This window comes from Camelus ferus, chromosome 5 (assembly GCF_009834535.1).
Source record: "Camelus ferus isolate YT-003-E chromosome 5, BCGSAC_Cfer_1.0, whole genome shotgun sequence".
Classification (NCBI taxonomy): Eukaryota; Metazoa; Chordata; class Mammalia; order Artiodactyla; family Camelidae; genus Camelus; species Camelus ferus.
Window position 1 is genome coordinate 65,011,122 of NC_045700.1, and position 111,340 is coordinate 65,122,461.

The window sequence follows — 111,340 nt, forward strand, 5'->3', positions numbered from 1 at the left end:
CTTTCAGCATTTACTATTTTTTTCAAAACCTTTAAAAAACCTTAAGGTTAGACTGTAACTAGAAAATTTACATTGTAATTACTTAATGTGAAAGAGGAAGAAAGTTTGCTATGGGAATAGCTAAAACAAAGATTTAATACTTTCAGATTAAAAGTATTCAGTAATTATTAAGTATTCACAAAAGTGGGTTTAATATTAGATACATTTATAAGCCAAAGGATCCTGGTGTGTGATTTTTGGTATATGTCAGCTTATATTAAATCATATCAAATATTTGACTTGGAAAAATTCTAGTGGAGTTAGACTATAGTATTTATACTGATTTCCTAAATTTATTCCTAATTTGCTAAAATGAGGCTTTTAAAGACTTTAAAATTTTGGAATAGTTTTATATTTATAGAAAAGTTGTGGAGATAGTACAGAGAGTTCCAGGACACCCCTCACCAAAAAAGGGGTTCCCCCCTTTGTTAATGTTTTATGTTACCATTGTACACTTGTCAAAACTCAGAAAACAACACTGGCACATTTACTATTAACTAAACTCCAGACTTTATTTGGATTTTACCAGTTTTGACATTACTCTCCTCTGCCTGTCCCATGACCCTATTCAGCGTGACACACTGCATTTAGTTGTCACGTCTCTCCATCCTCTCTGACCGTGACAGTTTCTCAGTCTATATTCTCTCTTCTTTCATGACCTTGACAGTCTTGAGTACTGTCCAAGTATGCTGTAAAATGTCCCCAATTTGGGTTTGTCTGTTGTTTTTCGCATGTTAAAACGAGATTTTTCAAGGAAATAGGACTTGCTTAAGTAGTCTTATTTTAAAGAGCCCTTTTCTTTGAGTGCAAAAAAAAAAAAAAGACAATCCTGTGAAAACTTCCTGGGTTTACTCTGCCCATCATCAGACCCCAAAACAAGATCCAGCAAGATTAAATCACGCATTGCCATGTCTGATACCTGTGCCGATTTTAAAGCATTGTTGTGATTTACTGAGGTATTCTTTCCAAGTTACAGCAGCTTTGAAAATGTTAGACATTTTGGCCTAACTGGAATGGGATGGAAGTGCCTCCAGTGCCCCTGAATTAAGCTGAACTGGGGGTGCCTGCCTTTTGCCTCTCAGGTGGGCATTTTTCTGAGGCACAGATCTCTGTTACCATTCTCTGGGGAGGTCAAGGCCAGACTCTGGAAATGTCTTTGGTCAGCAAGAATCTGCTGTATGTGCTAGAGATGGGAAAAAAATGTTACACAAACTCAGAGCTTCATCTACTAAATTTGTTTTCCTGTTTAGCAATTTGAATCACCAATCAAATGAGCCACATAAGTTCCCAAAATGAAATGTGGTTTGGCAAGAGATTAGGGGCTGAAGTAGGGGCTGAATTTAAATGCTAACAGCATTAAACTAAGAGTCAGTGAGAGATAAAGACGTTTGCCATTTTGCCTGGTTCTGCACCATTATGGATACTTCCATTGCTCTGAGTGATTTTTATAATAGTGAATAAATGGAAGCCTACATAAAAGTTATCTTTAAAAGCCATCAAGATGAGTAATCGAAGGTTATTCAAAGTTATTTTTGCAACAATATGTGGGCAAATTTTCCATGGTCTCACAAGGCAACTTAAGACCAGGATTTAGACCTTTATATCTCTAGTTAGATATTTTGGGTGAAATTTTAAAAGAGCTTAGATTAAAAAGTTACTGTTTATTCTGATAGTCATGAAACACTGGGCAATAAAAATGCTTTTATCAAAAACTATAGTCATGTTATTATTTCCTTTTGCAGTCCCCTAACTATTGGTAATTCTACCATCAAAACAGTTGAAACTAATTCTTTTTTATTCCCTCTTTGACTTGGCATACTATTAGGCTCTTGATAAAAAAGTAAAAAAGGGCCACATGGGTAAGAGAACAATCAGAGGCCTTGGAGGCAAACTGAACTAGGTTCAAATCCTGACTCAGCCACTTTGATCTGGAGCAAATCATTTAACTTTTGATTATTATGACATTTTTGAAATGTTGCATAGTGTGTTATGAAGATTATAGAATATATATTATATGTACTATATACACTGAGTATGTTACATATAGTGAAAATACTGAGCTCAATTCCTTAAACAAAGCCGGTGTATCTTAATTGCTTATCCATATCATTCCTAAACAGCCCATCTGTTCAGCCTAGAACTTTCTGGGAAGAGCAGGTACAAGATTTACTGAGCAAATGTTTCCCTGTGTGTCTCAGGGAGAGGGACAAAGAGTGGAGGACATGGGCAAAACAGACCTAAAGAGAGAAAAAGACTGGAATCCAACTCATGAACCAAAATATTTAATAACTCTTTAGAAAAGATCAGCCTGCCCTCTACAAATTTTGAATAAACTCAACTGTTTAAATATTTACATTTCTAAAATGAAACAGTTGCTGGTAAGAAAACGAGTGCTAGTTCAATGACAATCCTTGGTAACTGTTCAATAGTTTACTTGATAAAATCAACACACGAGTATAACTTGCAGCCCTAACTGTCTAATTGGATGCAAACATTATCAAAACCCGGAAGAAAAAAATGTGTGTACACTCGAGATAGAGTCCTAGCAACTAAGGTGCTCTTTGTTTCTTGAAGGAGTAGATTATGCCTTACTTTTTGTTATGGCCCCATCACGTAGCGTAGTATCTGTCACATAATAGGCTCTAAGTAAAGGTTTGTTCAATTAATGAATGATTAAACTTTAAAGAAAACCTTGGTAAGTCTGAGGACTTTAGTCATATTTGTTAATGTAAAGAAATAGTGGTCTAGCCTTAGAATTGGGGGGTGGCTTAGAAGGTAAGAACCATGCATGTTTTCCATATTACCAAAATATGTATAGTCTAATAATTATTATGTTGCAATGACCAATGAAGCCTTTTATAATATTATGGGGTAAAATTAAATTTAACTTAAACAATAATGTAATGACAACTTAAACCAAGTATTTGTATGGGATTTTTATTTTACCAAGTGTTTTCAATATGTGATTTCTCTTATCATCAGAGCATTTCTCTAAGGTAGGCAGATATGATCTTCATTTTGAAGATAGAGGACTTGAGCTACAAAGGAAGGTAAGTGACTTGTAAAGCCCTGCACAGAATTAACAATGAAACTGAACTTAATCACTGGCTCAGCCCATGATGGTTCTCCTAATAGGGAGGCAGTATTAGTATGTGACAGGATAGCATTGAATCAAATGAATTAAGTATGCACAATGGCAGCTTCGTAAACAGGATGGGAAGGAAATGACCTCTGTACGGTACAGAGGAGGAAGGAAAGGATGAACATGGGAAGAAAGTGCAATATTTTTCAAGAGGGTGTGCAGACATCAGAGTACCTTTTTCATCATGATACTAGTTGCATATTTAAATCATTCCTCAAAATGAGGTGGATCAGATTGACCTGTGTCATTTCACCAAAAAACACACTGCATGATGTTTTCATTTCCTGTCTGTATTTGGCTCCCCCATTAGAGTGGAAACTTCATGAGGGTCAGAGGTTAGACAACATTACAGTAAGAGTTCCTAAAGCACTCTCTACCCAGAAGGAATTCATTGAATTGTTGGGTGAATGAACGCCATATATATATATATTGACAACGGTATAGCATAATGGTTAAGAACCTGGGACTTGAAGTCTGAAGGTCTGTGTCTGAAATCACGTTCTCTCAGTGACTAGATGTGCGACTTTGGGCAAGTTACTCCACTTCTGTGAGTCACGCTGTCATCTGTAAAAAGGGACATTGGTAAGACTTACTCCATAAGTCTGTGCTGAGGAGTAAATGAGTTAATGCTTGTAAAAACCCAGCAGGATGCTGGGTACCTAACATGCATTCAACCCTGATTCACTACCACAACATACTGAAATTTCAAGTTTAGCAGAGTTCCAGAGCTACACGCTGATCTCTGTAGATTTGGAGAAGGGCTATTTGGTTGATTTTCAAAAACAAAAGTTAGATGCTAAGAGTAAATTTTAAAAAGTGGCCCAAAATGTGTTTCTGAAATGAATTTTTAATTTATCCCACATGCCATTTGGAATACAGCAACAGAACAAAGAAGAAAAAGGCACAGATGCAGTGTGATTTGCTCTCAATATAAATGATTATAAACAAAATCAGTTTGCAGACACAAGCTCACTGATTAAGAAAACCTCATAACACATCAAGGTTTACAAAAGAGCAAAGGCTCGAGATTTGGCTGGTCACAGAGGGGACATTCAAAACGAGGAATATGTACAATATTTATTTTTTGAGTAATTTTCTTAGAAGCAAGGTCCTCACAGATTTATTAGTTTATCAAAGTCTAGCCAACTTATTTTCCAGTGTGTATTTCTTCCGAGATCTTTAATCTTTCAATGTACATTTTCAGACCGTCATTGCTCTGATGCACAGGCAAAATGAATGCAAAGATAGACGTACTTTAAAGTGAGAAGGAGAAAGAGTACTAATTTGTGAAACGGAAAATGACACATACTAACTGATCTCTGTCATATTCAGAGTAATATTATGAGAGAAAACTGGAGCTAAGCAACTGAAACGTTTTCTACCCCAAAGTAGCAGAAAAATGAGCAATCACAGAGCAAGCACCACACATCAATTCAGAAGAAAATTTAATGCCAAAATAAGGTAATAAACGACTCCACTGACACTTCTTTTGTGGCTTTAGTATTTACAGGAGCCAATTCATGGAGCCTGAAAATTTCTGTGAACACTTCAACCCTGAATGTTCAGCTCTGGGGCTCAAGTAGAAGAATGCCGACCAAGCTCCTCTGACACTACCCGATGGACCAGTTCTTCAAAGACACGGCTCTCCATTCACAGAGCATCCTCAGTTTCTCCTTTCCTCCCTTCATGGTCTGGGTGAAATTCTAGTTGCCTGGAGGACTCCTCCGTTGTTATCTCATCTCCCTGCCTCCCGTTACTTTCCTTGGTCTCCTCGTGGATCAAGTGTGGCAGGCAGTCCTGCTCCGAGTTACTCCAGACATAGCCGGGTAAAGTCACGTGGCTGTCGGGCTGCCGGCCGGCCGTCTTGGCGGCTTTGCCAGAGATGAGCACCATGCGCGTGCTGGCCGCCACCTGCGACTGGCTGCTGGTGCTGTGAGTCACGGTGGTGAGCACGGAGCCGCATCTGTGGCCGCCGCATGGGGGAGTCCTTTTCCAGTCCACGGAGAGATTCCACCGACTCCACAGCTTCTTCACCTCGGACTGAACCTAAACCGCAAGCACCAGATTGTGCATCAGAAACCATCAGAGACTGCAGCCATGTCCGATGGGTGTTTGCCCTGATTTCAAACACAATGCTCATCACTAACAAGGTTCCACTGTGTGCCAGGGACTTTACACATACAGTGGACCCTTGCACAACGTGGGGGTGAGGGGTGCCCACCGCATGTGGCAGAAAATCCCCTATGACTTCACAGGTGGCCTGCTGTACCTGGGGTTCCAATTGAACTGCTCCGCATCCGTGGATCCAACCAACCCCAGATTGTGTAGTACTGTAGGACACAGTTAGTGAAAAAAGTCCGCGTATAAGTGGACCTGTAAAGTTTAAACCTGTGCTTTTCCCTCTCAACCTCCAAAAACCTTCCTGAGAGGTGCTACTACTGGAGAGGAGCAAACTGAGGCTTAGAGAGAGGCAAAGGGGTGTGTCCAAGGTTCATATTTTAATAGAAGCTGAAATAAAGCCAATGCAAATACCTGACTCATGGGAGAGGAAAAAGAGGACTCCAGGTTGGAGGAGAAAAAGGATAAGTTTGGGGAATGGCATGGAAGATACTCAGCTTGAAATGTAACTGAAACGCCATTGCTTTGCAAGGCACACTGCAGGAGGGAAAGTGGGAAGAGGACTGGACTGTGATAAGGAGGCACTGCAAGTGCATTCTTGATAAGGTGGGGCTCTTGTTTCCATTCTTGCCGCTGAAGATTCAGTTCTACCGCTATCGCAGTTTTCCACAAGCTTATTTGAAATGTCCATTGGAAGCAGTGGAAACCAGGTAAGCAGATGTCATCTAAAAGAGCATGCTTATTTCTCTCCAGCCAACTCCTAAATGAACTGAAATTGTCCCATCACCATCTCGTAGTTTAAAAGATGTCAGCAAGTTCTAATGAATCCATTACTCCCAGGGAAACTTGCATCTGAGTTTCAGATATAACTTGAAATTAAATATAAGTTGAAGCACTGACTGGAATATGAAGTTCACTTGCCTTCCAGGTATTAATTTGCATTCCAGCACTTTGGTTTTGTTTTGTTTTTTGTTTTTTTTGATTTTTGATATCAAGGTTTGCAACTGAATTGACATTTAAAACTTTTAGCTTATTTACACCAATTCTTGCTTTCTCAAAATAATTTATGACTAGATTATCTCCTTTCTCCCTGTCCCTTCTGTCCTGTATAACCCATGAGGTTCCCTAAAGAGATTCAGGTCTTATCCTGAAGGCCATTTACAAGCTTACTTACAGTTAAGACATGCAGGAGGTCTGAGGTCTTTCAAACTCACCTCTCCATTGCAGTAGCAGTAGATGATAGACACAAAGAAACCCTGGAGAAGAAAATAGAATGTTTTAATTAAGTAATTTTAATTATGAAGACCACAATTATGAAGTGTCTTGTGTCTAAATGTGTAAGCTGAAAGACTGTGGGGTTTTTTTTTTTTTTAATGATTCCTTCAGAAAATTATACAAATGATTCTCTCCTAATGTATGAAATCCTTAAGTATACATGAAATTTGTCTGAAATCTTCCCTTGGTGTCAGCTGAACCAAACAACTTCATAAAACACTCCAAGATACACAAAGACCTGATTTCTATTACATTTGTTTCATGTGTTGCTACTCAGGGATTATAGACCATGCCCTGGTTGGTGAAATTTATACACTGTGAGTGATAGAAACTACAGACATAGGGTATTGTATGGTGAAAATACAAAGAGACTTTTTTTCACTCCTTGCAAAATATTTATTGAGCTGATACAATGTGAAATGCTCAGCATGAGAGGAACAATTTAATTGAGACACACAAGGTCCCTGTTGTGTGAGAGCTTACATTCTAGAAGGAAATACAAAGGATAAAATATAAACAAATAGCCACAGGAGAAACATGTAAGATGATAAGGACTATCAGGCAAAACAAGTGGTGCTGAAAGAGGAAAACGGGGAACATCTGTCAAAGGGAGAACTCAATAAAGACCTCTCTGAGAGGGCGTGACATTTAAGCTGGTCTGAGTGAGAAGAAGCCAGGCCACATGAATATTAGAGAGAAGAGCATTACAGGCAGAAGGAACAGCAAGTTTGAGCCCCTGAGGCAGGAATGTGCTTGAAGAACAGAAAGTGTGGAAGCACTAGCGTAGCTCAAACTTCGCGGGCCACGGAGAGCAGGGTGTGAGGTGAGGTCACCGTCGGGCAGGGTCCCTGCCCCACAGGGCTCTGCACACCAGGAAACAGGGTTTGGATTTTCTTCTGAGTGCAGTGGAAAGGCTCTGGATACTTCTGGCAGATTACTGACACGATCAGATTTCCTTTTAAGCTTCTTCCCACTATTGTATAGCAAATAGATCTAAGGCAGCAAATGAGGAGCAGGAAGAAGAGTTAGGAAGCGTCTGTAACCAAGCATGTGAGGGATGACGGTAATCATGTTTTCAAATGAGACCAAATGTGTGGAAGCAACCTCCTCCTTTTTGTTTCCCTTTCCCTTTCTTTCTCTCGCCTGCCTTCCCCTTCTTTTGCTTTCATTTACTTTCCATACAGACACATGGAGATTCCTGCTCGGTTGGCATCCCGTCGTTTACAGTAACACGCTTTCTTGTCTCAGGGCCCAGGCAGCTTCTGCTGCGGTGAGAGGTTAACCTGATCTCCGCAGGATGGGGAAGCACAGGTGCCAGAAAACAGCCCCTTCCATGGCCCTCGGGAGACAAGTGTGTGAAAGCCAGAGAGAGGGACAGAGAAGCAGGTGGTGAGGGGGTGGAAGAGCAAAACACAGGCATCGAGTGACTAGCTGGCACTCTCTACCTGAAAGGAGTTGAAAAAGAGCTCACAGTGCATCCGGATCTCCCACCAGAGCCCGGCGAAGGAGTGGGGCAGGCACACGAACACGATGTAATGCACCCCGAAGACCAGCACCAGCACCAGTGTCGATTTGGCGAGCTTCCTGGGAGAGAACAGCAGCCTTTTAACTAATCAACATAGAGGTCCTTTCAGGAGAGACAACTTGCCAGAAAAAATAAAGCTTAGCAGAACTAACAGGGACTGACGTTTCCTCATCTTTGGACCCCATTGCTTCTGGTAGTTTTTCCTTCTCTCCCTCCTCTTCGTCACTTTTATACTAAATCGGGTAGTTCATTCTGTTTCATGATTATTATCTCCTAAATCCTCTAATCTCATCTCCACTCTTCTTGCTGAAAGGATTCTATTTTCATAAAATTGTGAAATGCCTTTTTTTTCTGTCCTAAGTCTTCTTTAACGTCTGTGTTTGAGACTTTAAGAAGTACTGTCCATCCTCATTAATTGTCTTTACTTTCAGAGGCAGCATTTTGGCTTGTTTTGTTCATTTTAGAATCAACTGCTCCCTAGTCTCTTCTTACACTTAGATCTTCATCTGTCATTTCATATTTTCTTATGAGCTACATGTGGTCAATACTTCTTGCCTTCCCTAAATATTCTCTGTCAAATATTCTATCTCAGGTTATCTATAGTTCTAGGTTGGGTTGGTTGGTTGGTTTTTCATGAACTAAGCAATTTGATTTTATTTCCTTTAACTACGTCTTCATACACATTTTCTCATGTATTTAGAGGAATCCCAGTTTCCAATTTAGTGGGCTGACTCTTACACGGTGCCCAGTGGTCCTCACCTTGTTAAACCATCTTTGTTAAACCATCCTTGTTAATTCCCTTCACTTGAGTGTGAGCAGGACTTTGGGCTTACTTCTAACCAATCCATTGTGGCCAAGATGGTGGGGTGTCACTTCTGTGACTATGTTGCATAAGATTGTTACATTCATTTTACTAGCAGACTCTCTCCCTTGCTTGGTTCAATGAAGCAAACTAACACACAACCACCTGACTAGTGGATGTGTGTGTCCAGTTGGATACAAGCCTCTTCCAAAATGATTCAGAACTTCCAAAATGATCATTGGAAGAAATGGACACACTCTTAAAATAGTTTGATAATGATTATAAATACTCAATTTGTCCTTTTCTTCAACACAGACTGAATAATAGACCTCTTTTAACCAGTACATTTGAAAGTTTTTAAAAATTAATGTATGAGAGGTGCCAATTTGATGTAAAGACTGGAAAAATACAGCAAATCCATTTTCTTGATTTTTTTCAGTTATGATGTATTAAAGAATATAAAAAAAACTGTCTACCAAGATCATCAGTAAGAGATTTTCTAGGAGGTTACACAATTTATGGTAAAACCCTAATTGCTAAGAACAGATTTAAAAATTTAGGATTTAAGCACATTGGGAAGGTTTATTATTATTTATATTTTCCATATATATACGCTTTTCTGATAACATGGCACAATTAAACCAAACAAAAATACACATTCACAAATTTAATCTCTTAGAGACATTTCAGATCAATTGATATCTGTTCTTTGCTCTAAATACCAAATATTTCCTCTGATGGATGTCTATCCTGGAATTACCTGTATTGTTTTCTTGTATCATGCCCAACTGCATTGGTCTCCCAAATTTTGGTAGCCAGAACTCTAACTGTATTCAGAAACAGAATAAAATTCAGCTGAAAGAGAAGATAATATTACAAAGAATTATTAAGTTAGTCTTCAAGTTATTTTTCAAAATACATAAATTGAACTTCTTTGTATTTAAAGACTGAAATTACCATTCCATAAATGTGAATGAGAAAATCTGGGATAAGTTACAGGAAAGAATACTGATTCTTGATTTGCCCTCATGAAAACACAAAGAGATTTAAAAAATTTGTAACAGCACTAGAGAGTAGAAATACCAGAGGATAATCTGCCAGAATCCACAGAATTTCCAAACCAAAGTTCAGGTGAAGCTCTGGGGCAGACTGGCAGGATAAAGGATAACAGGTATTACATAAATGTAACTGACTGCCCTCTTTGAAATGAATTCCCAGCTTCTGTATCTATTTTAGGGAGAGAAATAATAGAGTTGCTTTGGGGATGCTGTCTCTCATGATGTATGAAAAGTACTGGGTGAAGTATATAAGGATTAAAAAAAAAAAAAAGCCAGGGAAGATGCTGTATAAGAAAAGACCCCATTGTAGGCAATTAAATTGAATTAAAAATGTTATAGGTGTGGGCACCACCAGAGACAATCAACTTTATGGCTTTAAAAAAAAGGAGGGGAAGAGATGAGCCATTTTATGTCCAAGGGCCCCAAGGATCAGTGAAGAGGTCCAAGTGAAGAAGAAGAAAAGATCTCCAGGTCAGGAGTCATAAGGAGGTAGAAGCCTGAACACCTTGGGTCCCTTCATTCAGAGAAATGTCTATGGTCCAGAAAGTGCTAATACTTAGGAATAATGCAAATATGGATGGGTGGGTCTGTGTTAACGCCAGAGCAACAGCTGGAAATCAGGACCCATCAACTCTGCATCCCTGGGGATAACTTGTCTTGCAGAGTCTTCGATCATTTCTGGAATCTGGAGAATTTGGGTTATTGGGTGATTCATGTGCCCTGCTCCCCAGTCTGGCTGATCACCTGCATCAGCCCTTAACCCCCACCACCTTCTTTGCCGTCCTACCACTGTCACCAATTTCACAGCTTCCTACAAGAACTGAGGGCTGGGTCTTGAGCCCCATACCCTAGAGGAAAGACAGAACTGTGCTGTGAACCGGTGGAAGGATGTGTTGAGGCTAATAAGCTGCTATTTATTCAGCACTCTCTAGTTTAAATATTCACGTAAATGTGGGACAGGCATTTTTATTATGCCTCTAAGAATGAAGAAACTCTAGCTCAAAGAAATTAACTGATTTGACCTAGGCTACCCAGGAAGGAAGCTATTATTTCTTTAAATAAACTCTCTGCTCCCTTTCACCACTCTTGTTCTTCTGGGATATCCATTAACCTAATGTTGCTCTTCCTAATGGAGTCAAATAGTTCTCATAGAATCTATTCATTATTTTAAGATCTTAATTCTCTCTTTCCTTCTATCTGTATCATTTCTAGATTTCTATCTTCAAGCTCACTAACTCTCTCTTCCACATTATCTGCTCTATTTTCAGTACTTTCTAATGTGTTCTTCATCTCATTTGTTGTGTTCTTCATCTCATTTGTTGAGTTCTTCAGGTCAAGAATTTCTGCTTGGTTCTTTTCTAGAGTTTTAATCTCTTCGGTAAAATTTTCCTTCTGTTCATCAATTTTATTCCTGAGCTTGTTGAATTGCCTTTCTATATTTTCTTGCAGTTCATTGAGTTTCCTCATAACAGCTATTCTGAATTCTCAATTAGGTCGCACTATTTCATGACTTTGAGCTTGGTTTCTGGAGAACTGTCATTTTCTCTTTGTGATACAGTGTTAACATGGTTCTTCATGGAGCTTGATGAGTTGTTCGTCTGCCAGCACATCTGAAGTAGCAAACACCTTTCTTCTTTAGGTAAAGCTTTTTTTTTTTCTTCACTTGATTCCAAGAATTCAACACATTAGTAATTAGAGGCTCTCTTTTGTTTTCCAGTAAGTGGTGCTATAGCACTAGTTTCTGGTCTCTTACCTGCTCTGCCTCTGTTATATTTGAGAATCAGCACTTTTTAACCCTCCACACCTCTGTCAGAAGTGTCACCCGTTGCCCTGGTTGTTGCTGCTTGTGCCTTCAGGATCATTGGAGCCTTGGTGCTACTGGCATCACTACCTGGGACACTGGGATGGTGGGCACCTCCACACGTCCAGGGTCTCCTAGGTCTCAGGCTCCACCCCGGGAGGTTGGGAGGGAGCGAGGGTTGTAGGTGCCTCTGCCTACATCCAGGGTTATCAGGTTCACAGGCACCGCCACTGTGGGTAGGGGGAGGCAGGGAAGGGCCATAGTCATAGGCACCTCCATGAATGGACGGACAGGATCACTGGCCCACTGAGACTGCTACTTGGACCCCTGTGGTTGAGGGAACCACTTTGACTGGGAGGCCAGAGTCTTATGTTCTGCCTCCCTTGATGCTACCAGGTTCTCAAAGGCTACTGTGGCTGGGGATCCAGGATCACAGGCACCACCTCTGCCTCTGCTGTTCCCCTGGTTCTGCCTCCTCTGTGTGTTCCATCCCACCCACCTTTAGATGTCCAGATGTGCAGAGCTCTCTGGCACCCCACTGTGCTGGGCAGAGGCTTGTTTGTTGAGTTACGGATGCTTTTACTGGTTGTAGGTTGAAGGGGAAAGTCAAAGAGAGAGTCACATACCACCATGATGCTGACATCTCTCTTAACCACTATCTTATACCTTCTCTTCAGGAGGATATAAATATGCAGAACATGAGAGCTGAGGAGTTTCAATCATCCTCACCCACCTGGTTCAGGTCCGCAGAATCTTCTTCAGCAAGAAGGTGAGACACTACTGCTTGTCTGTTACGTGGGTGCTACTTTCTGAATGGCCAAACTTATTTCACGCTTCATTAATTCCTCTCTCCCTATGACTACAGTCCTGGCAATACAATACAGCTGAGAGTGAAACCAGTGGGAAGTGATGCTGTATAACTACCGTGTGAAGGACAAAGGGCTAGCGGCTGAAGCTGGCAGAGCTGTGGAAGCAATGCGAGCCATGTATTGTCGTTTGCCATTCCCTCTTCCTGGAAAAGGAAGAATTATAAATGGCTTCAGATAGGCCAGCCTTAAGCTCCAACCATATTGAAATGCCCATGACTAGGGACCCTGTACTCAAGTCAGTAGACCACACTACGTAAATACTGCAAACTGCCAGAAACTTGACTAAATAAGATACACACTGATCAGTCAATCAGTTTAAAACCTAAAAGGATACATTTAAGGACAACCAAGTGGATTATGGAAAGAATATAAGAATTAAGAAAAACTAAGATTAATAGAACTTGCTGTCTTAAAATACAGGTAAACAAAATACACAGATGCACACACACACACACACACATATTGATACAGGCAGTAACAGTTGAATGAAACTCCAAATAATTCTAAATAACTTAGGAAGGTATAGAATATGGGTTAATTAGAAACTAAGCTATTGACTACTTACTATTCTAAGTGTTGTAGGTGAATTGACTCAGTCTTCACAACAGCTCCATGAGAGGCATATTGTTGTCCCCATTTTACAGATGAGGAATGACCAACATCTTACATAAACTATACATGATCACACAGCTAGTAAGTGGGAGCTTTAATGAAGCCCATGCGGCCCAGATGCACAGCATGGACTCTTAACCACTGCACCATACTGCCCATAAAACAGAGTTAATGGTAGATTGAGATGGAGAGAAATTTTTTAAAGAGTAGGATGGATTAAGAAAAGACTATAAAGAATCTAAATTATAAACAAGTTTTAAAATCAATATTAGAAACAGCAAACATTAGGTCTAACACAGCAGGAAAATGGATTTAGCAATTTAGAAGACACTTAAAGAAACTTCCTGAATGGAGGGATAAAGGACAAAGACTTATGTGATGAGGGATAGATGCTTATTTAGAGGGCATGAAATTGAGAGTCATCATAAAGAGTATTTCTCTTTCTAAAGAAAAGAAAATGAGAAGTAGAACAAATCAATAAAGATATAAAAGAGAAAACAATTCTGCTCTAAAGAGAGACCTGAGTCTGCAGAAGGAAAAATGACTCTATATACTGGACAAATGGAATGAAAAAAAGCAACTCACATTCTGGTGACATTGTTTTAGTTTTTTTATTTTAAATGAAGAAAAAATTCTAAGAGGAAATCATTCAGAGCGTCCTTGCATATTTCAAGTAATCTTGGAGGGAAAATTTTGCTTAAGGCCATTAATAAGCCAGTAACACATAAGATAAATTTTATGCAAATATGATTTTAAAATAATGCAAATATAAACACTAAATTCTCTCTCAATTAAATCTTTAAAGATTTATTCAAAGTGAACCACAGATGAGTTGAAACAATAAACTCAAAATTTCAGCCTCTCTGGCCCCTCAGGCTGACTCTGAGACTGTTCCTAGAATCGCCTTTGCCTGAATCACTCTCTCCACTCCCTCCACTCTCACTTTTACTAAGTCAGCTCATTCTCAGGTTCCAGGCTGAATGTCACATTTTCTCAAAAGCTGTTCCTGCCACCCCAGCCCCATCATAGTGCTTGTCATGTTTAAGTGTTTGTCCCATCCACTGTGCTTAAGTTGAAAGAGAAACTGGCGTCTATCTCCCCACCAACTCACCCCCGTTGCCTCACATAGTGCCTGCAATGTTCTTGATGCTTCATCAGGATTTGTTAACTGAGTGAATGAATGAGTAAGTGAGTTAATAAGATATGCATACTACTTATATTGAAGTAAACCCGCATATCCCACCTCGATGCAGAATCGTCATTTCTAGGTGTCTATCCCAAAAGATGTCAGTAGAAAAAGAAGTCAAGATTTATGTATAAGAAAGTCCCCTGTTTTAAAATGTCTTTAAAGCTATCTCTTTACACTCACAGTTTTCATCTATGCCTGTGGATACATGATGCGGAGGGTTTACTTTCTCCCGTTCCTGATTTTTCCTTCCAGGGGAGACAGCTCAACCAATATGCACTTCTGTTCTCCTTCCTCCCCCTGACTCTCTCCATTCCCTGGAGAAGATGGATTGAAGCATTTGATGAGTAAATGTGGGGAGAATACTGAGTTTCCTCCACTCAGCCCATCCTTCTTTATGCTGGGAGCCTGTGGTGAGCAGACCTTCTCTGCAGCATCTCCAAGGTTAGGAGCCTGACCTCAGCATCCTGTGTCTAGGTGGGCAGATCCTGCTCAATGATGGGGCTCTTCAACAGGCCCATGTGGCAAACCAACCAAAGATCACACCCTCCAACCCAGACTCCAGCAGCTGTAAGGCTTTTGTTTTGGTTATCTCTTTCCCCCTTTGTTTTACATCCCAACTTGCTTAGAGTCTGAGCATAAAAGAAAGATGCTATATACTAGCTGCCTAGAGACCCTCTGAATACATCACATCCCACCCCATATTTTGGCTTATTTTTCAATATCGTGAACATAAGAAATGATTTGCTTCGTTTATATGTGTATCAATTTTAAATACTGAATATTTCATAGATAATAAACTCCTTAATCTATATCAAACATGATCATTTGATGATGTGTACAGGTATGAAGATAAAATACGTAGTTCACTTCTTATCAGCTGGAATTCAACTTAGAACTTAGGGGTGTACTGCAGAAATTTAATTTCACTCGAAGTTCTGTTTCTAACTGATTTAGAAGAGGAAAGGGATTATGGAATGGAGATCTTTCCTCTGAGGAAAAAGTTAATTTTGTATTTGCAATTCCATCAAAGATTACAGATTAAATTTTATCCACTTGACTTAAAATTCCTCCCTTACCAGGCATCTCTCTCGCCCTCATCTCTTGTTTTTCATGAACAAGCCTCCTTTAATACAACTGGGTGGAAATGAATCGCTGACTCAACAGCAGCTGAGATGCCTATATCCTGTTTTTCCCCTTCTGGTCATATTTTATAAAGTGCACGAGCTGTGATTTTTTTAACTTATCACTTTCAAATTTTTCTTGAAGAAATTGGTTAGAAGCATCATCTTCTTCCATCCACCGGAAATCCCTGAGACATCCTTTGACCGGTACATGCAACAAAACATGTATAAGAAAAAAATTTGAAAACCTGGAGCTCTCCATTTAATGCACTCTAAGCAGCATGCAGTCTCCTCAAGGGTCACTACTTAGTCATTCAGATTGGATCTTTACTCACAGGATGAGCAAGCCCATGACAAACACCCCAAACCACTTGCTAACCACAGAGATTAGTTCTCAGCTTGGGTACACATGGTGCCATAAGCCATGGCAAACACCTGCAAACAAGCAAACATACCAATAGTAAGGAAAGAAGGAAGGAAGGAAGGAAAGAAGGGAGGGAGGGAGGAAAGACGGGAGGGAGGGAGGAAGGGAGAAAGGGAGATAGGGAAAGAAAGAAAAAGAAAGAACCACTACTACCCTGTATTTTTCTAAAATCTGTCAACATATATTATGCAAACTATAAGAGCCCACAGTTACATCAGGTGTCTGCAGGGTTATTTAAATATCACAATCTCTGCAATAGTGTTGTCAGATTAGCATCAGGCAAGAGACCTCCGAAACGCTCCCCAGCTTGGACATTTTTTTGATTCTGTAGGTTATTTCTGAGGAGTTACTGGGAAACAAACTACTTACTGCCTGTAGAAAAACAAGCACATAAATTCTAATGTCTCAGTGAGTGATTGGCCCTGATTTCCAATTTCAGTCTCTTTAAATAAAAGCTTTCAGTTGCTTTGAGGCTGAATCTTGGATTCTCTGTCTCATCATTCCCACTGTATAAACATTGCTTAGTTGTATGTACTATAAAAAAAGTAAGTCTGGAAGAAATTTCTACCCTCCAAGTATAAACAATATATCTTTAAATTAGTAACACATTTACATTTTTATTGAGGACATTCACCTTTTCTTGGTTCCTTAAAAAAATATTTCTTATTGCACATTTACATTTTAGCTCAGCTAGAATGAAGCAACACATCATACAGATAAATACTTTGAGAGTTTGTGGTATCTCCAAAGGAACGGATTTACATGAATGGAATATGTGGGACTGACTCCTATCAAACGAAGAAAAAGCCATGGATTGCTGTCACACTGCTCATGGTCACCAGCTGCTGCAGCACTGATGTCCCTCTCTTGCTTACCTTAGTTTAACATTGTTTATGGTCGTTCCAATTTAAATGCAACTCTTTAATTCCTGCATCTTTCTGTGGAGGCCTGCATCAAGAGCAGCCCTCTCATACAGAAATCTGAGGACCTTCAAAATATCACAATTAACACCAAAGTCAGTCAGAAAGGACTGCACATTTACAAATGAATGGTTAATAGCTTTCTTAAACAGATGTCCACACCTCCAGACTAGTTCATTTAATCCTCATTCCTGATTTTTCCTTCTGGGGAGGCAGCTGAACTGACATGTACTTCTGTTCGCCCCACTCCCACTTACTCTCTCCATCCCTGGAGAAGACGGATTGAAGTATTTGATGAGTAAATGTGGGAAGAATACTGAGTTTCCTCCACTCAGCCCAGCCTTCTTTATGCTGGGAGCTTGCCGGGAGCAGACCTTCTCTAAAACATCTCCGGGGAAGCCTGACCTCAGCATCCTATGCCTGGATACTATCCCCGTAAGACCAACTCCCAGATCTAATCAGATCACTATCCTGCTTAAAATCTTTCAGTGTCTCACCATAAGTTTAAGGAAAAGTCCAACGTCCTTTAGTACAGACTACGAGTCCAATCATTATTCAACTCCTATCTACTTTCCAGTCTGATCTCTTGCGTTTTCCACAGAACACATGGCCTGCCCATTTATACTTTTAAAGTGCCTGATCACATGAAACACAGCTAGCCTCCCACAACCATGTGGACACTCACTGATTATTCAGGCCTTTTGCAGTAATTTCCAATTTCATTGTCAAAGGAATGTGTCTAGTTCAGCGTTTTCCAAATGGCTTAGGGTGCACCACCACCACGATTTTACCATATCAGTATGATTCACCTACCATTATTTACTTAATACTCTCCTTCAAACAATCCACCTTTATTAAATTATTAAAAATTAAATATCCTATCACTACCATAAATGGAAAACCAGTAGAAGCTGCTATAGAAATAAGAAGCAACTGTAAAAATAAGTACAATGGAAACAAGCCATATGAAATTTTATCTAGACTGGGTTGCCTGCCCTCCATCCCCATCCCCCAAAGAAACACACCACACATTTTAGACTGGTGTTGAAGACCAGTACCAAAATGAGACCTTCTCCTTGATGTATTCAGAAGGGTTGGAAGGGGACCAATATTCTCAATATATGACTAAATGTTACTAAGTAACCTTGTATGCACTGCCTAAATCAGTCTTCTCATACAGCGGTATATGTGCTCTCACCGTGGCAAAGGCTGCCCTAACTTAAATTTAATTACCACAGACAGGGAAAACTGTGGTTTCTGAAACCACACTGCCTAAATCTGACTCCGGCTTCAGCATTTGCTAAATGTATAAACCTGAGCAAGTTAGATACATAACTTCTCTTGGACTCAAACTGAGAATACTGAAAATACCAATTTCAAAGTTGTTTGAGAGTTAATGAAGAAAAGGTTTTGAGATAAAACCTAAAGCAAAAAAAAAAAAAAAAAAGCCCTCAAAAATATTTATTCATCAAATGATAAGTAGAAAGTAAGATATTTATTTCTGTCATGGGACAAAAGAAAAGACTTTCTGGTAAAAAATGAAATTGAGGGGGAGGGTATAGCTCTGTGGTGGAGTATGTGTTTAGCATGCACAAGGTGCTGGGTTCAATCCCCAGTACTTCTATTTGAAAAAATAATAAATATAAATAAATAAACCTAATTACCTTCCCCTGCCCCAAAAAATAAATTTAAAATTTTTCCTTTTCAAATGAAATTGAGCAGGGACTAGAAAGACCATCTGATCACACATCAGTGGATGATGAATGAAGGATGGATGAATGGATGGAGCAGGCTAAGACAGGATGAAGGAAACAGGTAAAGACAATCCCTAATCTGTAAATTTAAGATCTCAGATTTATGCTAGTACCAAACCTCTCTCCATCCCATGTTATTGGCATCTTCAAGGACATCTTCTAAGTGCTCATGAGCAAGTCTGCTCAATTGAACAATCTGTATTTTTATGTCTGTGGTTTTATTTCTCTTCAGCTATTACAGTCTCTCTCGGTTGACACCAGTGCAAATGTGGGCCCTTGAGGGGCAGTGCTCTACTTGGTCGGGATTTATCACATCTGCCAGCTTCACCTTTACCACTTCTATTAAATGCTGCCCTGCCTGCTGCTTTTCCTGCTCTGCGGGCCAAGCACACTGTTCCCTCTAATGATGCTCTAGAAGGCCCAGGACCAAACGATGCTTTATGCTCTGTTGTCAGTTAGGAAACATCCCTCTCGTATTTTAATACTATATAGAAAAATTTTTAAATCATTGTCAAATCAACATCAAAGTGTTGCAGGTGAATAATTAATTGTTATATTTGGAGATATCTGTTTTCAGAACAAAAATTAATGTTTTCTAATCACTCTAGTTCCCTTAAATATAGTTTTATCACACACAAACAAAACACAGAAAACAACAGTGCTACAATTTTGGAATTCTATGATTCCAAAATCAAATGGTTCCTTCCAAATTTGCCCTGAAGTCTGTGATTATCTCTAAAATTCAATTCTGTTGATGTGACTTCTTCAAGCTAGAACCTATGAATGTTCATCCATACTAAATGCAGTGCAGGACTAGAAAACAAACCTTTTATCCTAAAGTTAATATACAAAAAAACTATAAATGTCATCATAAAAATGGAAAGATTATTTTCCCATAACTTCAAGAAACAATTTTGACATGATCCTAATGCAAATGAAAAGAACACAGTCAAAAATGCAGGTTATAGTCTTTGTTTTGTTGCCCTGGCTATGTGGCCTTTATCAGTGTGGGCTTTAGTTTCCTTGTCTAGAAAATAAAAAGGTTGCACGAAATGGACTAAAAATTTTTATAATTATACTTGCTTTATGCTCTCATTTCACTTTCTCCCTCTTAGCAATCCCCAGAATATTTACTTTATATACATGTTTTATTTTTACAGCAAGGGTTTGTTGAGTGGACACTATGTGCCAGGAAAATTGGTAGGCACTAGAATATGGAAATTTAGGGGAAATATGGCTCTTATTCACATACACCTGGCAGTTTAGTGGGCAAGATGGACATTCAACAATCAGAAACATTATACTTTATGATGATCGTGAGAAGGAAGAAAAGTCACTGTGCTCTGTGGGTTACAATAGGTGACCTAATTTAGATAGGGGGCATCAAGGAAGCCACCACGAAGTGACATGTAGAGTGAGAGGTAGAAGTGGAAGGACCTAGAGATTGTCATCCTAAGGGAAGAAAGACAGAGAAAGACAAACCTCATATGTTATCGCTTTTATGTGGAATCTAAGAAAATGACACAAATGACCTTATTTACAAAATAGAAACAGATTCACAGGCATAGAAAACAAACTTATGGTTACCAAAGGGGAAAGGCAGGGGGAAGGATAGATTAGGAGTTGGAATTAGCAGATACAAACTACTATATACAAAATAGGTAAACAACAAGGTCCTACTGTATAGCACAGGGAACTATATTCAATAACTTGTAATAACCTGTAATGAAAAAGAATCTGGAAAAGAATATATATGTGTGTATAACTGACTAACTATGTTGTACACCAGAAACTAACATAATATTGTAAATCAAGTATACTTCAATAAAAATACAATAATAAAATAAATAAATAAATAAAATAACATTTGAGAATGGGGAAAAAAATGAAGAGTAGAAATGGATGGACCTAGAGATTATTTTATTAAGTGAAGTAAGTTAGACAGGAAAAGGCAAATATCATATTGTATCACTTATATGTGGAATCTAAAAAAAAACACTACAAATAAACTTATTTATAAAACAGAAATAGACTCACAGACATAGAAAACAAACTATGATTAACAAAGGGGAAGGAGTGGATAAATTAGGAGTTTTGGATTAGCAGATAAACACTACTATATATAAAACAGATAAACAACAAGGACCTACTGTATAGCACAGAGAACTATATTCAATATCTTGTAATTACCTGTAATGAAAAGGAATCTGAAAAAATATATATATATGTATGTATAACTGAATCACTTTGCTGTACACCTGAAACTAACACAACATTGTATATCAACCATATTTCAACTAAACAATTTTTTTTCAGTAATGAGTAGAAGGCAGCATATCCTAGCCTTCCAGGGGTCTAGTGGAAAATGAAGAACAGTCCTGAGAGGGGCGGACATGGACAAGTTCAAGGAACTGAAAGGGAAACAATGAGGCTAAGGCATGGCATATAAAGGGATGTGGGCATGAGTGACTGTCTCCTCTGGACTACCAGGGATGTTGGCTTTTACTGTAAGTGCCGGGAGCTCATTAGGAAGGAACGCTAACTCTGAAGTTAGAATTCCAGCTCCACCACTTCCTAGCTGAGTGACCTTGGGCAGTTTCCTCATTTCGAGTTATCTGGAGGATTTAATAAATCAATGTAAATAAAGTGTTTATAACAGTGCCCAGTCGTAGTAGGCACTTTGCTGTGTATGTCGTCAGTATTAATTTCATTCTTCCTGGCTTCAGGACACAGTACAGCTCAGAGGAAGGAGCACCACGCCCAGAGCGCTTGAAACTGGGGTTCCGGTGCCCCTCTTCCCATGCAGGCTGGTTCTACGATAAAATGAGGAAACTTTCATAGGAACGGGGATGATCCTGAATTGTAACAAAGAAACAAAAAGGTAACTTTAAGTGAACAGAAAGGTGCTCTTGAATCTTTTCTTTGCTTTTTGAGGTTAAATGGATGTTGTAATATTGGAAAAATACTTAAGAAGTCTTGCTTTGCAGCGCTCCTAATCTTAGTTCTAAAAAATGAAAATGGCATCCCACCTAAGTTTCCCTCAGTTTATTGAACCATCATTTCTGGCTCTTCACCAATGGAGACTCTTGCAGAACCTCTACAATCACATAACTCTACTGTTACTAACTCTAATTTAATGTTCTTAAATTTGCATACATTTTTATAATATTTGAGTATCTTTTATTTATTAATTCCGGTACAAGGCACTAAAGACACAAAAAGTAGTAATATGTGGGTTATCCTTTTTAAAAGATGGTGGTAAGAGATGCATAAGCAAACATAATAGAGGAGGAACAAAGAGAAAGGAAAATTAAAGGCTTGGAAATGTAGAAAAGGATAGAGAATCAGTGGATAAAAGGGAAATCAGAGTAGCAAACATCAGTTAATTTATAAAGCTAATTTTCATCTTTAAGTTGATTGATATTCTCTCAGGGAGACAGTTTATCACCAGGTTTGATGGAATGATCTCTCACTAGATTAATACAGCAGCCCTTCATCAAAATTAAAATGGTAAGAGTTTCTACAGTGAAGTCATTCATTTAACCACAATCCATTTTGGGGCTTCTCCTAAGAGAGTCCGGTCTAATTTGGTAACAGGCTGTTTTAGCAAGGGTACAAACTGGCTTCTCTAAAAATGCCTGTATTTTATTTTCCCCTCTAAACATTTACATCAGTGAGCTTCTGGAATGAAGGCTCCTTTCTGATCTCTTCCATTTTGCTTTCTGCATTTTTCCTATGAGGTAAATAAGCTGTCATCTGACTGTTTAGATGGAGCCTCAACACAACCTCAACCACGTCGGAGCTGTCCTCCTGGATCCGGCATGCCAACCTGCTGACACACTGGGTGACACTTTGTCCGAAAGAAACCAAATGAGAAAAGTAAGAAACTGGAGGACAAACAAAGACAAATGAACAAACCTGGTTAAAAATCAGGCAGCTGAATTATTTTCATATGATGTAACACTTAATATTGGGACATCAGTCCTTTTTTGTAAGATGTTTGTAATCTTGTGTTAATACATGGAAACCAGGAAAACATAAGTGGTATAATTTCTTCATCAAACTATAGAGAAGCTAATGTCATAAAGTCTTCAAGGAAGGTCAAGAGTAAACATTTTGGTGAGTTTTGTTAGATACATGGCCTGTCATGCAACAAGCAGAATGAGTTTGGACTCAGTAACGAAAGTACGCCAAATAAAAGCTTTAGGCAGTGCTGTATAATAAATCAGACTATCCATTTTTCTCTCTCAGTAACTCCTCAGTTCTCCTGGTATTCCATCTTTGTCTCCTCCTCCTGATCTACTATCTGGTGATCAGAATATTATAAAACAATGGCTGAAAAGGGGAACGAGTTTCAGGACCTCCAAACTGCTTGAACCTGTAAACATTCAAAGACATTTTGAAGTCCCAGTATTGCCTCCACACGCTATCTGATTAAAGGGAAGGTATGTGCTTTCTTAAAGGGTCTTAGAGTCAGCCACAAATAAGGGTCTCCCAACAGCTACTGCTGTAATGTGAGCATTCCTAAACCTTTGTAGAACAAAGTGACAAGTATACTTTCTCTGGGCTTTAGCAGCAATTTAATTATGCATCCTTTTTTCTTTTTCTAAAAAAACTATACAGGCTTTTAAACTTACCCCGATAGCTGCTAAGATTGGGGCTTGATAAATCCACTTGTCTCCAGCACTAAGTTCCCAGCATCTGAGACATAAAAAAGAACTTTCATGAATAAATTGGCAAAGCAAATAAGCAAAGAGAATTAAGCATTTTAAGTTTTACCAAAAACTCCAGATCCAGACTTTTGATTACAAAACAAGTAGACAAAAAAAAAAAAAAAAGAAAGAAAAATTTTAAAACACTCAAACCAGTGGAAAAAAAAAAAGATTTATTAGCTAGCTACTTCCCCAGGATAAGTAGAATATTATAAATAGTGGTACATTATTTTCACAGTAACTAGTCAAAACTGTTTCCAAGGCAACAAAGAAACTAATCTTCTAAATGTGGTGCCATTGATACTTTATTTTTGTTATCACTGGAATGAGCCGTAACAATTAAAACTTGTTGATAAAGTCCTTTTACTTTCAGAAGTTACAGCAACTTCTATTTTATAACTCCTTTGACTACAGAACACTTGAAATAATGCATTCTTATCCATAGAAATGCAATAAAAACCTAACAATAATGAAAACGATTTTTGTTGATAAGAGTATAAAAGAAAATTGAATGCAGATGATTTTTGTCTATAGAAATAAAAAGTAGCTGTGTTCAGTGGACTGTAATTGACTAGTGCCCTGTAAATACTAACTAGTTTTTCTACTTATTTGTAAATTTATTTCAGTGTACGTTTTGCTAAATATAAACATGTGATACTTTTATTTCTCCTTTGAACCAGTTATGCCATCTTACTGGTTTCCTCATCAATCAGTGAGTTAAAAAATCTTTGACAGATGCTCACTTTATATGTGCAGAAGATCTTATTTTATCTTCAATTTTAAAAAGTTAGTTTTTAACAGTACTTAATAAATTAACACTATATAATTTACCTACTTGTTATATTTATTTCTTGCTTCCCACCCACCTCAACTAAAATTTAACTTTATATGGGCAGGGATCATTCTTGTTCTTGTTTTCTGTTGAATTATAAGTGCCTAAAACAGTACATAGCAAGTAGGTAGTCAATAACATTTACTGAATTTAATTCGAAGTTAAGTCCAACTCAACCTCACCCAATTTTGGTTTGTAGTCAAGGCCTTACACTAGAATAAAATGGAACAGAGTTGAGAAAACTAGTTCCACTTATAACTTTAATGTAGCACTTTAAACAATATTTTTTAATAAAGATACATAAATTAAAAAAAAAAACTTTACCTTCTTTCTCCTTATACAAAACCTAGCATTGATTGTGGCAACAGTAAATGAAATCTTATAAATAAATAAATTTTAGGGACATCATGATAATCTTTTAAATTCTAGATGATAAACATATTAAGAAGTTATCTTTAAATTAATTAACAAGTTATGGATAATTAAAAGCTATTTCTGCAATAATGCAAATGATTCTTCTCAATAGGAATATAAAAGAAACTTGAATGCAAATTATTTCTGTCCATAGAAATAAAAGGTTGTGTTCATTATACTGTACACCAGAGACTGACACATTGTAATTGACAATACTTCAATTAAAAAAAAAGTAGCTATGTTCAGTGGAATGTAATTGACTAGTGCCCCCAAATACTGGGCAATATCGGATAAGTACTGTCAATTCCTCAAACATGTGCATATAATAGCTACATATTTTTAAATTTTAGTTTTTTATAGGCAATACATTCTTGCTTCAAAAGTCAAATGATATAAAAAGACAGACATTGAGACATCTCAGTCCTCTCCATGTTCCTGTCTACCTCAACCTCCGCCTCTCTCCTTACAGATAACGTCTTTTATTACTTTATTATTTATTCTTCCAGCATTTCCTTATAGATGTACAAATACACATATTATAATCTTATTTTCCCTTATCTTACAAAAAAATTCAAGGTACACTGTTCTGCAACTTGTTCCTTTCCTTTTAACAGTATTTTTTTTTAAATTTCTTTCTATATTGGTACCAAGAGAGCTCAGTAGCACAGCATTTCATCTGGGAGGAGGTACCACAGTTAGATCAACCAGACCCCTAGACCAGTGTCATCCTGGTCCAGCCACACTGAAATCTGCAAAGTCAATGGGCTTGAAGTCTGAATAAGAATGGAAATCAAACACTGAGACATTTTACACTTGAACATCATTGCATATTTCCTAACATTATTTGTATGCATCTATTTTTCACATTGTTCAGCCAGATGAAAAAAGATAAAAGACAGTGATACTGAGTTGTGCAGAACATCTACCACACTACCCTAAAAAGGCTTCCTACTTTAAGTGGCATATATTGTATGAATATAAATTGAACACTGATTCACTAGCCACAAAACTCTTGGATTTCATAAATTTTCTTTTCAGTTTCGACATTTGGCAATATCTTTATAATCTTCTTTCTTTGCCTCAATGACATTTCATCATGGTGTCACTGGAATTCAATTACACAATTCTAGCTCTACCAAATACTTGTATTTTGAAGTAGGTCAAAACCAGCTACCTTTAAAAACAGGAAAAAACTTGACTTTTGAGTTTTCAATGTCGAAGTTTCAAATTTGCCCTTTGATAGATTTTACAGTTTTTTCAAGGTAATGCTATTAATCCCTGTTTTTCATTAATTCTTCAGTGTCCCAACTCACAGAGTATTTGTAAACATGGCCCAGAAACTACCCTCTGTTCAGATTTTTTAAATAAATTTTAATACTCCAGGAAATACAGGAATAAATGTTAGTAAAAACGCAGTTCTGAATAGTGGAACACGAGACACAGAAGTCTGACTAAAAAGTAGGACTTCATGCAGCCAGGACTGGAAACAGGAAACGCATTTTTCCACCAGAGGGATCCAGGGCATTGTGTTGACTGCATATTGCGTTGTCTCCACAGCTCACACTCTTAGAGTACAGGAAGTCCCCTGAGGGCCAACATATTTCCTAAGAATGGCAGAGTGTATCTTTTCTTGTTCTTTTCCATTGCAAGCCCCAACCTTCCTGCTGGCATCTCTTATCTCCTTTGAAAGAGCAGGGAGAAGGTAATAAGGTATCTTGTAAAGTGTTTTTGGAAGTACGAAAAAGAGAAACAAAAATAGTTTTTAAGTCATTTGTCCAATCTAAACTACTCAGTCAAATAACACTTTGACAGAATTTTAGAACTGGAAGAGACTTATTTTGTATATTCAGTAGAGTTTAGAGCACTTCTAAAACTGGGTCTGATCTGCTTATCTCTAAATGTCCAAGATGTCTAGCTTTGAAAGACTGGATCAAAAAAAGATAAATCTCAAAAGTAAGAGACATGAATAGAAGTCCCATCTGTCCTTTGGAGATGCTCTGCGTCTGCTCTCTCCACCTGAACTTTGTGACCTGGCACTATACATAGGTCAGATCACACTCAAGAAAATTAAATAATATTTAATTTTTTACATTAATTCATCTGTTTTAGAGCAATATTTAGTATTAGTTGTATTTTTCAAAATATCATGTACCTAATGGATTCTTTCTCAAAAGTAATAAACTTTTATTTACTTCTGTATTTATTTTTTCAGCAAAGAGACATGATTATTTAGTTTATGACTTTTAAGAAAAATGCAAAATAACTAAGAAAACTAATCATCTAATTCCATATAAAATGGGCTATGAATACATTTTCTTTCTTTCCATGCTCAAGGCCTCAAACAGCTGTTGAATGGATGAATGAGTCATAATTGCTCCAGGCTAGCTGTAGGCTTGGAAGATGTAAACTGATATCTCTGGGTCTCATTCTATTCAACTCTAAAAAGTGGGGATTGAATCAAAAAATGCCTTTGGTTCTACCTTCTCTAAAATTCCAAATCAAAGAGATACGGTTACGTATCTCAGGGTTAAATTATTCTGCATTACTTAGTACCTCTTTCTGACTCAACCCCTCCCACCCTCCTTCAAGAGATCAAATAGCAGGGCTGCAAGTTTTCTTTGAAATTTCCAGTATCTCTGTGAAAATATAACAACAATGATAATAACGTAGCTGACATTAACCCTCGATTGTCAACAAATCCAAGTAGCATGAAGAGAAAAAGGTAAGTAAAAATGAAACTAAGCAGGACCCTGCGTGGCCCTGCTGGATACAAGACCTGTGTCTCTGCTTCTTGTTTGTAGGAAAAAAGCTTTAGTCTCCTAGGGCTACCCCAAGTTCCAGAGAGCAGACTCAAACAGTTAATGATTAGAGAAATGAGAAAATGCAGAAACAAAGGAAAAGCAATCAAGCAAGAAAAGTAACAACAGCTTGAACAACAGAGTCACAGGAAGGGACAGAGATAACAATCTGACTCATACTTCTGAGTTGTTCTGCAGAAACTAAGACCCCTCCCCCACCCAGTTGGAGACCTCAGACTGGCTGGAACCAGAAGACTGATGATGAAGATTCCTGAAACATCACCTGTTACCTCACCACCAGCCAATCAGAAGAATGTCCACGAGCTGACCTTGCACCCTGCCACCCTGCATCCCTAATGTTGCCTTTAAAAACCCTGCCCAAAAGCCATCAGGTCTTCTAGGCATTAGGTACCCATTCTCTTTGCTTTGCACCCTGCAAATAACACTGTATTTCCCTTCATCACAACCCAGTGTCAGCAGATTGGCTTTGCTGCACATCCAATGAGTGAACCTAAGTTCAGTTCAGTGATGAAAATGCAAAGCCAGTTAAGTTCTAGAACTGAGAGAAAGCTGATGAGTGGGGAGTTCTGGCACCAGTAGTGGGAGGGTCTCCCTGGAAGATAATGATCTGTAGACTTCAGATTTGGGGGAACAGTGGCAGGTTTCTTGTAGAATTCGGGTGCTCATGTAGTGTGGCATTTTTTTCACCACATAGCAGACAAAATGATTTCTGAAGAAAGTACCCAATAACTCAAAACAAACACATGGGCTCAACTAAAGAAAGGAGCCAACAAAAAGGAATTGCTGTCATGAAATGTACACAACCTGTGGATATTAGTTTGTACTCTGTTAACATAAAAGAACGCGCAGCATTACTACATCTGTAAGTTAAAGCTGTCTCTCTTTAAATTGCTTCTCCATGTGCTTGCTGTAAGTGCAGTAGCCTGCTCAGGTTGCCATAATGATATACTGTAGACTGGGGGCTTGAACAACAGACATTTATCTTCTCACCGTCTGGAAGCTAAAGTCTGAGATGCAAATGCAAGGCACTGCCTGAAATAAGGCAGAGAAAGGCAAATACTGTATGATACTACTTGTATGTGGAATCTAAAAAATACAACAAACTAATGACTATAACAAACAAGGAACAGACTCGCAGGTACAGAGAACAAACTAGTAGGTACCAGTGGGGGTGAGGAGGGGCAACATGGGGTGGGGGAGTGGGAGGTACAAACGACTGGGTGTAAGACAGGCTACTAGGATGTATTATTGTACAACATGGGGAATATAGCCAATATTTTGTAATAACTTTAAATGGAGTGTAACCTTTAAAAATTGTATAAAAAATTTAAAATTTCTTGAAAAAGAAGATACATGAATGACCAATTTTAAAAAAGGAAATGCAAAGCACTGTCATTGTGCTGTGTGCTGAGACCCTCACTCTGTGTGCGCACTGAGAGAGGGAGCTCTCTCGTGTCTCTTCGTATGAAAACACTAATCCCATCATATAAAAGCCCCACCCTTAGGACCTCATTTAACCTTAATTAGCTCCTTCAAGGCCCTATCTCCACATATAGTCACATTCTGGATGGGGACTTCCATGTATGAATTTTGGGGAGACACAATTCAGTCCAAGCAATGAGTTTGATCATGAGAGCAAAGAGCAGGCACTGAATGCTTCTCCACTTTCTCCTGTTCTTTCTTCGACTCATCATTACTAAAAATAGAAATAATATGAAAAAAAATGAATGTTTCAGTGTCCGCTCATTATGAAGAGCCTAAAGAGAAACAACCAGCGGGCTAGTGATGCACTAGGATGGATTCCACCTCTACTGTGCATTTGTTCCGTTGTTTAAAAATACTTATATTATAGAAGACAAGAAAGCAAATGGGATGGGTTAAACCTATAGTTTGCTTTAAATATAGGTAAGTAGTTAGTAAGGAGAGCACGTGTGTTGAGCACAGACACTAAATATTCATGATACACCAAATAGATAAAAGGCAGAAAATAGCCCTGAGATACAGGAAGTGCTCAAAATTCTTGACATCTTAATTCAGCCACTGATTGGTAAGTCCCATGGCCTCATACCCTTTGCCCAAAGGATGCAAATAAAACCCACAGCTGCTCAGCAGGCTACCTGGCAAGCTACAGCCATGGCCCGGCGAAATTGCCACGGGTCTCTCTGAGACAGCAAGTGTGTACTTCCGTCTGTGGGTCTCCTTGCTGCTACCTCATCTCTGGTCCTCATAACCACACTCTCAGTGCGGAAGGCTGATGTGGCAGAGAGAGAGAGAGGCGGTATGAATGCTGCCTATCCCAGGACTCAGGTGGCGTGGTCCTTTCAGCTGCGTGCACCTGCACCATATCCTGTGTGTGAACTTACCCATCTCTTTCCCCTTGCTTCTCACCACAGTGTTTTGACTTCGTAAGCCATGGAGTTCAAGCATCCTAACTGGGTCTATGAGTCTTTCTGTTCCATGACTCTGGGATGGACAGCTTGCTGGTAATGTATCAGAGACTATTGTTACATCAAGGTAATTCCCACATGACATCTCTACAGGGCAATGTCGTCAAGAACAGCAGCAAGTGAATTCCAAGGAGGAAGCTGGACTTGAGAAAATCCGAAGCTCTTTTTTGTTTTGTTTTGTTTTGTTTTTGGGGTTGTTTTTAATTTTTTTTTTTATTGACGTATAGTCGTTTACAATGTTGTGTTGATTTCTGGTGTACAACATAATGTTTCCGTCATACATATACATACATATATTCCTTTTCATATTCTTTTTCATTATAGGTTACTACAAGATATTGAATATATAGTTCCTTGTGCTATACAGTAGAAACTGGTTATCTATTTTGTATATAGCTGTTAGTATCTGGCAAAATTTTAACCTTTTCTTTTTCACTCACCTTGCATCAGCCAGAGTTGCTCGTGCCACAGCCCAGGCTGTAACAAATGCCGCTGGGAACCCTGCAATCAGAAAAGGATTCAGAGACCATATTTCTTTCAAGATTAAGGGATTTTTTTTCCTTATATTCATCATACATAAAAATATACCATTAAAAGTGAGAGAGAAAAACAGACATGAAAATGTTAATATGTGAACCAGAAAAGTCCACTTAATTTTCATCTTGTCCCTTTGAGAAATGAACTGGTACGCTGATGTTATTTGTTCCCAAAAGCCTGAAGATGAAGACTGGCCCTGTTTTCATTCGAGGGATGCAGGAGTCAAGCTATATTTGGAGCAGACTGAAATCCCTGGGGTCAAAAGCAGGCAGAGGTTGGTGCATCCAACTTTTAATCTTGCCACGCTGACAGCCACATGCTTTCAAGGAGGAGGAAGTCTGCTGTTTTAAAAACATTCAAACTTTCTCATCCTAAAAGTGGAAGGCACAGAGAGGCTAAACTGAAAGTTACAAAATTAGAAAGTTCTGATCAGTTTAGCCTCTTCTTTTCTGGTTCATACTGGCTCAAGACAGAAGCATTTACAAGCATTAATCACCTAGCAAAGGGTGGTGCTATGTTAGTTTGATGATTTGAGCATGGCATATTTGTCCTTCATAAATTAATAAACACTTGTGAGCTTGCAATGTCAAATCTATTATACTGACTTTCCACGAGTCCTTCGCCCCCAGTAAAAGGCGACTGTTCCGTTCATGCTATACCTGATTAGACTCTGACATCACAAAAAAGTCACAAACCATAACTTTTATGGGACACTGCAATAGAAGACCATAGGATTTAATGGATAACTTTTCATTATGTGGCCTTTTTGAAAGAGGTTTAAAAAAAGGAAAGAGAAACCATAATGAAAACACTACAGAAGCTAGGAAGCACCTTACAAAGGGAGAAAAAATTTTTTAACTAATTTAGAACATTTTTTATTAAACACAATATTCTTTACCTTGTAAAAAACACATTTGTAATTCTTCACATACCTTTTCTTGGCAAAAAAAAAAGTGAACGTAAAAATAGATTCTGATGAAGAAAATTTTCAGAAAGAAATAAAAATAAGATGATATCCCACAAAAAATAATTTCTTTGATCTCTTCAGTGATCTAATTGAATTTAGCCTCAGCCTGTCTGTGTAGCAATTTAATTTTATGATTCCATATTCCAATTTTATTTATTGTTGTATATAACTTCTTTTTTTTTTTTTTTTAATTTGCTCAAATTCTATGTTCTGGGAAATTTTTGCCAAAATAGATCTACCCAATTCTGGTCAGTTCTTAGGTTGAGTTTGCATATTCTATCTATCTATCTAAACTATCCATCCATCCATCCATATAAACATATACCTATTAAGCACTTATTAAATGCCTACTCATGTGTCAAGAACTGTTATTGTCTCCAAAGATTAAAAAAATTAACAGATAAAGAGTTTTCCTGAAACTTATATCTGGCAGGGGAGGCAAAGTTAATAACAACTTCACTTATCAATTAGCACTATGAAGAAAAAACAAAACATACTATGTAATGGAGAGAGCATGGCTCCTTCTGACAGAATGGGTCAAAAAGGTCTGACATAAATCTCCTTGCTGTTCTGTTGGCTTGGTTATCTTTAAAAAGTGTTTGTCTGCCTTTGATCAAAATGTCCACATTCCCTCATTTGCAGGGCTTTATCTTCTGCTTCCTTTACAATCTCCCAATCAGGAATTTCCTGAATGATGTTCTTTACTCATTGATCAACGATGTTGGAGTTGGAATTATATTTTAAATGATAATTATAACAAATATCTTATATCAGGCACCATGTCTTAGTGAAATTGCTTTTCTTACCCTCTTGGAAAAACCCTCATTCACAGGATTAGCACAGAGACAAACATGGAGGAATAAAGAATTGAAACTACTTTTGGGCTTTTTAAGGATTTTTGATCACCAACCTTAGTATCACATTATTACATAATTGAGAACACATAAATACAGGAAGAATGTTTTAAATTTAGATGTTACTTTAAATTTAAATGTTATTTTAAGTAGATTTAATGTAAATTTGAATATTACCCTATATTTGCATTCATCTTTTAAGAACTGGGTTATTTTCATGAAATGTCAGTATAAACAACTGATTTTGTTTTGGTTTGGTTTGGTTTGGTTTGGGGGGAGGTAATTAGGTTTTTATTTATTTATCATTTATTTTTATTTTTATTTTTTGGCAGAGCTACTGGGGATTGAACCCAGGACCATGCTAAGCACACACTCTACCACTGAACTATACCCACATTCCTGCAAATGAGTGATTCTAAGAAGGAGGCAATCTCTGGTCAAAGAATAAGTAGAATTGGGTTTTGGTGTGGCTTCATTACTCTTCTCCTTTAAAACAATGGTTTGGGCTAACAGTAGTCAAAAATTTTTAGCAAATAAACCCTTTCTTCAAATAAAAACATGCAACAGCCCACTGCATAAACCAGAGATGCCCTGAGGCCAAAATGGGGTAAAAAGGTCTCCCTGTGTTGGTCTATGTAATTTTATCTTGGATTGGATAATTCAGAAACTTCATAGAACCCAACCTCAGCCTTACCCTCCTCCTATGATGCTGCTATAGTATTGTAAAGTCATAGCTTGATCATAAAGTGTAGAGTCAGTCCTGAAAATTAGAAACCCATCATGACACGGGGATTCCTTGATTTGCTATAGACACATAATGTCTTACTAACCAGGAACACTGATTCCCCTGGAAATCCAGGCTGTGTTGACTGCCCTGACACGAAGCTCCAAGCTATATCTCCAGTTCCCTCTCTACTTACTGCAGGGTGCTGGACTTCAGTATCCATCACTTGCTGATTCATCCTTTAAGGAACCTAGAAGTTGCTCTATATGATTTTGATAGAAGTGTCCTTAATGCTCACAGGATGCTAAAGCCAATACTGAATGAGCACATCTCTCTGACAGGAAAACTGCAGAGCCTTTGAAAAGTCTTCCATTGTTACGAAGGAGAATGTTTACCTATGAAACTTTAAAAGAGCTACCTTCTCCTGACATGGAATTACCACAGGAAACAGAAGAAATCTTTACAAAATATATCTAATTCATAGTCTTAAAAAAATGCTCTAGAAGACTAGAAAAAGGCATTATGAAAAAGGACCTATCTGAAACAGAAGCACTACAATGGAAAATAAAATATGCTTACTGAATTAAGTACTGCCAGTGGGCAAAAACTGTAGAAAATCAAATTGAAGAAGGGATGGAATCTTGAAACCAGGTGAACCTACAGTGATAAATCTACATAATTGTCACAAATAAATCTAAATTTGATCATAATTTATTTTCTTTTAAATAAATAATAATCCATATAATTTTTAATAATAAGTAGTAGAACTCCAAATTACATCTTAAAAGTCTGGAAAAAGTCATAAGCAGAGAGAACCAAGTTCCTTATCTTTCATAACGTAGAGTTAAAATATAGATCTTTTATTGACTCTAATGGTTAAATATAATTTTAACTTTAAAATAACTTTAAGGTAGAATTAATAATGGCATTAAAATCATATGGAAAATGAAAAATAGTTTTTCTAGATTTTTAAATTGTGCCTGAAGCAAACAAGATTTTTAAATGTGTAAAGGTGTTATATTGAGGCTCATAAATAATTTTATGAAGAACTGATTTTATAAATTAAATATTTTGAATATAATACATATGATCAGAATAAGCATTAAAAAAATAACATAAAGGATCAGACTGCATGCTTCTTGTGTGCTGGGACTTTAACACATAGCTCTGCATCTTAATTATATTTACTGCCGAATGGATGATCAAAAAATGTTTGCTGGATTCAAATCATTTTATACATAGATAATAAAACTGGAAATGTAGTACCTTCTCCAGATATTCTCAGATAATACAAAATATGAAAATACTCTCCATGAAAGCTTGGCAACAGGGAAACAACTGCATGATATAACCAAGATAGGTGCTTTTATATGATATTAGGTACATTCTGGCATCTCATTTGACAGCTGAAAATTAAGAATGGCTGCTAATATAAAGGTAAATTACCACATTCATTAAGCATAAAGAAGCAAGACTGACATCTTGTTTCTATTATGCTGTACATTGTTACATCTATAGTACTTATTTATCTTCTAACTAGAAGTTTGTACTTCTTGACTGACATCTGTTAAATATAGAATTAAATGTATTTTCACAATGTGTATTTGGAACCAAGAGTAAAGTGCCTTATTTATGAGAAAACTGAGGCAGAGATAGGAAAAATTAAGAATGTGGCTGGTTGAAAGAAAAGGAACATGGTCATCATTAGAATTTGCCTTTACTCCTCTATACATCTTGTTTTGTGATTCAGATGTATAAAAACAGTCATTTTAAATATCTGCCTTCAAGCTACCAAAACAGATACAGCGTATGTTCCTCTTTAGGTTGTAATTTCCTTCCTCACCAATTTATTGTTAAGAATCAGCAAGATCAATGTAACTAATGTAACTCCACACATCATTACAATGTGAGTAATAAAGTTCTGGGTATTTACCTAGCTAAAGAAAGCTTAAAGTTACAATGACGGGGTCCAATGAGTAACAAAGGAACTCAAGTAAATTCTCTTCTCCAATCAGGCCAATAAATCATTGGAAGAAAATATGAAATTGGATCCTCTATGGATTATTCTAGCAAAGGATCCTGCAAAGCAGCTACAATGTTTGGATCACTATCTTTCTTATAGAAATTTGGAAAAATTAGTCTGAAATAAAAATGATATTTTAAAATCAGACTCTCAGTGTTGAGCTAAGAGAAAAATAGTCTATTAATCAAATAGACTTAGATATTTACTTCATTAAATGGTAGCTGTGTCTTAGTAGAAGAGAGAGATTCTTAAAAGAATATTACTATTTTTTAAATTATAGATGTCCTAGCCTATACCATTTATTTAAAAAAAAAAAAAAAAGAGCTGCAAAGAAAGAAGTTAGAAGACAGGCCAACTATAGAACTATAACTCTGTAAAGATTGGTTGTTACTGTTTCAAATTGTGGTTAATTAAGTGAACATAATATTGCATACAAAATGCTTTTTTAAAGTGAGTTTCCACGTAAATATTACTTGCTTTCATGCATGTTCTAAAACCAGTTGATGAAATTAAGATTTCAAGTGGTGATGCTTATCTACTGTAGCTGTCATTCCTGTGCCAAAAATTTTGCAGACAAATTAATGAAAGTTGTAAAGGAAGGTAAGAACCTCATACTTGCATAGAAGCTCGTTGGAACCCTGACTATTTTTTGAATTCTCTTTTCCATAAAAAGATTTGAAAACAGATTTCCTGGGTTTCAGTGAGACAAACTCCTGACTTTAAGGAGCGACAGACTGACTGATATAACCAAGTAAGAGTTGATGGGGAATTAGCTACCAAACCAATACGTAAACAAAGAAAAACAAGTTTATTACTAGTGTGACCAATGTCACAGAAATCCAAAAAATAAAATGGAACTCAGACAATTTCATTGTTGAATTTTCTATCAACACCTTTACCAACTTCTAGTTATGATTTGAATATTAGATAAAGTTTTAATTTGAAGGCAAACTACCAAAAGCTGTTGAGAAAATTTCTGAAGTACCCTAAAAAAAAATGTCTTTTTATTTTAGTAACTGCTAGTCAAAGATAAGGGAACACCTTAAAGCAGACAAGCTGTTTTCAGAAATAAAATTTTATTCATGACAATTATTGTTTCATAATAAATAAAGTGTTACAGTAAATTAGCCCTTTGTCTTCTTAAAGGTTATTAACTAACTAGCAGGAAATTAAATGTTCCCTATTTCACATCTGCAAATGTTAAAACAATATTAAGGCCAATCAGGCAAAGAAATATTTTTATTTTGGAAGGGGAAAAAAACTTCAAATTTCATCTTGAGCCACTTAGTTAATTTTTTTCCTGTGCTAAGCACTTGATAATTTGGATATTAAAATAACAATTGAGATTTGCAATTGTTAACCTTAAGACTTCTTAATTTTAACCATATATGAGTTTTAATTTGTCTTAAATTATAACAACATCTTTTCTCCATATCATGTTGAGTTAGTGCTTCCTTCAGTAATCCCTCTAGTACTGACAAGGCATTTTTGGAATGTGAGCTAAATATCCTTTTTTTTAAATCACTTATGCCAAAAGTAATGTGGATTATTTCCTTCCAAAAGACATGGTAAATCTCATAATTGTTTGTAATTTGTATTGTTAATCCAGTCAAGATGGTCCTATAAATTTCTCTCTGGCATTTTCATCATATGACCTAGAATTACAAATCAAAGATGTGTGGTTATAGCTTAGAAATTCAAAACTCAAAATTTTTAGAATGTAATCATTGTTAAATCAGGACACTGAAATGACATGAGCACAGCAGTTCTAAATGTGTGTGGTTAACACAGTATTTCCCCCAAAGAATCCTCTCAAAAATCTGGCCTAAGAACACTAACCGTTAAGTTAAATGTGAAAAGTCTGTTTACCACTGGGAGGATTACAGATTTAATTTTAATAATGTCCCCAATGAACAATGAAAAAGAAAGGAAAGCTAAAGATAGGGTTAGGAGGGGGTTATTTCAAGAAAATGGCTGAAAGAATGCTAATGATAGGCAAGACAGAAAGCCCTAAAATCTATAATCCAGTTGAAAAGAAACGAAGACAGAAAAGCCTTACCCCAGCCTATCAAGGTGAAGCCCCACAGGTACTTGGTGTCCGAAAAGAACTCCACAAAGATTAAACTATGCAGATAGAGACCTTCCACCAAGATCCAATAGTAGTTTGTAGCCAAGAAGTAAATAAACATCACAACAGCAATCTTGCACCCAATCTGTTACAAATAAACCAACATTGCACTATATTAGAATTCCTAATTGTACTGGATGCCAACATTAGACCACTGAAAAGAAGTTCTTCCATTTCTTTTTTATAGTCTAATGTCACTTGTACATAAAAAGGCCAAGACTTTTGAAAGAGACCAGAACAAAGTTATTTTAACACAGCATTTCTAAAACTGCTGTCTTCATTCTACTTTTAAAATGAGAATTTTTTTCCTTTAGAAGTTACAAGAATTCACTTCTCCTTAATTTTTCCTGTTTATAAAAATAATTCTTGATCATTAGAGAAAATGAGGAAAGTACAGAAAAGAATAAAGAAGAAATATTATCTATCACCCTACCATGAATTTATTTTATTCTGGTCTTTTATATGCACCAAAAGTTAATGGCTTAAAGCAATAAATGCTTGGTAAGTCTTAAGAATCTATGGATTGGCTAGGTGATTCTGCTGCTCTGGGTGATGCTTAGCTAATCTTGGCTAGGCTCACTCATAAAGGTCTACTCTCAACTGGCACACCACCACACCCACTTCATTCTATCAGGTAAAACAAGTCACAAAGCCAATCCAGAATCAGAATCAGCAGGGACGACAAAGTTACAGGGCAAAGGGCACAGATACCGATGGCATTAATTCACACCATCAAGACGATCAATCTACTCTACCTAATTTCTAGATATATTGCTTCAATGGTGATAATCCTTCTAACTAACTGAGCTTATTGGGTGATTCTACTTAACTAAATAATACCATGACATTTTAGGAGCAGAATCAAGTACAATGGAATCTTTTATGGGAACAAGTCTTTGACTCTACATTAAAGGAACTAAATGCCATAGGGTTTTCAACCCCAAGCTTCCGGTTTTGTAGGTAGGCTTTTTACTTTTGAAAGTGGTGAGCCATGACAGGAACTCATGGTGAAAACACTCACATATTGTGATTTGTCCACAGAAGGCACTTCTATGGAACTTCGTAGGTCATCTTGCATCATCAGGGACTGCAGTTCCTTTACTCCTATGTGAGCATGGACCACTCTGTCCTTGACAAAGATGCTCGCAGCTCTCAGCATGAAAGACACAAATAAGTGCATGTGGATATAGTTCCTCGTACAATGCAATCGTCTATAGAGAGAAAAAATTCAGTATTTAGATTTGAATAAATTTAGAAACGGAGGAATACAGTACACAAATGAGCCCAAATTCATCCCCCAAAAGAAGAAATACAGTAAACCTGAACAAAGACAGAAGCTCGCTATTATATATTTCCAACAGAAACAATTAGGGTCAAAAATTAAAATGTAACTTTTTGAGAATTAATTTCAAATTTATCCTGATCTGCTATCACGTTTATCCATATTTTACAGTGTTACATATTATACTATATTACCCTATAGCATTATATTATACTATACATTAGAGTAATAATTAATGGAGAACTACCTTGGATGGGAATAAAACTTATTAAAAACTGAAATGTTCACACTTTTAATACATTCACTATAAGAACTAAGATATTTTGATAGCATTATACAGTTTCATTTCCTAGGAATATTAGAGAGAAAACAAGCTTCCTTTAACATAAAAAGCTTTGGAACTATAAAAAGGATCTTAGACACAAGTTAAGTCAGTAACATACTCAGGAAATAGATATAACACCACCAACTAGGACAGAAAACTAACTCCAAAAAAGGTTTTTTTTAAGTTTGATTTTTAAAAAATGGGATGCATAATCTGATCAAAAGACTCAGCTCTACCATTGCTTGACTGAGAGAAAGCACAGCCTTCCTGTACAACGAACACACTAATACTACTCTTCCAGAAAAGACAAAGCACTCAACTGTAAGGGAGTAAGAAATGTTTTAATCCAAAAATATATTTTTATATTTCATACTATATGAGGGAAAGATTAAATGAGAATGAGATAAATTTAGACATTTTGAAAGTGTTGCCTTGTTAACATGTTAGGGACATGTATTCATGCCCACTCTGCCCCGACGGTCCACCCACTGATTAAGTCTTCACTGGGAATGTCTTCAGAGGTGAGCAGTATTTGTTCAGATAACTCATCAAGTGCACATAGTAATTATTTACTGTGAAGAGTTTCATCATAGTATATAAATAAGTTTTGATTTTTAAGAGAGTCAACACTACTTACTACAATAAAGGAATATTTTGTTCTGTGCAACTGAAGAGTTTCTAAAATTTTTGTATCATTTTGCTGTACAGCAAAATAGTACAGCAACTGGGTAGAAAGTAATTGTATCCACTGTTAAATACTTTGATAAACTGTTACGTAAACTGAAGAATTATTACTTCATCATTTGTATCCTCCTGAAATTTCGTGTAGTTTTTATTCTCATAGATATTTGTCTATTATTCTGAACAACCACAGCTAAGCTCAGTGTAATGGAAGGAGCTCTGGATAGTAGGCAGAAGATGAAGGTTCTGTTTCCAGCTGGACCACCTTGTGACTTTGGACACTGAGCTTCAGTTTCTTGTCTCTCAAATGAGATGACACCAGCCAAGCCAACTTCACAAGGCTATTTTGAGGAACCCCTCTATAACACCACAAATGTGATTGTGTTACCCTTGTACTTAAAAACTTCTTTGGCTCCCTGTACACTAGTTTATAAGACAAAATTCAAAGCCCTTGACAAGGGTCTGCAGAACCTAGTGCCACAAATTCAAGTTTCTACCCCTGGCCCGTTCCCATATGGCCGCTCCTCTCTACACATCTAATGCTGGGTTCACACGGGACCCTTCTATATTCCCTGAGAGCACTCTGCTCTGTCATGCCTCTGATCTCTGCATATTCTGTTCCCATTTGGAATATGCTGGATTCCTTCTGATCATTCAAACCAGCTCCAATATCAGCTGTTATAGGAAATCTCTCTCCCTTACCTTGTCAGTTTTGGGGCTAGCTCCTTGGTATTCCCTTTTTTAGAAAACTGCATTACAATACTAACAATCATTTAACATGTCATTTTCTCTCAGTGGTGTACATACTACTTTCCTGGTCTGCAGCGTATCTTAACTTGGCCTCTGCCAATACAAAGAAGGGTCTATCACAAGGTAGAGAAAAATGCTTGTTGAATAATGGGACTAGTAAATCAATAAAGCAAAAAACTTTGGAAATATAAACTAAATCACTAGACCACTACTATATGGGTAATTATGTTAGAAGAAGTGGTTGGAATATTAGAACTAGTCATTTACTTATTAATTCAACAACATTATTGAGGACCAGGATATATCAAGTACACTGTAGCTACTGAGAGTGCAGCAGTGAGCAAACAGAAAAAAATAAACACCTACTCTCGTGTGGCTTTACACTGTAGAGGGAGAGACAAAAAATAAAAAGATAAATAAGTAAAACATGAGATAATACATTGGATAGCAATAAATCAAAGGAGAAAAACAAACCAGGAAATAGGCAGGAGCGGTTTCAAGGAAGAGAGGACTATAAGATAATAGGAACCAAAACTTAAAAGGCTTTTTTAGTTGTAGTGTCTGTTAATTTCTAAATCCTCCATTTCAGTTTTCTAATGTATCATCTAACCTCACTCCTTTTCTCACACATAATTTAGCACTAAAATTTTAAATGGTACAGTCTTAATTAATATAGCTCAAAGCTGCCCATTTTTATTCCATCCCCAAGGCCACTGGCCCAGGCCAGGCCACCATCTTCTTGTCCTGATGACTCTACCAGCATCTTCCAAACGGGCTTCCTATTTTGCATTCCAGTAGCTCATGCTCCACCTTGCAATACAAGTCATGTTACCTGTCACTCCTCCACTTAAAATCCTTTGTGGTTTCTCATTGGCTCCCAGGGTGAAGTCCAGACTCCACATAACCTACAGGTCTCAATACATTCTCAACCCTGCTTACCCCTCTAGCCTCAAAAGCCCATCACTTGCCTACACCAAAATTCTGAATTCTCAAATATTCCATGCTTTTTCTTGATCTAAGCTTAGGTTTAAACTCTCTCCCCAGTCTCCTCTTTCGGTTAACTATTATTTATACTCATGTATCACTTGTCGTTTCACTTCATCTGGGAGGTCTTCCCTCATATCCCTCCCCTCTCCTCACCTGGATCATAGCACTTTTCAAACTATAAACTGTTTTCTCCGCTATTTGAGTCACAGGCCAGCTGCAAGTATCATTCTATATACATTGTTCACTGTTTTATCTCCATAGTGATGTCTGAAATTCTGTCTTGATTAAATTAAGGTGAAATGAATTGGACAAAAGTTTAAGTGGATAACAAAATAAATTGCAGCAAAATCAATAAATACTATTTCATTATATACAACATCAAATAAATTAGAGATTATGTAAAATAAATTTATGTCCAGTGGCACCAAAATCATTTGGGAAAAGTGAAATAAGTCTTTACTTCATGAGTGAGAATTTCTGTAACTCACGTGACTATCCTCAGCATTCCTCTGCAAACAGAATATACTATAGGGTAGATCTGTTGGCTAAATTATCTCATACTGCTTTGATGCTTTAACTTTTTAAACAAACAAGCAACCAAAAAACTGAATTTCTCATGAAAAATAAATTGTCAAAGTCAAATAATATGACACTAGGTTGAATTCAAACACTTGTGTTTGGGAAAATATTTGGAGGCACAGATTGTGAGACATCTGTGCCTTGATGGGTAGGAAACAGAGCTGCCCCTTCACAGAGAAAGTGATTAGGAGTCACTCACCTGAAGTAACCAATGATGAGAATAGCCACGGCCAGGGACCCAAAGGAGACAGAGTATCCAGTAGTGTACATGACATAGAGGCGCTCAAAGAATTCTTGCTGAAGAAACACAGATTTAATCAGAAAAGCAGGTCTGAACAAATATTTTGATGTAGATAAACTTAAAAATCGTACTTTTACTTCTTAGGCAATGTGTTACCACATTCATATAAGATAGATTATTTTCTGGCCTTCCTTTTACTCCCTAAATTCAAGTCAGGGTTAAAGGTGGAATGAAAATATCTAGCATTTCTTATTGCTTAAGTGAGGCCAAGTTAAGTGTTGCAATATTTACTCCATGTATTTTTCAATGTTCATTTTAATTAATTGGAAGTGTATATCTGACATGTGATATTTGGAGTAAATAAAACACATGTTACAGGATAATTTTAAGAGAAAACTGGTAAAAAGAACATGTCAATTTTGGAATATTATTTCTAGTTTTCTTTAGCTTTTTTACTGAGCCGTGGCTTACATGAAACAAAATGTACAGATTTTAAATGAGCAGCTTGATGGGTTTTGACAAACCCGAGTTAATTGTGCCACTTGCTAGTCAAAAATCCACCCACTATCCACCCCCAGGTGGATACTACTGTTCCAATTTCTATCACCACAACTGGCTTTATCTGTTCATGTACTTCATATACTTCTCGACCGTTCTCAGACTTAGAATTGTACAGTATACACTCTTTTGTCAACATATTGTTTTGATATTCACTGATATTGTTGCATGAGTCAACGGTTCATTCCTTTTCATTTTTCTATTTTAAAATTATTATAGATTAAAAAGAGGTGGAAAAGATAGTAAGAAAGGTCCCATGTACCCTTCACCCAGTATCCTCCAATGCTTGTATCTTACATAATTATACTAAAATATCAAACCAGGAATTTGGTATTGGTCTAGTTCGTGTGTTTACAGTTCTATATCATTTTATCATATACGTAAATTTTTGTAACTATCTCTGCAATCAAGATACAGAATTATTGCATCACCACAGAGATCTTCCTTGTGCTGTTCCTTTACAGTCATACCTACCCTGTTCCTCCCCACTATCCCTATCATCTGCCAACTGTTAATCTGTTTTCTACTTTGATAATTCTGTCATTTCATAGATGTTACAGAAATGGAATCATACAGTATATGACCTTCCAGGCTGGCTTTTTTCACTCAGAGTAATGTCCTCAAGATCCATTCAAGCTGCTGAACACATCAGGTTTGCTCTCTTTTATTGCTGAATAGTACTGCATGGTATGTATGTAACCTGTGTATATCATCGTATTTGAAATGAGTTTCAAACTTGGTAGATAACATACAGTTGGGTCGTGTTTTTCATAGACTCTTTTAGTCTCTGTTAATAAGTATATTTTGACCATTTGTTTTTAATATAATATTGATATGTTAAGGGTAAGTCCATCATTTTATTTTTTTATTTTCTGTTGTTATATTTTTCATTTCTCTGTTTTACTTTTCCTGCCATTTGTGGGTTGAGGATTTTGTAGAATTCATTTTGATACATATTTTTGTACAGTGCTTTCAGTGGTTGCTCTAGGTATTACATTATACAGCTTAACGTGGAAGACTTGATCATCGAATTTTCACCTTTCTTCTTTTCTAATTAAGCATTGAAAGCTATAAATCTTCCTCTATGCTTTGTTTTTGCTGTTTCCCACAATTTTTGATAAATATTGAGCTTTCGTATTTATTCATTTCAAACTTTTGCCATTGGTCACATAATTTCCAACTATTTATGAATTGTCTATATATTTTATTTTAGTTGATTTTCAATTAATTCTTTTGTGATCAGAGAATATACTCCGTATATTTTAATCTTGAGATTTAGTGAAAATTGTTTTACAGCCCAGCATATGTTCTATCTTGAAAAATTTTGTTGACTACTTTAAAAGAATGTGAATTTTGCAGTTGTTGTGTATAGTATTCCATAAATGTCAATTTAATGAAATTGTTTGAAAGATATTTTACAGATGTTTTTGTCCAATTGTTCTATCAATTACCAAGAGAATGGCATTTTTAAAAGTTTCAACATCCTGGGATTTGGTTATTTCCTCCTTTAGCTCTGACAATTTTTGCTTAATGTAATTTGTAACTCCTAAATGCATGTATATTTAGGATTATTCCCTCTTGGTAACTGAGTCTTTAAAAACTTTGTAATGTCCCTTCATCTTGGTAATACCCTTTGTCTTGATGTCTACTTAGCCGCACCAACTTTCTGCTTAGAGAATGCACAGCATGTACCTTTTTCCACCCTTTAATTTCAACATAACTGTTATCTTCACATTGATCTGTATCTTTATATTTAGAGTACATTTCTCAAAGACAGCATACAACTGAGTCATACTTTTATTATCCATCCTGACAACTTCTGCCTTTTCAGTGAAGTGTTTAGTTTATCTACCTTGAATACTATTCTTGCTCTGGCTGAGTTTAAATCTAACATACAGTTATTTGCATTCTGTATGTCCTATTTGTTCCTTGCTCCTCTATACCTACTTCCTTACCTTTCATTGGGGGGTAGGGATGGGGAAAGTCAATCAAGCATTTCTTAGTATCTCACTTGTGTTATTTTTTAGTAGTTACTATAGAAACTTGATTCTGTATCTTGAACTTATCACAGACTACATTTAAATAATAATGAGCTACTTCACTATGTAAGAACTTTAGTTGTGTACTCAATTTTGCTCCCCCAGCCTTTATCCGTTTTTAGATTTTGTTCTACACAATTCATAAAACCTAATAAGCAGCTATTATGTTTTTAAGCAGTCAATAGACTTTTAAAGAATTAGATTACAGATATAGATAAAAAGATAGATAAAAGCATAGCAAGAAGTAAGGATAGGTATCTAGTTCTCTTTATAACTTTAGAGTCTGTCTTTTTATCCACATATACACCTATTCTGGTACCCCTCATTCTTTTCTGCCAATTTATGCTTCCATCTGGTATATTTCTCTTACACCTAGATAATTTTTTGAGAATTTCCTATACCAAAAGTCTGATAAATTCTCTCAGATTTTTGTCCAAAATATATCATTATTTTGCCTTTATCTTAATGCATATTATCATTTGAAAGATGCCATTCCATTGCATTCTGGCCTCCACAGTTCATTACTAAAAGTCAAGCATCTCTTTCGTTGTTCCCCTGAATATAATGGGACACTTTTCTCTCACTGCTTTTGAGGTTTTCTATTCACCTTGATTTACAGCAGTTTAACTATGATGTGTCTAAGTGTGATTTTCTCTTTATTTATCCTGCCTAGGGTTTGCTGAATATCTGGGACCTGTGGATTGATTTATTTCATCCATTTTAGAAAATTGGCCTCTGTCTTCTCAGATATTTATTTTGCCCCATTCTTTCTCTCTCTTTACATCTAACTTCATATCAAATGAATTCTTCATTCCTGAATTGAACATTTCAATTCTAGAATTTCCATTTAATTATTTTTTTTAGGTTTATCTTTCTCTGCTGATTTTCCCATCTGTTTTATGCACCTTTTCACTAAAGCATCTAACATATGTATAATAGTTATTAGCAAGTCCTCATTTGCAATTTCCAATATCTGGACCACCTTTTTTTCTGCTTTTCTTTTTACTCTAGGTTCTGGGTCTCTATCTTGCAATTTTTTATTACACTACAGACATTGTAAGTGAAAGGACAGTAGGGACTGAAGTATATAATACTAACAGCCTGAAAAGGGCAGGCCTCTACCTCTGTTAGGCTTCTTGGGTGGGGAGGCTGGATCATCTTGTTGTTAAACTGGGGTTGGGTTTGCTATAGTTTTTTTAATATTGTTTTTGTTTTTATGATTCCTCTTATCCTGGTTTTAGGTTTTGAGAGCAGAATCAAGACTTTTCTTTCAGCGGACCTTGGGAACTGAGCACCAGCAGCCTCTAGTGGCCATTATGTGGGTTTTAGTCCATCTACAGTTTCTCAAGCCACAAAAGGACTACTTCTGCTTTTAGACCCATCCATCAGCTTTGGAGCTGCTGAGGATCTCACTTTGCTCTTCAGCTCTGCCCTGGGCTTTCTGCATCTCAGAAGATGTCACTCCCCTCTGCTGCTCTGCTCTGGTTCTCAGCTAGCCAGTGCCTTGCTTTAGATGAAGACCTCATATGCCTGGGAAAGATTTTTCTCAGCTCTATTTTGTCAGGCTGCTGCCTTTTACGCAATGAGATTTGTCATGTTGGGAGTTTCTCTCAGCTTTCCTGCCCTTCCCTGGCCTCTGAGCTGCCGTGGTCATGCACTTAGTGAGGGCCCCAGGTCCCCCAAGAGACGTCCCCCAGCGCCTCTGTTCTGTCCCATGCCTTCAGCTAACAGCTACCTCTCACTCTAAGAGGCCCCAGGCACATCTCGGGAAACCTCTCAGCCCACCTGCACTGCCCGCAGCCTTTGGCACACTGCCTCCTGACACTCAGTGAAGGCCCCACGGGAGAGAATCGGCTGATGGGTGACAGCACTGTGACTGTGGTTCATTCCTTGGAATTCTAAGCCCTTATTCCAGCCCATATCTGTGGAAAACTGTTTTAAAAGTCTGGCACTTTTCTTTTTATCCTCTTCTATATATAGCCTGGTTGCTCCTCTTCTGGTGCAGAGCCAGAGATGAATGCAGCCATGGGTCTCTTTTCTCATAAGAAGGGCTTTCCCATGTTTGGAATTAGGTTCATTTAGATTTCTGGCATCCTCAGCTCACTGACAGATTTTTACAAATTACTAATTTTGCATCTTACTTAGCTCATCCTTATTGTTGCAACTTCCTACATCCTGATTAGAAGCAGAAGACTTTGTCTCTTGTTCCTTTTTTAAAAAATATTTATTACATTTTTTTCTGTTAATAAAATGTTAAACTTTTTTATAGAAAATATTTGGATAAATGTGTAAAATACAAAAGAGAAAAGGAAAAACACTCCCTAATTCCCACCAGCCAAAAAGAACCACTGTATTTTGAGTATTTGTTTTTATTTATTTCTATGTATAATTTCTTATTGTTTTGAGCATTTGCATCCCCAATTTATATACAAGTTTATTACCTCATTTTTTTTCCAGATGACTGTATAACAAAAGAACTTCCCAAGACCACAGTCTACACAAAATATATATTTGAGTTTATTTAGCCAGTTCTTCATTGGAAATTTAAACTCTTCAGAATATTCACTATAATAATTAATGGTTTAATGAACATTTTTTTTCCATTCAGTTCCTCCCACTTCAAATCTTTATGCGTGAATATTAGAAGTAAAATTGTAAGATCAAGGGATAGGATTCCCTTTGAAGTTTCTTAATATGTATTGTTAAATTGCTGTCCAAAAGTTCATATAGCCTTTAGACATGAGATAGATGGTAATTTCCACAGTACGCTACTGTTTTAAATATCATACTTTAAAGAATTTAACAACCTCACAGCCTAACATAAGAGTTCCTTCCCCTTACTATTAATAAAAAATAGTAATTATCTCATTTTGTCAAGTCAATGATACGGAAATCATTTAAAGAGCGAAACAATAAATGTTCTAAAGGTCTTAGTCTTATTTCCCCTATGAAGATGTGGAATTTATCCTAAATGCACACTTTTTAACTTTTACCTTTTGTTTCCTTATACAAAAAAATTAATAATTAATATCTCATAAATAAGTAGTATCATTTTTCCCTACAGTCTATCAAAACATCAGGAGATACCCAGTTTTCTTATTAGAGGATATTTACTTTTCCTCAGTTTTCTCAAATTACTGCTTAAGGGTTGTAAACAATAGAAAACAGTCTTTATGTTTTTAATTAAGGAGATAAAATTACTTACGCTAACAAAATGAACCAGATTTTTCAGTTAACTTTTAAACCACGTTTATATAAAATAGTCCACACCTTGGGTATTTTTACCATCCTTAGCTATTCTGATTCTCGGAATACATAATAATCGAAAAGAATGGTTATAAAATTAGAGTTCAGTACAATAAAACCATGATTTAAATTAATGGTCATCTAAAACCTCTGAAAGGCTTGCATTTGTCATCATTTAGTGCACAAATTCGTAAGAGAGAACACGAAATATTGGGAATGTTTATTAATGTCAATGAAACTGAAATTATTTTGAAGTATTTTATATTAACTCATTGTTGGCTTTAGTCCCATTAAAGAATACATAATAATCCCCTCACATTGACTAGTTTTATCCAAGAAGCATGTCAACAATGAAATACAAAACTGAGGTCTTTCAGTAACTTACTAAAAAGTCATTAAGGTGGTAGTGCTCTGCATCAGAAAAAAATGTTAAGAAAGAAAGTTCGGACTATTAATGCAAAACCAAACAAAGAAATCTCTAACTCACCACTTCTCCTACCACTGTTCTCCCTCCTCCTACCAAAAAATATCACCAAACATTAAGAAAAATGTCTAATGCTGGCAGAGTTTATATTATGACTGTTCTCAAAATCATTTATACATTAATTTATCATGTTTACTCCTAGAAACATCATGCATTTTACTCATGAGGTTTGCATGATACAAAATTAGCATGACTTTTAAACCACCACATATAACTTAAAAGTAACAGTCTAGAAGTTTTTGAAGTTTATATATGCTTACCACACTGGAACAGCACTGATAAAGAATTTGGAGATCAGGGCTTTGCTTTGGACTGTGCCACAATCGAGCTGAGTCACTTTGACCAACACTTAATCTCTGGTTCTGAGTTGACTTACATGTATAAGATTAAGGTTTTGTGTGAGGACACCTATAGGACACCCCTTGCTCTTCGTTAATTCCACAACTCTAAACTTTCATATACTAATGAAATCACCTCCTGGCAAATCTTATGAGATGGGAAAGACATCTCTAAAACACAAAGCTCCTCCAGGAATATAGAGTGAGATAAGTTTGGCCATTAATAGGTAACCAAGAAAAAATGATGAATCATGCTGCTGACTACCTAGTTTGATTTTTATACATAATATAATATAGCATCATATCATATAATGTAAATATAATGTAATAGACACATATTTATAAGTAGATATGCATATATCTCAGCCAGGTAATTCTAAACTAAAGAAAATATCAGGATGTTTCAGGTCCTAGACCTTTTCTTAACCAGGTATCTGAAAAGATTCCATCTTTGTTTTTATCTTTTATGATCTTTGTGTCAAAGGGGTTTTATATATATAATGGCTGACAATCAAGAATTGCATAAAAACTTATTTTGTTTTCCCGTAGGGGTTCACAAATACAAAAATATCATTACCTTTCCTATGCTGATATCTGGCTGCAGAAAGCGAAGGCAGTCTGAATAATTAGCCCATGTTTTATTTAAACTGTGCATAAAATCCCATGTTCCATTCGGGTTACAGTGTCGGAAAGCAACTCCTGTAAAGATAAGAAGAAAAACACTGAGATTGCTCCATTCTCACACAGTCCATTATTTTAAAAATAAAGTAAATTTCTATTCCAAATGAATCATTTCAGAAAAGTTCAATACCTTTATGATTGAAGTCATAAATATAAGGAGGGCATGGGACAGCCGATATTTTGCCCACTGTTCCTCTAGGCCAACAAATGAGTCCATCCCATTCTGGGAAACAATTTCCTTCTGGTAAGGAAAAAAATTAAAAAGCAAATAAACAAAAATGCAGTTGGAACCAGAAAGTTAATGCATTAAAAATACATAATTTCATGTCACTGCCTATAACAAAACGTAAAACAAATTGGTAGTTTTGGAAACTAGAATGGGGTAGATATGATGCAAACATCCCAGAATTTATCCAACTAGCCACATCAAAGGCCCATGAATAGGAACACTTGATTTGCATAAATTAAAAGTATTTTAGTGATTCCATTACATATGAGTTATAGCAATTAATATGTAAGAAACATTGGAACTCACTGAGAACAACTTCTGTTAGTAAAATTCTTTTATCATAGTTGTAGCTACATTTTTTTACCCTAAATTTTTAAAAATTCCTGTTAACAGGTATGACACATGAAATAAATTGAGCTTCACAGGTAAACTCCAAGCTTTTGGCTTGCCTTTCTGCTGACAATTAGTAATTTCCTTGACTCTAACACTCATCTCAAACAAAATTCTCATAAAGTCTACTCTCCTCAAGATGAATCCAGAACCCTGTCACTTCTCATGATCTCCACCACCACACGCCTGGTCCAAGCTACCACACTTCCAGCCTGAATTGCTGCAATGGCCTCCAGCTGGTCTTCCTGATTCCAATCTTGCTCTCCTCTTGTTTACTCTTCTTTTTCTTCAAATTTAGCCTTTTTAAAATTTTTTAATTTTCATGCAATTTTTAAAGGTTACTTCCTATTTACAGTTATTACAAAATATTGGCTTTAATTCCCTGTGTTGTACAATACATCCCTGCACCCATCTTACAGCCAATAGTTTGTCCCTCCCACCACCCCACCCCTTGGTTGTCCCTCTCTCCCCACCGGTAACCACTGGTTTGTTCTCTATGTCTGTGAGTCTGCTTCTTTTTTGTTATATTCACTAGTTTGTTGTATTTTTTAGATTCCACATGTAAGTGATATCATATAGTATTTGTCTTCGCCTGACGTATTTCACTTAGCATAATGCCTTCCAAGTCCACCCACGTTGCTACAAATGGCAAAGTTTCATTCTTTTTTATTCTTCACACAATAGCCCAAAATCCTCCAAAAGCTTCCCAACTCACTCTGAGCAAAAGCCAAGTCTTTGCAGTGCCTGAGACCCTACACGATCTGCTCCCTCCCCTGGCTTATCCCTCACCCACCCACCCCTTTCCTGCTATGTTTTTCACCTGAGCTCTCATCACCTTCTATTATTGTGTTATTCTATTACTGTTTTCTCAAACCACAGGATTTAAGGACCATGAGGGTGGGGCATCTTGTCTGTTTTGCTTCATGCATTGGTCACTCTGTGTTTTCCAGGACTCCCCTCCATTAGCTGAGTAAGAAACTTCCAAGAAGAGACCCTATCAGTCATATCATGTTCCAGCTTCCCCCAAAGAGACTACTTTTAGCAGGTATTGTATTCATTTTCCATTGCTACCGTTAACAAATTAGCACAAACGTAGTGGCTTCAAATATCCCAAATTTATTACCTCACTATTTCTGTAGGTCAGAAGTCCAACGAGCTCAGCCGGATTTCGGCTTATGGACGCACAAGGCTGAATTAAGGTCTGGCCGGGGCTGTGATGCTCTCTGAGACTCTAGGGGGAAATCCATTTCTTTACTCATTCCAGTTGTTGGCAGAATTCAGTTCCTTGCTGTGATAAGACTGAGGCTCCCATTTCCTTCCTGGCTGTCAGCTGAGGGCTGCCCCCAACTTTTGGAAGACACCTGCATTCTTTTGCTCATGGCCTCCTTCCTCCATTTTCAAAGTCAGCAAGGGAGGTCAGGTCCTCCTGACATTTTTAATCTCTACTCCACTCTTTTTCTCCCTGACTGACTCTTCCATCCTTCTCTTCTACTTTTAAGAACCTTGTGATTACATCAGTCTCACCCAAAGAATCCAAGATAATCCTCCTACTTTAAGGTCCATAACCTTAATTCCATCTGCAGTGCCCCTGTGCCATGTGCTATAACAAACACAGGCATAACACCAGATATTCGGGTTTGGACATCTTAGAGGGGACAGTATTCTGCTATCACAAGTACTACTCACTATAGCTCTCTCAATTTTTAGTTACCAGTGACACTAATTGCAGCTGAGAATTTTCGTTCTAGCTAATGTTTATTATGCCAAGATGTTTGTTCCGTTTTGAATAGTCAGCATAATAGAACCTCAAGCAAACACTGATTTCTGCAAAAAAGAATTCAGCATAAACTGAAATTAGCACGCTAGAGTCCATCATACCACAGGGAAACAAATACTTGATCTGCTTTGTGGACTGTTGAAGCAATAACCGTCACCCACACTGTTCTCATAGAAGAGAATGTTTTCTTGGAAGCAGCCTCACTTTGCTCTCATAATGAAAGCCTGGGCTTTACACACTGCAGGCAACTCAGGAACTCATTACGCTGGCTCCTGCTTCTGGCACACGGTTTCACCTGCTTTTCTCCACCATTGCCTGCTTTTAGTTTGTTTTCCTTCTTGTTTAAATAGAGTGCAATAAATCAACCTCTTCCATCAGTTCTGCCCTAGATAATCTCTTCTGTCTTGACAGCATTCCATATGGCTTCCCACCCATTTGCTTCGTCTTTAACAAGTCATGCATCCTTATTTCCCTGGATCTGATCCCTTACTAGATATCTACTATGCAATCTACATAAATGGTACCTGGACACATATTCTTGGGTTCTTCCAACTAGTTGTCCCTCTAAAATGTGTGCTGCAATGTCACATGAGACTTTTTGACACGGGTTGGTCACATGACAGAGTAAGGTCTTCATAGAAGTCTAAAAGCCAATGAATGATGTTTATTCTATAGCCATGTAGTTTTTAAACTGCCGTAGAGAAAAACCTGCTGATACTTTCCTCACACTTTAAAAGGTTATCTTTTTTTGTTCCCTAAAAGATACCACCCCATCCACATACACACACAGACATACCCCCAAATTCAGAAAACCAACAGTCCCTCGAAATAATATTTCTGTAGGTTGTAATCATGTGTCTCATGGCTCTCTGACAAACAGAATAATAAATATAAATATTCACAAAAGGTTGAAAAGATTGGGAAAGTCATGCCCTCATACAGATAATGCGGTGATCTTAATTAACTTCTTCTCTTTGATCATCATTTCACATTCTATGTGAATAAATACTTTCATTATTTAGCAAGAAACTAATTAATTGCTGAATGAGTCACCAATCTCCCTTTATAAATTCATACCATTAATTACATTCTTTGAAATCTTTCGTGTGTGCCAGGACAAACTCATTAGTGAAACTTGTCAAACCATGGTACTTACACAGAGCAATCTAAAATTTGAAGAATCTAACTTGATTCTTTTCAATTCTACAGTTACCCGTAACATAATACAACCATAAAGCTCTTAATAAAACTGGGATCAATAATATTTTGGGTTTTGTTTTTAAATATTTAAATAGTTTTATAACTGGGTATTTGCATTTACATTTTCTGTTCTTTCTTTCATAGACATGAGAGAAAAATTTTATTACAAAATTTTTTCAGAAATAAAACAGAATATTATATATCCATCATCTAGAATTTACAGTTGGTAATATTTTACCATATTTATTTCATCTAAGTTATTTCTTGCTGTGGTATTTAAAGTAAGTTGCAGACAGCATAACAGTTCACTCCTAAATACTTTGATATGCATCCCTCAACTTTAGAAGAATTTAAAAATAAAAACTTCTTAAATTAGCTAATGAATTCAAAATGTCACTTAGTTTTTTACACTTGTAAAGTGAAGAAATCTTGAGTCAATTTACATATAACTAGACATTTTTCATTGAACTTAAGACTGAAGTTCAACCAGATTTAATTCTATCCTATTGTATGAAGAAAGATCTCAAAGAAAGTATCTTTTCTTTTTTAATATTTACTCAACCACATGTTTCATATGACTTGTGCCTTCACAAATTTTAGATGTTATATAAGTTTACATCCAGATCATTTGCCTTTTTTATGTTTAACTCTTGTGGCGTGTGACTGATTCACAGTTGCTTGTCTTTGCCCACCCTCTTCCCTCTGCCTAGAATGTCTTTTTACTTCCTCCTCTACACATCTAATTACTTGTCCTTTAATTTTAAAATTCCTCCTTCAGAAAGATTTTTCTGATTCCTCCCTGATGAATTAAGATGCCTTTCCCATGGTTCCACAGTTGGGATACCTCTATTGTTAAACTTACACACCATCTGAAAGGTGTCTACTTCGCTTACTAGATCAGCATCTCCATGGAGTAAGGACAGAATTTGATCCATTTTTTTCCAGTGCTCACTACACAAGCAACACACTGTAGGCACATGATATATTTGTTGAACTGTTAAAGGGGCACTAAAGATGATAACGTTGGACTGGATAATCTCTAAGAGATCTTCCAGCTCACTTCATAGAAAACAGTTCATTTGGCCCTCATAGATAACAATGGTTATAAATTCCTTCACGGCAATGGTCTTAGTTGTTAGTAGACCTGCATGGTTGAGGTATCGGGGTCAGCTTTCTTTAGAGGTAACCTGAGCGATTCCCTTTACTGACACTATTTATTGTCTAGCCATTCAGAGAACTCTTTCCTGGTACAAAACACTTACAAAGGCTAAATTAATATACAGACCTTCCTTCTCAAACATGGCTTAGCTTGCTACAAATTAAAGGAATAAATCTGAGGCCAGAAATTATTCCATGGGATCAGCAGGCACTGCAACTGGGGCTTACACTGGAGGCCTCTACTGTCTTACTGGCTAACAGCTTGGATTTTGATTGTGCTCAGGTAACAAAAGATGAGCCTGAGACCTGATGAAGTTGGTAAATTGGGCTGGAAACTCCTGTATAAGGTCAAGATTCCCAAAAGATGAAACCTTTAGTGAGTGAACAGGAAATAAAAGTATCCTTCAAAAAGAGATTGGCTTGTTTCATTCTTGGTTGCATTAGAGTTGGACTAGGAAACAACGGAGAAAAAGATTCTTCTCTGAAAATTTCTAACCACAAATTCACACTCATGTGTGGTCTAATATGTGGGCTTAGTTTAAAGTGGACTTAGTTCAATAGTTCCACTAAGCACCTTGCAGAAAACAGAATGTACTTTAAATGAGGACCTCACAAGTTCTTTATCATAAATCATCAAACACACAAGGAAATAAGCCCTATGTATGCTAGTCAGTATTGACAAACAAAGAATGTGGTTATTTTATTTATCAAATTCAGAATATAAAATATGTTTAAGGAAAAAAGGGAAGAGATTAAAATATTTAAGGTACAAAAAGGCTGTCAAAAATTATGAAGATTCCAAAAAGAGAAAAATAGAATAATCAAAATTAACTTAATGGATGGATGAAATAGTCATTAGACAAAGCTGAACAAAGAGCTGGTCAATTAAAAACCAATATTTGAACAAATTACCAAAATAGCAGCAGAAAAACAAAGAAAAGAAAAACATATAAGACATAAAGACACAAAGTATGTGAGAAATTCCCACATTTGTCTACTTAAAGTTCCAGAAGAGAACAGGGGAATGAGGGAGAGTAAATTTTTCAAAGACAAAAAAAAAAAAAAAAAAAAATAGCAAAACATTCCCACCATTGAATAAAGACACATATCCTCAGACTCCGGAAATCAGATGACTCCATACCTAGATACAGAATGAAGTTGCAGAACATCAAAATAAAAAGCAGCTCTTAAAAGGAGCCAAAGATAAAAACTAATCACCAACAGAGACTGAGAACTGATTTGTCAACAATAACAAGGGCAGGGGGAGGAGGAAATAATATCTTTAGGTGCCGAAAGTAAATAATTCTCACCCAAGGATCATATGTCTAGAAAAAGTATCTTTGAAGATTGAGACTGAAATAAATACCTTTTCAGACAAATAAAAACTGAGAGAGTTTACTATAAGCAAATTCTAATGTAAAGAAATCCTTAAAAAGGATGTATTTCAGGAAGAAGAAAAATTATAAAAACATACATTAAAACTATATGACAGTAACATAATTTGGAAGCAAAGTATTTCAAAAGCTACTTACATTACTTGAGAGAGGGAAGTTATTGATAACTTTAAACTTTCTTAAATTAAATCTATATTTAAAAATTCTGGGTTAATCACTAAAGAATTAAATATACTATATATCTTCTAAACTAGTAGGAGGAGGGAGGATGAAATAAGAAAAAAAGTCTCAGTCAATTCAAAAGAAGCCAACAGTGGGTGGAGGTGGGCAGTATAAGGGACACATAGGAAGAGCTGATGAAATGAAAAGCCCAAATAAAATGATTGTTGTTTAGTGGATTTAAATAAATTGTTGTTTAATGGATTTAAAATGTCAATTTTGCAAGATAAAAAATTTCTGGAGATTGATTTCACAACATGTGAATACACTTATCACCACTGAACCGTACACTTAAAAGCATTTAAGATGATTAGTTTAATGTTACATGTATTATACCATAATTAAAAATTTTTTGATGGGAGAAGATGTTCAAGGCAAATACCAACCAAGAGAGAAATAAACTAATGTTGTTTATTAAATATTTTATTTTAATACAATAAATTTATAGTATATGTTATTTAATATTTAAAGCCAAAGAAAACCAGAAATAAAGAGGGCTATTTCATATCAATGAAAGGTTTGATTTTACCAGGAAATACAACATTTCTAAACTTGTATATACGCAATAACATATTTTCAAAATGTGTGAAGCAAAAAATGAATCATCATAGTGAGATATTTTAAGAGAAGAACAGGTCAAGTAGATGAAAAATCATATGGATACAAGATATATGAACTATGCAACCAATAAGCTTAATCTAGTGGGCACTATAAAACACTGTCCTTAGAAACTGGACAGTACATATTCCTTTGAAGACCACATGGATTATCAAAATTGACACCAATATAAGCAATTAAGTCTCAACATGCTTTTAAAAATCGGTATCATGCAGACCACATTCTCTGATCATAACCAGCTGAGAAATCAACCACAATTTTTTTTAATATTAGGGAGACTAGAATGAAGAAGATATCAAACTATGTATTTTATTTTCAGATGTAGCTTTAAGGACATCATCCACTGCATTCAGACTGCTGAGAATTTAGGGAGCTGAGTAAATAGCACCTCCTCTTTTTAAAAATTTCTTCGAATATATTCAACTATCAAAGCAAGGCATTTCCTTATATAAAATATTATAATTTTCCCACTACTCCAATCTAATAAATAACTTTATTCAGTGGCCCTGATGAGCAGTGCAGGTGACCACCAGACCCTGCGGAACACAAGCTACACCAGACCCTGGGGAACACAAGGTCTCTGTGAAGCTGCACCGGTAGAAGCACCCAAGAGCGCCAACACCACCACCAGCTCGACTGTAGTTCTGTAATTTTGTTTTTGTAGTTTCCCACTTGAATTTGGAACTAATTGAGAAATTACATAAGGAATCTGGCAGATGGAGATAAAATCATCATTTTATTAAGAAGAAAGTTTTTTGGAGAACATGGTCTACGTATGTATAAATGGGCTTATTTGCTCCTTTGAATTTTACATACTACCTAAAACTGCAGGTGACACCAGTACAGAGCCTGCCCCTCCAAGCTTACTGCATGGTCAGGGGCAAACCAGTACACATGCTCTGCAGGCAGAAAAATCCCAAAGAGAGGTGTCAGGAAGAGGCCGATGTGCACAGGCCTGCTCGCTATTCCCAAACTCATAAATCAGGCAAGTCACTCCTTCCACAGGGAGGGAAGAGCTCCTGGGTTAAAGAGATGAAAAGAGCATTATTCTGCTACCCACCTCTCTACACGGAAACACGGAATGACGGATGAAGAAACCCCTAGTACTCGCTAAGGAGGAAATTTGCAATCTTTGTGAGGACTAGGGCAGGCGCATGGAGGACACAGTTTCTTCAGCATCTTTACCTCCTTCCTGGAGCTGGGCTGTGATGTTGAGTTCACACTCCACTTTAGCTTTCAGCACAAGGACAATCTGCTCCTCTATTGTAACGGTGCCATCAGAATCCAGCTGTAGACATGAACCAAATACAAACAGAGAAAAACATGCTTATGACTATTTTTAAAAACCATGATACAATCTTTCATTATTTTACCTTCTAATACAATGAAAACTCAGTTTTGATATTAAGCTATCTGAAATAGTTATTTATCAAAATCCATCAATGTATAAGATTTTAGAATAATCATTCTTTTACCTGATTAGCCTAAAAAAAAATCCCATGCCAGAAAAATTTTTCATGTTATTAAGTAACTATATTAGATGTAATATAATTAGAAAAAATAATAAACATATTGAAAATTTCCTGTAATGTTATGAAGACCCAATATTTTGTTAATTATCTTGCAATATGTCAGTTATGGTACACAGAAAAGAGAAAGAAACTTTAGCTTTACCAGTGAAACCACAGGCAAATCATTCCATGGTTAGAGGCTTCGTTTACTCATCTATGAAATAAATGGTCTCTCGTTACCATTTTGTCTTTTTTCCTCCAGCTTTATTGAGATATTATTGACAGATAAACATAAGTAAGGTTAAGAGGTACAATGTTAATAATTTGAGACATGTGAAATGACTAGCACATAAGGTTAGTTAACACCTGCTTCCCCTCAAATTCCATTTTGTGTGTGTGTGATAACATTTAAGATCTACTCTCTTAACAAATTTCAAGTATATAATAAAGTAACCATGCTACACATTAGATTCCCAGAACTTACTCATCTTATAACTACAAGTTTGTACCCTTTGACCAACATCTTCCCATTTCCCCCACCTCCAGCCTCTGGCAGCCACCACTCTTCTATTTCTATGAGTTTAGCTTTTTTAGGTTCTGTACAAGTGAGAACATACAGTACTTGTCTTTCTCTGTCTCACTTAGTTCACTTAGCATAAAGCCCTCCAGGTTAATCCATGCTGTCACAAAGGGCAGGATTTCCTTCTTTTTTATGAATGAATCATATTTCTCTCTGTGTCTGTGTGTCTCACATTTTCTTTATCCACTCACCCATCCTTGGACACTTAGGTTGTTTCCCTGTCTTGGCTTTGTAAATAATGCTGCAATAAACAAGGGGGTGCAGATACCTAATCTTTGAGATGATGACTTCATTTCTTTTGGATATTATCCATGAGTGAAAATGCTGGATCATAGGGTAGTTCTATTTTTAATTTTTTGAGGAATCTCCATACTTTATTCCAGAGTGACCGTACCAATTTACATTCCCACCAACAGTGCACAAGGGTTTCCTTTTCTCCACAGCTCACCAACACTTGTTTCGTCTTTCGATGATGGCCATTCTTTCAGGTATGAGGTAACATCTCACTGTGGTTTTGATTTGCATTTCTCTGAAGATTACAGATGTTGAGAATCTTTTCATGTACTCATTGACCATTTGTATGTCTACCCTGGAAAAATATCTTTCCAAGTCCTTTTCTAATTTTTTAATAGGATTGTTTATTTTTGCTATTGGGTTATACGAGTTCCTTATATATTTTGGATATTAACCCTTCATTAGATAAATGGTTTGCAAATATTTTCTCCCATTCCACAGATTGCCTTCTCATCTTGCTGACTGTTTCTTTCGCTATGAAAAAGCTTTTTAGATTTATGTAGTCTCAATTATTTATTTTTGCTGCTGCTTGTGCTTTTGGTGTAACACCCAAAAAATCACTGCCAAGACCAATGTCAAAAATTCCTTATGTTTTCTTCCAGTAGTTTTATAGTTTTAAGTCTTATATTTAAGTCTTTAATCCATTTCGAGTTAATTTTTGTGAGTGGTGTAAAATAGGGGTCCAATTTCATTCATCTGTATGTGAATACCCAGTTTTCCTAACACCATTTATTGAAGACACTGTCCTTTCCCCAGTAGGTATTCAAGGCTCCCTTATCAAAGATTAGTTGACCATGTACGCTTGGGTTTATTTCTGGGCTCTTGATTCTATTCCATTGGTCTGTGTGTCTCTTTTTATACCAGAACTGTACTGTTCTGATTACTATAGTTTCATAATAAAGTCTGACATCAGGACTTGTGATTTGGCTGTTTCTCAGGGTTTCTTTGGCTGTTTAGGGCCTTTTGTGATTTCACATGAATTTTAGGGTTGTTTGTTCTATTTCTGTCAAAATACCATTGGAATTTTTATAGGGATTGCACTTAATCTGTAGATGGATTTTAGTATTATGGACATTTTAACAACATTAATTTTTCTGATCCATGGATATGGGATATCTTTCCCTTTATTTGTGTTTCCTTCAATTTCTTTCATCAATGTCTTGTAATTTTTAGTATACAGATATTTCACCTTTTTTAGCTCTAGTTATTCCTAAGTATTTTTATTATTTTTAAGTCTACTATAAATGGAATTGTTTTCCTTAATTCTTTTTCAGAAGTTTGTTGTTAGTGTATAAAACACAACTGATTTTTGTATGCTGATTTTGTATTCTGAAACTTTACTGAATTTTATTAGTTTTGATGGCATCTTCAGGGTTTTCTATATATGATATTATAGCATCTGCCATCAGAGACAATTTACTTCTTCCTTTCTGATTTAGATGACTTTTACTTCTTTTTCTTAACTAACTGCTCTGGCTAGAACTTCTAATACTATGTTGAATAGGAGTGGTGATACTGTGCACTCTTGTCTTGTTCCTGCTCTTAGAGGGAAAACTTTCAACTTTTCTTCATTGTGTATGATGTTAACTGGGTTTGTCCTTCTTCCCTTAATACTGTGGCTCTATAATGGTAAGATATGCACCAACATATCCATTCTCCATTCAACTGATACTTGTTAAATACTTTTTATGTGAAAAATAACATGTTCAATATTTTATAGCAAAGATTTTTATTTTCAATTATTCTTATGTAGTACATTTTCTTCAGGTAAAATACCTCATGAGAAAACCTCATCTATTAAAATATATGTATGTGTGTGTGTGCGTGCGTGTGTGTGTGTGTGTGTGTGTATACATATATATATATAAAATAACAGAACTTCACTGGCTGAAGCCAAGGGGAAGGCAATTGCAGAATCACTCTCTCTCACAAATCTGAACCTTCCATTATACCTGAGCTTGCTCTGAAAAACCACAGCGTTGTCAAAAAGATCATTATTAATAGAAATATAAAGACATATACCATCATTTTAAATGACTCCAACACAATGTCTTTCTACTGGATATCTTTCAATAGATACCTTGATACTAATTCCCAACTTGGAGCATGTTTCTATTATACAACAAGTGACTAACAAATGTTTGTTGGATGAATTCACCTAGATTTGGCTTTAATACCACCAGCACTGAAAGGAAATTCTATTATTGGAAAATGTTCATTTCAAGGATATATATTTTAAATATGATAAAACATTTGTAAGTATTTGCTCAAAGTATGGTGCTTGGACCATCTGAATCTGATGTCTATGTAAAATGCAGATTCTTAGGCTGCACATCACACCTAGTGAATCAGAATTTATTTCTGAAGGTGGGTACTGGTAATCCTCATGTTTCACAGGAACCCCTGGTGATTCTTGTACTTAATTTAACGGACTTGAGAACCAACGTATTTGAAGGTACAAGTTGATAATGAAGATCATTCTATTAGTTAAGGTTCAATCAGAGAAGCAGACCTATTAAGAGACTGAGACAGATTAAACAGTGATAGAAACAGAATAAAGTATTTGCTACAGAGATTTGACCTATATACAGTTGTGGGAGCTGGTTAAACACTTTCCAGAAGGCTAATTTTTCTTATCTGATGCTGGAGCTAGAAATCTGCAGGTCAGACAGTCAAAAAGAGAATATGAGTGTAAGGAAAGAGAGAGAAAAATAAGCTGGACCCATGAGCATGAGCTAGAAACCATAAGGACACACTGTGAGTTCACACCATATGAATTCTCAGCTCCTCCAACCTTCAGGATACAGGTATCCAGCTGAAGCAGCTGGCACTCTCATCATGGAACCTAAATACACACTTGATCCAGGAAGCAGAGAAGTTAAAGGAGGACCCAGGGAAAGATGAGGCAGTTGCAGGCCTCGCTGCTATCCCTCTCCAATGAGATAAACCAGCAGATGAGAAACATCTGTGAGATACATAAGGGACCATCTCAGTGTGAAAAACAAAATGCCTGCTGCTTCACTTCTGCCCTCAAACAGTCATGAAAAAAAATGTCTGTTTTGGCTCATCCTAATCAGAAACACAAAGGGAAGGGATTCTGGGAAATAGTTTAACATAGCCAAGCTGACACATTACAAAGCCACCAAAATCCACCTCTGACAACATGGCACACATATACATCTCTTCAAATCACACTTAATTTCCAGAAAATTTAATAACAAAGTCATGCTTCCATCTAACATGATACAATTCATTTGGTACCAAGAGAGATTCCAGAGGGACAGAATTTTAAGGAGGGGAAGATCTGTATTGGTCATCTATAGCTGTGTAACAAATTAACCCAAAACTTTGTAGCATAAAATACCAAACATTACTTATCTCACAGCTTAGGAGAGGCTTAGGTAGGTGATTCTAGCTTAGAGTCTCTTATGAGGTTTCAGTCAAGATTTCAGCCATAGATGCCTAGGACTAGAGGATCCACTTCCAAGATGGTATGCTCACAGGGCTATTGGCAGGGGGCCTAGTTCCTCAGTAGCTGACGGTTCTCTCCATGTGGGTGCTTGAGTGTCTTTACAACATCACAAAGGGCTTCCCACAGAGTAAGTGATTCCAGAAAGAAAGCAAGGAGAAAGCCATAATCCCTTTTTTTTTTACAGAGGTTCTGGGGATTGAACCCAGGACGTGTTGCATGCTAAGCACATGCTCTACCACTGAGTTATACCCTCCTCCCAACACAATGCCTTTTATAATTGAGTCTCAGATATCACTCACAGTCAGTTCCATCATATCCTATTTATTAAAAGCAAGTCACCAACTTTCACTCATCAGGAGAGGAATTAATCTCTCTCTTAAAGAAAGGTATCAAAAATTTATAAATATATTTTTAAATAATCACAATTTTCTGTAAGTGGTCATCTATTTTCTAGAATGTGACTAGTAAAAACGGTGTTTTCTGTGGATTTATTAACAATAGTAGGGTCCAGAGTTTTGCATTTCTGTTTTCTTTTAGAGACTTGGAGATTCTTAAATCAAACGTGATGATAAAACATATCAATTTACCTAACTGACAAACTCCCAATAGTAAAGCCCTTTGCAAATCCAAATCTTTAATTTCAGGCTGCAAACAAACTTATTTTCTAGAATTGTTCTTTAAGGAAAGTGGAAAAACAAATCTTTTTATGCTGTGCAACACTGTTGTCCATACATTATGTATAGAATGTTAGAAATAGAAAGATGTTTACATTATTAGCCATGGGAAATATACCTAGAGATTATTAATAATTACGATTTTAAATGACATAAAATTATAGACTTGCAGGTTAAACTGAAATGGAAGATACAGAAAGAATATCTATCATAAGGACCAGTGTTAGCATCAAAAATGGTTTTAATCCTGAAAATTATGAATTTATTATTTTATAATATATTATTATACATTATATATTAATGTATAATACAAAGAGTAGATCCATAAATGGGTGTGCATTTTTAGCGGTTTCTGGAGACAATTCATAGTTCAATGCCTACACTTATTTTAATGTGAAAGGAGAAAACAATCAAAAGCTAAAGTTTTGGATTGGAACACACACTATAATTTAGCTATCAAGCTAACACAATGCAGATTCTGAGTTAAAAGTAGCTACTCTAACAGTGAGACACAAACTCTCACTTATCAAAAAGGGAGAATGAAATGGAAAGAGGTGAGTCATCTGAGTGGGCATGGAAGAAAGTCAGGCACCATTCAAGTTGTTTGGGTTTTTTATTTTTATTTTGGGGTTTTTTTCTGGCTGTGTTTTCAGTTCCATAGTTACTTTCTTTCACCTCAATCCCAGAAAAAACTGGGTAATCTGTGACCAAGTTTCAGAATTATAAATTTGATACAGAGAAATCTGACCTCAATTATTCAACATCAACATTTCAATTCATCCCTTGTACCATTTTTACCTGAACAAATTCATTTTTGTTTCCTTTTGTGCAAATGCAGCCTTTTTACTGGGATAATCTTTTCAGGAACATAATTATCATGTAACCTACAGCTTCTAAAGATAATTCTGTTCTTAAAAAAATGTGGCCAGTTTAACAAGGAGTAAGTTTGATTAGCATGTGCTAATTGATGATCTGTTAAATTGATCTTTAGTCATTTCAAGTGAGAGTGGGGAAATGTTTGTCTTTTATACTGCTTTCTTTCCCTTCTATCTTTGTTACAGAAACAAGTGCTCTTTACCATAGAGGGACATTAAAATCATAGTGTACTTAATACAGAAGAGTGGTTTTCAGAGTCAATGTCTGTTACTCTAAATGCAACAATTAACATCCAGAACAAAGTAGAACACTTAGAAAAACAGATGATAGCAATTTATCCTGGGCAAGTGATCATTCACAATTTGAAATAAAATACTGAATTTCAGTCTGTCACATATTTGAAGGCCAAAAGAAGCCCTAATTTGATCATGTATATTTAATTGAAAGTAACTAAAATTATCCTTATAGATATTAATTAATGTCAGGATATGTGAATGTTCTTAATTACAATATTCACATTTGTTTCATTTCTAAGCAAACATGAATCCAGAAATTAGAAGTATATTTTGAAAGAAGCATTCTGGAACTTCTACTTCTGGTGTTGATGGAGTATATGTATTTCCCTCTATTCCTCCCAGTAAGTACACCTAAAAACTCTGCGCACTGTATATCAAATAAACATAAGATGATTCTGAAAAGTGGAGAGCAGAAAACAGATCCGCTGGAGACCTCAGATCCTAAAGAATACTACTGTGGTAAATTCTCTGCGTTTTCTTTTTATCTCATACACTCCCAACTTGGAGTCGGAGAAGCTGGCAACTCTGAAACACCAACAGGGGCTGACCAAAAAGAGAAAAATAAAAAATAAAAAACCCTCAAGAAAACCCTGCTGTCTACAGCAAAAAAAGGAAAGGAGCAGCATGAGAAGACAGAAAACTTGTAGACAATAACAGCCCAACCCAAGCCAAACACCACAGAAAAACTACAGTTCCACCCCAACCCACACTCACCAAGGCCAAGTGGAGAGCCTAGACTACCACCCTAGCCACACTGTAAGGAGGTGCCCCTACATCCTCCCCAGAGTGGTTTCAGGGCAAAGTAGAGAGTCGGGACTTCTACCCACAGTGGTCTGCAACAAGGCCTCTCATGGTCCCCTCCAGGTATCAATGGAGATTATGTGGGGAGCCTACACTTTCACCCCAAGCTGGCAGTGACAAGATGTCCTTCCATCCCCCGCATTGGGGTAGTATCAGAAAAGACCTAGAGGAGTGTCAGTCTAGCAAAAATGAGGCCACCTCACTGTGGAGTTGGTAGAGACATGTGGGGAGCAGAATTCATACCCACCCCCCTGCCACAGTAACAAGGAACTTTCCACCTTGAATGCAGCAGCAGCTGGCTGGGGAACCTCAACTTCTACCTCCGTGAGCAGTAACAGTGTGATGCCCTATTTCCCCAGCTATGTTAATACAAGATAAAGTAGACTTCAGAGCGAAAAATTACTAGAGACCAAGACGGACGTTATATAATGACAAAGTGTCATTCCACCAAGAAGATATAGCTATCTTAAATGCATACACATCAGAAAAACAGAAAAATATGTAAAGCAAAAACTGATAGAACTTAAAGAAGAAACAGACAAAACCATAATGAGAGCTGGAAATTTCAACACTCCTCTCTCAACTGATAGAACTAGACAGAAAATCAACAAAGATAGAAAAGAACTCAACAACACCATCAACCAAGAGGATCTAGTGGACATTTATAGAATACGGCACTCAGCAATACAGAATACACATTCTTCCCACATGCTTACAGAACACAAACCACGGTGGACCATATCCTGGGCCATAAAACAGATCTCAGCAAGTTTAAAATTGAAATCATACAGAATATGCTCTCAGACCACAGTGCAATCAAACTAGAAATCAGCAACAGAAAGATAAGAGGAAAACCTCCAAACACTGGAGACTAAACAACACACTTTTAAATAATCTTTGGGTGAAAAAGGAAGTCTCAAGGGAAATTTTTTAAAAAATACATTGAACTGAATGAATATGAAAATACAACCTATCAAAATGTGTAGGACACAAATAAGCAATGTTAAGAGGAATGTATAGCACTGAATACCTACATTAGAAAAGAAGAAAAGTCTTACATCAACAACATAATCTCCGATCTCAAGAATTGAATATAATAAATCCAAAGCAAAGAGAAGGAAGGACATAATAAAGGTAAGAATAGAAATCAGTGAAATTGAGACAAAAAAATATAGAGTATCAGTGAAACAGAGAGCCGGTTCTTGGAGAAGACAATAAAACTGACAAACTTCTAGTAAGCAGACAAAGAAAAAGAAAGAAGACAAATTAAATTACAGAAACGGAGAACAGAGTAGTGGTTCCCAGGCAGGGGTTGAGGAGGAGTCAAGCGGGGAAAGGAAGTAAGTGTTCTGTAAAAGGGCAATAGGAGGGGTCCTTGTGGGGATAGAAATGTTCTGTATCTTGACTGAATCGACGTTAATGTGCTGGCGGTGATATTGTGCTATAGTTTTGTAAGATGTTACCACGGGAGATAGCGGGGTAAAGGATACACGGTTCTCTCTGTACTTTTCTTTTATAACTGCATGTAAATCTACATCTCAATTAAGTTAATCTTTCAAAAAATAACTATTTTATCCTAACTTTAAAAGACACAGTTTATGTAAAAATCATTGCCTTATTCAAGTAAATGATGATTTGCCACAAGGTGGTTGTAAAAAAACAAAGGTAAAAGAGAATTGTTAAAATGAGATTATTTTATAATTTTTCAAAAATATTTCTTCCATAAAGTGAATTTTCTTTAATTGTATGTAATGTCCTCTGAGAAAGTTAATATAATATTCATACATCAAATATGACTGTAATTTGGAAAGGAGCAAAAGAGTATGTTTATTGAATTCTGCTGAAGAATGGGGTCTGGGTAGCTCCTGACCCTCAAAGCAGGGATCGTAGCCAGCTCACAGGATGTAAAGAAAAAAAAATAATAGTATGTTTAAAGAGAATGAATTCCCTTTGAGGTTAGACATTCTATTTTCCGTAGTCCAACAGAAGGATGAGCTGGTCTATGATAAGGTATTTTGCTTGGAGTTTAAGGTTTCTTATATACTCTAGTATTGAAGAACTATATAATAAATAAGTTTTATTAACTGCCTACATCATGTTTTCACACAGGTCTTAGAAAAGTTTATAAAGACCTATTAATATTTTATTTTACAAGACAGTATGACTCCCTTGAGAGTGGCCAGAGTTTTTATATTGAAAAGAGAGTCTGAAAATGAAACATGTTTCTAATTGTTTAGAATTCATTGTCTGTAATATTCAGTTAGAAGACAGAAAGGAATCTGCTATAATAAACTGACAGCTTTGGGGAAAATATTATTGAACCACCCACCTTTAATTAAATCACCAACTATGAATGTGTTCCCCACTCCACCATTTGTCCTTTTTTTTATTCAAAGAAAAACAAGCAATACATATAAAATACAAGCATAAATACACACACATACACAAAATACAAAGTGTCTATACTTCTCAAGTTGTTTAATCCTTTTACAACATGACCTCTAACTCAGAACTAAATCTGACAACCAGGCCATTTTGCACATTTGACTATAAACTATAAAACTCCCCATGACCCTTTCATACAAGAAGCAAATCAAAAACGATTTAAGAATAAAATGTGCCTATCTACGGCACGGCTTAGAAACAGTTAAGATGACAGCATTAGGAAGGTGACCACACAGAGCTGTCATTCTTCACGCGTATTCATCCTTTCTCCTTACTTTTAGCCACACAAATCTATTGTTAGTATTTAGAGCTCTCCAATGACTCAGAAACAAAGCACAGTTAATTTTTTTAAGAGTCATATAATGATTACAGAGACAGAGAACAGATTAGTGGTTGCCAGGTATTGGGGGCAGGCAAGAAAGGAGAAAGAAGTGGCTGTGGCTATAAAAGGGTCACAGCAGGGATTCCTGTGCTCAGACTGCTCTGTATCTTGGCTATGGTGGTGGTCACGTGCATCAACACGTGCTAAAACTGCATAAACCTAAATACACACAAACACAACTGAGTGCATGTCAAACCAGTGAGATCGAAATAAAATAGGTGGATTATAGCATTATCAGTTTCCTGCTTGGGATATTGGACTATACTCACGAAAGATGTTACCATTGGGAGAAGCTGGGTAAAATGTACACAGTATCTGTGTTACTTCTTACACTGCACGTGAATCTATAATTTTCTCAAAATGGAGTTTTTAAATTCATATAATAGTTTTTAGTGAATTGTTTAATGACTATCACCATGAGAGAAAGACCAACTAAGTTTTAAATCAGCATAAATTAAGTAAAATATAATCTAATTTGAGCAAATTAAACTCAAGTATATTAAGACTATTTGGCAAAGAATTTGAGTGCAAAACAAATCATGCATTAGGTTGTTCCCCATAATTTATAGGCTTCTGTAAGTACGAAAGATTTACCTATGTTCTCAAAACACAAGAAAACCAATTAGAACTGAGAATTTTTAAATTCCCACCTATTACCATATCTCCTGAGCAAGCTCTACTAATCCTCAACTAATTTGAAACAACCCCCTTGGCAGTTAAATGAGGTAACTGTGTGTACCTTCCCCAAAAGTAAATTACTCATTTTACAAAACGTTGACATCAAAACACTCAACAGAAAATTAGCCAAGTTAAGAATTATGCAGATAGGATCAAATAGGTTTGTGCAACACTCAATCCTCGAGTTAAAAGCTCCATTTTCATATCTCAGTGAAGCTGGCCTGAGATTTTTAGTTACTAAAAAAAGCTGCATTAAAAACCTAATTAGCTAGTACATCTGAAATGGCTTTCCAAACCACCTCCCAGTAAGAACTTGAGAAGTTTGCTGTGAACTTAGAAAAGCTGACAATTTGTTTTGAATGAGGTTCCAGCAATTATGAGGAAATACATGGTTGCAAATATTATTAAAGTAACATTGAGGCTGGTGTGGCCAACTTCCATTCCACATTACAAGGGTCATTCCACACATGATAGATAGAGGATTGGATCAAGATTCTAAGATTCAATTTACCTTTTCTGTAGGAGATACTGGAAGAAGCTGAAGCAAAATAGTCCAGCTTTATTTAGTGCAGTGCCGGGTTCTGTGAAAAAGATTGGCAGACTTCCTTTTCCAGGTTTTGGAAAACAGAATGACATTATAACTAAGAACATGTGCTTTGATATCAAGCAGGTCTGGATGTGACTTCTTATTAGATGTAAACTTTGGGAGCATTTACTCACTTTTCTGATCTTGAGTTATTGCATCTGTAAAACTGGGAAATAATTATTCCAAATATTGTTCTATGGATTAAATGAATGAGATAATGTATGTGAGATAAACAATTCTCAGTTAACTTGCAGCCACCTTTTGAACTTCTTACTGAGATACAAATAACATATCAAAGTATTAATTAATAATAAAATCCTTGGGTCTCAGTTTGAGTTTTCACAACTGTATACACATTTCCATCACTCCAGGAAGTTCTCTCATGCCCCGTCAATTCAGTTCCTTGCTCACCCACTTCCCCTCCCATCCCCAGCCCAAGGCAACTACTTTTATCTGTCACCACAGATCATTTTTACCCATTCTTGGATTTTATATAAATGGAATCATACAGTATGTATTTTATTATTATTTTAACATCTATCTTCTTTTGTATAAGATTGTTTTTGAGATTTATCCACGTCATTGCTGATGGTTGATGTTTATTTCTGAGCCGGATTCTATCCTGTGAATACACTGCAACTACAGTTGCTGGCTACTAGAAATAAGGAAACTATCTTGTGTATTTGGTTAGACATAGTTTTCATTTCTCTTTGGAAAATTTAGAAGTGGCATTTATAGGGAATAGTGAAGGTATACATTTAACTTTGTTCAATCTTGCCAAAATTTTTTAAAAGTGACTATGCCATTTTACACCCCCACTAGAAATGTACAAGACTTCACATACTCTCTAATCTCCAGTATTTGATGCTGTTAGATTTTTTTATTATAGCCATTCTAAAGGATATGAACAGTACCTTACTGTGATTTTAATTTCTATTAGTACTATGTTACTGGTCAGATAAAATTGTGTATCAGTTGCATATTTATTATAGATTATATCTTTCTCTTTGGTGTTATTTAATCTTAGATTTATCACTATACAATTCTAACATTTAACTTTCTTCCTGATTAAGTTCCCAGGGTACATATTTAGTTAGCCCTTTGACCTTAACCTTTATGAAAAATGAGGAAATTAGTATGATTTTACCTTTTTTCAAGTTTTATCTACACCCAAGTATTCTAAGATAACTGTTCTATATCTGTTCACAACTTTTCCACACTTATACAAATATATACTTCAGTTTATTAGCTTTAAATTCACAATTTTACATTCCTTTGCTTATCCTTCAAGAGTAGTTATTTTCCTCCTACACTGTTGGTGGGAATGTAAGTTGGTGCAACCACTATGGAGGAGAGTATGAAGGTTCCCTAAAAAACTAAAAACAGATTTACCATATGATCCAGCAATCCCACTCCTGGGCATATATCTGGAGAAAACTATAATTTGAAAAGACACATGCACCTCAGTGTTCATAGCAGCACTATTTACAATAGCCAAGACATGGAAACAACCTAAATGTCCATCAACAGACAAATGGATAAAGAAGATACAGTATGCATGTATGTGTATGTGTATGTATGTATATAAATATGAATATTACTCAGCCATAACAAAAAATGAAATAATGCCTTTTGCAGTAATAAGAATGAACCTAGAGATTATCATATTAAGGGAAGTAAGTCAGACAGAGAAAGACAAATATATGATATCACTTATATGTAGAATCTAAAAAAAATGATGCAAATCTTATTTATAAACCAAAAACAGACTCATGAACATAGAAAACAAACTATGGTTACCAAAGGGAAAAGGGCAGGGGAGGGATAAATTATGAGTTTGGGATTAACAGACACGTATTACTATATATAAAATAGATAAATAACAAGGACCTATTGTATAGCACAGGGAACTATATTCAATTTCTTGTAATAACATATAATGGAAAACAATCTGAAATATATATCTATGTATATATAATTAAATCACTTTGCTGTACATCTGAAACTAACATTGTAAATCAACTACATTTCAATAGAAAACAAAATTATTTAATAAAGAGTAGTTCTTTTACTTGCCACTGCATTGAAACTTACAGATTTATGGTTAAATTGCCACTTTTTAATCTTTTTATTCAATGATTTACCCATTCTATTGCTTTCACACATTGCTGCATATGGAAGTAATCATAATGTCTGCCTGAAAACTCTAAAGGTCTTTCTCCATTGCCTTCAACATTTCAGGGTAAGAAAACAGAAGACTGTTAGAAGAAATTTTTTTATTCTCTCTGCAGGATTTAAGTTCTGTACACTTGATATTCAATATTTTTACATATTACATATTACATGGATGGGTTTATTTATTTACTTTTCCCAGGACATGGTTCAACCTCCTGATCTGTAGATTCGTGTCTTTTCCTACATATTTGTATTTATTTGAGCTATATGTAAGCTTTAATAACTAGTTGAGTAAGAGTCCCTTAATTAAGCAACTTTTCTATATGATTACTACAGATTAAATTTTAGTCAAATTAGTAAAAAAAAAAAAAATTCTGTTGGTATTGACTGAAACTACGTTAAATGATGAACAATTACATGCCAACAAATTAAACAACCTAGAAGAAATGGATAAATTCCTAGAAACAAACAACCTACCAAGACTGAATTAGGAAGAAATAGAAAAGCTCAAAAGACCAATGCACTAGTAAGGAGATTGAATCAGTTATTAAAAACCTCTCAACAAACAAAAGTCCAGGACCAGATAGTTTCACTGGTGAATTCTACCAAACATTTACAGCATTAATAGCAAACCTTCTCAAACTCTTCCAAAAACACAGTAATGGAGGAAACACCTCCAAAGTCATTTTACAAGGTCAGCATTACCCTGATTCCAAAATCAGACAAGACATTGCAAGAAAATTACAGGCCAATATCCCTGATGAATGTAGATGCAAAAATCTCCAACAAAATATTAGCAAACTGAGTTAGATGATACATTAAAAGTATCATACATCATGATCAAGAGATTTATTCTAGGAATGCAAGGATAGTTCAATATCTGCAAATCAATCAAGTGCGATACACCACATTAACAAAATGAAGGACAAAGATAATATGATCATCTCAATAGATACAGAAAAAGCATTTCACAAAACACCCATTCATGATTAAAAACTCTAAACAAAATGGATATAGAGGGAATGTACCTCAACACAGCTTACATTATACCCAAAGGTGAAAAGCTGAAAACTTTTCCTCTAAGATCAAGAAAAAGACAAGGATGGTCATTCTTGCCACTTTTATTCAATATGATACTGGAATTCCTAGCTAGAGAGATTATGCAAGAAGAAGAAACAAAATACATCCAAATCAGAAAGCCATTCCTCCCACACACACAGTGTTGACCTGTTTGGGGACATAACAAATCAGCAAGAAGATCACTTTCTTTGGGTAGCTGGCAACCAGAATCCGACTTATGGAAAATCAGGTTGCAGGCCAAATTGCAGTGGCCAACATTCCATCCATTTGTAACTAGTGTCATTGCCCCCAGGCAACAAATCTGTCATGCGGCGCAGCTGTGGGATCCTGGGAAAGAGTAGTGGCTTAGAAAATTAACATGGCTGATATCATATCATTGGCAATGAAGAGGCTAATTTCGAGCAAAAGCAATGAGGTAAAATCACCACTGATTATAAGGTCAACAAACTGTAAGGTAAAGTTTCAGAGTAGAAACTCTGCTATAACAATTGTGCACATATATTAAAAGAATGAAGAAAAATTTCTATGAGAATTTGTAAAGTAAACAATGTCCTAAGGCCTCTCAAAACAGGTGTGAATACTGGAACTAAATTTTGGTTTCCCTAATTTCTGCTGTAATGACACGGCCATCCATCAGACAACAGCTAGCTTTATGGATGAAAGATGGAAGGCCAAGACATAACTGTTCTTAGATAGCTGAGTGAATATTAGAAAAAAAAGTAGGAGAAGGTAGGCTGTATTGAGCAGTTTAGTTAACAGGCTGGAGAATAATAAAAAGGTTCTAAATGAATAAGTAGTGAAAGTCTACATGGTCTTACTGGATGTAAAGTAAAACTGCTGGGGGAGGTCACAGACAGGACCTGATGCAGGTAGAGCTGAGAGCTGGCCCCAGGTGATCAGAGGTTCCTCGCCCCCTCCCCTGTCCTTGGAATGTATGTTCTGCCGACTGTTCCCATGGTGGGAGCTCTTTTCAGGACACAGTCTTGAGAGAGCTGTGCTATGGAGACCATCTAGATGGTACACAGGAATGAACCCAGGTAAGGCCTCTATGTCAACTTATAAGATTCTGGAGGTGAGTGTAGAGATCTATTATCCTGCAGCTGCCCAAGACAAGCTTCATACATATGTTCCTTTGCTTATTAAACCTGCCACCTACCAATCTGGAGTGTCTGCCTCTTTCTTAAGCCTCTCTTTGACCTCTGTGTACAGGTGCCAGTTTCAAATTTCACCCAGGGAGCTCTCAAGGTTTTGAACCAACAAAACTTAACCCAGTGAGGGTGAAAAAAGGGGGAAAGAATGCTGTATTTGACAAGATTGTGAGATATCAGTGTAATTTGTGATATAAACTTTGGACAGAGAAGAGGGAGAAGACATAAGAGGCTGCAATTCAACAATAAGGTGCCTTGTCAAGTTGATTTCCTCTCTAAAGGAACCATCATCACTCAAAGGCTGTTTCAAACATTAATTCAAATTTAGAAATGCTTATAAAAATGCTAAACATGATCCACTTGAAAACGTGGGCATGTATTTCACTGTATTTATATTTCTAGTGATTCTCACATTGTCTGTCACATGAAAGGCTCTCAAAGTACTTGCTGAATGGAATTGTCATGAATAAAAGGTTATGAAGTTTTTTTTTGTTTGGGCTTCTTTTTAAGTTAGATAAGGCACTCTATTTTCTTAAGCAGCTTTTCTTGAGGTATAATTGATATACCAAGAACTGCACATATTTAATGTGTGCAATGTGATGAGCTTGGGCATATGCAAACACTCACAGTACCATCGCCACAATCAGAACAACAGATGTAGCCAACATCTCCCAAAGTGTCCTTGTGACCCTGTTAGTTTTGGGGGGGGGGGGTGTTGTAGTAAGGACAGTTACAAGATCTACCCTCTTAAATTCGCAGTGCACAATACCGTGCTGCTAATCATGGTGCTGAAGAGCCGATCTCTAGAATGTACTCATCTAGCATAGCTTAAACTTTAATGAGAAGATGTTCAATAAGTAAGGTAGTCTTTGTTTTCCCGTATCTATACAATTAAAGCACAAACTTTCTTTGATTTCGATGTAAAATTGTGCCAGTGATATGTTTAACTCAGTAACATAAGGAAATTTCTTGGCACATGTATCTGAACCCACAGTCAGAGCAGGCTGCAGAAGAATGAGAGAACATAAAATTTCTGAGGGGCAGGGATCTTCCATTTTGCTTTTTTTTCCACAGTGTATCCTTATTCTCCCACTTGTCCTTGTTTACCACCAAGTTGGTGAGAAATGGAGCGGATGTTTGGAAGACAATAAAAATGCTTATTACCTTCCTCATAAGACTGTTGTGAGGACTAAAGAAAATAATGCATTGTATGTGCCTCGTCAAATGCCTTTATATAGTGAACACTGTTTAAATGTTAACTATTATTACTGCTATTATCACCAAACCTATACTTTTGTCACATGCTAAGTTTATTTGACCAAAATAAACTTAGTGAAGCAAAAAGAAAAAAAGTGCTGAACATGAGAAACCTCTGGCAGAGATCAGACAGGGTTTCCCCATCTCTAGCTGAGTAGCTGCCATTCACACTGCAAAAACATGGAAGCCAAAGACAGACAAGATATGCTAGGACAAAGGGACAGGAACAGAGGTTGCAGGGAGGGGAGACTACGTCAAGAGCAGAGGCAAAGAGCTCCTTTTTCGCGTTACTGGCAATCTTGTCCCCTCGTCTAGGGTGAAAGCTCCTTGGAGGGCAGAGCCATGTATTAATCACTTTCAGGGCCTGCACAATAAATATAATACATAGGGGTCTGATGCGATTTTATTGAATTACAAACGAGAAGACTTAAGGAAGGAGAATTTTCATCGCGGGGGGGGGGGGGGCACCTCCTTATGTTCACAGAAAAGCCTGCAGCCAGTCATCTACCCATTCTACACTGCTTGTGCTGGGTTAGTAGTGAGGAGTGTCGAGCGTATTTTTTTTTTACCAGTATTTGTCGAGTCCTCCCATGGACAAGACACTATGGCAAAAGATAGACGTAAAGCAAATTCAAGCCGTGCGTCTTGCCCGGGGGAAGGGCAGGAGGTACAATACGGCTCTTAAACCACACTAGTACCATGAGCGGTAAAAATGCAACAGGCTCACAAACAAAATGTCATTACTAATATAATACCAATCTGGTGGGAAAGAGAAGGATGTTGTGTCTTTTATACTGGTTTTAAAAGGTATTCTTGTGGATGCAGGAAAGCCCCATGTATCTACTCCAGGTTTTTTTCCAGTTTTTAGATATCTCTAAGCTCAATTAATCAACATGAAATTGAGCTCAAGTTTTGAGTTTACATAACTATCAAAAGCTCCTGGATATTGTATCTTACAGACTTTATTCATCTAAGAAATAAGATGCCAGAATAGACGTTAAGAGAAGTTCCACCTTGGCACGCACCACATGCATGAGTGCCATCTAAAGGCAGATTCTCTCATGGTGTAAGCAGAGGAATATTCGCGTTAGACATAGTTCATGCCCACAAAACTGGTTTAAATGAGTCATTAAGCACAATCTTTGCTGTCAGAAAAATATATTTTAAAAAATAACTAAAAGACTTTTTCTTGTAGAAAACAGAGCTAGCCTGATTATGTAAGGAAAGTGACAAGCAGTATAAACTATTCTCATTTAGGAAATTACAGCCAGTTTGTGATTTGATACAATGGTTTCATAAAAGAGAAGCAGTTTACCTTAATTACCTTAATTACCCATATCAGTCTGTTCCAATTTTATCATATAAATATTTGGCCAAATAGTATTAAACAACATTTTTATTTGTTTGCTAGACACTTTAATATGTTATCAATCTGTATCTTATAATAACAAGAGTATTTGACTTGGACGCTAATTCAAATAGCAATACATAATAGTCCTTCTACCTATAATCATGCAAACACTTACCAATATTTAATGAGCCTCTACTGGGTACTATTCACTTTAGAAAAATGATTAAGAATCAGTTCTTGCCCTCAATTAGTCCAATATCTGTGGCAGGAGCTCAATACAACCAATATGACATTTTTTAAAGAAATAACATATCATTTGTGACTTCAAAATAAAAATGTGAATGTTGTCATTCAAAACTTCTATACTAGCCTTATAGTTGACAACTTAAAATTAGCAATGATGTTACTTCTATTAAGAACCTAGAGCATTATAACTGACTATACTTCAATAAAAAAATAACCTAGAGCAAATATCATACTTAATGATAAATCTTTAGAAGTATCCCACTGAAGTAACAAACAAGATAAGATGCCCACAATAATTACTATTACCATTTAACATTATAGGAAAGTTCTAGCTAATGAAATATGACAAGACAAAAGAGAAAAAGAAATAACATATAGATATTGGAAAAAAAAAAACTGTTACTGGTCAGGAATAAACATTGTAGGTGAGACTCAATAAATAAAAATAATGGAAATTCTCTATACCAGCAATAACTAATTTAAAATGCAACAGAAATCATGGGGATGATGATGATGATGACAACAACGATGGCTAACACTTCTATTGAGCAAACTCTGTGACAGGCACTACATTAAATGCTTTTCCTGAGGTTTTCATGTAATCAACATGTCAAAAAAAAGTAACTTGGCACGAGGTCATCCCATTTTTTAAATGAAGAAACTGAGTTTTGAGATAAGTGACAGCATGAGAGTAGGAAACACACATTCCAAATTCATTTCTGATAAAAGCCCATAACCTTGACCATTTTGCATAGTTTCCTCTTCCTCTAGAAAGCCAAGATTTGCTTTCTTTGAGAGTCTATAAAATTCTATTAGCCAAAGAAGTAGTTGCCAAGCTCAACCTTTAGCCTGCTTGTTTGTCAGTTACTAAGACAAGGGAGCTCTGGAAACACCCTACTCTCTCAGAGACACGTTTTACCAGCGACTCTCTCTTCTGCATCTTTGTGACCAGACATAGGTTCCATTGCATCATTTGTACCAGGGCAGCCACCCCTGCCCCTTAAAATAGAATGACATTTTTAAAATTAAAACTGGAGCAAATGATTAGAGACTTCAGTTCCAAGCAGGATCAAAGGGAATGAATTTTCTTGGAATGAAAGAAACACAAATTACCTTAGTCAAACATTATTTATAAAGAATCCACCACCCAAAGGCAACATGTTAACTGTCACAGGAGGTTCCAAACTGTTTATTAGCCCCATTCTCCCTGTGAATTTACAATTCAGGGGCAATCTTATAGAAAACCAATCTGCATACCCTTCTTCTATATAGTCAGTCAGCCCTTTTAATTCCACTACACCCTCATTGAAAATATCATTCACATATGTGGTTTCAAATTCTCTCTATTAAAAAAGTGATGATGCCAAATCCAGAGCTTTTCTTAAGCTCCTTAAGCTCCTATTCATTCACTAAATACCTCACAAGTTCCTCATACTCAGCTTATCTAAAAACCTAACTCATTGATGATACCTGCCCCAACCTGCTCTTCCTTCAGTTGAATGTACCTTCTGTCTCTCGAGTCCACCTGCCTCCTTGCATCTCCACTTCTAAAAGTTCACACCAGTGAACTTATCAAGACTGCTGCAACTGCCTTCTAACTGGCTGCACTGTCTTCAGAATGACTTCTTTAAAGGAGGAGACAGATATTAATCAAGTACTCATATTAACAAATGTCACCATAACATCTATCAGCAATATGAATAAAATGTCCAATTACTTTCAGAATGGAGTTGGGTTCTGACAGAGAAACTATAAGGAATAGAAGAGTGTTGCAGGCAGAGGGAACAGCTTTGCAGAATTCACTCACACACACACACACACCCTTTTTTAAAGCTTTCAGTGGCCCCTCGATCATGTTCAGAAATAATCTCAATCTCATAACCATTCCATTAAAAAGCTCTTTACTAATTGGATAATGGAAAAAAAGAGCTGATATTTTCATTATCAGACACCTTAAGGCTTTTGTTTATCTGTATCTTTTTAAATTTAATACTCTCACATTCTATGAGATAAATGCCATTATTGCCCCCATTTTAGAATGGAGGAAATGGAACCTCAAATAGGTGAAATGGGTGGTCTGAAGTCACCCTGTTATTAACAGATATAAAGAATAACTCAGAAAAGGCAAAAACTAATTAGAGGGAAAGAAAGAAGATGGATTCTAGCAGATGACAAAACCAATCGACGCTCGAGGCAGGAAAATAAACGGAATGTATGAACATTAGTTGAAAATGTTCTATTTTCATTCATAAAGAATTGAGGAAGCTCTGAGGAAATGAGACCTACTCTCAGTACATTGCCAAGAAAAAGCCCCATCCATCTTGCTGCTTCTAGGTTTGGGGGCTGGAGACACTACCCAGAATCAGTGCAGTCACCAAGAAGTCCACCCCTTCAGGGACACAAGGCTTCCCAAAACTAGAAGACAAATGGAAGAAGTCCCAGGTGTCAATAAGAAAGAAAACCCAACCAACCACTGGAGCTTTAATAAAAACAATGCTTGTGGAATCCACAATATAAGGATTATCAGCAGTCAAGTTCCAGTTTGATTTGGCTAAGGGTGGTCCCTTGGCTTACCATCTTGGAGAAGCTGCCTATGAGCCAGTTATGTCCTCATTCTTAAATCAACCAACAATGGCTCATGGGTAATTCCACCTATTATCACCACAATTTCCAATACAGAGTGTAGGCGTATTTGACTGATTAACTGATTATCTATCTCCTTTTATCTCTATACCTCACTCCTATTTCTCTGCCTTCCCATATGCAACCAGAAATATATATATACACATATTACCTGAATACATTGATACAATATGTATCCTTTTTCTGTGCATGTATTTTAATGTAAATAAAATTTTCTGTTTCTGTGCCATATTTTTGCCTGTTTTAAAGATCTCATTCATGCCTCTTTGTGTACATTGAATCCATTGCTTTTTTAATATTTTATTTCTTATTGGATTATTTAATTATTCTATTTTGGTCGGGGGGGGGTAACTAGGTTTGTTTATTTTTAGAGGAGTTACTGGGGATTGAACCCAGGATTGAACCTCATGCATGTTAAGCATGCACTCTACTACCTGAGCTCTACCCTCCTCACTCCATTACTTTTTAATTGCTGCAAAAAACCCCACTGAACACCCACATGGTCCCCAACTCTCCAACAGCACAGAATTACTGCAATAACCATTACGGACTTGTGTGAGAAATTCTTTGGGAAATATACCAGGGGTGAATCTTGCAGAGACAGAGACTGTGTGTATGTAATCTAGCTAAGTGGTGTCCAACTGGTCTCCATGATGAAGGCACCAATCTGAGGGGTGGGCTCCAGAGCAGAAGCAAAAGTGTAAGTCGTGGCTACTCTACCTGTTGCTGTATGACCTGAGAATAGTACCTAACATCTCTTAGCCCCATTTTCTCATTTATAAAGCACAAACAATAAGGTACCTATCTCATAAAATTACTGTGAGAATTAGATGAGATAATAACAGATTAAAGAGCTTAGCATGGTATTTGGCATGTGGTAAGCAAACAAATATCAATGATAATCATTTTCTTCCCACTCAGTAAGACATTTCTGATTTTCCAGATTTTGAATCACCACACTGGAAGGTCAGTAAGGTGCATCCTCCTCACTGCAAAGAGGGAAAACAGATCAAGTTTCACGCCCACAGAGGCCGCATATTATCTGAGGAGAGATCTGAATGCAGCTTTCCAGGCTCCCAGGCCAGTGCCCATTGGTATCTGCTCACACCTGGTACCCTATGGAGCTAATGTACTTCCACTCAGTATGTTACGAGCTCCCAGGAATTTTTTCCAGCTGTATGATGGATTTGTACCCACTTCCTCGCACACGCTGTCTGAGAGCCACACTGATCTGCAGCCTTGGAGCCCAGAGAAGGTGACTGAGTCACGCAGGGTCAGCTCATTCTCAAACCCAGCAAAACCGGTGTTGTTCCTTGATAATTTTGTAAGGGAGGCAACAGCCATGGAGGTACACCACTAAGACCATTCTTCTAGAAAACTCTGCCATTTGTCTGGAAGGAGTGCAACTGACTGATAGCTTCCAGCTGCAGTGCTTTCAAGCATCTGTCTCAGCTTTGGAGCCAAGTCAACAATCTTACAAACAACCCCACCCGATGACTGGGCACAGTGGGAGTACAAGGACCTGGCCATTTTATTACCACATGGGACTCCTGTGATGGGCAACCTTTGCCCCAGAGCCCTGCATGGGGTTGGCCAGGACTCTGTCAGATCTGCATCCTGGTGTGAGGCTCCCCTTGTCCAATCTCCTTGTCTTCCCCAGCCTGTTATCCTTCTCAGGTATTACCCCTCAATCAACCTACTGCACCTCTAATTCCAGCTCACAGTCTGTCTCCAGGAGGACCCACTGACAGGAACAAGAATATTGCACATATTTATACAGCTAAACTCATTACCATGGGATAATCTGACTTAGGAAGTGCACTGCTGGACTCTGCAATGGCACCTGACACATGAACTCATTGCCCTTGAACTGCACAATGAGGCAAAGGCAGCATCTTTACCAACCAAAAACCACAGAGATATTTAAAACAACTGACAAGTACTAGCCTATGTTATCTATTCTGTGATGCGAGTCACTGTTTGCTGGATATTAAACATTTATTCTACACAAGCTAACTCTGCTTGGATGAGTCCCCTTTGTTGTCCTATCAATATATTAAAATATTTAATACATGTCTTAGTTATGGATGAAGAAACTGAAGATCAGAGAAGGTGTCAACATGTCAATGTAAATCACTTTAATGTAACCTTCAGATCGTTTTAAGTTCCAAAAATGTATTATATTATCACAAACTGTCACTTTACACAATCCTTAATCTATAGACATAAATGAAAATTAGTTCAAAGCAATGGGTCTCAACCAGAGGCGATTCTGCCTCCCAAGGGACCTCTAGCAATACCTGGAGATATTTTTGGTTGTCACAACCAGGAAGGGGCAGGGGGTTGCTACTGGCATCTAGTGGAAAGAGGACAGGGATGCTGCTAAATAGCCCACAATGTACAAGACAGCCCCCACAACAAAGAACTATATGGCCCAAAACGCTGAGAAGCCTTACAGAAACAAGACTTCAATGCTATGATTGTTTTATTGAAAATTAAAAGAACATATTCTGCCCATAATCCCATAGTGATTTTTTTTCTTTCTTGTGCTAAGCAATACTTCCCCATTTCCTTAGAAAAAAGTAATCTAGAACACTGAATGAAATAAATGCTTAGGCTCATTTGCCCCTTGTACAAGGAAGCAGGGTTTTCAAGCATATTATCCAAATAGCTTGTAAGAGAAAAATCCAGGAAGTACATTAGAGATCACCAGAGTTCTATAACTGTCACCAAACTCTTAGAGCTTTTCCATTCATTCATATTCCTACTGTCACCTTGGTGAAATTTTTCAGGTTTGAGCATACTCTACTTTTGAGCATTCACTGATACTCTTATTAGTCAATGTATAACATATCGTCTTTTTTTTTTAAACAATTAAGTTTACATGAAATATCCTGGTCATGTTAGGTAAAGCCCAGTATTTAGCAAGGCACTTATTTTCTTTAATGGATGTGGCTATGTGATTTAAACAAAAGCAACCGCACTTTTAGAATAACTGAAATTTAAACTGGCCATCTGAAAGTCAAGAACATAGTATTAAGTTTAGATATAACAGTATATAAACGAATGCCTTAATTTTCTTAGGAGTAAAGAATTAAAAGAAAAAGAAAAAAAAAACCCCTAACTTGGGGCTTTATTTGACGGTCAAAGTGCGCCCCCTTTCGAACAGAAGAGAGAAATAACATTGGTTCAGTTTAAAGTCGGTTCTTAAACTGGATTACACCCAACACTACACGCATCTCTTTCTAACTCATCCGAAAAGCTGAGGGCAAATCCTACATTTTATTTGACTCAAAAAACAGTGAGGATGAATTGTAACTTGCACATTAGAGAGGCTCCTTTGTGAAAGATCACCCAGTAAGAAAATGACAACTACCACTATTCTAAACATTAACAGCTGAGTTTTAACAAGTTATACATGTATTTTTTCTATCTAGTCTCCTCGCTTTAATGATACGTGATTCCAGTATCAGGGAGAGCCAATTTTCCTTTCAGACAGTGGTCACAAACAATCCCAGAAATTTAAGTTCTCAAAACTGACGGTAAATTGCCAGTAGACAAAAATAATTTGGATTAATTAAACAAGGATCAAGGAGTCTAAGAGTAAGAAAAGTTCTCTTCACCTTCCAGCCTCACGAGCCTCCTGATCCAGAACCCTGTGGTTCGTAAATACACTTACTTTGCAGATGCCAAGATGCTGGTCGGAATAGCGCTCAGCCTAAGACATCATTTATCTAAAGCATATCTTTGCAGCTCCACCAAATGCTTGTCAAACCTTGCCGGCTGCACTTCATGTGTGTCTGTCTGTCTGTCGGTGGGGCTGTGTGTGTGTTAGTGCGCTGATGTGCCAGAGTCTGCGCCCTCGCGCGCCTTGGTCTCTGCCGCCCTAACGCCGAGTCCCGGCCGCAGGTTCTGGAAAGCAGGTGCCGCGGGACACGGGGTCTTACCTGGGCTCTGGCGAGGAGACAGCCGCCCAGCAGCAGCCATCCCCAGAGGTGAGGCGAGGTCCCCGGCCCGGCCATCCCGGACCAGCCCGAGCAAGGAGCGGGGTCGCTCTTCCCGGAGCCCGAGGGAAGCTCCACACCCGCAAGTTGGCCGGCGCGAGGCAAACTTGTGGCAGGGAGCGCGGCGCAGCTCGGGGGTCAGGTCAGGGCCACCGTCTGGGGACGCCCAGGGCCGGGTGGCCGGCGTCCCGCGCGTTTCAGGTTTGGTCCTGCCGCGGAAGCCTGGCGGGTCGGTCCGTGCTTCCGGGGAGAGCTGCTCGAGTCCCGGCCTCGACTCGCGGCCCTCCGCTCCCCGTGGATCCGTGAGCGCCCTGCGCGGCTGCGGGCGCGGCGGGGAGGTGTTCGCGCTCTTCCTCTCAGTCGCTGAGTGCCGCAGCCCAGGGGCCCGGGGGCAACAGACCCAGAGCGCTGCTGTCGCCACCCTCGACTCGCACGGTCTCTGCCTCCCTCCACTCTGTTCCAGATCCCAACGCCCGGTCTCTAGGGGCGCCCTAGATCCCTGGGGAGTGGTCAGGGAAGTTCCCTCCCGCACTGACCACCAGCCACCTGGACAGTGTGGTTAAAGGTTCCCGGCCCAGGCGCATTCTCCATCCGCGGCTGTGGGCCGAACAGTCGTCTGAAGTTCTGATTGTTTTTCCTTCACCACTATCATAGTGCTGTGTGTGTGTGCGTGTGTGTGTGTGTGTGTGTGTGTGTGTGTGTGTGTGTGAGAGAGAGAGAGAGAGAGAGAGAGATTGAGATTCTTTGCCAGCAGAAATCTATTTATGGGTTGAATTTTTTTGGATCGTTTTGTGTTTTGGATCTAAGCATTTAAAAAGGACAACAAATATTCTTTAATAATTGTGTGTGTGTGTGTGTGCGTAAACATCTTCGTTTGAGACAAGCCTTTTCCTTTATTTTTCTCAGAGGCAGAATCATCAAGATGTTAAAGACCTTGCTTCACAGACATTTGAGTTGAATATTGAGTCTCCTAGAATCTGATACAATTGGGAAGGAACGACTCTCATAGAAGAAACACAACCCTTCCATACCTCCTCTTGACAATAAAGACCTGAGATTTGTCACCACCAGCTTTCATTTGAGTGCCAAGTGAAAACTGGGTTGCTTTTAAAACTCACAGATTACTAATGACTGGCCAGCTCTGAAGCACCAGGAAGAGCTGACTTTTATATTTCTAATTCTATGTGTCTGAAAATGTTCCTATCTCTGTTTTTATTGTTTATATTATGTATCTGTATTACAATTCTATGTGCTTTTCGAAAGTAGCAAGACCTAAATTATCCAACAACACACATAGGTACACACCTGCAAAATTACCAAGTAAAGTTCACTTTCTATTTATTCTGTCAAAGATTTAAGTGGGATTTTTTTGTGTGTGTGTTCTTTTTCAAAACAGAGTTCTCTGTGGTCACTATTATTTAAAATCTTCACTTTGAATAAGTTACTTACAATTATTACCTGTTACAATATCCTACTCAAGCAAGAAAATAATGGTAATAATAATACTGATAAATAAAAACATTTATAAAGTGCTTTATTACATCAGTTACTCTTCTAAGTACATAAAATGACTAATCTCTACAATTAACCCTATGAGATAGCAGTATTGTTCTCCTTTATATAGATGAGAAAATAGACAATCACTTGCCCAAGGTCCAGTGGCACTACTGACCATCTGTTCTCCTATTTGTGCAATAGTATTATCACAATTTTGTTTCATATTCCTTAGGCCTCACAAAACCACAAACACTTTTCCAGCCAATTTTTCTTTCCCATTCTTTATTTGTGCCCCCTCCCAAAACCTGAGAATAATTCACTGTGCATTACAACAGTATTTCTGAGCCAGGGGCAGTTTTGTCCCCCAGGGGATATCTGGCAATGTCTGGAGACAGTTTTGGTTGTGTCACACTTTTGGTGTATCACACTACATGTTTCTGGCATGTTAGGTAGAATAAAAAAATAATTACACAAATCGCTGTGATAGAATCAGGATATTTGCTACTCTTGCCATAAAATATTATAATTGCTTATATTATAGGTAAGCGTGGGATAATTAGTTAAAATCATTTACAAATTGATAACTGAAAAAAAAACTTTGTGCAAAGTCGATGAAATGGCTTATCCACCAAATCTCTTTGCAAATAACATCCTGTCAATCCTTAAAAATCAATGAAAGATAGGTGACAGTTCTGATCATCCACATTCACAAATAAAAAACAGGAGCCTGATGACAAAGGAACTCAGTTTCAAGTCAGTTCTGGTCCCAGAGAAATCATCTGGTTATTTCTGGCAAAGTTTTGTTTTCTGTTTTGCTGTTGTTTACTCACTTGTTAGTTTTTGTCATTTATAGGTGCTCTATGTCATACACTAGCCATCTGCATCAGAATTAGCTGGCACGCCTGCTAAAATGTACATTCTTAGACTTTACTTGAGACCTGCTGAATCCCAAACTCCAGGACTGGGGTTCAGGAATCTCCATTTTTAACAAGCTCCTGGGTGATTCTCATACAAGATAAAGTTTGGACACCGCTGTCTGGACCAATTGGTACACACAGCTGGTATGGGCTTCACGGGCAGTTGTAAGGTCTGTTAGCGCAATACTTCCCTTCCTTGAACAGTGCATTACCCTCTGCAAGGAGGGGCCAGGGGTGGGGGGTCAAGAGTCAGCCTACTTTGTAACAGGGAGCCATGGCCACAAGCGGGCTATTGGCCTGACGTCCCCCACATCGCAGATTGGACAGCCTGATTTTGAGGAAGACTATTTTTGTTTTTGTTGTCATTTCTCTATCTCTGAATGTATTCATCTTTCTTGTTTTAATGTTGTTCTTCTTTTTTTGTTTTTGTTGGGAAGACCGGAGGTCTGGAAGCTCTGCTCTGCTTCTTCCTCAGGCTCCAGTCCTCTCCTGGTGAGCTTCTCTGGAGCAGAACATCTTCTGTTTCTAGGGATGAATTTGGAGGGCTTTCTTCTGGGAGCAAAGATGGCTGCTCTTAGCTGCTCTGTATCTGGTGGAAGGGCACTAAAGCCCCAAAATCAAGCAATTGATATGAGGTTAATTAATTAATCATCAATATAATTTAATTGCTTTGACTATGTCTCTAAGTTCTTTCCAGCTTTTTGATCCCAAGCTTGGGTATGGTGGTCGTGCTGTTGCTATGTGTGTCTGCGAGTGTGTGTCTGTGTCTGTGTGGCTGTCTGTGTGCATTTACAATTGTATCGCTTTTAACACTCCAAAAATTTCTCAAAAATTTTAGTGTACCAATCCCATTCTTTGATGTTTTCTAGTGTGATGCAGTTTGATTCTTTTTAAAAAGGATATGATATATATATGTATATATATATACATATATAATTAAATCAATATGCTGTACACCAGAAACCAAGGCATTTTAAATCAACTACACTCCAATTAAAAAAAGAAGAAAGAAACAGACTCACAGGTATAGAGAACAAACTAATGGTTACCAGTGGGGAGAAGGAAGGAAAGAAGGGTAACATAGAGGTAGGGGATTAACAGGTATAAGCTATTGTGTATAAAATAAGCTATATATTGTACAACACAGGGAATATAGCCAGTATTTTATAATAACTATAAACAGAGTATCACCTTTAAAAATTGTGAATCACTATATTGTACACCTGTGACTTATATAATATTGTACATCAAGTATACTTTAATAAAAAAGTCTTTGCTAAAAAAAGTATATGCATTTTCTCTCATTTCAATAGAAATTTAAACAGACGATAGACATAAATGTATGTTCCCATTCACTTTTTCTGAACACCCAAGGGAAAAGACATATTTAAAAATTCTTAGTCATACTTTTTTTTATGATGATGCATACTCTAAGAGAAAATTTTGCAAATGCAGGAAAAAATCACAAAGAGGAGAATAAAAATCAACCAAAATTCCTTTACCTGATCTTTTGTCTACTCATAACTATTTTAAAATAATATTGGCCTTGTACTGTACATAACATTTTTAGAAGGATGAGAAACAAACAGACTCACTAAGAATGTTAGGTTGGGTGGGTTTTATTAGTTAATTTTCTATACATTCTTCATGTTATGTGATAAAACATTCTGGAAACAAAAAGTTACTAAATATTCCAGAAACAAAAACACTGGGATGACGATCCTTGAACGTGTATTTTTATGTAAATCATTGAATATTGTCTTAAAATACATTTTTAAATAAAAATTTTTGTTAAAAAGTTATGTTCAAATTTAAGGCTTATTGTAGATATTCATAAATTAAACCTGTTTATAGTCTTGATGAAACATTTCCTTACATTTTTGTGTTAGAATCCTATTTAGCAAAGATGACATCATTATTGTTTTAATTTTATTTTGTTATATATTAATAAGGTTGACTATAGTATACATTTATTGGCCAATTGTATCACATTCTTCTAGCCGGGAGTGGTGATTAAGTTCATTTATTTATTTAATGGAGATGCTGGGGGAATGAACCCAGGACTTTGTGCTTGCTAAGTAGCTCTACCACTGAGCTATACCCTCCACCACCCCCAGTTGTATCACGTTCTTTCCTCTTGAGGGAAGAAATGAAGCGGCTCTCAGTATGAAGGCAGATAGCCTGGGTTTGAACTCTGGCTCTGCCCCTTCCTAGCTGTGTAACCCTGGGACAATTCTAGGATAGCCTTCCTTTGTCTTAATCTCAATTGCAAAATGGAGAAAATAAGAGTGCCTCCCTTGAAAGTTTGTTGGAAAAGTTAAGTGAGTTAACAGACATAAGCACTAAGAAGATAGCTGGTCGAGGAAAATGCTCAATAGATGTCAGCTATCATGAATAGTATTATTTTATTATTACTATTATTAATGACTTAAGTCTCGTCACCATAGCATGTGAATGGGCAAAGCACTGTGGTGAGTCTGAGTGATTCCTATTGATGTAAAAAAGCACTATCTCTGTTTAGAACATTAAGTCTTTTTCTACTATAAATACCAAAATGTTTTTTAACTTTATTTTTGGCTTAATTTGAAATATATTAATCACTGCAGAAGTTTTTTTTTAACTTTTATGGACCTAAATCTACCAATCTTTAATAGTTTCTTCCTTAGCTTTTAAACCAAGAAAGAAATTGCATTCTAAAAGTTAGAATATCTTTCATCAGATCTTTATCTAGCTCTTTTCTACTATTTCATAATTTTACATTGAACATTTTAAAGTATTGACTCTTTTTTAAGTGGCAATTTAATAATTTTCCCAAGTATCTAACTAGTTAATACAGCATCATTTAATAAAGAATCCATCTTTTTAATGACAAAGATATTTTGAAGGAAGGTGGAGGATGAAAGTTTGCTGATGGCTCTAAAATCGCAACTTCAGCTCCACATAAAGCTGCTGTACTAGAAGAAGTTTAGAAGTTTAGAAATTATAGTAGGTTTTGCAGATGCTTTAATAGAGCATCTCTTGGTTTTATCCAAGGCAGGATCCCATTCATCAAACCCAGATGTCAAAAGCCCCTACCAAACAGCTGGCAGTGTTTCTTCTGAGTGTCTGGGGTTTGGAAAGCTGTAAAAAATTAGACTTCTGAAGCTTAGTCCTGAGGGCTTTCTGGCTGGAACTCAGGAAGCAGGCAGATCACAGCAGGGAAAAGCCTGGCCATTTAAACACAGTTATTGGTCAGGTACTACAAAGGGAAAATGTGCTCCACAAGAAAAGGGCTTCTGTCTGGACCCCAGACTAACATTCAGTGGCTCATATGAAAGTGGTTTCCTGTCTGTTTAATCTAGGAAGGTTGTTATTAGTAACAATGTTTGTGGGAGAATTAAATGAGATAATGACAATGTTAAAAAAGCTTTTACTAGCTGTACAGAATTAGACAAACAACTTTGGTATTTACAGCATACTTTCATACACACTATCACACTCAACGTATAACTGTTAATATGCAAAGCCTATTATACATTACTCAGTAATTAACTGGTAGCTTAGAAAGGGAAGCAACAGCAAATCTTAAAATTTTCCTACTGAGGATTAAAGAAAATAAGTAATAAATTCAGAGCCCACCTCAGTCAAGATAAAGCCTTAAGAAAATTAAGAATTTGGACAATTATGTGTTTGGCACGATCCCACTTTCTCTCTCTTAAATCTACGTTTGTCTTGGCTTATTAAATACCCAATGTTTTTCATTTGTTTCTTGAATAATTAAATGAGGACTTCTTCCCCAATAGCTGCCTAACAGCCCAACTCAACCTTGCCCTCCAAGACCTCTGCCCTCTGTTCCTTCTTTGTATTCTCTATCTATAGAGGTTTTAAAACTTGTCCCCAAAATTCTTTGAAACTCTTCCATTTCTTAAGGGAGGTGGGGGACAGTCCATGTCTCTTCCCCTTGATTCTGGTCTCTGTGACTGCTCAGCCTGTAAAATACACTGGAAGTAAATCGTAGCTTTAAGACACTGGCAGCTTCCATTTCTAGGGACTCAATTTCAGTCTTGGAATCCAATGCAGAAGCCCATAGAGAAACTCACGTAGAGACAGCTGAGGATCTTAGCTCTCAACCTAACTGATATCCCAGGCAACAACCAGTGTCAGTGCAGCAACCATACAAGTGAGCCAAGTCAGAAACAGGTCCTCCAGCTCAAGCTGAGCTGCCCCAGCTGATGCGACATGGAGCAGAGATGATCACCGCCCAAATTACAGATTTCTGAGCTAATGAATGGTTGTAATTACTTTACATCTTTAAGTTTGGGGTTAGCTGGTTATACAGCAATAATAGCTGAACACTATCTTGCTATCTAACTACTATTCCTGTGGCCTCAGGATCTCACCTGCTGAAGTTTGTGTGGAAGGCAAAAGACCCAGAATAGCCTCCACCATATTGAAGGAGAAAAAAGGCTGGAGGACTGATGTGACCCAACTTTAACACTTACTAAAAACTCTAGTAATCAAGACAGTGTGGTGATGGTGAACAAGTAGACAAATAGATCAATGGAACAAATCGGAGAACCCAGAAATAGACTCACACAAATACAGTCAACTGATCTTTGACAAAGGAGTAAAGGCAATAGAATGGAGCAAAGGTAGCATCTTCAACAAATGGTGCTGAAACAGCAAGACATCCACATGCCAATATATAAATAAATAAATTAAGGGAATCTGGACACAGACCTTATACCCTTTACAAAAATTAACCCAAAATGGATCACAGACCTCAATGTAAAGTGCAAAACTATAAAACTACTAGAAGGTGAGGAAGGTGGTATAGCTCAGGGGTAAAACGCATACTTAGCACACATGATGTCCTAGGCTCAATCCCCAGTACCTCCATTTAAAAAAAAAAATTTAATAAAATAAAAAAACAAGGAACTTAAATAATTTAAAATTAAAAATAAAAAACTCCTAGAAGGTAACAAAGGAGAAAACTGAGATGACCTTGGGTTTGGTAATGTCTTTTTAGATATGACACCAAACATCCATGAAAGAAAAAAATTGATAAGCTGGACCTCATAAAAAATTTTGAATTCTGTTCTGCAAAAGGAAATATCAAGAGAATTAGAAGAGTGGGAAAAAATATTTCAAAAGACACATTTGATAGGGGAGGGTAATAGCTCAGTGTAGAGCGTGTGCTTAGCATATACGAGGTCCTAGGTTCAATTCCTAGTAACTCCATTTAATTTTTTTAAAAGACACATTTGACCAAGGGCTGCTATGCAAAATATACAAAGAACTCTTAAAACTCAACAATAAGAACAAAAAACCCAATTTTAAAAAATGGGCCAAAGACCTTGACAGTTACCTCACCAGAGATATACAAATGGTAAATAAGCATATGAAAAGATGCTCCACACCATATGTCATTAAGGAAATGCAAATTAAAGCAACAATGAGATATGACTACATACCTATTAGAGTGGCCAAAATCTGGAACACTGACAAAACTCAGGCCAGGCATGTTGGTGGGGGAGGGACATAAGAGAAATCTCTGTAAAAAAAAAAAGTCTTGAAAAACATCTTATCGAGCTGATAGCATAGGATATGAGGATAATTTGGTTTCATTGTTAGATGACTTGTGACCAGGATTCAATCCTGACCAAATGTTGACTGTACAGGTGACCCTCTCTACCCATATAACTCCATTTTATTTTTCCAAAATCATCTGGCTTTCTCAGAGTTGACTCATTCTTCTGTCCATAATTTCTGTGAACTATATGATGCTTCTCGAGAAATGACATAGAATATTGGTATTTGAAAAATCTCTCAACTTCTTCCCAATACTTAAATTGCCCCTGCAAATCTAGAGCTATATTTCCTCAATAAAAATAATTCTAGTGATGAAAGTCACACTGATTTAGTAGGTAATAGGATTTACATGGGAAACAGTTGATTGGACTAGCCAAAACCACGGGTTAAATGACTACAATTGGCTGACTATAACAATAACTCATATTTTATAGTGGTGTGTAAACTTTTCACAAATTTTACAAATTCCCTTCATAAATTCATATCTTGCAAAATGTTTGTGCCAGCAGAATATCCTGGTCCTTCAAACAACCATAAGAAATAGGTAAACTAAGTTACCCATTTCAATGATGGTACCCATTTAGACGAAGGAACTGCTTTTCAGAGAGAAGCTAAGTGACCGGCAGAAGGACACACAGCAAAAGTAGAGGCTTCAGCTGCTTCAGCTTGGTTCTTCTGTTTCCACGTCTATCACGTTTGCTACGCTCTTCTACCCTCATACGATGTAGTTTAGTATTTTCACAGATCTACTAAGTGCCTTCTCATTCATGTTCTCATTTTCCCCACAAAAATAATTTCCTAGTAGAATCATATTTTTAAAAGAGGTTCTTCTTAAACTAAAGGATTAGTCACATTACAGGCAGTATAACATATCTATGGTTGATTTATTTTGAGTCTTTCAACACAGGGCACCATATGCTCCCAAGAATGTACCAAATAACAACAAAAAGAGAAATTTAACCTAGATAAGAAAAGGAATGATCTTTTAACTTGCAGATGGATTAGGAAAGAACAGTGAAAATTTCAAATTTGTTGTTCCTCTATTTCTTAAAAAAAATGCAAGAAACCTTGAAAAAGATAACTTGATTAAGACTTAGGGAGCATAACAATTTGTTAGAAATTTATACTTGTACCCTCTAGACACAGAAGCTCACTGTAAGAAGTAAATATTGATAAAAATAAAGACAGAGAACATATTGTTTGTCCCTTAAAGAATTTATATGACAAAGCAAAACATCAACATTGACAAAATAATATATTATAAAAATTGCCCCAGTCTGCAGAGTGAGGGAATCATCACTTCTGGGGCTGAGGTTACTAGGTGTCCAGGAGGTGGGAAGATTTACAAAGCTCCTTAAGTGATAGAAGAAAGGGAGAAGTCATTTTATATGTTTTGTATAGCATGAGTTTTCCAAGAAGCTAAATGTAAGTATTATATAATATTTATCTAATGTGCATAAGAAAACGGGAAGGAAACTGCCTTGTTGGTAAGAATGGGAAGGTGAGAAGTAGCAGGGGGCTGGGAGTCCCTCATTACTGGCTGAGGTGTGGCATTTGGAATGGTGCGGTAGCCAGTCATACACCACTGGAAAGCTGAGACATGAAAATGTTTTTATAGGAAAAAGAGTTCTGTTTGCTCTATGCAGAAGCAGGGAGGAGGAACCTTTTCTAAGAGGACACCGTGTAACAATAACGACAGCACACCAGACACCGCGCTAGGCTAGGCGTTAGGGCTTCAGGAGGAACAATCTCATCCTGTCTCCAAGGTGTGCTCAACGGGGAGCAGTGGACGCCGTGAAGCCACTTCGCCCTGTGTGGGCGAGAGAAAATTTCTAGAGGGAACATGGGAACTGAGTGTGAAGAGGGGCTACGTGTGAGTCAGCAACGGGGGAGAGACGCTGAAAGGACTTTCAAGGCAGAGGGCAAAGTCAGCGCCTGCGCCACGGACGGAGCTGGGGGAGAGCGTGATGGATCACCGGTGTTAGAAGGGAGAGGGGTGCAGCTGCACTCCCCCAGGGTGAAAATGATAAGCAGGGAAACACATAGGAAAGGACAGAGCTGAGAGAAAATGTGAAAGAAAATATTAACAGAGCTTGGTCACTGACTGGCACTGGAAGATAAAAGGGATGGTGGGGTTTTTTTAAGTCCCAGGTTTTGCAAGTCTTGGAAACCAAAAGCATAGGAATAACGTTGGCTGTAACGGGAAGGCAGGGAAGGGTACTGTCTTGGGAGGGAGGAGAAGCTGATGTTAACTCTCCTCAGATTAAATAGCAGGTAACGTTAGAACATACAGGTGGCAGGTGGGGAAGAATTTGGGGATGGAAGAGAATGAGATCCTGGGGCTAAGATGAGTGCTGAAGACATTTAGGATTAGTCCAGATACGATGGAAGCTGAGACCATCTGTGGGTGAATTACCTGAAGAAACTCAATGTATATGAGAATATAAATGATTTTCTTGTAGAACTCGTACACACACATCTAATATATCAGCATATGGCACAATCGTACTGTTTGCCTCCTTCAGACGTTTGGAGTACAATTAACAAATGGGCATGACGCTGATAAACCAGATCTACTGACTCTGGTGTACCGTTTCCAGTTGGTTTCTCTTCTGGAACTATAAAGTCAACACTTGTCAGATATTTTTTTAAGATCTACTATGAGATTTGCATTTATTCGTTCCACAAAACTTTTTGGCTTAAGTTCAAGAGATACAGATATATTCGGCGAAATATTTGTCTAGACAGCAAAAGTCTTTTGATAAAAGGATATCTTGGTTAATTGACTGTAACACCCATGCACCGTATTTCCAATAAACCACAAATAGACTTTAGAAATTAAAGAAACTTATATAGCGATTATATATTGAACTCTCACTGACCTGATTTGAAAAGTTTTTAAATAAAACTCAGTGTCTGATTTATTCAAGTCTAAAATAATTTTCCCTAAATCAAAATAAATCAATGGGATCTGTATAAAAAGTTATAGATAATGTAATAAACCTAATACCACAGTAACCAGTGACCTAGGTAATGTTGCTATTTTTACTAGATTATCAGGGAAAACTAGACATCTTTAAAAAAAGAGAGACTCTAATGAGAAATTCAAATAGCTCTTGCCATTCCTGAAAATAAAAGAATATCCCTTCACAAGTAAATAGAAATAGACTCTCATTTTAGGTGGTCCCAAGGATAGGTACTGATAACTAGATTAATAACTGGGCAGATTTTTTTTGACAGGTACTTCTCAAAATATTATAATATTACAAAAGAGAAATGTCTACTAAAGTCAATTCTACCACTTATGTTTTGAGGAATTTGGACCTTACTAGTTAGAACTCATTTTTGTTTGTTTGTTTGTTTGCAACAAGCAAGCACTGTACTGGCCTCTGAACATATAACCACTATAACATAATATTTATTTTAGTAAGCTATAAACAGCAGCATTATCTGCAAGAATAAAATAGGTCAAATAAGGAAGTAGTTTAAGATTTCGAAAGAGATTAATTTTCCAGGGGATTTAACTTAAGACCGATTGAAATAAAGTTTTATTGTCTGTGGGATAATTCTTGAAGGTTTAAGTCACCGGAGGAAGTGAGCGTCAGTATAAAGGCCTGGAGGGATATTAACGTAAGGTTTGTATCTCTACTCTAGATGCTGGACAGGAAAAGGTAAGCAGCAAGCCTGCAGACTTTCCTCTGTCAGAGAGAGAAAACACCTCAAATCTCTCTGTGAACATGCTGTATTGGGGGTCACCAAGCCCACCATCTTCATTCTGGATGATTTTCTAGAAGGACTCCTAGGAGGCAGAAACTATTACATGCATGGTTACAGTTCATTACAATGAAAGGCTACAGGTTAAATTCAACATAGGGAAAAGGCACATGGGACAAAATGTAGAAGAAACCAAGCACAAGCTTCCAGGTGTCTTCTCCCACTGGAGTTTCACACACGTGTTTCATTCTCCCAGCCACGATGCGTGCAAAGCACCCAAGCGTTGGCATCCAGGGTTTTACTGACCTCACCTGCTCCAGCCTCCCCCTACCTCAAGCAAAAATAGATATTCAAACATAGATCCCTTTGTTAGCATAAACAATCTGGTCAAGTCAGCAAGGTCTCAGGCATACAAAAATACTTTCATCCAGCAGAATATTGCCAGGACTCAGAGCTGCCCTCCCAGGAGCCAGCCAAGGGCCAGTCTTGAAGAATGCTCAGAGATAACCCTGCTGAGCTAACCCCTGCCTGCACACACGTTCGTGACCAGACTTCCCAGTAAGCATAGTAACGGTACTTACTAGAAGTGGAAAGATAACAGGGAGTCTATATGTGTAAAATGTTGTGAGGAGAATATATCTTGACTATGTAGGCTGTTTATTATAAATAAACTTAGAATTTACAGATTCATGGGTGATATGACTTGCCACAAAATGAGAGACGATCGTGCAAACAGTTAATCAACAGGGTATGAAGAAGAGATGTTTCATAACCAAAGTTACTCCCTTTGTTTGAACAATGTCTCTGAATACATTGCTTAGAAAGAAATTAAACTCTTCTGTTTAATCTGAAACCAAAGCTCATCCTACCGCAGGAGAAGGGGGGGGGCGTTTTAGGAAACTGTGCTGACAGCTCCAATAAAAGACTATTTATTTGTGCCTGGTGTTTGCCTAATCTTTTGAAGCATTAGTCAAGTTTGATGCTGGTTAAAAGCTGGAATTCAGGAGAGTCCAATTTGACAATTCAAGCCTTTGTTGTGTTTATCACAAGGGACATAGGTCGATGAAACAATTGCCCTGCTCTAAGACACATGGTTCTAGGCGTGTATCAAATGGCAAAAGATCGAGAAAATAAATTGGTAATATAACAACTCTGGGAAAGAGAGAAGTCCCTCTAAATATTTTTAGCAGAATGTTCTAACTACATTCCCAAATCACACCCATACACCCGATATATAGGCTCTAAAATGAGTCTCTAAATAAAAATATAATATCCCTAAAGAAGCTTTTCCTTTTGAACCCGAGTGTGACTGTCTTTCTTCTGCCTCTTTCTGTCTAAGGACACACATTTAACTCACCCACTGAGTCACTATGGTAACTGGAAATGGATGCAATCCTGATGGCGGCTGCTACAAAAAATAAACATTTCCAACCAACGATTACTATAACCCATTGTGAGTTTGCTGCTCAATTTCTTGCACAAAACATGTGCTTGACTTTCATAGCCTTTATAGCATCCTTGCAAAGAATTCCAGGGAGTACTAAATAAGACATGGACTCTGTATATTGAAAATTAAGAAACATCACTATTTCATTAAAGGTAATGAAGGTATCGCTGTTCTGGGACTTAAAATACTTCATTGTGACAGAAAAAGAAACTAATATTTTTTAACAAAATGCCTACAGTAGAAAATTTTTTTCCCATGATTTCTGTGGCTTCAAGAATATTACAAATCCAGAAAAGTAATTTTCTATTGTTTGATTTTATTTTTAGGCTTAATGATAAATTGCTTTCTAGTAATACATTACATGTATTATTACTGCTATTATTCACTGGATAAAATAAATATTTACTTTGAATAAATATCTTCTGATATGTGGTATTTGGAGACCAAGAAAAGTATGAGTTCCCTCTCAAAGTCAGGACTAAAAGCAACTTGTTTATCTTTCCATAAAATATTTATCAGACGTATACTGTATGCCAGATACTTTTTTAGGCTGTGGCAATATCATAGTTTTTAAAAAAACCTTTCTTCAAGGATCTTAAATTTTTGCTCATTGATAGTTTGTAATGAAACATCAGTGTTTGGCACAGTGTATTAGAGGTAATGGGCAAGTCAGTTTAACCATGACTCACGACTTCCCCTTGTGGCCTAGACTTGGCAGGAAGGTGCTATTCCAGCTCTACACACTGGCAGCAACTGGCAAACTAACATGAGCTAAATCCCATTTATAAGCTAGAAATTAAAAGATGTATTTAATTATCAACCCTCTGGTGCTTATTTTATCTTTTGGCATTTATGAGAGTTAATAAATTACCATGGTTTCTGCAATATAACTGGCAGTAATTCACAACTGATTGAGTTAATTAAGCAGAACAATTGTTAAGAGCTACAAATAATACGAGGAAAGAATTTTAATAGAACAGTGCATAATGTTATAGAGCTGCACCAAACACTGTAGACAGCCTATCTGGAGATTTTCCCTAATAAATTATGTGTGTGTGCATATGCATGTGGGAGTGCACACTTGTTTTTTGTGTATCATCCTCTAAAGTATAGTGTATTCCTAGCATTCAGAGGAATGGAAAATAAATTTTTAGAAATTCAGTCTTTTCTAATAACTTTACTGTGTAGTACTCTCTGATTTTTAAATACAGATATAATAATGAATTTCACATTCTGACTACCTTTTTATTATTAACCGTAATCTCTTGATTCTAAGAAAAAGAGGGCAAAGATGTTGATGCTATTACTTTATTCAACTCAGCATATTCATGAAAAGTTCAAATAATCATTCATTGCTTTCTTATGTGTTATGCTCCAAGGAATCTAGGCTACAGGATATTGGCTGCTTACATCCTTGAGTGCTTACTAGGTATCACACCCTGAGTGAGTCGAACTATAACCAAACTCCAGAAGAAGCAGAACTTCAGGGGTTTGGGCAGTGAATTGGTATGTCTCATACCCTAATAGTTTGGCCATTGGTCTTTGACAGTTTTCTTTCTTACGTCATGTTTATTTCACCACTTCTGTTTTGTCTATTCCAGAGCAATTACATTTACTTGGTATCTCAAATCACACAATTCATAAACATGTATTTCATGCAAAGATAGAGGACTTCAGGAGTTATAATATCTATATACCAACACAGGCAGATGAGAGATAAATATGATGTAGCAGGTTACCCAAGTCTTGATGGATTGGGACTCATGAGGAGACACAACTGAAGAAAGAGCCCTCAGTGCAGTGTTGAGGGATGGCAAGAAATGTCACCGGAGATGAGACCTTCCTGAAAGTATGTGTGGAATTCTAGCTTTAATGGTGTTGAGACCAATGCAACTGAATTGTAGTCTTAAGCTGTTGCAAGTTCATCAGTGACTTCATGCACTACTATGTAGCCTATTTTCCCAAGAAAGCATAGTGCTGAGTTTATGAATTCGTTCTGAGTGGGAGAGCCCTGCACCCAAAACCAGGTTCTGCCACTGCCAGGATCATCTGTGATCCTAGAATAAGTTATTTAACCCTTAAGCACCAGTTTCCTGCTTTCTGTTAAACAAAGCAGGAGAAAGATACCTGTATCCGAGGTTTGCTACTACGATGGAATCAATGACTGAGACAGACGTGGTCACTCCCCTTCAGAGAACAGTCAAGTAAAAAGATTACACTACCTTTAGGTACACCCGTATGATGGTAGAACAAAAAAGGAGAATTTTCCAAATGTCATTTTGACTCAGTCATTTTCACTACAGAAAATAATCCAATTGCAAAGAACAGAGCCAATATTTAAGACAGGATAAAATTCTCATGTGATTTAGTGGCTCTTCACTCCTGACACCCCAGGAATTTTTCCCTATAGGAATCAAAGCAGCAGAGTCAGGAGATCCAGCGTTTGAGAAGATGGGGACAGAAAGTGTACTGCATGGGGAGACTTCTAGGAGACTGTGTAGTGTTGTCAGTCAGGAACTGCCTGTTGGATTAACGTGATGAAATGTGATTTGATTTAATGTGGATACCTGAATGTGCACTTGAAAAAACAGGGTTGTTTATTTAGGATTTAACACCACCATGTTGCAGTTGTATAACCTAAGTTAGCCCAGACTCTCCCTGGAACTAAGCAGTAAAATTAAAAAAAAAAAAAAAAAAAAAATATATATATATATACACACACACACACACACACACACACACACACACACACACATATATATATCCTTTCTACTTCATAGCATGTTTTTTGAAAGACCAAATTTGATACTGCATATGAAACTGTTTCAAATTACATAAAGTGCTATCTCTACAAACGTAAGATTCTAAGGTGATCATGATGATAATAAAGCAAATAACAATCCAGATCTCAAAAATCAGAATGTTTAGTCAAATTGTTGTTCCTTTATGGATTCAATTTCAAGAACTGAAAAGTAAAAAAAGAATTTTTTTAGAAATTAGAGAACACAGACTACAAGTTACTATTAAAGCTTAAAGTTCTACCAATCACAAATTATCTCTTAAATAAAGAATATAAATTCTTGAAATTTTGTACCTTACCTGTTATGAGCTGAATGTTTGTGTACCCCTCAAGATTCATGTGTTGAAGCCCTACCTCCCAATGTGATGGTGGAAGTTGAGGAGATAATTAGGTCATGATGGGGGAGCCCTCTTGATGGGGTTAGCGCTTAGAAAAAGAGGCATAAGAGAGTTGAGCTTTCTTTCTCTACCATGTGAGGATATAGCAAGAAGGTGGTCGTCTGCCAACCAGGAAGAGAGCCTTCACTAGCACCCAAATCTGCCAGCCCCCTTATCTTGAGCTTTCCAGCATCCAGAACTGTGAGAAATAAATGTCTGTTGTGTAAACCACCTAGTTTATGGTATTTTGTTACAACAGCCTGAACTAAAACATCATGCAAATAAATTACTATGCTTTTTAGCAGGTTTTCTTTTTGCATCTGTCTCTCTCTGTCTGTCTCTCTCTCATTAATTATTATTGATTGGTGGCAATGTGCCAGTTGCTAAGGGCTTCACAAATATCAATTTATTTAAGCATCACAATTCAATAAGGAATTGATGTAGAAACAGTACAGATGTATATGAAATACAAATGCAGTTATACAGCTGTACTGTATCTATGTTAATACTGTTTCTACAGCCATCTGTATCATCTGAGTGTATCTACATCTAAATCCATTGATCATAACACAAACACAATGTGATACACATATACAATGTATACAAATATTCATGTGAGTTATGTGAGTACAACTCATCAGGGCTGAATCTGTGATGTCCCAAAGATGAATCCGATGGACATAAGTCTAAATCTCACTTTCTCCGAAATAAGGTAACTGGGACAACTTCTTGTGCCAGATATATGGAAGAAATTAAAGATATTGTGATGATTCAAATGTTTGCCAGGACTTTCTGTATCTGTAGAGAAATAGGAAAATCAAGAGTAGGGAACAGTATTCCAGCTTCTTAAAATGATTACTCCCAGAATATGGTGAAAATGAAAGTCCAGATTTCTGAGTCTCTGAGCGTAGGGGTGGTCAGTTTCTTCATATGTGTTTCAGCTGATTAGAGCTGCTTGGTTTAATAAGAAAAAGAAGTTTTTATTCAGTTTAACTCTATTGACCTGGAAGATGGTAATTTTGACAATAAGTTATCTGTCAAATTTGTTTTTTTTTAGGTCTAGGTCTTCATAGATCTTGTACTATAAAGTTGGGAGAAGTCACATCAAAGCTGATAGCCTGATTCCATTTCAAATCCAGAGCCCTACAAATCAACCACATGACTGGTAACATGTGGTTGAAAACTAGAGAATGAACCAATGCAAAAAAGATTATAGTCCAGGAGAGACTTACAGTGTGTCCCTGACTTTACATTGCTCTGACACCTACCTCTACACCTCATCAGGGTTTCTTCCAATGACCACAGAGCTTCATGCAGCAAAATCTACAAGTGGAAATGCTGGGTCAAAAACAGGAACATTTTTAGAGTTTCTATTATGTGCATCAACTGCCTCTCCCCAAATTGTGTTGATTTGCAATCCTATCCATAAAATTTATGCAACAATTTTACAAATACTAATTTGAGAGGCAAAATTGCATCTTGTTATTTTCATCTGCATTTCTTTGAATATTAGTGAGGGAACATTTTCTTAGGTGTTTATTAACCACTTTTACTGCTTGTTTTTTAAATGACCTATTCATATCCTTTACTCAATATTTAAAAATGATCATAGCTTGTGTACAATTAAATTGAAGGACACAGTTTCTTGGAACAGATCATATTCCTGTATTTTTTTTAAAGTACTAAACAAAAGTTTTATTACCCCTATCAGGTAACAACTGTAACTTGGAGAATGACAAGTACAACTTCTCTAGCCAATATTTTTTTTAACATTTTTTTATTGATTTATAATCATTTTACAATGTTGTGTCAAATTCTAGTGTAGAGCACAATTTTTCAGTTATACATGAACATATATATATTCATTGTCACATTTTTTTCTGTGAGCTACCATAAGATCTTGTGTATATTTCCCTGTGCTATACAGTAAAATCTTGTTTATCTATTCTACAATTTTGAAATCCCATCTATCCCTTCCCACCCTCCACCCCCTTAGCAACCACAAGTTTGTATTCTATGTCTATGAGTCTGTTTCTGTTTTGTATTTATGCTTTATTTGTTTGTTTGTTTGTTTGTTTTAGATTCCACATATGAGCGATCTCATACGGTATTTTTCTTTCTCTTTCTGGCTTACTTCACTTAGAATGACATTCTTCAGGAGCATCCATGTTGCTGCAAATTGAGTTATGTTGTCAGTTTTTATGGCTGAGTAGTATTCCATTGTATAAATATACCACATCTTCTTTATCCAGTCATCCGTTGCTGGACATTTAGGCTGTCTCCATTTGTGCCCAAGTACATGATCAATCCTAGAAAATGTTCCATGTGCACTTGAAAAGAATGTATATCCTATTTTGGGGGACTGTAATGCTCTGAAAATATCCACCAAATCTAATTTTTCTATTGTATTATTTAGTTTCTCTGTTGCCTTATTTATTTTCTGTCTGGAAGATGTCTAATGATGTTAATGTGGTGTTAAAATCTCCAACTATGATTGTATTCCCATCAATATCCCCCTTTATCTCTGTTAGTAATTGTTTTATATATTTAGGTGCTCCTATACTGGCTGCATATATATTAACAAGTGTAATATCCTCAACTTGTATCACTCCTTTAATCATTATAAAATGTCCTTTTTCTTTATGGCCTTTGTTCTAAAGTCTATTTTGTCTGAAATCGGTACTGAAACACAAAATTGTAAAAGAAGACATCTAAATCATTAAGAGTGGGAGAGGGAAGCAAGAAAATATAGAGGTTTTTTTTTTCTTTCTTTCTTTTTTAAATTTTTTGTTTTCGGTAGGATGGGTTCGAGATATAGTAATGGGCTAATAGACTTACAGAAAAGGGTAACCACAAGCCAAAAACTTACAAAAGAGTCACAAAAAACTAAATAAAATCCATGATAATACAAAGGAAAATTACCAAACCACAAAAGGAAGAAGAAAGGAACAAAGAGGAAAATGGCAATAAACACACATCTATCATTAATTACTGTAAATGTTAATGGACTAAATGCTCCAATCAAAAGACATAGAGTGTCAGATTGGATAATAAAGCAAGAATCTTCAATATGCTACATACAAGAGACCCACTGTAGGGAGAAAGACACATATAGATTGAGAGTGAAAGGATGGAAATGGTATTCCATGCAAATGGAAAAGTCTAGCCAATATTTTAGAGCACAAGACTTTTATTTCTGTTCCAAGAAGGGAGCAGTGGAAGGGGGATGAGTGCTTCCCAAACATTCGTGTTATTTTTGCTTATGGTCTCTTATTTCAATCCAAAGCACTGAAATGGAATCAGTTTGCTATAAATATATAACAATAATCTCTCCTTTTGGGGGTTATTACCAACATGCTTCATTGTTCTATGGGACTATATAATTTTTTAGTTTAAATTATAATTCATCTATCTGATACAAAAATTATCATAAGAAAAATGTGTGTGTGTGTGTGTGTGTACATATGTGTACGTGTGTGTATTTGTGTGTTTGTTAAAAGAAACTATCATTCAGCAGCAGCACTGAATCAACATTCATTTTTACACCAAATTACCACCAGGGGTGCTATTCCTTGTGGGAGAGAGAATACAACAGTAGGATGTTTAAGATTTACGCATCCCGCTAACCAAAGTTCAGATTTTAAAAGCTTTAATTACATCTCTTTCCAAATCTCCAGAATCCCCAGTCAGCCTCCATGCGGTCCTGGATGTCTCCATATTACCATGCCCTATTCTTTCTGGGTTTTCTGACACAAATACTTGAATCTCCTCAAATCCACTGGCACAGCCTGTTTGGGGCTTGAGATGTTCACCCTGTCTCTTTCCACTAAATCAAATCCTTAAAGGCCTGGTCAATACCTGCCCCCACCCCAAGAAACCTGCTCTAACCAGTCTGGTCTACAATGACCTCCCACTTTGCTAAACTGCTATCGTCCTTGTCTTCTGTGCTACGTGTGTTCTCTTGTTTGGGTACTTAGCTATTTTTTGCATAGATACCTTCTTTTCCAAAATAAATGTTAAGTGGAAACATTTATCCCCTACTCCTGGCTTCCACATGGAGAGTCCTAACTAGAGCAAAAATCCTGATCTTTCCCCATGTCCCACCCTCCAAGGGCTCCTTGCAGACTGTTATTTTGGCCACTAGACCCTCAGCATGGAGATCTGTGCTGACCAGACCATGTAGATCCCCACTGATGCTCACTGTGGGATGGGGATGGTCCCCCCAGTCTCAGCAGGAGAGTGACGGTAAACTGTTTTCACTGTGGAACATCAACCCCATCCCTCACACTCAGACTTTAAGTTCAGCTATTGCAATCAAAATGGTCCCCATTCATTACTTCAGTGGATGTTGTATTTCTAGATTGTTTTCCTGGGATTGTTTATAAGCCTGAAGAAATTAGATAAAGAGGCTAAAAATAACCATGTTTTTCTATGCTGCACAATATGGCCAGAATAAATCAAACTTCAGAGAGCCATTTGAGTTGTCACTGAATGGTGTATGAGTTTCACAAGCATCTTATTTCAACATTTAAGCAATTCTACATTTTGCAACAATTCTATCAGAAAAATTAAGGAATTCTTTACATTTTCTAAAGTGCCTTGGGGTCCCTGACAAAGTTATTACTGCTCCTTGGCTATATCACCACTCCCCTAAATCTCAGCCTAGCAGCCACGCGCAAAATTGCCGGAGGAGGGCATCAAGAGGGTGCAACTGCCAGTTGACATATAAGCTGCACCTGAACAGTGAGAGGCTCCCACCCCATCCCTGTCCTTGGAACGTGCGTTCTGCTCCCTGTTACCATAGCAGGAGTCATTTTTAAGGACACAGCCTTGACAGAGTAATGTGTTGTTGAGACCAATGGGACACTGAACTTAGGTAAAGCCTCTAAATCAACTTTTAAGATTCTGGCAGGCACGTGCAGAGATCTACTTGTCCTGTGGCTGCCCAGGGACAAGCCTCGTATGTAAGTTCCTTTGCTTATTAAAGCTGCCACCTACCAATCTGGAGTGGTCTGTCTCTTCAGTTTCTTCTTTCCCTCCATGTCCATGGACCAGTTTCAGATTTTACCTAGGGAGCTCCCCAGGTTTTGAACCAACACAAATACACTCTATGTCATATTCACGCTCTTTAAAAAATTTCTCCACAAAGCCTAAGAATCAATTGGTATACGTTGAACAAATAATAAAAGGAAAATCTTCCTTGCTTTACAGCCAAATCACACAGCCAAAGAAAGAAAAATATTTAGCACCTTACAATCTCTAATTACTTCCCTTGGAGTAGCTTTCTCACTGATGATTTCTAGAGAACATAACAGTTTTACTGTAAAAAGGCTTGGCACCAAAACTGAGGGTTTGAGCCAGCCCTAGATCTGCCCATTAGGATGAAACAGAAAGAGTTGGTGCCCAGGTGCGGTTCCTAGGCAGAACGGACCAGTAATAATGATAAGGCAGAGCCCCAGGTCTCCCAGCGGGGCAGTAATGGGAAGGCAGAGCAAGGAGCTTGGAGTGGAATCAATGAAGGCCCAGCTTTATGGCCCAGGGTCCACTAACAGCACAAAATAAACCTCAGAGAATAATAGAACGTACTGGTCAATGCTGGCCTGATAAACACCAAGTTGAGTTGGCAGCGGGGGGTGACCTGTATGGCCATCCAGGGATCTGTAAGTACAGAGGAACATTGAAACTTCCCAGAAATAGCTTAAATTCTTTGTGCCTCTGTCTAGTTCAATAACTACAGCAGAAAAGGACCTAAAGCCTGAAGAAGGCATCTATTTGGTGAGGGGTGGAGGAGCTCAGACTCAGCAGTGAGGTGGGATGGGCAATTTTCCAACCCAAGTTTCCCATGTAGCTGCTCCATCCGCACCCTCCATGTGTTACCTGGACAATTCCTACATTGATGGGGAAGCTATTTGATTCTCTAAGGTTACAGATATACGGCATCAAAAGAGCTATTCCCCCCATAAAAATTAAAAATTAAGGAAAGAAAGAAAAAAGAAGGAAGGAAGGTAAGAAGGAAACAAAGGGAAGGATTTTATCCCAAGTTTAGCTTAGGGAAAAAGTAGTCAAAAAATAAAATATCTTTGTTTTAATTATTAATTTTTACTGGGGGAGGTAATATTTATTTTAATTATTCATTTATTTTTAACAGAGGTACTGGGAATTGAACCTAGGACCTTGTGCATGCTAGGCATGCACTCTACCACTGTGCTATACCCTCCCTGCACAGAAATATCTTTTTTAAGTAACTCACTATTAAGCAAACCACATTTTTCTGAATATTTTCATCACAGTGATCTTAATAATACCATTCATGTATGTCTTATGTTACTAAAATACTTGAATATTTAATATGTGCAATCAATTGTCTATGGTGCTGACTTTGTAAAACTGGGGGCTGTATGATTATTACTAAACATATTTTGAGAGAGCGTCTATGGAGACCAAACTCTCATTTCAAGATTGGGCTGAGACAGAGTGAAATATGGTCTTCAGTTAGATGTCATGAGTTAAACAAGACTTTTTTTTTTCCTGGAAAACAATTTTACATTCACTTCCATCATGTTTGCTAGCATAGAATTATAGATCCGCAGAATTTGTCTTTAGTAATCTCTCTTTTGTCTGGATATAAACACACACCTGATTAGAAAATGAAGAAATCACTAGAGACAGGTTCTACGGGTCTATAATGTTATGTTAGCAAACAAACTGGAAATGAATGTAAAATCGTTTTCCATGGGGGGAAAAACAAAATGATTCTACACTTTGATTAATATGAATAGGCCAGGATTTTACCTCTAATTTAAGACAGAAACAACGCAGGGCTTGTGAGGGCTGACAGTTTGTCAGAACAAAATTCACAACTGTATCAAAGAAACTTTTTACATCCTTTGTACGAGTAACAACTAATTAGAATCCAAAGGGCATAGCTGAAAGCAGGTATCTCTGTAACGTACTTCTGGCATTACTCCTGTTTGAGAGGAAGTAGCTACTGAATTTTATTGAAACAGACATAATTTTTCGCTGGAATAAAGAGTCTTCTTTATATGAGTCATTATTTTCAGTAAGTGAAAATCTGCCCAAAAAAAGGGTCAAAAAAGAAAACAAACAAATAAAAATCATAAAATTTACAGAATCATAGATTAGGCTGTTTAGAACTTCCATAATCTTAATTTAGCAATAGATGCTTGCCTGTGAATTCAGGCTTAAATTCCTAGGCACCTAATACAAATCCACAACAATCCTTAAATAATTTAACTACTTTCTTGCCTTCCTGTATTTTTCCATGTCCTTATGAAATTCTTGAACTTTCATGAAGAGGCCATTATATTTTCTATATGTATACTTATACTTTTTTACTCATAATGACATTTCAATGAAAGGTCTGGATTGATCATTTTTAAATATTTGCTAAATGCTTTAAAAGCACAGAGCAGTGGGAACTAGGAAAAGCACACACATTGTCAGATGCCCTGTAAATTCAGTGCCACCTGGAAACCATTGAATGGCATGGCCACTGAGTTGGCTTTATAACTAAATTAAATTAAACTAAAACAGATCTGGATTCCATTAGAGCTCAAGTCAGTCTTAGGCACTAAGGAAGGATACCAGCTCTGTCTATAAGATCAAACGTGTCTGAGAAACTGAGATTCTCCCCCATTTGAATCTGAATTCTGGTTTTATATGCATAGACAGCACATTGGGGAAACAAAGAAAAAAAAGCGTATGTTCTCAAATCCCTGAGGGAAGGGGGAGGCACTAGGTGCTAAAGGCAGTCATCTATCAAATGTCCTTTAGATACGTGAAAGAGGCATTTTGCATTAAAGGAGGGGGAGTGCGAGCCTTAACAGGCGAACGTGGCAGGGGCACTGGGTACTGCAGGGGAAAGAGCTCACATATGTGACTACGACCAAGGCACTTACTAGATATTATGAATCAAGAAATAAAATGCTATGTCATCGAGTGGAACCTAGATTTTAGTAGATGATTCAGATGAGTGTTTTCTTTTTTCTTATTTTTACTTAATTGCCTGTGTGGGCTGGGGAGCAAGTAAAAATAATACCTCAAACCCCCTGGGTCCTCTTCCAAATCAATTTACAGATTGTAAATGAGCTTCTGTTGATCAATTCCTGTGGCAACATGAAATTTCAACTTCAAACAAGGACAAGTATTACAAAAATATTTAGTCTCCCATCAAACAAAGCCTACTTGATGAAAATCACATACTTGCCAGTCCTAATTTTATTTATATATACAAAAGACATTAAAATACAACAGCAGGTATTTTGATTTAAATAAGAACTATTCTAAACTAATACGGATTATAAAATTTCTTCTCAAGCTTCCTTGGTTGGTTGCCTTTATAATACTTTTTAAAGTGCTGGTTTACATTGAAAAGCATAGCGTTTTAAGCAATATCATTGAATCCTACGTTATCTCGGCAAAAATGCAAGCATTAGTGATTGAAAAACATAAGACAACATAAGACTAAACGTTAATAGTCTGGTAAATTTGGCATACTGTTACAATGTGTGATATGACGAAGCATTAATGATTCCTTTTAGAATTATTAGCACCTAAATATCATGTTAGATTCTCACAAGGTCACCCAATGGGCACTTGTTATATATGTGCAGGAAACAAAGGAAACCTTAGAACTTATCTAGGCTTCATGGAGAGCTAGAAAAGTCATTCCTATTAAATGAGAAAGTGTCAACTCAGGCAACTTAAAGACATGTTGAAGATGTGGGCATCTAGTCAACCCCTCAGAAGCCAGCTCTCTCTTACCCCTTACTCTAATGAGCCCCCACACTCATGACTCAGCTCCCCTCTCAGCCTCTCCTCCTGCTGTGTGTCTGCTAACTGACTGACACACAGTCCCAGCATCTACTGCCTTTCCTGGAAATCAAAATAACCCAGAAGGAGAATCTGCCTGGACCAAACAGGCACCATCCAATGTGGAGCATTTCTACTGGACTCAAATCAGATCACCTGACTGGCTGGTGGGCTCTCTGCATCTGGCCTATGCGGATAGTTGCTTTGGGCATAGAGAGGGGTTGGATCAATCAGTAAGCTTCCTGATAACCAAGTCACATGACGAAACACGGAAGAAACCATCGCTAAAATAAGTAGCACTCTGTCCCTAGAGTGCCATGGCTTTGTCTGCAAAGAACTGTTACGGAGGACACAAAAGTGAGTAAGGAGAGGTCTCTGCCTTCGTAGAGCAATTTCAAACTATTAAGAATATGGTTTTAGGTGGGATTTCACGTGATTGTCTCACAAGGGTTTAGAGTTATCCTTCTGCCTTAACTGAGAGAAACCCCCTCCCAGAGCCATTCAGCACGTTCCGACAGGGATGCTTAAAATTAGGTTCTTAAGTTAAACTTTCTTGATGTTCACAGGGGAGGATGCATCACTCTACCAAGAAGACTGTATCAAGTTTACATCTTAAAAATAAAAGAAGAAAATATTTTTGTCACTAGCATGATTCTCTAAAATTAAAAACTTAAAAAACCAAATTTCTAAATTTCCTTAAACAGCATTCTTCCAATTGGCATATTTGTCATGGTGCTAATTGAATAAGCATTCTCAGTCAGAAAATAATGTTTACTTTCATCAACTAAAATAGATGTTTATCAGTCTTTACTCACATCTTATGGTTATTTGTCTTATAGCCATTGCCACCACTGAACTGTCAGCTCCTTGAAGCTGGGAGTTGTGTCTTTCACCTCTGCAGCACCAAGACCTAGCCAAGAGTTCATGTTCCAGACATGTTTGTTGATTGAATGAGTGAAGGTATTGCCTGGATTCAGTTGTTTTTAAAAATAAATGTCTTTTCAATTTAATTAGTAACCAACTTGTATTTAGACCATTAGATTTCACAAGTATGCTAAACCACAAGTGACCATCAAAGGAGCGATGAGGGGGTGGGGGGTGCAGAAAGCAAATTGCATTGGGTGAGGTTAGTCAGGTTAGTGGGAGGTAGGGATGAATGTGGCATAGGCCTTGTCAAATTCTGCTGCAGAAGGAAGAGGGAGGAGAGGATCACAGCATTAGGGAAGGTTGAAAGAGAAAGCTGTGATTGTGTTTGGAACTTCAAATAACCAGCATGTGGAAAGGAAAGAGTAAATAACAGAAGAAGCTAATAGCAGAGGAAAAATACAGGCAACTTTTGGGAGAAAGATCCAGCAGGAGGCAGGAGAATAAGGAATCAAGAATAAAAAAGGAGAGAGGAGATAATCTTAGAGAGGAGAAGGCACTCCTCCTTCAGGATGAGGTTGAGAGTAATACAGATGAGATGAGAGATAAATTCATCTAGTTCACACAAGACTGGAAATATTATATAAATGTAAATAGATGAGATCGTAATACTGAGTAATCTGAGGAGCCATGAAGCTTCACATGAACTGTAAAACTAATATTTGCGTGAATTCTGAATTCATCCTATTCTAAAAACGATATTTTGTTGCTGCCCTGAAAATAATAAAATTCTTCATTCATACATATATGTACATATTGTTCTGGAATAATAGCTTTTAGTTTGCGATTTTTTGAATTAGTAAGTTGTAGCAAATATAATTATCAAAATTAAAACTTGTAAATCTAATTTTTATGATTATTTAAGCACAAAAGTTTCAAAAATCATCAGTTTATTCATGTGTTGCTACATAGATTAATTATTCAAAAACAGCTTCAGGTATACACAACCTAGGTTCTCTGGTTAATTAAACTTGATTGGAAGCAAAACAAAACAAAAACTGTTTTACAATCACCCAGCTATGATAATTTTCCCTGTGAATTTGTGTACCATAGACACAGCAGCTTGGGAAATGTTACTAAATCAAACAGGAATTGAGAATCAAAATCACATGAAGCAAAACAACCATGGGTTGATTTATTTCAGGAAAACCCTCTGTTCGCTAGATGGTTTATTACCACCAGGATGGAGCATAACGTGTTGCTGATACAGTATGGAGAACAGCACGCACCACGTTGCTGAGAAGTAGCAGGCAAAAAGCGCACTCCTGCGGCAGCCGGACAGAATGTGCCAAACAGCAGCTTCCCAGCGTGGATTCAGGCAGTGAAGGTCTGTCTACCTTCCGTCATAGTCAGAGGGCTTGGATTTCTCAGAGTCCTCTCATCCAGTTTCTTCAATGTCACCGACAACTGTATTCACTTCTAATGGGCAGAGGGAAAAAGCAGTCTTCTGAAATTAAGAGTAATCCTTGTAATTTTTGCTTCTGGGCATTTAGAGCTGAACATGGAAAAGAAACAACAGGAGTCCAGTACAACAGAGATGAGCCCAGTCACAACAGAGGTTACTAAAGGAATCACTTCTAGAACCCCGAGGCGTGCTTTTCTGTAAGCAGCCTGAGCTGCACTCCCTGAAGGAGTAGCTCTTTAGCAATACAAGGCTGTAGTTTGGTGCTCTAAGTGGCATCGCTGGAGAGGACAAAGACCATGAGAGTCTAGGGGGCTGGAGCTGCCAGATAGGTTACTCCTAGATGAAGCGGCAAGGTAGTAGCAGAAATGACCATCAAATTCTATGTGGAAAAATCTAGAAGTACCTACCAAGTTCTGCTGCCAGTAAGCTACAGGGCAACCAGTTATACCCAGACATTCTTAACAGTCCTGACACTTGGCTGCTCTTTCAACACGAGAAGCTAAAAGGCAAAGATGGTGGTAGCAACACCAGGGGTCTGGCCCTGGGCTCTTTTGTCCCCAAAGCGTGCTCTGTTCAGGAGACAATATGCACCTGTGTTTAGGGCCACAACTAGCTGGGGGTACCTCAAGGCATATTTTTGCATATTGAACTAACAAAAAGTTTCTCGTCCCTGTTGTGCTTGTCTTTTCTAATTTGTTGCAGATGACAGGACTTCCATTAGGAGACGAGATTGGATTTTTAAAAAATCACTTTTAAAACAGTCATGAATAGAGAACTACCTTGTACTTGGACAGAGAAAACACTATCAATAATCTAATACAGCATTTAAATATAATCTTTATAAAATTTCATCTGACTTGCATTTCTGCTTCTGGGCAAGGTGAGATAATAGGGACTAGATTTTCCCTCGGGCCTGAAACAATCAAGAGAACCAGGGAAAATACACAAAACTGCAGTTTTCAAGATAGGAGGTATCAGTCAATAAAGGACAGTATTCCTGGAGAGACAGGAAACAAACCAGGTGAGTCCTATTTGTCCCAAGTTACACCTGGAAGGTTTCTAGGCCAAGGTGGGA

General features: G+C 37.1%; 1 protein-coding gene across 1 annotated transcript; it reads right to left on the reverse strand.

Moving 5' to 3' along the window:
• Positions 1–3,755: 3,755 nt before the first annotated feature.
• PTH2R (parathyroid hormone 2 receptor) lies at positions 3,756–83,249 on the reverse strand. Its single transcript, XM_006182117.3, has 13 exons — positions 82,725–83,249; positions 57,468–57,570; positions 49,428–49,538; positions 49,194–49,315; positions 41,910–42,007; positions 38,128–38,317; positions 37,038–37,191; positions 30,314–30,374; positions 23,287–23,350; positions 9,662–9,756; positions 8,020–8,158; positions 6,514–6,555; positions 3,756–5,227 (listed from the first exon to the last, which is right to left on the reverse strand). The coding sequence occupies exons 1-13, from the start codon at positions 82,797–82,799 to the stop codon at positions 4,832–4,834; spliced, it is 1,650 nt and encodes a 549-aa protein (XP_006182179.1). The 5' UTR covers positions 82,800–83,249; the 3' UTR covers positions 3,756–4,831.
• Between the last annotated feature and the right edge of the window lie 28,091 nt (positions 83,250–111,340).

Excerpts from the sequence above, each read along its gene's own strand:
- PTH2R (XM_006182117.3), bottom strand. The coding sequence starts at position 82,799 with ATGGCCGGGCCGGGGACCTCGCCTCACCTCTGGGGATGGCTGCTGCTG. Across the intron at positions 30,375-37,037 it reads CTTCACCTTGATAGGCTGGG|GGTTCCCAGCGGCATTTGTT; the intron begins GTAAGGCTTTTC and ends TTCTGATTGCAG. Across the intron at positions 6,556-8,019 it reads TCTTTTTCAACTCCTTTCAG|GGTTTCTTTGTGTCTATCAT; the intron begins GTAGAGAGTGCC and ends TTTCTTCTCCAG.